The 144,179-nt window shown below is 36.9% G+C and overlaps 3 protein-coding genes, 1 long non-coding RNA gene and 4 pseudogenes across 4 annotated transcripts; 4 read left to right on the top strand and 4 right to left on the bottom strand.

Annotated features, from left to right (window-relative positions):
• Nucleotides 1-6,131: 6,131 nt before the first annotated feature.
• LOC121244154 (triacylglycerol lipase OBL1-like) lies at nt 6,132-10,605 on the bottom strand. The gene is made up of 5 exons (XM_041142189.1): nt 10,292-10,605; nt 9,970-10,166; nt 9,798-9,831; nt 6,877-7,493; nt 6,132-6,431 (listed from the first exon to the last, which is right to left on the bottom strand). Exons 1-5 carry the CDS (start codon nt 10,599-10,601, stop codon nt 6,132-6,134), a joined length of 1,458 nt encoding a protein of 485 aa, XP_040998123.1. The 5' UTR covers nt 10,602-10,605.
• An 18,333-nt stretch (nt 10,606-28,938) lies between these two features.
• Nucleotides 28,939-33,454, bottom strand: LOC121244153 (annotated as a pseudogene).
• A 24,261-nt stretch (nt 33,455-57,715) lies between these two features.
• Nucleotides 57,716-61,116, top strand: LOC121244152 (annotated as a pseudogene).
• Nucleotides 61,117-66,806: 5,690 nt separating this feature from the next.
• Nucleotides 66,807-71,348, top strand: LOC121244150 (serine carboxypeptidase-like 18). The gene is made up of 10 exons (XM_041142188.1): nt 66,807-67,009; nt 67,170-67,315; nt 68,830-68,906; nt 68,981-69,103; nt 69,560-69,662; nt 70,282-70,319; nt 70,452-70,553; nt 70,786-70,872; nt 71,038-71,142; nt 71,265-71,348. Exons 1-10 carry the CDS (start codon nt 66,882-66,884, stop codon nt 71,346-71,348), a joined length of 993 nt encoding a protein of 330 aa, XP_040998122.1. The 5' UTR covers nt 66,807-66,881.
• A 2,452-nt stretch (nt 71,349-73,800) lies between these two features.
• LOC121243837 lies at nt 73,801-90,607 on the top strand. Its single transcript, XR_005936303.1, has 3 exons — nt 73,801-73,968; nt 87,762-87,777; nt 90,597-90,607. It is a non-coding gene; the product is annotated as an uncharacterized LOC121243837 (long non-coding RNA).
• A 5,447-nt stretch (nt 90,608-96,054) lies between these two features.
• Nucleotides 96,055-97,109, top strand: LOC121244149 (annotated as a pseudogene).
• Nucleotides 97,110-101,495: 4,386 nt separating this feature from the next.
• On the bottom strand, nt 101,496-103,029 carry LOC121244148 (annotated as a pseudogene).
• A 33,533-nt stretch (nt 103,030-136,562) lies between these two features.
• LOC121243949 (triacylglycerol lipase OBL1-like) lies at nt 136,563-140,381 on the bottom strand. The gene is made up of 5 exons (XM_041142007.1): nt 139,977-140,381; nt 139,658-139,854; nt 139,512-139,545; nt 137,427-138,043; nt 136,563-137,001 (listed from the first exon to the last, which is right to left on the bottom strand). The coding sequence occupies exons 1-5, from the start codon at nt 140,284-140,286 to the stop codon at nt 136,744-136,746; spliced, it is 1,416 nt and encodes a 471-aa protein (XP_040997941.1). The 5' UTR covers nt 140,287-140,381; the 3' UTR covers nt 136,563-136,743.
• Between the last annotated feature and the right edge of the window lie 3,798 nt (nt 140,382-144,179).

Below are 144,179 nucleotides of genomic sequence, written 5' to 3'. Positions count from 1 at the left end.
CACTTAGATCTCTTTGCATACAATTTATGATCTTGTAAAGTATTCATGATAGTGGCTAAATGCTTCAAATGGGATTGCAAATCTCTACTATAGACTAATATATCATAAAGCAAACAATGAAAATTTTTCTTAAAAATGGTCTAAATACATCATTCATAAGACCTTGGAATGTGGAGGGCACATTAGTGAGTCCAAATGGCATTACAAGAAACTCATAATTACCCTCATGTGTTCGAAATGCTGTCTTGGAAATGTCATCCTCCCTCATGCTAATCTGATGGTAGCCTGACCTTAAATAAAGCTTGGAAAAAACAGTTGCCGCAAAAAGTTCATCAAGCAATTCATCCACCACTGGTATATGGTATTTATCTTTGATTGTGGCCTCATTAAGTACCCTATAGTCTATGCAGATCGCCAAGAACCATCCCCCTTTCTCACCAAAAGGATAGGTGAAGAAAATGGTGACTGACTTGGCCTAATGACACCAGATTTTAGCAACTTTTTGACTATTTTTTAAAATTCAATCTTTTGGTAATATAGATATCTATATGGCCTTACACTCACTGGCGTGGAATCATTTTTTCAAAAGTATTTGATGATCATGAGACCTCTATGGAGCTAAGCCTATTGGTTCATCAAAAACTGTCTGAAATCTATTTAACAGATTCAAGATGTCCTGAGGTACATCATGCAACACCTCTTGAGATTGAACTGCAATTATTTGCAAAAATAATCCCTTGCTCTCCATTGAAGAGAGTTTGGCAATCTCAACATCATCAACAAGGTTGCTAGAAGTAGAAGTTAATGCCTTTAAACATGTCAAAACTCCTTTGTAAGTAAAATGCATACTTAACTTGCCAAAATCCCAAAGGATAGGGCTTGATGACAACAACCATTGTACTCCCAACACGATATCACAACCACCCAAATTCAAAGTAAGCAAATCAAATACGAAGGTTGTACCTTGTATAAGTAGGGCCACATTACTACATTTCCCATCACTAGCCACCATATCACCATATGCAATTCTAACCTTCATAGGATTATATTTCTGTATTTTCAGCTCACATTTACTTGCCACTGCAGTATCCACAAAATTATGGGTACTGCCAGTGTCTATGAAGATTGGTACCATTCTCTTCTTAATATAGCCAAGAACTCTCATGGTTTTTGGATTTGGTGTTCCCACCAAAGCTTGAACGGAAATTGAAGCAACACCAGCATCTCCTTTCATCTGCTGACTATCATCTTCTTGTGACTGCTCAGCTTCTTCATTTGATTACCATGACTCCATTTGAGATAAATCCATACCTTCTAACACATACACTCTTGGTTCTGCACATTTATGGCCTTGATAATATTTCTCATCACAGAAATAACAAAGGCCCTTCTTCCTTCTATCTTGCATATGAGTTTATGAGATTCTTTGGAAAGGCATTTTAGAAATAGCCTGCCCTCGAGGAGGTGTTCCCAAAATGGAAGGAGCTTACATTGATCTCTGCACACTAGCCCCCAAATCATAAGAGGTAGTCTTCCAAACCTTTCTTGTGCTCCAAATATTCTATTCTCGAATCTTGGCTGGTCCAAATGTATCATTTAAATTCTTGGGATTAAACATCTTCACAGTGAACCTCACCTTATCTTTCAAGCCACTTATAAAGCAACTTAGCTTATTTTTCTCAAAAATTCCTTTGAGCCTATTAGAAATCAAGTCAAATTCTATCTTATAGGCCGCTACTGTACTCACTTGCTTCAACCTTGTAAGAGCCTCCATTGGATCATCATAAACAGATAATCCAAACCTTACTTGCAATGCTTGAGTAAATTCATCCCAATAATGAAATAGACTTGCTTCAGTAGAATTCTGAAACCAAACCAAGGCTTCCTCCTCCATGTAAAAAGAAGCAAAAAAAATTCTTTGTCCCGATGGTACTTGATGGTACAAAAAGTATTGGTTAGCCTTATACACCCATGCCACAGGACTTCCACCAGAAAACCTTGGAAACTCTGCTTTAATGTTTTTAAAAATTCCTCTATCAACTTGTTCACGACAAGGTACTTCTTCATTGTCTTCATGCATTTCTTCATGTGCCATCGATCCATTTACTGATATTCTTGAGATCTGTTGTATAACTTCTGCAAATCTTTTATCCTGATTCTCCCTGTCGATTCTTGCAGTTTCTTGATGCTGTACCAAAACGAAAATTGTATCCTCAAGCTGCTTTTGATGTCGATCTTGTTGCTGTCTAAGATTATTCAAGGAATCCACCACTTGTGCATAGGATCGCATTCCTTCAACTATGCCTACTGATACCAACTGTAATGGGCCCCCTTTACTGAGCATGAGTTACCAAGAAATACAAAGAGATGATCCAAGAAGTAGAGAGAGAGAGAGAATTTCAGAAGAGAATGTAGAGAGAGAGAACAAGAAGAGAATGCGAGGGAAAGTCTGTTGAATCATTTCCTCCTTTTACTTCATTTGCTTCTACTTTTATAGTTGACAATTAATGGAATGGCATCGTTTCGTGCCTTCTTTACAGACTACACTAATGCGATGACATCGTTCAATCACTCTTCATTAAACCAAAACGACAAACGACAATACATCTTCACCATGACCTGTCATATTGACATCCCCTTAACTAACAAAACTAACTTTCCATCCTTATTTCTGCTGCTGCATATGATCCTTTCCATGAGCCTTCAACAACTATTGTCTACTGCTGCACGCAATCCCTTCAATGTTGCTCTCACTCTGGACCCTTACAAAAGATTGATATATCACTAATGTCTTAAATATTACTTTGACTAGCTTTTTGGTTTTAACGTTTTATTAGTGACTTATGGGTTTGTAATCAATGGCCTTTCCGAACGACACAATCAATGGTTCCTAATACTATCCATGGTTGGGGGGGGGGGGGGTTCTTATTCCAACTGCTAGGCTTGATATCCCCTAAAAAGATTGTCTAGCTCAAAAAAAAAAAAAAAAAAAAAAAAGACATGAATTTGTAAAGCTTATAGTGTAAAATTTATAGTACACAACACAATGAAAATGGCTAATAAGTCGAGATTAGGAGTGTAAAAAAAATGGAAAACCAGTTGAATTGAACTGAATTGAACTGGTGGGTTTGGTCTGGTAACAGTTCTTAAGAACTAAAACCGGTCATAAGCCGGTTTAGTACTGAATTTCATATTTTGAAAATCGATTTAAACTGAACCAGATCGATATATATATATATATTAAATTTTTATATTATACTATATGTTAAATTTCTAATTAATATAATATGAAATTTTAATCTTATTATTCAAGTTTATTAATCTTATAACATAAAATTAATATAACATTTTCTTTAAGTTAGACACTACTTATACTATACTAGAATAATTAGATATTAATGAATTCGTAATTGTTAATAATAAAAACTAAATTCTAGAAATAAGTTTATTGTTGAAAAAATTATAATACTAAACTTACGTAATACCACACATGTTAAAGGTAAACCGGAAAAATTGGACCAAACCGAAATCGAGAAAAATCAAAAGTTTCGATTTTGATAATGAGCTAGTCCGTATTGGTTCTTAAATTTTCAAAATTGGTGTATACTAGTTTGGTTCTAAAATTTGTCCAAAATTGGACTGGTTATACCCCTAGTCAAGACATAGGGTGGAAATAGGCGCTCAATGCTAGGGAGGAATTAACAACTAGTGACGTTAGTTGTTGTGTTCTTACGCATTTAGCTTTAGTTTGTGATCTGATGCACCATAAGCCACCGCGCATATGGCAATTGCGCATCCAAATGATGTGCAAGTCACGTCATCTACAGATCTTGCTTCCGGTGCACGTGGATCTCACGCTCCACCTCCTTTCTCATGCACCTATGCAACTAACTCCCCACTCCATCGCCTCCCGAACACCCATTTAGCATTCATCTATCGGTGCTTATGCACACACGACCACATGTGCTGGCTCAAACACGTGTGTCCACCAAATGTTGTCAGCTTCTTTCCCTCGGAACAACCACCCACCACCATTTATCCCTCAAAACATTCTCACCTCCACTTGGGCATCAAATTTTGGGTATTTTTGTTGTTTTATTTACTTATGTGTTTGTTTATTTGTATGAATATTTACTATTTTTTTTTTATAGTTGTAGGAGGCTTGATTCGCTATATTTTGTCCACAACCTTCAAGCATGCTTTTTATCCATCACTGCCTTCCATCATGGCCACCTTATACTGCCACTTCCAACGACTTGTTCATGCCTATATAGCTTCAAGCTCTACTCACTATTAGGAGTGTAAAAAAACAAAAATAGAAAAATTTCTTGAATCGAGCCGGTGGGTTTGGTTCGATACCATTTCTTAAGAACCAGAACTCGTCCTAAATCGGTTCAATTCCAATTTTTATATTTTGAAAACCGGTTTAAATTGAACAGAACCGGTATATATTTTAAAATTTTTTATATTGTATTTATATGCTCAATTACTAATTAATATAAAATAAAACTTTAATATTATTATTCAAGTCTATTAATCTTATGATATAAAATTAATATAATATTTGATATAAGTTAGATACTACTTATACTATACTAGTATATTTAGACACTAATTATATTATTTTAATCTTATTATTCAAGTCTATTAATCTCAATGGTATAATTAGACACTAATGAGTTAGTAATTGTTAATAATAAATATTAAATTCTAGCAATTAAGTTTAGTGTTGAAAAAGCTATAATACTAAACTTACGTAGTGCCAGATGTGTAAACGATAAACTAGAAAAATCGGACCGGACTGGACTAACGTTGGAAAAACTGAAAGTTCCAGTTTTGATGATGAATCGATCCATATTGGTTCTTAAATTTTCAAAACTGGGGTATACCATTTCAGTTCCAAAAATTGTCCAAACCCAGACCAAACCGGACTGGTTACACCCCTACTCACTAGCACCTTCAAGCCAACATTTTCCTTGATTGCGAATTGACCATTTTGTTCCATTTTCCCTTTGTTTTTCTATTTGATGCAGTATAATGTTTGTTTTGAGGCAATTGTTAATGTCTCTTGCCTGTTCCTATTGTACATTTAATTTTAGTTAATTTGATATTGTTCATAACAAAAGAAAAAAATTACAAGGGAAGAATTTGTTCCTTTGGAATAATATATCCCTCTCAACATAAGCTAATATGATAAGTGTTAGTACACTTGACTAATATTGTATCTATCTTTGCTAAAAACACAATTTGGACAATGAAACAAATCCTCGCCTAACCTCATGCCTACTTGCCCCCATTGATCAGGCAGATGTACTTCCCATCCCACCATTCAATTTATATCAATGAAACCAATCTAAAGCCTCTCTTGCAAACATTCAAACCCTTCCAAGCTTCCACGCCATTACATAATTCAAAAAGTCATAATAACCAAATCAGTAAAACCCACTTACTCATAGATAAAATATTAAATTCACAATTTTGAGCATGGGGATACCCATAGTTGTGGCCATGGGTCTCTAGCACTCTATTGAGGCTCAACATCATGCTGTGTAGTAGGTTGTTGTAGAGCTCATGGCCACGCGATAGATCTCAATCTAGACTCACATTGTCATGCCTTGGGCCAATGCATGAAGAATAAGTAGAAGATGATGAGAAGGACGAGTTGAAGAAGAAGAGGTTTAGAAAAGGAAAGAGAGGCATGAAGAAGAAAATGGAGGAAATGAAGGATGTAACATGTAGATTTTCTCTTTATATAATTGTAGGGCGGGAGGGAGAGTATCCTACCCAACCACCTACTTTTTGGAAAGTTAATTAATAACTTGTTTGCTTAGCCTATTGGGCAGGTAGGGCATGGAAGTTCAGGTGACCCATTGCCTAGCCCTATTATAAGTAGAATAACTGGTTTGTGATCTATAATACTATTCTTGCAAGTTGTAGACATGGTGACTAGATATAATGCCCGATCTTGATTCATGAAATGCTCCTAAAGGAAAATATTTAGTTTACAAGTCAATTGTCCCAATAAATGTATTTCTTGTCTGTCTTAACTGAATGGAAAAAAAAAGACATTGCAATGTAAATCCTTAAAAGGAGTTGTTAGTTACCCTCAAAGAAATCCTGAAGCCTTTATATTATTGTGATTTCTTTGGTAAACCAACTTTAGAATTTCTATGCCCAAGTGAGTTCTGGAAGTCTATAGGTAAGGATCCCAATCGGGTGAGATTAACATAATCTTGAGAACTATGTTCTACTAATCCGGGAATTATCAATCCGAACACTCTATACATTTTCATCAACCAACTTTCTTTGTAGTCTGAACCTCTGATATATGGGATTATGAAACTTCGGATCAGCTCCAAAACTGCATTTAGGTACTTAGGTATTACCCATAATAGTGAGAAGTAGTTCTTATTTGGCTCCTCCCATAAAACCTGGATTCAAACATTAAGGATGGAGTGTGTTAGTGCTATTGTTCCACATCTGACATTTTGTAGTTTTCCATCTAAATTTTTATTGTTTTATATGATTGAAAGAGAGTGAAAGAGACAATGATCTCCTAGAATTACTAAGTATGCTACCTTATTTTTTAATTACATTCCCAATTACTTTCAAACTAAATGTGTAAGATGTTATCACATTAGTACATTTACTTTTACTAACTTTTCATATTTTGGTAAAAAATATGTGAGAAAGTCTCAACTATTTCATTGAAAAAATGGTTAAATATTATATAAATGATTAATTGTGCACCTACACGATGCACAATTGATTCTATATTAATTTTGAATATGATCTTTATCGGTTACTAGTTGCAGAGGATAATGTGACTATTTCAAAGAGTTATATATGATCAAGAAAGAGAGTACTAATACTGACCTTCCCTATATAGTACACATTGTAGTTGAGGACGGGAGAGAAGTGCTCAAAGAATATATTGTCATCGTCATAAGGGAGCCTAGGCACCACATCATTGCAGTAAACATATCTCAGATACCTCACATCATTCTCATTCAACTTTTCCTTCATGTAATCACCAAATTGCTTGTTGCCAACCCTTGGTTGCCCAAATGTATACACTCCCTCCAACTTATCTAATAACCATGCCTCCTCATGCATGGCTAGAATGGTCACAAACAGAATTGCCAATGCCCCACCCAAGCTGTGTCCTGTTAATATGAATTTAGTTCTCTCGTTCTTCTGCAATATTTCCTTTAGTTGCCTTCTTACTTCATAGTAAGCAAATTGTTTCTGGGGATCACTTCCTTTCTCTATTTCTTTTGGCCAGCCTTTGTCCTTCTGCAAGCCTAAAGCTTTCATAAAGCCACTATGGGCCTTTCCCACGCCTTCAAGCTCAATCCACGACAAGTCGACATCTATTCCAATTGCAATTGGATCAAATGGATCAGTGCCCCTAAACCCAACCACGATTAGGTTAGGGTTATTCTTTGTATCTTGGAACATGATAGCTTGAGTTGAAGGTTGTCCTATAAAATCTGTCAACCATTTTATTTTTAGACCTGTATGTTTTCTAAATTCCCCAAAAAGAAGAGAAATACTATTGTATTATTGCATCAAAACTAATGTTTTCCGGTTTAAATTAGATAATAAGTTCGTCATAGTTGTTATTCAATTGTCCAAAAACACATAATTTAAGCACAAAAATTCAAGTTTGAGCCTTGCATTTCACATGGGGAGGCAATAGAAAGCATACTTATAATACTAGTTGATATCTTTTTCAGTTGTTTGATTGAATTAGATAGTCCGTCGCATAAGGAAATAGACACAATATTAAATGCCTATGTGGGGTCCATGTTGTCCAAAAATCATATATGAATAACATTAATTGTTGTAAAACTCACATGATGTATCTAATTCTCTCTATAATTGGACAGGATTTCTATTCACTTAGTACAAAGTATTTTCTAATTTCCCAAAACTTGTTTTCCAACTAATTGTACCAATTGGCTCATGCAACTCATAAACTTACCTCGAGGGAGAAAGAGCAAGTGATTCCTTGACTGCATAATCTTAAAGAATCTTGTCATGTTTTCTTAGTATGTAATGAGACTTTTTGAGTGTCATTATGATCAAACATGAAAAGCCCTAAATGAAATTTAAAAGAATAGGATAAATAAAACGAATGGACTCCTTAATGGTGGAGGATTGGTCAAATGAACCATCATTGATTATTTTAGAAAATAGTATTTCTTTGTTTTTAGAAATGGGGAGAGCTCTTAGATCCAATTTAAAATTAGATGAATAAGGATATATTTAATAATGTACGTACAACCTTTTTCACAACTCAAATGAAGCGCTCTCGTGTAAAATTTAAAATGTGTAATAGATATAGTTCTAGGGTGTGCAACTGTAATATTTTAAATTTTGTTTTGGTGATCATTATGGTTTAAATACTGGAATAGAATTTTTCGATTCCATTGCGTTCCCATGTTCCGTTTCAGGATTAACTATATTATATATGTATAGATTGATATTTATATGTATATTCAAACTAACAACTAATAAAATAAATACATGTATATGTAAGTGTGTATCATGCATGTGTGGATATTTAAGGAAGAATTGATGATTTATAAAATGAATATATGTTGAAAAAATCATAAACTTGAGTTGAGACACAAAAAATAAAGAAAAAAAATTAGAGAATTTATTAAAAATAGTGATAATTAAAGAGAGAATGAGAGGACATATTTAAAGTAAAAAAAAAAAAAAGAATTATATAAATGCCTTTTATATTCGAGAATTAATTAAATATCTGCTAGATTTAAATTTACAAAACCGCAATTAAAACAGTTCAGAAAGGAATGGAGCCCGAAGAATGGCTAGAATTTGATCGGAATGGACGAAATGGCTCGAAACGGGCCGAAATTTAGAGCGAAACAAAATGAGAAGTTGTGGTGTACATGATACTACACCAGAACGGAATATCATTTCTCATAAGATTATTCTAAGGATTTTGAAATGAAGAAAGATGTCCAAATTGTCTTGTAATTTGACAAGTGTTGGAATCCTTCCGGTTGTTGCCAAGTTTGACGTGCAAGTTGTGTTTCTACATGTTTCCCATCTTCTGCAACTGAAATTTCTTCTTAGTCATCATCGACTAATGCCTTCATTCTTTACTCTCATTATTAGTTAAAGACAAATTAGTCCAACTTTTAGACAAAGTAAATATTATCAGCCCTTGATTACATCAGCTGACTTATCTTGTAGTAATTTTAACTTGAAAACCCCAAATTAACGTCGAATTGCCATATTATAATCTCATCTTACTGTACTGCTTAGCCAGATATACATTTCTATGGGTAGAATCATGCATTATTGATTATGCATATCACATGTACACGTCATCCAAAGAGAATATATATCACATTAATTACATGCCACGATATATATATATATATATATATATATATACATGTACATATGTATGCAAGTATGTATGTATGTATAAAACATGAGCATGTGAATGATCAATATTAGACATGATGATAAGCTAGAATATTGGGTCATCATTGAGATAGACCAGGATAATAAAAATAATGTACTGTTGCAGCCATCCGTTAATTCAACTCCGATCTGGTTCATATGGAGAAGAAATTCATAGAAAGTGTGGAACCCATATATATGATTATGATCATGATCATTCTATATCTTGTTATTAATTGGATTCAGTAGCTTATAACATGCATGAAATCATGTATCAAATGCATTTGATTCATATATATAAGAGTTTGAAGTATATTGTATCAAGTCATAGTTCTAGGTTGATTCGTACGTACCGTTCCAGAAGTTGTAGAACCCTAAGTATTCCATCTGAGCAAAAATTGGGAAGAGTGAGAGATCAGAGAGAGAGAGAGAGAGAGAGAGAGAGAGAGAGAATCATCATCATATAAGGAGAAATTATCTTAAACAGATGTATATTTTTTCATATTAATATAATATTATACGTACGTTCCAGCGATCTCTGATTATGGTATGAACAAATTCTGCATTTTCGTATGACAATTTGGAAGCCATCATTGCAAGCGAAGCGTTATATTTTATGTGATCATCTTGTCTAATGCTTTTGTCTAACTCCACTCTTCCATCAAGACATCCCACCGCAGATGTGAACGTTGCCGATGATGGATCAGGCAGCACCACCTCTCCTGCATAAATTATTAATCCAACCCATTATCAGTTTCAGGAATTTAGCAAATCAGTAGTACTGTTTAATCCATTAATGATTCATAGAACTATAAAAAATGGGAAAAGAATAATTTAAAATTAAAACCTGTAAAGAACTTAAAAAACAGCTTGAGAAATCCTCCGTTTCTTGAGAGAAGATTCAGCCACAGCTCCAGCATATTCCCTATCAGAACCAGAGGTTTTCCATAGAGAAGGAGTAGTTTCTGCACGAGAAGGGAGTTGAAGATGTACCATCGGCGCCAAAAATCTGCCTCTAGAGATTCCGTGCAGTCGAGGAATCCACTTGTTTCTGAGTAGTCGGAGAAAAGGAGAAAGCGAACAAGATCATAGAAGCTCGCCTCTTCTGGCTTAAGCAGCAGAAAATGGTCACTGAATTGTCTCTCGTATGGCGCCATGACTCAGAAGATGATATACATATACATATACATATACATACATATATATATATATATATATAATAATAATTTATTGGGGAAACTTTGTCTCCGACGATGACAAGAAGAACGAGACGACGGCACGCGCGAGGACCCACTTCTTGATTTTTTGTTCTAATGGTTCCAAAAATGGAGGATCGCTCCAGCTGTGTGAACATACGAAGATTAAGAAAAAGAACAAGTATCCGTCGTTGCCGTGATGCAAGGGCTAGGTAGCTAGCTTTACACGAGTACACCCAATGGGAAGTTGCCATTATTTGATACTGTTGTAGAATCTGGATGCACCGTACAATCATTTTGAAAGAAAGCGGTATCTATTATTAAATTATTTTTTTTTTTTATGGAGATCCCAATTTACTTAATTTTTTCAAAAAAATTATATAACACGTGCATACTCTACTATTGTAAATATATTTTTCTCAAGAAAAACCATGAGAACAGGGGTAGTGTTAGGGACCTCGGTCAAGGCCCTAAACACTGTTCTCCACGCCAATGGTAGTCTTGTGGTGACCGAAATCTTGTCCCTCTCTTGCTTGGTTCTTGAGCAATGATGGTCAAGGTGACCACTTGGATATGGTGAGGTTAAGCTTTTAGGCTAAGATGTGTGTATGGAGTGGTGGAAAAGGTCAAATAATTGTATGAGGTACAATGGAGGAAGGGCGCACGGCACTAGAGTGGGCTAGGGTTGGCGCCACTTGGATGATAGGATTTAGGGTTTGGAAGATGAGTGATGGACGGCTAGGGTTTAGGTTTAGTGTTTTGGAGTGGGGCGGCTAGGGTTGGTCGAGTATGGCTAGTGAGAGATTTTAGAAAAGTTTCCTAAAATCTTGGAAGAGAAGGGTGAGGTGTATGGCCGGCTATGGAAATAAGACTTGGGTCAATTAGGGTTCCTATATTATAGGAACCTTAATTAGGCAAGTGGGGTGTTTGGCTAGGACAATTCAAATTAGGCAAGGAGTGCTGAAATTTGAATTCAAATTCAAATGGAAGTAGGGTTCGGCTAGGGCAACAAAGATAAAGCAAACAATTTATGGAAAGTTGACTAACACAAGTGTTGGTCGACTTTTAGGGTTTAATGGATTTGGAAGAGCAAAAATATGAAGAACTCCAAGAACAATGAAAAACACTCAAGAACAAAAGCAAAATACTTATGAACTTGAATGAACAAAAGCGCAAACAATAATAATCCAATACTTGATTCACGAATTGCACAAGAATTGAATAAACCTCATATATTGATAAACTCAACTTGGATTCACGAATTGCACCAAGTTGCAAATAACAAGATAAATGAATCACACTTATTCAAAGAATCACAAAGTGTGATTCTCTCTTTGGGATTCACAAATTTCATCCCAAAAGTCCAAGTGCAATGGCACCGGTTTGTAATCTCTCAAACAATAGCCTTCCCTCTAGGAATTTGCCAAAAGATTCTAAAGCAAATGAAAGATGTCCTATTTATAAGCAATATAAATTGAAAACCCCCAATAGGTTCCTTGAAAATAAATAAATAAATAAAATAAATAACATGATAGTGGTCATGGACCAAGGCTAGCCGTGGCATGCATGGCCCATGGTGGGCTAAGTTGGTGCATGGTGGTCTTCGGGCTGGTCCATGGTCAGGTGGTGCGGCATGGCTTGCTGATGGTGAGCCATGGTGGTGCACGGCATGGCCCAGGCTGGTGGCCTAGGCGCTGAGTCTGCAGGGCATGGACTGAAGCCATGCGCTGGATGACATGCCTGGTGGGCATGCCACTGACCTACTCTGCAAGGCATGGGCTGGAGCCGTGAGGCATGCCACTAACCTCGCTGGTGTTCGGCAGGGCTGGATAGGTGCGCGCGCAAGGGCCACGCGACCCATGGCCTTGTGGCACATGGGCGTGCGCAAGGGCCACGCGACCCATTAAGGTGCACATGGGCCTGCGCACTGATACTCGCAAGCGCGCGCGGCGCTATGCTGCTTGCAATGCCGCTCGCATGCGTGCACGGTCTAGTGTTGTGCGCATGGCTGTGCGCGTTGACGCACGCATGGGCGCGCGACACAAGGCTGCGCGCGCGGGCAGGCTCTCACTAGCCTTGCTGGTCCACATGCTGGGCACTCCGTGTGTGCTAACGCGCGGGCAAGGCATGCATGCATGCTGGGCACCCCGTGCGTGTCACCCCAGGAGCCAAGGCATGCTTGTGGGCTAGCCAAGGTGCTTGTCCCCATCATGACTAGGGCATGTGCGGCATCTCTAGAGACAACTCGACGTGGGGGTCTAACAGGCGGACCTATGTTGATGGGATTCCCCCCGCCCCCCCCCCCCCCCCCCCCAAAAAAAAAAAAAATTCAAAAACATGCTTTAATATATGGTTTTTTTAACCATATCCTAATATAAGATAATCCTCCTCCCCTCCCCCCCCCCCCCTCCCAAAAAACAAAATTTTCAAAAATCTTCATTTAGTACTTAGTTGTCGAGGTTTCTTTTAGTTTTTTAATAATTTTTCCATACTTACACCTATTTTCTGTCATTAATAAAATCTCTTTTTTTTTTTACATCTCATAAGAGGCATTGGTCTCTTTTTAATTTCCATTTTTCCTATTAATTTCCATTTAAATGACTAGATCTGATTTGTAATATTCAATTTTAATATTTATGATCTTCGAAATCAAATTATGTCAGGTAAGTATTTTATTTGGTGTACAGATCTACACAAAGAATTGAAAATAGAATTTTTTAAATTAATTATCCTCCAAGTCTTTCAAAATTTAATTGTTGTGACACGTATTTTATAATTCTCACAAATTCAAATCCCAAATCCTTAATTAAAACAAATCCAATCAAGAATCTCGATTAAGCCACAAAAAATTTGAGAAAAAAAAAATTGCTAGAACTTCGATTTTTTTATATGTGAAAACATAAATTTTAAGGATATTTTTTTTAATTATTATGTTAAAACTGTTACTAAACATTTTTCAATTCAACTAAATTCCATAAATTTCAATCTTATATTTCTCCTTCAACATATCCTATAATCACCTAGGATTAGAGAATTGACTGACATTGAAGGTCAGAGATGATCAAACAAGAAAGGTATCAGAAGTACACATTTTTCATTGCGTACGCACGTTGGTTTTGACTTTCTAAAAGCAGATCAAAACGTAATTGGAACACACCATTGGTACTGTTAGCTAAAAGTAATATTGGAAAGTTAATTGGAAACCACCAACCTCTCTTGATCCTAAATTAATTGATTTATTCTATTTTCAAGTGATATATATGTAGAACACACCATTTACAATAATATCATTTAAATGATCAGATCTAATTTGTAATATTCAAATTTTAACATTTATCTAGAATTAGGATTTGCATATCTTTTAAACTTCGTTACTTTAACTTCATTCATGAATGTAATTGTCAGCGTGAAGGACCGATTGAGTCAAAAACTGGATGTCAGTTCCTTTTACTTGATGTTTTAGTTAATTGGTTGGTGAAAGTTGATTAAAATTCTCAAAGCATCTTAATGGAAGAGGAGTTCAATGTGGGTAATAGTATTGGATTTTAAATTGTAAAGCATAAGACCCATCTTCTGTGAAAATGCGAGGTGTAAAGGACGTGTTTCACACTGCCAACCATACGGATAACCCTGCGGCGAAGATGGAATGGTCCTGGTTGCCCTGTGTAAACTCCGATACTTAAGTCAGTAATAGTATAAGAATAAGTGTAAATAGAATGAATCTGTTTGTTGCCATTATCGCGTTATTTATAGAAGGATGTGTCGTGATGGCGATTAACTCTGGTTAGTAGTCCCGTGTGCTTATCCTTTGTGATCCCTTATTTAACTGGAGAATATGTCTCCTATTTTATAGGAGTTATCTTACTTTGGATATTTATATCCAGTCCTGGGCCTCATCCCCAGTTCTTTGGGATTAGTTTATCCCGTAATTGTGGTTATGAGTCCTTTGTCTATGAGGCTTTTTGCCTTAAGCCATCAATAAGTCTTCTTGAACTTATGGATGGGCTTGGCCTTAGAGATGGGCTTGAAGCCTTAGGGTCTAAATGCCCCTCCAGTTACCCCGCTAATTTCTTTTGTGCTTGCACGTGAGAAATTAAACAATCATTTTTTCTTTTTTCTTTTTATTTATTACTTACCCCGCTAGTCTGTTCGCATTGGTTCATTCTTTTTCTTCTTTTGGCTATAGGCCATGCTAAGTGGGGAGCACCAGCTTCAATCCTTTCTTTTTTAGGAAAGACGTGGCTTGCGTCAGCCATAACTGTTCTTGCTCATTTAATATGTTTCAAAAAGAACTGTAACTATCGGTACAACCAACCCTTCAGATTCCCAAGGACCCTTATGATTACTCTTCTCGGATGTGCTACGCACGCTATTTACCTCCTGTTGCCATTTTCTTTAATCTTCTTTGCTCTTTTGTCTTCCTTGTTTTTCTTCGTAATTCCCTCTGTTTCTCTCGTGTTTCTTCTTTCTTCCTTTCTCTTTGGATTTCTTCATACTCCTCTTTGTTTTCTTTGCGTCTCCTTTCTTCAAGATATTTACCATGACTAGTCGCAGTCCTACCAAGAAATCCCCCAAATAAAAACCCGAATCTTCTCTCGCTAGTCAACCCATTCCTTTGATGGGCATTCGTGGCGCTCTGTTCTAGATGTGGAAGATCTCGTCAAACTGAGGGAATCCTTCCGCATTCTCGAGTCAGTTTCAGAAATGAGGTGCGTCGATGAGGAGGGTTATGGTAGGAATGTAGCCCTAATTGTTTGTGCCTTTCCCCACGGGCTTCGTCTTCCTTTCATCTGCCCAATGCGTGATGTTTTACATTGCTTGAAGCTTGCTCTTGCCCAGCTTCATAGTAAAGCATGGCGCGTGCTAATGTGCTCCTGCGTTGTCTTCCTCCATGTCTTGGAGCCCCTCGAGGAGAGGTACCCTGACCTTACGGTGAAAGAATTCCTTTCTTTCTACAGGGTGGTTTCCCAGCCAGAGAACATTTGCAGCTTTCGTGTGTGTGGGCAACCCCAAACAATGGACTAGTAAGTTTTTCTTGATTTTGTAGTGGCTAGGAGTATCCTGCCAATGAGATGTTCATTAGGGATTATCCCATTTTTGCCAACTGGGGGTGTGTCCTAGATGATAAAAACTTGTTATTGGAGTTGACTGACAATCAAAAAAATCGTGTGAACCTTGTTCGCGAATGGGTGAAGGACCATGACCACGATGGTTTGCGATTGGAAGACCTCCTTTCTGCCTTGAATATCGACAGATTCCTGCTGGTGCCCTGTTGCGCCCTTGTCATGTGGAAAAACCTCAAACTGATTCCCCTTTCAATGAAACGAAGTGCTCCCTAGTCTAGGGGACCAGAAATGAAGCGTCCTCGCAGTGAGGGTGATACACCTGGTAACATTGCGAGATCCCCCAAGAATTTGGTGCAGGGGTAGAGGTGGATGTTGCAATTCTTAGGGAGGCTACGTCGGCGGCATCCCTTGTTAGAGCCTCCCCGTCAGTGAGCCTAAGTCTTAATGACCTGGGTGCTTTGACGAAGTAGGCTATTGAGGACCTTTCATTAGCCTACAATTTTGGGCACCCTTCGGGGAACTATTCGGTGGATGCCTCCTTCGAATTCCCCTTAATCCCTATTGTGGACCCTGCCTCTAGTGGCTGGAGTGATTTGAATGACATATATACTGCCTTTACCTTGGCTGTGCCAGGGAAGGGATGCTTGATGTTCCCGCGCCTGCGGCTTGTGATACTACGATCGAAGTTGAAGGTGGAGGTGTGGTTTCCCTTAGGGGGTTAGATTCTTCTCTACATTCCCAGAACTCATTGAGCACTATTGACCATGCGACTAAACGCCTAGAGGAGTTCCGTTTTTGTAACACTTTTTCGAGAGAATTTTTCGTTAGTACCTTTATTGGGTGGGCCTGAAAGTACGGTCGTAGTCTTCTGGCAGATATTACTAGTGTGAATGCCATCATTTCCATTCGCAGGTATCTAACTTCGGCGCCTCGTAGGTCGGCTTGTATAGTACACTGGCACCTGTGTTCCTTATTCTTTTACTAAGACAACTGATACGGCTTGGGGTTATACTGCTAAGTACACATACAAAGTATCCCCTTGATTAGGCTGCTTCAATTGGGGCGAGCTGGCTAAATATTTTTTCAGTTCTTGAAAGGCTTGGTCATGGTCTTCGTTCTAGGGATGTACCTTCTTTAGAACTCGAAAAAAGGGGAGACATTTATCTGTGGACCACGACACAAACTTGTTCAAAGCTACTATTTTCTCTCCTAGGCGTTGAGTATCATTGATGGTTCGGGCGCGCCATTTTTAAAATTGCTTCTATCTTCTTAGTGTTGGCTTCTATTCCTCTTTGTGAGACTATGAATCCCAGGAATTTGCCCAAATTTACCCTGAACGCGCATTTGGTGGGGTTCAATTTCATTTTGTATTTTCGTAATATTGCGAAGGACTCTTTCATATCCTTTAGGTGTTGTGTAGCTTCCTTACTTTTCACCAGTAGATCGTTTACATATACCTCCATAGTCATCCCAAGTTGGTGTTTGAGCATTTGGCTAACCAACCTTTGATATGTTGCTCCAGCATTCTTCAGCCTGAAAGACATTGCTCGGTAGTAGTAGAGTCCTCTGTCGGTTATAAACGTCGTCTTCTCCTCATCTGCCTTGTTCATCCTGATTTGATTGTACCCGGAGTAGGCATCCATAAAACTCAAAAATTGGTGTCCGGCCGTGGCGTTCATGATGATGAAAATTCAGGGGAGTGGAAAGCTGTCCTTGGGACAGGCTTTGTTAAGGTTGGTGAAGTCCACACACATCCGTCATTTACCATTGGATTTTTTAACTAGTACTACGTTGGAGAGCCATTTTGGGTAATGTGCCTCCCGTATGAAGCTTGCTACTAAGAGTCGATCTATTTCCTCTGCTATGGCTGCGCATTTCTCTACACTGAACGACCTCCTCTTCTGCAACACTTTCTTAGCCTTTGGATCGATTCAGAAACTGTGCTCTATGATTGAATTATCGATCTTAGGCATATCTTCTTGGCTCCAGGCGAATACATCTCTATGCTCAATCAATAACTACTTCAAGGCTTCTCAATACTTTGCTAGGAGGTTCGTACTGACCCTTGTTGTGGCGGTTGGGGGTTTGGGTGCAACTGTACTATCTCTAAAGGCTCATTCGCTTTAGCTTGCATCAAATCTTTTTCATTCCTATCTTCCATGTCTGGTTCTTCGCTTACGAGTTAAAGGGTTAGGATTAAAACCCAGCCCCTCTCTCTTTTCCCCTCACTTTTCTCTTTTCCATCTCTCTCCTCCCTCTCCCTTAGCTCACACAGGCCTCTCCCTCACCTGATTCTTCTCCTCCAAGAAACCCCACCCAATGCTGCCTGGTGCGACCAAATGTGTCACCGACCACCTCGTCGTCTTCCCCTCATGCTGGCGACCAAGCCAGCCACCACAGAGCTCCCCTAAGCGCAACCCTCTCTCTTTCTCGAAATGGGATTACCCCCACGGGTTTGGCCACCATGCGCCACCGTCATCAGCCACCAGCCCCACCGAGCACCAACACGAAGCTCCACCTCATGCCCGCTACCATCCCACAAAACCCAGCCCTTCACAGTAGCCTTATTTCCCTCATGCGAGCATCCATCCTACATGGGATCACCATACCCACAGCCGAGCTCCGCCACCCAAGTCCACTGCACCACCACCAGAAGCTTCTCCTCCCATGGAAGACTCCCCTAGCCACCCTCATGCCCAGTCGAGCCACCTAGCCTCCCCACGCTCTCTCACTCTCTCACGAGTTCTCTCTTTTGCATGGCTAAATCCGCCGCCTCCAGCCACTACAAGCTCCATCGCACCTCCCTTAGCCTCTCCATGCCTGGCCATATTCCCCAGCTGTCCCTAGCCTTTACACACACCCTCACCCTCTCAGATGCACTATACCCGGCTAGATGCCATCATGCCCCCCTCTCACTGCCACCACGAGGCCACCATGAGCCTTCCAAGACCACGCCTAGCTATCCCTATGTCGAAACAGCTCCCAAATGCCCAAAACAACCATTGTATGTGGCTAACCACCACTATACATGACTTTAGCAGCCACGTATGGCCCTTTCTCAGCCACCCACGAAACTCCCCATCATGTCGGCCACCCTTCACAGTCACGTTAAACCTGACAATGCCTAGATCTAGTTGAGAAACTCTAGATCCTTCCAACCAAAATAGTCTCATTCCAAGGTCACAACGGTGACTACTACCGCCCAAGCTAATGGCTTTCGACGCCACTGGCCATGTCGGACAGCGAGCTACGCATGGGTTATCCTGACGATGGTATAAATCTCTTTTCCTTATGCTTGTTGTTATGTTAGTTGGTTAGATTGTGGACTGTGCTATTACTATTAATGGAGTTTGCTGTGGTGATGTGATGTGCTGTGTACGTAAAGTGTTAGGTGTAGTTGGAAAGTATGTGCTGTAGTGGTGATGTGGTGTGGTGTGGTGTGGTGTGGATTAGGAAGAGTACATGTGGAGTGTACTCTGAGTGACATAGTGTGGATGGAAAAAGTACATGTGGAGTGTACTCTCATGATATTGTCTGGAATGGGAAGAGTACATGTGGAGTGTACTCTCGTGGCGTAATGTGATGTGAAAGGAGTATACGTGAAATGTACTCCATACGGTGAGGCAATGCACCGTATGGCATGTGTGCCATAGTGGTGATGTGGCGTAGTGTAATGTGAAAGGATTACACGTGGAGTGTACTCCATGTGGTGTAATAATACGCCGTGTGGCTTGTCATGAAGATAAGGATGATTGCATAGTTGAAGAGAGTAGAGCATGATGAATAGTGTCTAGAACTGTGAAATAGTGTCTCGAAATAGTTGTGATGTAACCGATAGTCCCAGTGACGGGTGTCACTGTTAGCAGTGTTATGACTACTGTATGTATAAAGTGACAGAATGGTGTAAGAGTGACGTAGCGAGAACGTGACAGGATGCCATGATGTGGCAAGAGTACGTGAGAAACCGTACTTGTGATGAGTGAGGGGTTGGCTTAGAAGTGACGTTTCGTGATGCTAGGTGACATGACAAGGTCATGGTATAGCTTGAGAGTAGTCTCGTGCTATGTGACATGACATAAAATGTAGTTGTGAATGGTGTCATGCCGTGTTAAGTGTTTGGGATGAACTGTCAAGAGGAACGGGTAGCATGAAGAGTTATGCTAGCTGGGTCAAGAGAAGGTTGGTATCAAAATATGGAGCTTGTTTACACAAGCAGGCGATCAACATGTTATATGTTGATCTTAGGTGATAAGGAGGTGGGGTACATGTGTAATCTGGTGAGACATATGTGCCAGATAGATTTACCATATGTAATGGGTAATCTGTCCTAAGTATAGATATAAGATGTTTGAGCCTCAGAGCTGGCTTAGAGCATGTGATATGCATGGATGAGGATAATGATGACGATGAGGAAGCATATGCTCAAATGTAGGAAGTGGCGTATGTATTGTGTAGGATTGAGATGCGTGACTTAGTCTGCCTGAGTAATGCATTGGGATGAGGTTAATAAGAGGAATAAGATGAAGGTTTTAGTGTCTTAGCGTTAAGGTGAATCAAGGGGTTCACTCTAGTGGGTAAGCACTCAAAGTAGAACATTGTGCTTGGAAAAGGTGACTTAAAGAAAGTCCCAGAAAGAGGAAATATGATAAAGGAAAACATAGAAGACAGAGATTGAAGGAGAGTGTGTCTCAGTGAGGAAAATCCAAGTGAAGTGTAGTTTATGTCTTTTAAGTTTAGTTGCTTATGCACTAGATAAAGAATGACGCTAAGGTTATGTGTATGCATCCAGGTTGCCATATGACACGCACATGAATGGACTGTATGATATGAGAATAGCATGGAGTTCGAGTAAGTATTATGTTCATACTCTTCTAGAGTTTTATAAAATGATACGAAATGAAAATGAAATACTTCTCCTTTATGATGCTTTACGAAATGACATGAACGACGTTTTACGAAACTAGGCTAAGTATAAGTATTCAAAGGTATATGTATATAATGACCCTTCTTGGCAGCCCCTTTTTATGCAACCCAAGTATTAAGTGTATGCATGTGAATGGATGACTATACGTAGTATGTATTGTATGTATTTTCATGAAATGATAAGTGCGGCTTATGCCTTATGTTTTAAGCGATGCTTTAAATAATGCGAAGAAAGTATTTTAAACGTCCCTATGAACTGATGTTTTAAATGATGCATTAAAAGATGATGTTTAAGTTCATGCCTTTAAATGAAGTTTTTTCAGGAATGAACTATTGACTGAAAGGATTGAAAAGAAATGTCTGAAAGGAATGAATGAAAATGAAATGACTGAAATGAATAAATGTTTTAATGTATGAAAATACGTAACGGCTATGACTAAATGAATGATGGTACAAAGGACTGGGTAGATTGCAATGCCAGGTAAGTAGTACTAGTAGTGCACTCAATGCTGCCCCCTGACTTAAAAGGATTCCCAACTTATGGCCACAGGCGGAATCCGAGTCCAAAGGAAGACCGCTAACCCTCACACACGGGGCATAACAGTGTGTACCGGTCAAAGGAAAGTGATAAGAGAATGTATATTCTTTAAGAAATGAAGGCACTGGCAGGAGAAATGTATTACGAAAAGAAAACTAATTTTCAAGAAAAATCCCGCCCAGTGATGTTTTCAAAAGGATGTATGTCTTATGTACGTAAAGTACGTATGGAGGGATTAATGCATGACTGAAAACCTATATTAGTATATTTTTACTGTATGAAGTAATGTTTACTGAGTATTCGACTCATTTCAGTTTTTATGTATGTCCCTCCCCCACAGGAACTAAATGAGCAGAACACGTCAAGACGGACACGGTCCATGCAAAAGAGCACGAAAGTTTAGGCATAAGAGTTTTAAATGTATAAGAGGCACTTTTGTTTTAAGTTGGACGTTTTCCGCTGTAACCCTCTTTTATTATCAAAGCACGTTTTATTTTATAACGTAGAGTCTTGCATCTTGGGCATGTAAGTAAAAAGTTTTAAAAGGATCTGTAATTCCTTTCTCTTTTTCTGAAAAATCCCACCACAAGGATGGGGTCTTACTGAAGAGGTGCATGCATGGAGTTTCAGAGGTGGTACTTGGTGGCTGTAGCGAAGGGTGGGTAGGTAGTGGCGGCGGTTAGTGGTGCATGTAGAGGTGCAGTGTGGATGACGTGGTGCATGGGCAGAAGTGTAGCTGTTGTATGTGCGAAGGAGTGGTTCACGGTGCTAAAGGTTGAAGACGACCAAAATGACATGTCGTTTTCATCTATGGACAAAATAACAAGTCCTTTAGGAGAGGAGAATTGATTTGGTAGAGATAAACGACAGGTTGTTTTTTTTTTTTTTTGTTTTAGAAAATGACATGTCGTTTAGGAGGCCAGATTTCATTCAGTATAGATAAACGACATGTCGTTTTCTATTTTAAAAAAAGAACGTGCCGTTTAGGAGGGGTGGTAAAACAAAAATAAACAAATTAAATAAATAAAAATAAAACTAGACAAACAAAATAAATAGATAATTAAATAAACAAAAATAAAACTAGACAAAGAAAATAAAATAAATAATTCAGTAAAGATGAAAAGAAAACTAGATTAAAATATTAAAAGTGTGTTGTACATGTGAAGAAACATTATTAAATCATAAGTATTGAAATAAGCATAAACTACGCTATCAATCAATTTAAATCACAACTTGGATTTATGCCTCTTAATTATTATTATTTTTATCTAAAACCAATAGTAAAATAATTAAAAATTAAAAATATATTAATTTTAAATATATAAAATATGTAATAATGCAACTCAATCACCGAATCTTGCTTTTGTTGGAAATTTCACTTTGAGGTGATATGTAGAAGTAACCGCCTTGAGGTTATTGAGGGTCAGGCACCTTATTATAGCGTTATAGGATGACGGGGCTTTTACCACCAAGAAGTCCATCACGGTGGTGACCGCATGGGCCCCTTGCCCTTCTGTTACTGGGAGCGCGATGGCGCCGATCGGTTGGATGGCTTCTCCCAAAAAGCCCTTCAATGGTGAAGGAGATGGTCGCAACTTGTCAGTGCTGACTCCCATTCTAGTGAATGCGTCCTAGAAGTGGATGTCGGCAGAGCTCCCATTGTCGACCATGATACGTCTAGTTGTGTAGTTGGCTACTATCAATGTTACGACTAAGGCGTCGTCATGAGGGTACATGCCTTGCAATCTTCATCTCCAAATGAGATGGTCAGCATTGTTTCTGGCCTTGGATACTTGTATGGCCTGTCTGACATATATACCTCGTGATATATTGCCTTGCAGGCATGGGCTTTCCTACCAAACATTGTGGTGCTGCCCCAACAAATTTGCGTGCTATGGTGAGGATTTCTCCTAGGGGGCTTGTTCTTGGTTCCTCTTGGGTTGTGTGGAATTATTCCTCCTCTGCTCCTCCTGTTTTTTCCGCTTGGGGCTTTTACCTAATCTCTTGCGATTTTCCTCCCTCTATGGTTTGATGTAGTCGGCCATCATTTTTTCCAATTCCATGCTTCTAGTCATTTCTTCGATCCGTCTCTTTGGAGTGATGCAATCCTCAATCCAACGGGAGTAGCTTTGGTGGTAAGTACAATAACGTTGGTCTTTTCTAGGCTAGAATTCTTCATTCTGTTTGTATTTCTGTCTTTGTCTTTAGCACTGTTATGGTTTCTGCTCTCCGATTTTGCTTCTTGCTTTCACGGTTCAAGTAAGGCTTGCAAGGTATCCTCTACATTAACGAAGTCGTCCACTCTATCCATGAACTCTCTTAATGTAGATGGAGTCCGTCTGGCCAACTTAGCCATGAACGAGCTTCGGGGCCAAATTCCTCCCAGCAGTGTAGCTAATGTAATTTTTTCATCTTGTTCATCAGTGGTGAGCCTCTCTTTTTTGAAGCGTGTCAGGTAGGTCTTCAGGTTCTCTCCTTTCTTCTGCTCTATGGTTAATAGGTAGGCCGCTGGTTTGTAGCATCTCCTGCTTGCCATAAACTACGTAAGAAACTGCTTCGTAAGGTCCTCAAAACTGCCAATTGATCCAGGGCGACGGGTCCCGAACCATCCCTGCACTATTCCCTTTAGTGTCAGTGGGAAGGTGCGACAGACCAGCTCCCCTGGGAAGCCGTGGAGAGTCATGTGTGCATTAAAATTCTCGAGGTGATCAATGGGATCTTTAGATCCATCACATAGATCGATCTGCGGCACCTTGAACTTAGCCAATAGAGGGGCCACCATTACCTCCTCACTGTAAGGGAGATCTATGTGTGTGAGGAGTTGCTCCATGGAAGAGGAGCCTTTGATCCTCTTTGCCATCTCCTTGTACTAGTCCACCAAACTACGTAGTTCGTCGTGCATCTTTTCTATTTCTTCACTGTTAACCCCCCTCCCCCGCCTGCACTGGATGCATCTCCTTCAGGTTGCCTGTTCTAGATAGGAGGATTGTCCCTCTATCGTTTTAATTCCTCGTTTTCCTTCTGCAGTTGTTCAACAACTGTCATCACTTGTTTTAGCCTTTCCTCCGCTTCTGCTAACCTTCATTCTGCCTCCGTCATGCTTGGTCCTGGATCTCGGTCGACTTGTGATTGTGTGATAGTGGGTATGTAAAAATCATGTTGAAGTTTGTGAAAATCCCACAGACACTGCCACTGTAAAGGACGTGTTTCACACTACGAACTATATGGATAACCCTGCGGTGATGATGGAATGGCCCGAGTTGCCCTACGTAAACTCCAATGCTTAAGTCAGTAACAGTAATTGTGGTTAAGAGTCCTTTGTCTGTGGGGCTTTTAGCCTTAAGCCATTAATAAGTCTTCTTGAACTTATGGATGGGCTTGGCTTTAGAGATGGGCTCGAAGCCTTGGGGTCTAAATGTCCCCTCCACAAGGCATGATGTATTTTCACATATCTGATCTTGTCCTATTTCCCCTGTTTCAAAAACATAGATGAAAAGCTCAATATGCTTAAGGATGAAGGCACTGACATATCCTTGGGTGTTTCAAGAAGGGACATGGCAACCAAGATGGTGGTAGCAGTCAATCATCTCCACACAGGAGGCTTTCTTTCTCTGCCTCTTCTCCCTCCTCCCTACCTATTGTGTAGTTGCATAGCCAACCATCATCTAAAATGGAAGTTACGGATGTTGTGGTAGATGAACGTGTCATTGTGATTAGGTGGTCCAAGAAACATAGAGCTCAGCTCCCTGGGAAGAGCTCAGCTAATGTTGATGATTGGAAAAAGAAAGGTATGGGTACTCAACCTTCCATTTTGGATATAAATAGCATTTCCAGGTATGAATATTTGACTACTTTATTATTTAAATTTCCTTCATTTCTGTTGGGACATTTAACTACAATATGATGACACGTTAATGGGGTCATGGAATATTATGAGATCCACTATCAAGAAATCCTTATGTTGCCTTTCTTGTTAAACTTGTACCATAGTAAGTTAGTTCAATGGCTGTTGGTTGGTTAGTTTAGTGAATATCAAGGTATTCATGCCACTTTTTGATCACCATGATAGCTTGTGGGACAAATAGAGATGTTGCATTATTATGATCTATACATTATTTTTCGAAGTTCGTCCAAATGTTAAGATTTGGCCTCATTTGTTTTTACAATCCATCTCATTATTATAACTTTTTTAAATTTTCATACAAAATAAAATAAACAATTTTAACTTTTTCAAATCTCAAAACAAAAATAATATTAAAAAAATATGTTTTTATAATATTTTATTCAATTTTTAACTTTTATCTCAATTCATCTAATCTGTAAAAACAAACGAAGCCTTAATAGACCTTTTATTTTTGTATAAAAAAAGGGCAATGTTACCGTTGTGTAGTTTCTTACTTTTCTTCGATCTGAGATTAAGTACTTTGGTCCCAACTATGCTGATGTGTTTATAATGCAGAAAAAAAATTAAAAAAAAAAAACCAAAAAGGACAAAAGTGATTGCCCATTCACTCCTAGAGTTGCTGGGCCACTCAAGCCACCCCATTTGGGCGGTTCTCATCCCCATTATTTGGTGCTTTCAATTACAAAGATTGATATATCACTAATGTCTTAAATATTACTTTGACTAGTTTTTTGGTTTTATTAGTGACTTATGGGTTTGTAATCAATGGCCTTTCCGAATGACACAATCAGTGCTTCCTGATACCATACATGGTTGGGGTTCAAACTTCCAACTGCTAGGCCTGATGTCCCCTAAAAAGATTGTCTAGGTTAAAAAAAAATAAGACATGAATTTGTAAAGCTTATAGGGTAAAATTTATAGTACCCAACACAACGAAAATGGCTAATAAGTCGAGACTAGGGGTGTAAAAAAAATGAAATCGGTTGAATTGGACTAAATTGAACTGGTGGGTTCGGTCTGGTATTGATTCTTAAGAACCGAATTCGGTCATAAGCCTGTTTGGTGCTATTTTCATATTTTGAAAACCGATTTAAACCGAACCAGATCGATATATATATTAAAATTTTTATATTATACTATATGCTAAATTTCTAATTAATATAATATGAAATTTTAATCTTATTGTTCAAGTCTATTAATCTTATAATATAAAATTCATATAATATTTTATTTAATTAGACACTACTTATACTATACTAATATAATTAGACATTAATGAATTAGTAATTGTTAATAATAAAAACTAAATTCTCGCAATAATTTTAGTGTTGAAAAAATTATAATACTAAACTTATGTAGTACCACAAGTATAAAAGGTAAACTGGAAAAGTCGGACCAAACCGAAATCGATAAAAATCAAAAGCTCTGATTTGATAATGAGCTAGTCTGTATCAGTTCTTAAATTTTCAAAATTAGTGTATACTGGTTTAGTTCCAAAATTTGTCCAAAACTGGACTGGTTACATCCATAGTAAAGAGATAGGGTGGAAATAGGTACTCAATGCAAGGGAGGAATTAACGGCTAGTGACGTTAGTTGTTTTGTTCTTACGCACTTAGCTTTAGTTTGTGATTTGCTGCACCATAAGCCACCACGCATATGGCGACTGCGCATCCAAATGATGTGCGAGTCACGTCATCTACACATCTCGCTTTCGGTGCACGAGGATCTCATGCTCCACCTTGCTTCTCATGCGCCTATGCAACTAACTCCCCATTCCATCGCCTCCCCAACACCCATTAACTAGCAGTCATCTATTGGTGCCCACGGCCACATGCGCTGGCTCAAACATGCGTGTCCACCAAATGTTGTCAGCTTCTCTCTCCCAGAACAACCACCCACCACCATTTATCCCTCCAAACATTCTCACCTCCACTTGGGCATCAAATTCTGGGTATTTTTGACGTTTTATTTGTTTATTTGTGTGTGTGTGTGTGTTTTTTTTTTTTTTTTAGTTGTAAGAGGCTTGATTCGCTATATTTTGTCCACAATCTTCAAGCATGCTTTTTATCCATCAGTCCCTTCCATCATGACCACCTTATACTGCCACTTCCAACGGCTTTTTCGTGCCTCTACAGCTCCAAACCCTACTCACTATTAGGAGTGTAAAAAAAATAGAAAAATTGGTTGAATTGAACTAGTGGGTTTATTCCAGTTCTTAAGAACTAGAACTATCCTAAAATGGTTCAATACTGATTCTTATATTTTGAAAACTGGTTTAAATCAAACCGAACTGGTATATATTTTAAAATTTCTTATATTATATTTATATGCTCAATTGCTAGATAATATAACATAAAATTTTAATATTATTATTCAAGTCTATTAATCCTATAATATAAAATTAATATAATATTTTATATAAGTTAGACACTACTTATACTATACCAGTATATTTAGACACTAATTATATTATTTTAATCTTATTATTCAAGTCTATTAATCTCAATAGTATAATTAGACACTAATGAGTTAGTAATTGTTAATAATAAATATTAAATTCTAGCAATTAAGTTTAGTGTCAAAAAAATTATCATACTAAACTTATATAGTGCCACAAGTGTAAACGATAAACTAGAAAAATTGAACCGGACCAGACTAATGTCGGAAAAACTGAAAGTTCTGATTTTGATGATGAATCGATCCATACTGATTCCTAAATTTTCAAAATCAGTATATACCGTTTGAGTTCAAAAATTTGTCCAAACCCAGACCAAACCGGACTAGTTACACCCCTACTCACTATCACCTTCAAGCGAACCTTTTCCTCGATTGCAAATTGACCATTTAGTTCCATTTCCCCTTTGTTTTTCTATTTCATGCAGTATAATGTTTGTTTTGAGGCATTTGCTAATGTCTCTTGCTTGTTCCTACTGTACATTTAATGTTAGTTAATTTGATATTAGTCATAACAAAAGAAAAAAAATACAAGGGAAGAATTTGTTCCTTTGGAATAATATATCCCTCTCAATATAATCTAATATGAAAATTGTTAGCACAATTGAATAATATTGTATCTATTTTTGCTAAAAGCACAATTTGGACAATGAAACGAATCATCGCCTAACCTCATGCCTACTTGCCCCCATTGATCGGGCGGATGTACTTCCCATCCCACCATCTGATTTCTATCAATAAAACCAATCTAAAGCCTCTCTTGCAAACATTCAGACCCTTCCAAGCATCCTGGCCATTACATAATTCAAAAAGTCATAATAACCGAATCATTAAAACCCACTTGCTCATAGATAAAAGATTAAATTCACAATCTGGATCATGATCAGCCTCTCCATGGGGGATACCCACCGTTGTGGCCTGGGTCTTTAGCCCTCTATTGAGGCTCAACATCATGTTGTGTAGTAGGTTGTTGTAGAGCTCATTGCCCCGCCATGGATCTCAATGTAGATTCATGTTGTCATGCCTTGGGCCGATGCATGAAGAATAAGTAGAAGATGATGAGAAGGACGAGATGAAGAAGAAGAGATTCAGAAAAGGAGAGAGAGGCATGAAGAAGAAAAGGGAGGAAATGAAGGATGTAACTAGGAGGGTAAAAGAAAAAACATGTAGAGCATTCTGGTTATATTATTGTGGGGTGGGAGGGCGAGTATCCTACCCACCCACCTATTTTTTGAGTACAATGACAATTTGTGATCTATAATACTATTCTTGCAAGTTGTAGACATGGTGACTAGATATAATGCCCGATCTTGATTCATGAAATGCTCCTAAAGGAAAATATTTAGTTTACAAGTCAATTGTCCCAATAAATGTATTTCTTGTCTCTCTAAATTGAATGAAAAAAAAATGACATTGCAATTTAAATCCTTGAAAAGAGTTGTTAGTTGCCCTCAAAGAAACCCCAAAGCCTTTATATAAGCTATTTTGATTTCTTTGGTAAACCAACTTTAGAATTTCTATGCCCAAGTGAGTTCTGGAGGTCTATAGGTAAGGATCCCAATCGGGTGACATTAACATAATCTTGAGAACTATGTGCTACTAATCCGAGAATTATCAATCCGAACACTATATACATTTTCATCAACCAACTTTCTTTGTAGTTTGAACCTCTGATATATGGGATTATGAAACTTCGGATCAGCTCCAAAACTGCATTTAGGTACTTAGGTATTACCCATAATAGTGAGAAGTAGTTCTTATTTGGCTCCTCCCATAAAACTTGGATTCAAACATTAAAGATGCAGTGTGTTAGTGCTATTGTTCCACATCTAAAATTTTATTGTTTTACATCTAAAATTTTATTGTTTTATATGCTTGAAAGGGAGTGAAAGAGACAATGATCTCCAAGAATTCCTAAGTATGCTACCTTATTTTTTAATTACATTCCCAATTACTTTCAAACTGAATGTGTAAGATGTTATCATATTAGTACATTTACTTTTACTAACTTTTCATATTTCAGTAAACGATATGTGAGAAAGTCTCAACTACTTGACTGAAAAAATGGTTAAATATTATACATATGATTAATTGTGCACCTACGCGATGCATAGTTGATTCTATAGTAATTTTGAATATAATATTTTTCCGGTTACTAGTTGCAAAGGATAATGTGACTATTTCAAAGAGTTATATATGATCAAGAAAGAGAGAGTACTAATATTGACCTTCCCTTTGTAGTACACATTGTAGTAGAGGACGGGAGAGAAGTGCTCAAAGAATATATTGTCATCGTCATAAGGGACCCTAGGCACCACGTCATTGCAGTAAACATATCTCAGATACCTCACATCATTCTTATTCAACTTTTCCTTCATGTAATCCCCAAACTGCTTGTTGCCAACCCTTGGTTGACCAAATGTATACACTCCCTCCAACTTCTCTAATAACTATGCCTCCTCATGCATGGCTAGAATGGTCACAAACAGAATTGCCAATGCCCCACCCAAGCTGTGTCCTGTTAATATGAATTTAGCTCTCTTGTTCTTCTGCAATATTTCCTTTAGATGCCCTCTTACTTCGTAGTAAGGAAATTGTTTTGGGGGATCACTTCCTTTCTCTATTTCTTTTGGCCAGCCTTTGTCCTTCTGCAAGCCTAGAGCTTTCATAAAGCCACTATGTGCCTTTCCCACGCCTTCAAGCTCAATCCACGACGAGTCCACATCTATCCCAATTGCAATTGGATCAAATGGATCGGTGCCCCTAAACCCAACCATGATTAGGTTAGGGTTATTCTTTGTATCTTCGAACATGATAGCTTGAGTTGAAGGTTGTCCTTCACAAATCTGTCAACCATTTTATTTTTAGACCTGTATGTTTTCTAAATTCCCCAAAAAGAAGAGAAATACTATTGTATTATTGCATCAAAACTAATGTTTTCCGGTTTAAATTAGATAATAAGTTCGCCATAGTTGTTATTCGATTGTCCAAAAACACATAATTTAAGCACAAAATTTCAAGTTTGAGCCTTGCATTTCACATGGGGAGGCAATAGAAAGCATACTTATAATTCTAGTTGAGATCTTTTTTAGTTGTTGATTGAATTAGAGAGTCGGTCGCATAAGGAAATAGACACAATATTAAATGCCTATGTGGGGTCCATGTTGTCCAAAAATCATATATGAATAACATTAATTGTTGAAAAACTCACATGATGTTTCTAATTCTCTCTATTATTGGAGAGGATTTCTATTCACTTAGTACAAAGTATTTTCTAATTTCCCAAAACTTGTTTTCCAACTAATTGTACCAATTGGCTCATGCAACTCATAAACTTACCTCCAGGGAGAAAGAGCAAGTGATTCCTTGACTGCATAATCTTAAAGAATCTTGTCATGTTTTCTTAGCATGTAAGGAGAATTTTTGAGTGTCATTATGATCAAACATGAAAAGCCCTAAATGAAATTTAAAAGAATAGGATAAATAAAACGAATGGACTCCTTAATGGGGGAGGATTGGTGAGATGAACCATCATTGATTATTTTAGAAAATAGTATTTCTTTGTATTTAGAAATGGGGAGAACTCTTAGATCCAATTTAAAATTAGACGAATAAGGATATATTTAATAATGTACGTACAATCTTTTTCACAACTCAAATGAAGCGCTCTCGTATAAAATTTAAAATGTGTAATACTAGATACAATTCTTGAGTGTGCAACTGTAATATTTTAAATTTTGTTTTGGTGATCATTGTGGTTTAAATACTGGAATAGAATTTTTCGATTCCATTACGTTCCCATGTTCCGTTTCGGGATTAACTATATTATATATATATAGATTGATATTTATATGTATATTCAAACTAACAACTAATAAAATGAATACATGTATATGTAAGTGTGTATCATGCATGTGTGGATATTTAAGGAAGAATGATGATTTATAAAATGAATACATGTTGAAAAAATCATAAACTTGAGTTGAGACACAAAAACTAAAAGAAAAAAAAATAGAGAATTTATTAAAAATAGTGATATTTAAAGAGAGAATGAGAGGACACATTTAAAGTAAAAAAAAAAAAAAATAGAATTATATAAATGCCTTTTATATTCGAGAATTAATTAAATATCTGCTAGATTTAAATTTATAAAACCGCAATTAAAACAGTTCGGAAAGGAATGGAGCCCGAAGAATGGCTAGAATTTGATCGGAATGGACAAAATGGACCGAAACGGGCCGAAATTTAGAGCGAAACAAAATGAGAAGTTGTGGTGTACATGATACTACACCAGAACGGAATATCATTTCTCATAAGATTATTCTAAGGATTTTGAAATGAAGAAAGATGTCCAAATTGTCTTGTAATTTGACAAGTGTTGGAATCCTTCCGGTTGTTGCCAAGTTTGACGTGCAAGTTGTGTTTCTACATGTTTCCCATCTTCTGCAACTGAAATTTCTTCTTAGTCATCATCGACTAATGCCTTCATTCTTTACTCTCATTATTAGTTAAAGACAAATTAGTCCAACTTTTAGACAAAGTAAATATTATCAGCCCTTGATTACATCAGCTGACTTATCTTGTAGTAATTTTAACTTGAAAACCCCAAATTAACTTCGAATTGCCATATTATAATCTCATCTTACTGTACTGCTTAGCCAGATATACATTTCTATGGGTAGAATCATGCATTATTGATTATGCATATCACATGTACACGTCATCCAAAGAGAATATATATCACATTAATTACATGCCACGATATATATATATATACACACACATATGTATGTATGTATGTATGTATAAAATATGAGCATGTGAATGATCAATATCAGACATGATGATAAGCTAGAATATTGGGTCATCATTGAGATAGACCCGGATAATAATAATAATGTACTGTTGCAGCCCTCCGTTAATTCAACTCCGATCTGGTTCATATGGAGAAGAAATTCATAGAAAGTGTGGAACCCATATATATGATTATGATCATGATCATTCTATATCTTGTTATTAATTGGATTCAATAGCTTATAACATGCATGAAATCATGTATCAAATGCATTTGATTCATAGAGTTTCGAGGATATTGTATCAACTCATAGTTCTATAACATATTCGGGAATTAATTGTACGAGAGATCTAGGTTGATTCGCACGTACCGTTCCAGAAGTTGGAGGGAGAGAGAGAGAGAGAGAGAGAGAGAGAGAGAGAGAGAGAGAATCATCATCATATAAGGAGAAATTAACTTAAACAGATATATATTTTTTTCATATTAATATAATATTATACGTACTTTCCAGTGATCTCTGATTATGGTATGAACAAATTCTGCATTTTGGTATGACAATTTGGAAGCCATCATTGCAAGCGAAGCATTATATTTATTGTGATCATCTTGTCTAACGCTTTTGTCTAACTCCACTCTTCCATCATGACATCCCACAATAGATGTGAACGTTGCCGATGATGGATCAGGCAGCACCACCTCTCCTGCATAAATTAATCCAACCCATGATCAGTTTCAGGAATTTAGCAATTCAGTAGTACTGTTTAATCCATTAATGATTCATAGAACTATAAAAAATGGGAAAAGAATAATGTAAAATTAAAACCTGTAAAGAACTTAAAAAACAGCTTGAGAAATCCTCCGTTTCTTAAGAGAAGATTCAGCCACAGCTCCAGCATATTCCCTATCAGAACCAGAGGTTTTCCATAGAGAAGGAGTAGTTTCTGCACGAGAAGGGAGTTGAAGATGTACCATCGGCGCCAAAAATCTGCCTCTAGAGATTCCGTGCAGTCGAGGAATCCACTTGTTTCTGAGTAGTCAGCGAAAAGGAGAAAGCGAACAAGATCATAGAAGGTCGCCTCTTCTGGCTTAAGCAGCAGAAAATGGTCACTGAATTGTCTCTCGTATGGCTTCATAACTCAGAAGCAATGAAGAAGATGATATATATATATATATATCTATATATGTATAATTTATTGGGTCTCCGACGATGGCAAGAAGAAAGAGACGACGGCACGCTTCAGCCGTCGTCTTGATATTTTTCTAATGGTTCCTAAAATGGAGGATCGTTTCAGCCGCGTGAACATGCGAAGATTGAGAACAAGAACCAGTATCCGTCGTTGCCGTGATGCAAGGGCTAGGTAGCTAGCTTTACACGAGTACACCCAATGGGAAGTTGCCATCTCAGTTATACATTTGTTTGTGAAAAGAGTAATATTAGATATAGTTATAGAATCAGTAAGTACCATACAATCATTTTAAAAAATAGTGATATTTATTATTAAATTATTATTTTTTTATGTAGATCCCATATTTACTTAAATTTTTCGAAAAAATTTATATATTACATGCATATTTTACGACTGTAAATATATTTCTCTCGAGAAAAACCATGAGAACAAGGGCAGACCTACTTTGATGGTCCCCCAAAAATTTTCAAAAACATGATTTAGTATATGGTTTTTTTTTTTAAATATCTTAATATAAAGATAATTCCCCCCCCCCCCCAAAAAAAACATTTAAAAAAATCTCATTTACTACTTAATTATCTAGGTTTCTTTTAGTTTTTTAATAATTTTTTCATACTTACACATATTTTTTGTCCTTAATAAAATCTCACTTTTTTTTTTTCATCTCATAAGTGGCAAGAAAATGTCTTCATATCTTTTTATAAGCTATTTGGTAAATTTACAACTTAATTTTTCTTATTTATTTACACTTTTCATTTCAAGTCTCTCACTAGCTAGCTTGTTTGGATTAGTTTTGTTAGTAAGTACACATATACTACTATCGAGTTAACAATTAGGAGTGAATGCATGCAACAAATCTCACATTGCTATTTCTATCTATATTATAGAGATTTTACAATATTCAATCTTAGATTCAATAAATTTTTTTATCTTTGTGTACTTAATTTTTATCATTTGCTTCAAAAAATCTTACTTGATTATTTCTATCTTAATTTTTATCGTTCACTTGAGTTCGATAGAGTTCAAGTGAGAGGTTTAGTTGGGTAGCTTTAATAATTTAGTTTGTCCCTAGATAACAACCATATATGGTTAACGTTAAATGTCGGTGACATACGTTATTACCTTAAATTTTAGTTTTTGTTCACCTCTATATACGAAACACTTTGCTAATCACCCCTACGCACTAAATCCTAGTTCTGCCCCGTAGGAGAGCATCACGTTTTTCTGACTTTTCAAGAAAATCATGTGTTTTGTGTTTTTAGGAGATCGAGTGAGTACATCATGCATGATGCCGCCCACGTGGCTTGTTCAACCCAGTTTCTTTCCGTAAAGAAATGCTTCATCTACGAAATTTTCTCGTTAAAATTCCAAACTTTTAACATATTGATCACATTAGCATCTAATATAGGGTCAAAAGTACATATAGAAGAAAGATGATAATCCGATAATAAAACTAAAATAGTGTAATATCGTTTAAATGATTTAAAATCATGGGATATTGTGACGCCCCGACTCCCACATACAAAAAAAACAAGGGAATCGTAACGTCAGGATGATGACAACACAGTCACGCATCCCAACGAAATGTGCTCAAGTGTGTGTGCAACATGCAAAGGTGCACAATAAAAGTCGCAGCGGATAATATAAATAAGTCAACTAAGTACCAGAAATTTAAATACAAATATTTAACACAATTTATCTTTAAAAATTATACAGTCATCCCAAATATAATACAAAAGGTAAATACATAAATTGATAAAAACATAACTCACTAAACAGGAGCAATCCCAGATCACTCCTCCAACGGAGCCAAGCTAAGGCTCGTCATCATCATCTGCATCAAAATCTGCGATACCATAAAATGGTACCACAGGTAAGTATAAACCAAACAACTATCGGGATAAAAATACATTAATGCAACCAACAATATAACAAAATACATTTAGCCATAAAATACCATTTTTTCCCAGAAAAATGATTATTTTCAACACACGCCAAAAATCTCATTTTGGCCCAAAATATCCGTAAAACATTTTCCCATAAAATGATTCACACAAACAACCCATTTATCGGACACTATAGGCAGGAATCGCAGGCGGGACTCTACCACCGTCCCTGCTTACCACCATCCCTACGGCGTGCACCGTAGGCGGGAATCACAGGCGGGACACAACCACCATCCCTACCGCGTGCACCGTAGGCGGGAATCGCAGGCGGGACTCTACCACCATCCCTGCTTACCACCATCCCTACAGTTCCTTTACACACAATGAATACTTAACAGAGCACTGTAGGCGGGAATCACAGGCGGGACTCTACCACCATCCCTACCGCGTGCACCGTAGGCGGGAATCACAGGCGGGACACAACCATCATCCCTGCTTACCACCATCCCTACCGCGTGCATTGTAGGCGGGAATCGCAGGCGGGACTCTACCACCATCCCTGCTTACCACCATCCCTACAGTCTCTTTTACTTTTACTCACATGAAAATCCAATTTTCAATAAACACATGAAGATGTATGCAATCATGCGAAAATCCAGTTTTCTTTACAAACATGATCATGCATGCAGTATGCGATGTACATGAACAAGCCATAACCAACAACCAACAACCACAATTCACAATGCAAACAAACACAACTCCGTCCACAATCTATCCGACCCTCGAAACTCCTCGGACTCAGTCCGGCAAAACAAACCAATTCACAGATAATATGTGTTAGTGCAAAAATATATTTAAGTCACGAAAGTTCTTTAAGGAAAATACTTACAGTGCAATATAACAATTTTCGAAGGATCACGAAGTTGAAAAATGCGACGTTTGAGCAACACCACAGTGTAAAATACACTGTGGTCGTGGGTCACAAATACCAACTTTCAAACGGAGACAAACGAAGACCCAAGATTGATAGGGTAGGGCCTAGGGAGGTCGGTGAAGCCAATGGTGGTGGTAGTTTGCCGTGGGTGGCGGCGAAATGGGCGGTAGAAGACCAAAAAGCCCAAAACGGAAATAGAGTTGGATGTGCTTCACCGGTGACAGATCGGAGGTGGGGTTGGGTCCAATGGGTTGCCAAGAGGTCGAGGATCATGTGGTAAGAAGATGGTGGCCAATGGTGGTGCGACGGCGACGCAGCGGCGGAAAGAGTGTTGCGGCTTCAATGGGCTCGTGGTGGCTAACGACGGCGCGAATGGAGCTGGAAACGGAGGTGTGGCGTCGCCGGTGGTTGGGGGAGCTGGGGAGCCGGGCGGTGTCGACCACTGCCGGCGCACGGCGGCGGGCTGGGGGAGAGGAAGAACGGACGGAGAGAGAGAGGGAGGGAGAGGGAGTTGCGCGCGCGGGGAGGAGAAATAAGGAGGAAAGAAAAGAAAAAAGAAAAAAAAGAAAAGAAAGAAATGAAAAGGAGAGGAAAGAAAAATAGAGGGAAAAGAAATGAGGTCCAATCCTCATAACTTGGGTCACAAAAATGATCCAACGGAGATGATTTTAAAACCACAAGTTAAATAAAATAATTTAAACGTAATGGTAAATTCAAATTGAAATAATTAAATCCCACAGTAACTAAATAAATATTAAAAACAATTTAAATGCATAACAATAAATAAATATTAAGAAAGCACATAAAAATAATTTTCACCAAATTAAAATCATAGAAATAAACTCATTAAAAAATCCAACCAATTTTAAAATACGAGAATAAAATTTAAATAAATAAAAATAATCCTTTAGTAAAAATACACTAAAATGCAGGGTGTTACATCCTCCCCCCCTTAAATAAAATTTCGTCCTCGAAATTGGCAAGGTCAACATTAAGACTAAGACAGGAATAAGATTCAACAAAGAGCAGACTAAGAATATACCGCCAAAATAGTCCGGCAAAGCCACTCTATAAGCAACAAGCCCAACCTTCTCTACGATCTGCAAATGGCCAACATATCTTGGACTAAGCTTTCCTTTCTTATCAAAGCGCTTAACGCCTTTCATAGGAGAGACTTTAAGATAAACTCAATCACCTACTTCAAAGGATAAGTCTCTTCTTCTTGTATCTGCATAACTCTTCTGGCGATTTTGCGCTTCCGCCATTTAGTCCTTATAAACTGAACTTGATCCTTCATTCAACCAACTAGATGCTCAAACTCCAAAAGAAAGTATAGCCTCAAAAATTTAAATTCCTAGGTAACCTCAAGTCACAATTAATTCCTGAATATAATCACAATAACTATTCCCAACCATGATTCATTGAGTAACCCACTTCAATTGCACACTTCGATCGACTCACCAAAAACTCCAAGCCAAGGTCTCTTGAATTACTACTATTGTGTTGACTCCTCTTCCACACCAACCAAAACAACTTCTTCCAAACCAAATGAGACTAGGACCTATACTCTCCGAAATCCATGACCACTCACCACTACTATACATCAATCTTACGCACCCTTAGCCAAAACCAAAAATGCTCCAAATGTGCAAGTGATCATCATTACCATCTATTATCCTTAAAATTGATATGGATTAAATCATTAACCTGTCACTGTAACCTCAAGCTAAAAACAATTATTAACCGAACTAGATCAACATCTTCCATCTCCAAAGAAATTCTCCCCTAAAAAAAAAATTCTCATATCAGTAACTTAACTCAGATTAATCCTATTTTAATTCAGCCATTCAACTCTGAAATTCTAAAACCTTAACCCAGATATAAATCATTTCTTGAAATGCTCAAGATCGATGAACTTAAATCTAAAACATTCGCCTTATAAAACTTGTAAATTCTAAAATCTTAAATGTTATCAAATTACTTATTGAGGTCGGCAAGATCAAAAACTTCTAATCTAAGTAATCCCTTAATTGCTTGTTGAACCTACCAGCTTAAATCTCATAACTTATTTTCTAAAAACTATGGGGCCTCAAACCTTAGATGAACTTCTCATAAATCTAACATTGAGATTCGTTGAACTTACAACCTCCTACCCCAAAGACTCATTACCTAAATTCTACGGAACCTAAATTCTCAATTATCCTAAGCAATTAAAAACTATTCCCCTCCTTAGCAGCAACTTGAGTACCTAATCCAAAGAGTTCACCCAGACCTTGATGTTCAAGCCTTGATATTAAAACAACCAATCACCAAGAGTTCAGGCCTACTATACCAATGTTTAAGCCTAACAATGGCCTTCTCAGTCGTACCATCTTCCTGTCATAACATAGCCCTTAACCGCCTTTCAATTTCGAACAAAACAAAATAAAATAAAATTTCATAAATAAAATAACATACGACAAAATGCATAAAACCAATGAAGTAGTTCACAATAAAATAAATAAAACAATAAAATAATCCGACATAAAATAAAACAATTAAATTAAAATGACATACAATAAAATAAATAAACAACAAAATTATTATACAATAAAATAAATAAACAACAGAATTATTATACAATAAAATAAATAAAGCCAATAAAACCATACTCAACCAAAGGTAAACACTAATTAAAGCAATAAAATCAAATAAATCAAATAACATCAATTAACATAAAATAAAATAGCAATAAACTCATAATATAAAATAAATAACTTAACTTACACCACTTAAACAAAAAATTTTATTATTTTAAAATAATAAAAATAATTTTCTGGTACTATCCTAAGGGACATGTGGTTTTACCCAGAGCCGAATTGCTCTGATACCACCTGTGACGCCCCGACTCCCACATACAAAAAAAACAAGCGAATCGTGACGTCAGGATGATGACAACACGTTCACGCATCCCAAAGAAATGTGCTCAAGTGTGTGTGCAACATGCAAAGGTGCACAATAAAAGTCACAGCGGATAATATAAATAAGTCAACTAAGTACCAGAAATTTAAATACAAATATTTAACACAATTTATCTTTAAAAATTATACAGTCATCCCAAATATAATACAAAAGGTAAATACATAAATTGATAAAAACATAACTCACTAAACAGGAGCAATCCCAGATCACTCCTCCAACGGAGCCAAGCTAAGACTCGTCATCATCATCTGCATCAAAATCTGCGATACCATAAAATGGTATCACATGTAAGTATAAACCAAACAACTATCGGGATAAAAATACATTAATGCAACCAACAATATAACAAAATACATTTAGCCATAAAACACCATTTTTTTCCAGAAAGATGATTATTTCCAACACACGCCAAAAATCCCATTTTGGCCCAAAATATCCGTAAAACATTTTCCCATAAAATGATTCACACAAACAACCCATTTATCGGACACTGTAGACGGGAATCGCAGGCGGGACTCTACCACCGTTCCTGCTTACCACCATCCCTACGGCATGCACCGTAGGCGGGAATCACAGGCGGGACACAACCACCATCCCTGCTTACCACCATCCCTACCGCGTGCACCGTAGGCGGGAATCGCAGGTGGGACTCTACCACCATCCCTGCTTACCACCATCCCTACAGTTCCTTTACACACAATGAATACTTAACAGAACACTGTAGGCGGGAATCACAGGCGGGACTCTAGCACCGTCCCTGCTTACCACCATCCCTACCGCGTGCACCGTAAGCGGGAATCACAGGCGGGACACAACCACTATCCATGCTTACCACCATCCCTACCGCGTGTACCGTAGGCGGGAATCGCAGGCGGGACTCTACCACCATCCCTGCTTACCACCATCCCTACAGTCTCTTTTACTTTTACTCACATGAAAATCTAATTTTCAATAAACACATGAACATGTATGCAATCATGCGAAAACCCAGTTTTCTTTACAAACATGATCATGCATGCAGTATGCGATGTACATGAACAAGCCATAACCAACAACCAACAACCACAATTCACAATGCAAACAAACACAATTCCGTCCACAATCCATCCGACCCCCGAAATTCCTCGGACTCAGTCCGGCAAAACAAACCAATTCATAGACAATATGTGTTAGTGCAAAAATATATTTAAATCACGAAAGTTCTTTAAGAAAAATACTTACAGTGCAATATAACAATTTCCGAAGGATCACGAAGTTGAAAAATGCGACGTTTGAGCAACACCACAGTGTAAAATACACTGTGGCCGTGGGTCACAAATACCAACTTTCAAACAGAGACAAACGAAGACCCAAGATTGATAGGGTAGGGCCTAGGGAGGTCGGTGAAGCCAATGGTGGTGGTAGTTTGCCGTGGGTGGCGGCGAAATGGGCGGTAGAAGACCAAAAAGCCCAAAACGGAAATAGAGTTGGATGTGCTTCACCGGTGACAGATCGGAGGTGGGGTTGGGTCCAATGGGTTGCCAAGAGGTCGAGGATCATGTGGTAAGAAGATGGTGGCTAATGGTGGTGCGACGGCGGCACAGCAGCGGAAAGAGTGTCGCGGCTTCAATGGGCTCGTGGTGGCTAACGGCGGTGCGAATGGAGCTGGAAACGGAGGTGTGGCGTCGCCGGTGGCTGGGGGAGCTGGGGAGCGGGGCGGTGTCGACCACCGCCGGCGCACGGCGGCGGGCTGGGGGAGAGGAAGAACGGACGGAGAGAGAGAGGGAGGGAGAGGGAGTTGCGCGCGCGGGGAGGAGAAATAAGGAGGAAAGAAAAGAAAAAAGAAAAAAAAGAAAAGAAAGAAAAGAAAAGGAGAGGAAAGAAAAATAGAGGGAAAAGAAATGAGGTCCAATCCTCATAACTTGGGTCACAAAAATGATCCAACGGAGATGATTTTAAAACCACAAGTTAAATAAAATAATTTAAACGTATGGTAAATTCAAATTGAAATAATTAAATCCCACAGTAATTAAATAAATATTAAAAGCAATTTAAATGCATAACAATAAATAAATATTAAGAAAACACATAAAAATAATTTTCACCAAATTAAAATCATAGAAATAAACTCATTAAAAAATCCAACCAATTTTAAAATACGAGAATAAAATTTAAATAAATAAAAATAATTCTTTAGTAAAAATACACTAAAATGCAGGGTGTTACAGATATATTCCAATTGTAACATGGTTTATTTAATATAGTCTATAGTAATATCAAAATTGATTAATAATTTGAAACCCCGGTACTGTTAGCTAAAAGTAATGGAAAGGTGGAAACTTCCAACCTGTCTTGATCTTAAATTAATTAAATTATTCTATTCTCAAGCAGTATATATGTAGAACACATCATTTACAATATCATTTAACTGGCCAGATCTGATTTATAATATTTAAATTTTAATATTTATGATTTTCGAAATCAAATTATGTCAGTTAAATATTTTATTTGGTGTATAGATCTACACAAGGAATTGAATTTTTTAAATTAATTATTGTCCGAGTCTTTCAAATTTTAAATGTCGTGACACCTATTTTATAATTCTCACAAATTCAAACCCCAAATCCTTAATTAAAACCAATCCAATCAAGAATGTCGATCAATCCACCACAAATTTGAGAGAAAAAAATTGTTAGAACTTCAGAGTTTATTTTTTTAGATGTAGAAACAGAAATTTTAAGGATATTTTTTTAATTATTATGTTAAAACTGTTAATACTAAACATGTTTCATTATACTAAATTCCATAAATTTCAATCATAAATTCCTCCTTCAACATGTCCTATAGTCACGCCTACCTAGGATTTGAGAATTGACTGACATTAAAGGTCTGAGATTAGACAAGAAAGGTATCAGAAGTACTCTTTTTTCATTGGGTACGCACGTTGGTTAACAGAAGTCTGACCAATCGGATGTGGGTTTGGTTTTGACTTTCTTAAAGCAGAAAACGTCAAGAAAGTAACAATCCAAAAAACGTGCTTCATATGTATGAAAAACTTACACGCACGTACATACCATTTGCGGATACATGAATTGAATGACAAATTCAATATCCAAAAAAAACCACGTAAACGCACCTTATGCTCGATATATGTTGTATGGCATACTTCAAGAAGTATATCATTGAACTCTTGGGAAAGAATACATTAACTCCTATATATCAAACTGTTACCCAATTTGTAATCATCTCTCTAAACTATCAATTTTAGAAACTACCTTTCAAACTATAAGGAAATATGTAACTCGATATCGTGTCACATATTATCACTCTACTATAACAAATTAGCATTTTTCCTACGAGTGATTTTGCTGCAATTAGTCCATATATTTGCCAAAAATGACTTTTTCCCGTGACTTCAAGTCATAGCTGACTCCTCGGAAATTGGTGGCAAAATATAGTACTTAAACCTGCGAAGTGAAATGTATGTTGGAAATACTCTTGTTTCCAACAATTTTTGTCCTCGCAAAAAGTACAAAATTTCATTACAAAAAGTATGCCAACCATGGTTAACTGGGGTCGGAAAAAGTAATTTTTTTTCCCTGTGAGTTTTTTGGTCGCCAGACAATGTAAGTCATAATGTTGAGAGTTTTGTTCTGGAATGCCTATTTGTAGCGATTTTATCGCTGCAAGTATGCATTTGCCACCAAAAAATTTATTATGGTCGCAAATAATTATTTGTTGTGATGAAGACTGCTGTAAATAGACATTTGCGACAAAAAAAAAAAAATATTTGCGATGATTTATGATCGCCAGAAATAGTCTTTTATGAGATAAGAAAAAAAAAATACTAGTAAAACAATATCAGAGCCTTATACCTAAAACACAAAAATGTGAACAATATATTACCAATACACTAAGGTCATAGATTAAAAGCAAAATACTAGTGAAACAATATCACAAGCTTATACCCTTACCTAAAACACATCAAGAATGTGAACAATATATTACAAATACACTAAGCTCATAGATTAATAAACAATAAAAAAAATAGTACAATAATTGAAATAGACCCGATAAATCTCAGCCAACCTCTCCATGGTATACTGCCAACCTCTCCATGGTATACTTTTTACCAAGCAATTGGAGATTCATATTGAGAAGATATTGGAATACAATTAACAATTTCTAGGTAGTTTGAAAAGAAAGGAAAAAAAAAATAAGCACAAGTACTAAACCATGGAAAAATGCACTGAATGAGTAAAAGAGCAAAAGAAAAAACTTCTACGTTAGCCTAACACATGCACAGTTCACCTAACAGTTTTCTGCCACGAGACATTGAAAACACATTTAATAAAGTTAAGATATTAGCTTTAGAATCAGTAGTCCTTAACCTTATCGAAGCCAAAAAAAAAAAAATAATCAAAATGTTATATTTGAATGCAACATACTATCAAATACCTTGGCATTCTCTCCAAATTCTTTCTTGTAGAATTTGATTGAACCAGTATATTACAAATACACTAAAAAAGAATACGAACAAGTACTAGCATTGGAATACAAACAACAATTTCTATGTAGTTTGAAAAGAAAGGGAAATAAACAAAGAAGCACAAGTACTAAACCATTGAAAAATGCACTGAATGAATAAAAGAGCACCTTTAACACAACCCTAAAGCACACATGATGAAAACAATTAAAGGAGTTGGAACCTTCAACACTCTCTCTTCCAATGCATGTTCACATTACTTGCCTTTATTTAAGCCTCAAATCAATGTGTATTCCTACAATTGAACAACAGCCAAAGTTCAGCATTTATCAATCAAAAAGAAAGAAACTAGCATAAAATAAATTTGATTGAAATGTATCAACCAAGATAGTCATTCCCATCTTCAAAGAATGTAAAAGGTTTGAATCAAGTTTCAATCTTTGGCTATAATTAATTTTAGCTCAATTTTAAGTGTCTCTCTCAATACATGATTTTGATAAGAAGCAATTCCACATCTAGCTGTGTGAAAACTTGTCCTCCAAAGGAGATCTTCATATCAAAAACACCTGTAGAGATGAGATAAAAACTTGAATCACAAAATCCATTAAATATCGCTCAAAAATTAAACCAAAGACCATTAACATCTGCTAAAATAGTTGTGAACTTTGAGGTAAATCATAGAATGATCCTGACATAACACTAAGGTTGCGTTTGGATGTTGAAGTGAGTTGAGTTGAGATGATAAAATATTATTAGAATATTATTTTTTAATATTATTATTATTTTAGAATTTGAAAAAGTTGAATTGTTTATTATATTTTGTGTTAGAATTTGAAAAAGTTGTAATGATGAGTTGAGAGGTATTTAGTAACCAAACGTACCCGAACAGAACTAGATATGAATTTCATCCCTAGACTGTGATTCACATAACAGAAAAGCAATAATAAAGCATAACACAATGCTAAAATAGAACACTATGCATATTTATAGTTTGCAATACATGCATACAATAAACAAAAAAGGGACACAAAGAATCAAGGAACTCACCTACTGGTAACTATGAAAGCAAAACCCAACCAGAACTGATCTCACTCATAATTCGTTAACATTTAAACCTTGATTTGCCTAGGTAAAAGAAAATAAACTGCTTAGTGCCTAATTTTCTTTAAAAAGTCTCTTGAATAACAATACTGACATTTGTGATATTAACATTTGTAATGCCCTGATCCCGGAGGTCCTGAGAGTTAGTATTTGTAACCTAAAATCATCTCCAATAACAAATTTATAAACTCCCAATTCCTCATAAAATATAAACTCATTTATTCAAAACCAAAATATATGCTCCTCCCCTGTGACACCAAGGAAATACCTCAATAAAATATATTAAAATCTCCAAAAAAACTCATATATATCCATGACTCCGAAATGCCAAAATAAGATAAAATAATAAATCCACTAAATAAGATTTTCCAATAAATGCTTGTACCATTTGCATTTATTCCTCTACGACCATCAAACCTTGCTAACACTTCCTATTCTTGCCTTCCAGCTGAGGCATCGAAATTATCTTGAAAATATTGTGAGGATAAGAGGTGAGTTACCAATAATTCAGTAAGAAGGGAACATATATTAGTGTGCAAACATTAGCATTTATAGAGACCAGAAACAAAAAAGTTGGTACTATAGGTGTAAATTTTAACTGAAAAACCGAACCGGTGGAAAGGGTTTTGGACCGGTCCAGTCTGGAACCGGTTTCTAAAATGCAAAAATAGGCCGGAAATGTTCTGGTTCTGGTTCTATAAATTTTAGGATCGGATCGGACTGATTCACTATAATATATATTTAAATTAATTTTTAATATTATATAATATATAATAATAAAAATTATAATTATATATGATAATATATATTATAATTATATATAAGATATTATATAATTATCACTTTGACCATATATTATTATATAGTATTAATATCACTATTAGTATAGTATATGGTATTAGTAATAATTAGTATCAATGTATTATTATTAATATATTTTCCATAATGTATAACATATAGTATTAGTATCACTATATCATTATAATATATATTATAAAAATCCATCTTAAAATATGTAATTCATAATTAAATAGTAAAGAAAATAGCAATGAAAATAACAATATAATCACCAATGGCTCTGATACATATTTTAAGATGGATTTTTATTATACTCATAATACTGGCTTTCGTGATTTGTATGAGTTAAAATGCACAGATTATAATTTAAGACTTGAGTTACAAATCTTGATGAATAACATAAAAGATTTTAAGAGATAACAACAATTGATGAGACAAGATTATACATTAATGATGACTAAATATCATGTACATCAATGAATTTTTTATTCAAATCTACCGAATCTACCACTAGCATCCCTATAGAACCTGATAACATCAACCAAGAATATTATAGTATATTAGATATAGAAAGAAATCTACAAGACTGAACAATTCCTAATGTTCCAAAAATCCAAATATACAAACATTCCACTTTTTCTTCTAAATTATCATTTCTTACAAATTATACAACTAAAACAGTAGAAAAAACTATTAATTTAAATAATGATTATGAATCGTTACAGCTATTAACAAAAGAAGCAATTAAACATCACAAACAACATAAATATTCTTTCATACATATTAGACTAGTACAAGTCTCTATAGAACCACTTACTAGGAGTGGATTAAACACCTCTGTATTACTTTGCTTAAGAGATGGAAGACACTACAATTTTCATGATTTATTACTTGAAATAGTAGAATCAAGCATGTTTGAAAGACCAGTTTATTTTAATTGTTATCCTAGTTATTCCATTTCATTATTCGATGCTAATATTTTATACACTTTAATATTAAATATTAAAACAAATGGTTATCAAATGATGAAAGGATCACACACTTTAACATTAGTTTATATGATTCTCTATAAATTAATGAAAACAACATTAGAACCATAAGCTTTTATTACCAATCCAAAAAGATATACATTATTATTACAATCTAGTACACAAAACTCTAGTATACAAATTTCTAAACAAATTAATTGGAATCAAATTACACTTCCAAATGAATGACAATTAGAGAATATTACCCCATTACCTAAGAGAGAAAATAATTCTAAAGATGATCTTGAATATATAAATCAAAAAGCAGACGAAACAGTCCAAATAGCCTTTCAACCTTTTAGAAGATCTTTTTCATATTATTCTTCTCCAGCACCCTCTAGTTATCAGACACCTAGATCTGTTCTTACATCAATCTCTCAAAATAAATCTCAAAATTTTGACACCAGATCTTTTGATACTAGATCCTAGAATCTTGATACAGAGATTCGGGAAATTATTCCCGATAATATTATTGATACACCAGTATATGCTGTTAGCCATCCTGATAAAGTATCCACCTCTCATAATCTTGAAAAAGAACATTCTTCTCCAACGTATTGACAAGTAGTTGGAGATGATGCCCAAATATATATCTTAAATGAAGAGAATTTAAAATTAATAAGGAATATCTCAAACAAGATTATATGAAAGAATAAAATAGTCACAAAAGAATAATATTTTCCTCAACCTTTACAAAAATAGAAAGAGATTATATTCAAGAAAAATATTACGAGGATTTAGAAAAAATACAGATTAGTATATTTTTCTTTAGGTGGTTTGAGATATATAAATCAAATCAATTATCTACCATAAACATGACTACTAACCAATGGATTAAAGGAGAGAATAATCAAATTATTTATGAAGAATACCCCCCTTTTGAAGTCATCAAGTTCAATCAGAGAAATACTCAAATTTTGGTTTCACCAATAACAAAACATAATATTACAAACACTGATAAAAATCTTGATAATATAATTCAACAAAACAATTATACTAATTTATAAATAAAAACCATGGGTTAACAATTAGAAAGAATTGAAATCCAAATATATCCTATAAAACCCACTATTAAAGAAGTAAAAGAAACCCCTTTATTTGTTCCCCATGAAATCCCATCTCATTTAAAAACTATTTTTTCCAAAAATAAAAATGATTTATTGGAACAAATCTCTAGTAAATTAGAAAAATTAAGTATTAGTAATACTGCAACCACCTTAAAACAACCCCATATTAATGTATTAAGCAAGACAGATTCACCTGTAATATCTGACTTTGAAATTAGTAATATTGAAAACCAATTTAAAAATCTAGATATACAAATAAACAAGATTCGAGGAGATCATGTTAAGAGTTTTTCAGCCAGAGATTCTAAACATCATGTTTCTATTACTCGTAATTGGTATCCTAGGCCTACTTCACCGGATATGCAATTTGAGGAAAGGGAACATATAGTAAGATCTGCTTTCGCACCAGATGTATTATATGAATGGAATATAGTCAGATTATTAAATCATTTCCAAGAAATGATTATGGTTGCTAACGTCTATAAAAGTAACAGAAAAACTGATCATCAAGTAGCACACATTATTGTCATAAGATTTACTGGCCAATTAAAAGGTTGGTAGGATCACTACTTTTCATATGAAAAAAGGTCACGAATATTAACGACATATAAATATGATGAAAAGATGCAAGTGATTAAAATAAAAAATGATTTACCTTTAGAAGATGTTGTAAACACATTAATATATGCATTAACTAAATATTTTGTTGGTGATCCAATTCAATTCAAAGAAAGAACTAGTGATTTATTGAGTAATTTAAAATGCACTCAATTATCTGATTTCCATTGGTATAAAGATGTATTTCTATCTAAAGTCATGATCAGAAATGATTGCCAACAGCCATACTGGAAGGAAAAGTTCATAGTCAAACTTCCATATTATTTCGCCCAAAAGGTATGAGAATCATTATTAAAATCAGATAGTACTATTGATTTTCATAATCTCACATACGGTAATATAATAAGTAATATTAATAGAACTAGATTAACTATGTGCAACGATTTAAGATTAAAAAAGCAAATGGAGAAAGAAAAGAAATTTGCTAGAAAGGAATTAGGTACCTTTTGTGAACAATTTGGTTATACCCCATTATTAGCCCCTTCAAGAAGACACAAAAAAGGAAAAAGAGTTTATTAGAATTATTCTAATAAGAAACGAAAATATAAAAAACCCTATAAAAAGATAAAAGATAAACAAACATATAATAAGCCACTAAAAAGTCCTAAAAAGACTAATAAAAAGAAAAACAAATTGTTTGTTACAAATGCGAAAAAGTTGGACATTATAAATCAAATTGTAAAATCAAACAACAAATTAATGAATTAGATGTTTCCAAAGCATTAAAAGACAAATTATTAGATATTTTTATACTACATTCAAGTGAAGAGGAATATAGTTCTTCAGAAGAAGATGAAATCTATCAATTAAAAAAATCAAGTTTTTCAGAACAATCTTCTGATAGTGAATTAGAAGAAGATGAAGTACAGATTGGCAATTGTCTAAATAAGGATAATTGTATCTATAACAAAACCATTAATATACTTTCAAAACAAGAAGACATTATATTAGAATTAATAGACAAAATTAGTAATCGTCAAGAAAGAAAAGATTACTTAGAAAAGCTAAAGGATACTTTTAATAATCAAAACACTTCGGTAACGTCATCATCAACACCTTACAATTTTTTAGAAATAATAGGAAAATTTAAAATTGACAAACAGAAAATTACGATACAAGATATACAACAAAAAATTAGAAATTTAAAGACATCCAATCTTAAATTAGAAGTTTCAATTGAACAATTATTACAAGAAATTATATTATTAAAACTAGAGAAAAATGGTAGAAATCTTCTTGATAAAGAATATAATATAGAACAAGGAGAATGCTCAATATTAGTTATAAAAGATGAAACACACAACTTCATTAATATTATTGATAAGATAAATTTTCAAAAATGGTATGCTGAAATAACAGTTTCAATTAATCAAGAATTCTGTTTTACTACAATTACCCTATTAGATACAAGAGCATATTTAAATTGTATACAAGAGGGATTAATACCTTCTAAATATTTTGAAAAAACAAAAGAAACATTATCCCAAGCCAATGAAATAAAATTAAATATAAATTATAAATTATCCAATGCACATATCTGTAATAATGGAATTTGTTTTAAAGCAACATTTATTTTAGTAAAAAATATTAATACTAAGGTAACATTAGGAAATCTCTTCCTTGCCCTACTTTAGCTTTTCTCTGTAACAGAAGAAGAATTTTTTACTAAAATATTTGAATAAGAAATTCAATTTAAATTCCTATTTCCTCAAGTCTCAAAAGAAATTAACTCTTTAAAGGAAATCTCATTAACCAGAGAACTTAATTTTCTAACAAAAAATAGAATTAGAAGAAAAGAAAACCAGATAAATTTCTTAAAGCATGAATTAAAATATAAAAGAATTCAAAAAAATTAAAGTACCCGTTATTAACCCAAAAGATTGATAATTTCAAGGCTACAATTGAAAATGAAGTATGTTCTAACCTGCCTAATGCTTTCTGGAACAGAAAACAACATATAGTTGAATTACCCTATTATTATCTATTTATTACCTGAGATATACGCCTTTGGTATCAGAGCCATTGGTGATTATATTGTTATTAATAGTTATCATAACTTATAATAACTATTATGTATACTTATTACTTATACTATATACTTATACTAGTATATGGTAATACTCATATATAGTTATTATAGTTATAGTATGTACTAATATACTTATACTAATACTATATTTATATATCACAATATATATATAGTGAATTAATAAACTAATTTAATAATGTGGTTGAATTAAATAATTATAATAATATAGTTCGATTAAAAGAGATAAAATTACTATTATTTAAATCCACGAGTATGTTCGAACAGGATATAACACTGTTTGACCGTATGTAATATAGTTCGAACGGTAAAATACATAAAAAAAAGAGTTTGAACGCTTCTGCCAAAATTTTTCTAATAGGAAAATTTTGGCACCCATTGAATTTTCACATTCGACCACCACAATTAGTCGTTCGAACGGTCTCTAACTACCCATGTGACAACTTATTCCGCTGTAATAAGTTGTATTTTAATTAGAACGACGTCGTTTCAAGGTGTGGAGAACTTATTACAACAACAAAAGTCATCGTAATAAGTTTTAAAACCTACATTCACTTCAAAACCCCCTCAGCCCACGAACTTATCTCATTTTCTCATTTCTTCTTCTTCAACCAGTGTCCAAAACACTCTTATTCTCCACAATCCTCAACTTTTCTCTCCACAATCTTTCATTCTGTCCACGAAATCTACAAACATTAGCACTATATTGATTCAAGGTAAGTTTTTTTGTTAAATTTCTATATAAATTAACTCATTTTTTTCATTATAGTGACAATATTTGTTCAAACACCATTTGTAGGTGTTTCTTGAGTTATTTCGGTTTGCACAACTCAAGGTATGTCCATATTGTGAATTTATCTTAATTGTGAATTGATGTTTGTGTATTTATCTTCATTGTGTATTGATGTTTGTGTATTTATCTTCATTTTATATTTATCTCCATAATAGTTTTTATCATCGAATCTATGCATTTGTATATTTATCTTCATTGTGAATTGATGTTTGGGATGATGGGGAAATGTTTTGCGATTGTGTTTTGCTCTTTGGTTCATATTCTGGTTGGACCGTCGATCACAATATTAAATTGTTCGAACGGTCGTCCATGTTCGAACCCGTTCGAACGATAACACATAAAACAGTTTAATTACTAAATTACAATTATTACAATACTTAAAATACACTTAATAATTAAAATATTTAAAATACACTTAATATTTATAGTTACTTAAAATACAGTTAATATTAAAATACATAATAATTAGGATACTTAAAAATTTCCAGTTACTAATTGTCCAAAATTTCCTCATCATTTTTTAAGGTTGTGGTTACCTTAATGAAGGTCTCAACAATCTGTAATTGGGGTCTCACTTTTACAGACACAAAATGCTGTAAACCATTAATTAAAAACTAAAAGGAGTAAAGACAAAACTCCTTCAATACACCACAAGAAATAAAAAGTTTTTTAAAGCTAGCGCGCTCTAATTTGATAGATACATATATAAATAATGAGTCGTGCTACACAGAAGTCCCACACTTGTAGAAGCTGAATGTTTGTCTATGGCATATGATGTCTGTAAATTGACATGGTTACAATCCTTACTTTCAGATCTGCATCAACAACATTCTAATGCTTCCTTACTTTTCTGGGACAACCAAGCTGCCATCTACATTGCAGCTAACCCTATGTTTCATGAGATAACAAAACATATTGAGTTGGATTGTCATTTAATTAGAGAGAAAATTCAAGCTAGAGTTCTTTGAACCTTACATGTTTCTTACAGTCATCAACTTGTTGATTTCCTTACCTTGGGTCTGCTTCTTTTCATTCCCTCTAGCTTGTCCAAGATGAATGTTAACAATATATACCATTCATCTTGAAGGGGTCTATCACATATAAAATTGTAAATTTTAATCTTAGCTGAGCTAGCATTGTAACTGGTAGAGATCGAACTAGTTGAAGAAGTAGTTAGTTAGTTATAATCAGTTAGTTAGTATCTTTACTTTTAATTGACTTTACTGATATTTTGTATATAAATACAGGAACATTCCTCTTTGTAAAACTTTAATACGTATACAAGAAAATCATAGATTCCTTTCAATTCTCATGATTTTTCTAAATTGTTTCAAAGCTCAAAGTATGTAGTTTTGATTCAATTGTTGTAGTGTGATCTCTCTCTCTCTCTCTCTCTCTCTCTCTCTCTCTCTCTCTCTCTTGTTGGACTCAATGGAAATTGGGATGCAGGGCTATGAGCCGGGCAACCCATTTACAAATGTGATTTTTGACCCGAATTCAACAATAAAATTCGCCCACCGAACAGAACTTATTTTCGACAAACTTTATCAGGTGAACTATTCTTTCGCTATGCTCTTATCAGGTAATGTATTTTGATGTGCCTAATTATATATTTTTAAATGACTTTATAAATCCCTTATTTTGGTCTACACTTCATATCTTTACATTTTTAAATTCTAATTATATATTTGGACCGGCGTCATCAAATTTTCAGGTCCATCAAATATATGTACCGTACATATGAAATGTTTACATGTACGGTTTGGGTTGTGTAAATTTCATGCCCTTTTTTTAAAAGAGTAATGCTACATATACTACAACACAATTGGTCTTTAGTGACGGTTGAGAAATTGTGACAGTCTCCAAACCGTCACTAAAAGAAATTGTGACAGTTTCCAGGAGATTGATGATTATCTCAGGTATGTCATTCCGTGCTTCAAATAATTATAGTTTTCTTAAAATTAACTATAATTGTTGGGCTCAAAATATACTTATTTTTACAACATGTTATAACAGTAAGCACATGGACAAACTTAGGACGGAAGGCGTAGAAAATATAGAGGCAAGACACGAGGAAGAATTTTCCGGATGGTTTGAAGAACGTGTATGAACTAAAATTAAATATATGTTATAATTTGAAATTTTTAACTCTGGATAATGAAATAATAAATATATACTATTTCAATTTTTAGATTTTGGAACAACGTGCTCGTGATCCCGGATCAATTTCTTTTGAATTATATGCATTGGCCTGTGGTCCCTCAAATAGAGCACTTCGATACACTGCATGCACAGTTCGAGGTTATAAATTCCATACTCTGGACCGTGAACGTAATAGAAATACACAAAACTGTGGTGTGTTGGTCGAAGGGAGTCATGGAACAAATGATATTGACTATTATGGTATCATACGTGATATTATCGGATTGAAATATCTAGGTAGGTCTGTAACATATGTCTTTAAATGTGATTGGTGGGATCTAGGTGGTGGTCGGGTTTCGATACATATGGATAATCACTTTATGAGTGTCAATACTGCATCTAAATGGTACAAAGATAATCCATTTGTATTGGCTTGTCAAGCTACCAAAGTCTATTACTTGATTCATCCAATGAAAAGTGCTGATGAAGATAGTGGAGAGATAACTTGGCAAGTCGTACCAAAATTTATCCTTCGAAATATATATAAAGCAGGAACGAGTGCAGATTACGAGAATAGTGGAGATGAAGATCATGACACTCCGATTGTAGAGGCATACCAGGAAGATGGAGAGGGTATTAACTTGTTTGTTGATCTCGGTGCACTCGAGTTGCTCCCCTTGTGTAGAGATGATATCCCACCCTTCTATCTCGACCCGTCTATATTAAATGATCATTCAATTCAAGTAAGTGAGGAGGAAGAAAAAGAAGAGGAAGAGTCAGAATATTAAGACGAATCAGAATCTGGACAGGAGGTGGATAAGGACAATGAAGAAGAGGTGCATGATGATGGTGAATATGTTATTGATGGAGATTATGAAACAAGCATGGAAAATTCATCCGAAGATGAAGAATAAAAGTACTAATATTTAATTCATATAGGTGACTATAAAATATCTTGAATTTTCATAATTTCTTCTAATTAATTTCCTTTGATATAATTAATTATTTTCAAAAATGCTGCCAAAACGACAATGAAAAAATGTGTCTCCGCCAAGTTCAAGTCCTGAACCCATTGAGGACTTCCCACTCGAGGAATCCGTTCCTGAGATCAAGTTAACACAGAAGAGAACAACAGCCAGTCGACACCTACCAATAAGGAAATATTGTCGTTGATAATGAATCATATAGTTAATACTTTTGTTTCAATAACTATATAATTTATAATTATACTATCTATTATCATGTAGTTGACGCATCTGCACGTCGCGGTCGTAGCTATACACGTGGCATCTCTCTTGAAAAGAATAGAAGGCATGGAAAACTGAAGATCACAATTCCTGATAATTCCACTGGAGGAGTGGATGATAGTGCAGCAACGCTTTCCTCCTATATTGGCATAGTAGTTCGAGCTTATGCTCCATTTTATGTGCGCTCATAGCGAGACATTCCGAATGAGATTAAGGAGCACATTCGAAGTCGTGTGCTGGTGAGTTTACTTTGAGAGTACATTTTTTTCACCTAATTTAGTATATCATATTTTTTACCTGATTCCCTTGTCAGGATGAATGAGTTGATGGCTACACTATTCTGACGTCACAAAGGACGATGTCATGACCACTTCAAGAAGTTTGAGACTTTGGAAGAGGCTGCGCAGTCTCATTTTTAGCAGATAAAGTTAGATGATTGGAGAAAGTGTTGTGATCTTTTCGCATCTATAGATTATCAGGTATTTTACATTTATATCTTTTAATTATTTACATTCATATTCGTTCTATATATTATATGTATACATATTACAATTAACATTCTTAATATATTTTGTAGCACTTGAGTTCTACGAATGCACAGAATAGATCCGCTCTGACTGTCCACCATCATGCCGGTTCAAGGTCATTCCACCGTCTTGTTGAAAAAATAGTAATTAAAAAATTTTAGCTTTCATTTATTTTCCTGATATTCTTCTATTTAAGTATTAACATTATATTTTTAAAATTGCTAATGTCGCTTTGTTAGAAACGTGATGATCCTGAAAACTTTTCCCTCCATCATGTCTATGCTGCTGGTCACACTAATGAGCATAGTGAGTGGATGGATCCCGTCGCTGCAGATAATTATATAAGCAATGTTAATTTTGTTAAATAAATTATTTATGTAACATTTGAATAATTTAGTTTTTATTTCTATTTCTTTTAATACGTTACTAATTATTTACGATCATTACCTTTCAAATTATAGGAAAAAATGATGGAGATGTAGTCGACTTCTGGGGAATCCTCTCCTAGTGATATAGACATATTCAAGCAAGTACTCGGCCTGCGGTCTAGTATGGAAAGAGGTTTGGAACGATCAATCAAGCATAGATGTTCATCCTCTTCAACCTCATCGACTTCACAAATTAATAATCTTACGGCAGATTTAGAAGCTGCACGACATGAGAATGAGTATATGAGGTCGAGATAGCAAGAGTTAAAGTCTTTCTTAGAAAGACAGTCTCATTTAGAGACGCGTTTGCAGGAGTAACAGAGAGACCAGGAGGAAAGAATACGCAGTGAAGTGCAAGAGCAAGTGCAACGGGAGATGATGGTGCAAATGGAGCGTGTTATGTCATTGCAACAGAATCGCGGTGGGCAAGAAAAAAAGAAGAAATAAATTTGTCTTTTGTAGTGGTGGCTAGTTTTAATATCTAATTTTAAAATTTTATAAGACATTGTTAGTTTTTAATTGATGGTATGTAATATGATGAAACAAGTAATATGTTTTTAAATTTTATGAAATTAGTATATCTGATCTGTACGTTTGAATGTAAAGTAAAAACGTTCGAACATTTGTTCATATTCGAACCAACGTTCGAACGTGAATACATATTGTGTATCGTAACATTCGAACGTAGGCCTCTACGTTCGAACGTTCTGACCCTCAAACGAACAAAACGTGCGAATGAGTCAACGATTAACGTTCCAACAAACCTCCGAACGTACCACTTGCATTCGAACGTTCCTTCGTTTACATTCAAAATAACGTCCAAATGTTAACGCTTACGTTTGAACATTAGTCCGTTTACGTCCGAACGGAATTTTGAACGTTTATTCTAATTAACGTTCGGACGCATAAACGTTCGAATGTAAATATGATACGTTCGAACTATATTAAACGAATGTCAACTTCTCTCATTCGAACGCCAATCGGTCGGGTTACCGTTCGAACGTTTAATTTGACATTCGAACGTGACTTTCTGTGACAGTTTTCAACCGTCACAAAAAATGGAACGTTCGAACGTTCTACCAAATGGAACACCTCCAACCGTCACTAAATTTTTTTTTGTGACAATTGAATAGTAAACCGTCACCAATTGTTTTTGGTGACGCACTTTAGGTGACGGTCGTGGTGACGGTTACAAACCGTCACCAAATATCTTTAGTGACGGTTTTCCATTTTTTTGTGACAGTTTTATCTGTCACAAATGACACATTCTGTTGTGGTGATACAATCGTGAATTGTGTAAGCGTCGTACAGTCCCATTGAAAAATAGTGGAGTCGATTATTAAAAAATTAATTTTTTTTATGTGGGTCCTGTATTTATTTACTTTTTTCAAAATGATTATGTGGCTCTTGCACACTCACGACTGCAACTATCATTTCTTTTTTTAAAAAGATATATTAATCTCACTATTAAAAAAAAATAATCATTTTTTTTTTTTTTTTTATGGTGAAGTCCAAATTTTTTCAAAAACAATTGTACGAGACAGCTTATAACCTATCCTAAGCCTATATCTACCCTTACTCATCCATAAATATAACAAATTCGATTCAAAATTCTATTCCTTTTCTCACATCATTACACAATAAATAACTTAATTTGAAACGTTATATCATATGTATTTTCATGTGAATACATATTTTTCCCCTAATAAAAATTAACAAGTAAAAATAAAAAGAAAAGGAAAAAAGAGTTGAACAGAACGATACATGATATTTCGTCGATTCTTGATCATGCATTTGGTCGCTGGTAACTTGGTGTATTCGAACTAGGAAGGTAGCTATACCAGTTTTTAAACCCGTCTGTTAAGACACAGTCACCATCTCTTCCTACATCATTTCCCACGAGCCACACGTACAAATTCAGATGCCATTAAATGATATCGTCGGTACCTTCGATGAACAGTACCAATTAAGTTAGCAAGGCAGCCTAGTAGATATATATATATATATATATATATATATATATATGGCAGCACATGACTATATTTATTAGCGAGCTGGGAAAGCTGGTTATGTGCAGGGCATGACCTTCATGAGCACCCCCTCTGAAATCTAAATATTGATCAGTTGTAGCAGCAGCATCAGCTACAGTATTTAGTAATCTCACAATGTGGTTGTCTGTAGTAGTACTTGTTCATGTATTGCTCCTGATCTCCAACTCGGTTGAGTCGCAGTCCATCATCGACACTCTTCCTGGTTTCCCCGGCAAGCTTCCCTTCAAACTCGAAACTGGGTCAGTGTGTATAACATGTTGCATTATTGCATTCCATATATATATATATATATATATACAGAGAGAGAGAGAGAGAGAGAGAGAGAGAGAGAGAGATCAGTTGAATTATATGGTTCTGGTTTTACATGAGACGAAGGTACATCATTGGCGTTGGAGAGTTAGACGAGGTGCAGCTGTTTTATTACTTCATCGAGTCTGAAAGGAATCCCAAGGATGACCCTCTTGTGCTTTGGCTCACCGGTGGTCCTGGTTGTTCCGGTCTCTCGGCCCTTTTATTTGAAATTGGTATCATATATTTCTCCCTTGCAGCCACCTCTGTCTGATCTGTCTGTTATTTAATTTTTACAAATCATGGCTGAAAATCTCTTCCTCAGCTTAATAATAATTTTCGGTTTCATGGCTGGGTCCATCTTTCCTGAGAACGTGTTTTGCACCCTATAATTAATTTAAGGAAAATAATTTATACACAATATTTTTCACAACATATTTCACAACAATGTGTTAAATGAGGAATAACTTTAATTTTTATGAAACACTTTATAAAAGTAATATTAATTTACAAAAATACCCTTATCTTAATTGTGAAAATTTGTTGTGTATATCTTTACTCTTAATTTAATTAGCATAATACTTGGAAGATTTTTTCCACGAATGTTGGTGCGCCCCGGCCCAACCCACTTCGAAGGGATAAATTGGGTACATTACATAGAAATAAGGACAACACATGCGAGCATGGCCGTTGTTGAAGCCAAAGTTATGAAAAGGGTCGAATAAGATATTAATGTTCACATGAATATTAAAAAGATTAATGGCTTGTTCCCTTTTTTCTGTGGTGTATTTGTCCGTGCCTCAACCACATGGAGGCTGTATTATTTTGAATAATATGTGATTATTTTTAGTTTTAACATTAGTTACTATTTGCTGTTTGGTGTGCTAGAAATTTATCTGCTAATTACCTTTTTATTAGTACTTCAAAATTTTAAATAGAAAGAGAGATAGACACGTCAAGCAAACTTTACAATACATATATTGTAAGATCTTCTTCTTGTATCTATTTATTTCTTATTCGAAAGTCTTAAATTCAAACATAAACTTTTTTTTATAAGGGGAGACGGTTCGAAGCCAGGTTTTTCATTTAGAAAATCGGGTTATATGTCATCAGGCCATCATGCTCTTGTCAATTTCAAACATAAAAGTGTGTTGTGGACTACTCATTTTTGCTAAGTCACAGACTCCATGATTTGGCATTCGTGTGTGTAGATCCTTTTACTTTCGACTATGCAAACTCTAGTGGGAACAAACCAACATTGGAATTGAATCCGTACTCGTGGACAAAAGTAAGATATATTACTTGATGTGTAAACTAGAATGCAACATTTTATGATCGAAGGAATTTGGGTTGAACTTTTAGATTGTGAACATAATATCTTTGGATGCACGCGTCGGTATTGGATTCTCATATGCAACAACTTGGGAAGCAATACATCGTCAACAACACAAACCTATGAATTTCTAAGAAAGGTGAGCGGACTCGGATTAATTTACCGAAATGCCAGGGTTAAATCTCAAGGTATATATAATACACATGCATTAATTGGCAGAAAATTAAGTGCATCTCAACGATCACCATAGATGTAATCTACCCACGATGATCAGCTGCAGTAGCTTGTAATATATGTTTTAGGATAAGTACTTCTGATCGTGCATATAGTACATAGACGTTACTTGAGACGACTAATTTGTATTTATTATATCATATTGCTTCACGCAGTGGCTCATGACTCATCCCACATTTCTCTTCAATCCGCTCTATAATGCCGGCGATTCTTATTCTGGGAAAACCATCCCAACCATTGTTCAAGAAGTTTCAAACGGTAAATTAATTTCTCAATCTCACTCTAAGAAAAATATGGCAGCATGATCACTAATTTCCTTTTTCGTTTTCGTCATTATTTGGAAGAAAGAATTCATCTCCGATGTATAAATAACAAAAACAGATCATTATTCAGATGATCGATCTTTCTTATATATATATATATATATGTGTGTGTTAGTTGCTGCGGCATGATTAATACTCCGTCTTGATCTTGTGCGATTGATCTCAAGTTAAGTTGCATGTAGGTAACAAAATTGGACATTCGCCACCGTTGAATCTCAAAGTATGTACTTACAGCACTATCTATATATAATAATATTATATATGTATAGTCATTTGGATTGCACTGTATTCTTTTCATGTTTGTTCTCTTAGTTTGGAAAATTCGACACAGGGTTTTGTGATTGGTAACCCACTTGCAGATCAGATTTGGGACTGGAATGCAAGAGTAAAATTCGCTCACCGAACAGCACTTAATATATCCGATAGACTTTATCAGGTGAAGTGCTCTTTAGTTAGCCAATGAATGCTTTTGGTAATATTTTTCTACCTGAAGGACTATATATAGTTGTTAATAAAATGCTATATATATACAATATTTACGACTTTTGTTAGAGGCTAAAAGATCAGTAGATATTGTTTGTTTATTAACTAGAAGTAAATTAGTAAATATTATTAATTTCCTCAACCTTATTTTGCTTGATACGGTATATTCAACATTTATATATGCATATAATATAATTCTATTCCAATATATATATATATGTGTGTGTGTGTGTGTGTGTGTTGCTAATTTTGCACAAATATCGATACTGGTCTCTTGTAATTCATTTCATATTTGGCTACAAAGAAAAATATCACGATCTCATTGCAGTAAAAATATGTATTATATATATATATATATATATGTGTGTGTGTGCGCGCGCGCGCGCTTATAGTCAACTAAAAGAAACTGCCAGGGAAGATATATAAATCTGGATCCAAACAATACACAATGTGTAGAAGATCTTCGAAAGGTCAGTGAGGTGAGTAGCAAGGATTAATTAAGAACATTAATTTGGATTACACAAGTCATGTTAATGTCAATTAGTTTGATCGGGCAATGAATAATGATTTACGTACCCATGGAATTTTTAGTGCTTAGATGATATATATCTTGCCCAAATCTTCTAACCAAATTGCGCTGCATTCTCCCCAAAGCCAAATAAACTCTGGAGTTTGTGCCTCCATCTCGATGATAATTTCATAGATATACTCCATTCAGCACTAGATCAAGTTCCTGAACCATGGTGTCGGGTATCTGTCTCTCTCTCTCTCTCTCTCTCTTGCTCTTTCTCTCTCACATACACAATTTCTACTCTTCGAAATGAGTGGAGATGAGATGCTATGCTTTATCTATTTTATAATCATACAGCCTATTTATTATTTCCAGAACTATAACTATTTATACTCTTATGTTTGGGCAAATGATAAAAGGTTGCAAAAGACTCTCCACGTTCGAGAGGTATTTAATTAGTACGTTCATATGGTACTTCTAATCGCGATAGAATTTAAATCCATATTACGGTTTCATTAAATACGTTTAAGCTATCTTGTGATTGATCAGGGAACCAAAACAGAATGGGAGAGATGCAATAAGAGCTTAGCATATACAAAGAATGTCATAACGAGCTTTGGTTTGGAATTAGGTTTCAACCAGATTGCAAAAGGCTTCAATACATGGTCTGATGTTTGATTTAGCTTTGAGTAAATAAATCCAAGTGCTCCTAGAATAGTCGTCTACAATGGTCAAGAAGTATTTTGTACCATCATATGCTGTTATTGGGTTAGGTCCCCATATGTCACAGTGGATAAGTTCAAAGATGGTTGTGCATTTGTGAGAACTAACAGGAAATGGAAGTCTACGATGCTTTGCAAGTGGACATACAAGACATGGATTGAGATTTGAAATGAGAGAAACGTGATCTTTGATTAAAGGATCTGGTATTACATGTAATGTGGAAAAAGGTGTATGTCCCATACGACAGTGCCAAATATCTGAAACAAGATCAACATTCTTGAAAGTAGCTGAAACAGAAATTTTTTATGTAAGGAAATGGAAAAATGGTCTAAGAGAGTTGTTGGGGACACTTGTGCAGCAAGCAAATGGTAAAGACCATTCTTCATCTCGCCCATACCAATCGTGGTCCATGACAAAAGGTCTTGGATAAAACAAAATTGTGAAAGAAAGATAAAACAACAAGTGAGTGAATTGGTTAGCTGTTTTACAGAAATTAAATTGAAATAAAAAGAAGGAACACATAACACATTATGTAATGTTCATGTGTTGGTAATGTGGATAGTGCCAATGTGAGTGACAAGTGCAGTGTGACCATTTGGGAGTTTAACTAGAAAAGAGACTTGAGAGGTGATTGATGAAAAGAAGGTGGTGCTGCAGATCATGTGATTTGTAGCACTAGTGTCAATGATCCAAGGTGATTGTGTGAAGGTGTGTGTTGAAGTGAAAGAATTGAGACAAGAAACAATACCATTCACGGTGGAATGATGTGTACAATCTCCCTGCACATTATTGATTGAGTGGTTGGCAATGGACACTTCTTTTGGCTACAATAGAGACAACAATTTGTGATATTGGTCTTTGGTGAAGGTTAATTTGTCATCTGAGGGATCAACTGGTTCAAGTGAGGTCATGTTTGCAGAGGAAAACCCCTGCTGTTTAGCTTTACCATGAAGTTTGTGCCCAGGTGGATAGCCATGTAACTTATAGCACTTTTATGCTATATGACCTGTCATATGACAGTGATTACAGATGGGGGTTGGAGCATTGCCTGCCTTAAAACAAGTTTCTAATGCATGGCCTTGAATTTTGCAGTGAGTGCAAAAGGGTCTGTCATGTTTGGGTTGGGGAAAAGGTTTAGGAAATGATTTATATGAGGTGTGTTTGACAGAAAGGGTCATCGAGTCTATTGAAGAAAGACCAGACAACATGAGGTATTGCATCTCTTGTTGCTGAATCATTGAGAAGATTTTATTTAAGGGAGGTAAAGGGTCCAAAAACACGATTTGGTCACGGGTAACTTGGAATGAGTCATTTAAACCCATGAGAAATTGTATCACACAATATCTTTGGTATCTGTCAAGCAATACAGTCAACTTTCCACAAGTGCAGTCAGGCATTGGATCATGAATACTAAGTTCATTCCACAGAGTTTTAAGCTTGCCAAAGTAAATGCAGACAGAATCAGCATCTTGTTGCAAACCTGATAATGCCTTTTTAAGTTGAAAGATTCTATGGCCATTTTGTTGAGTAAATCTGTCTTTGAGTTCATACCAGATTTGTGCAGCATTATCCACCAAAGCAATGCTAGATTTGAGTGATGGGTTGATAGAATTATGGAGCCAAGACACAACTAAGTCATTGCACCTTTCCCACGCATCATAGAGAGGGTCAGAGGTGGCTTTGGGTTTTGACAAGGTTCCATTGATGAAACCAAGCTTGTTTTTGGCATGAAGAACTCAACATATAGCTCTTGACCAGGTTGTATAGTTCTCAGTGGTGAGAAGGTTAGGAACCAAAGGTTTGGAAGGGTTATCACCATGGTCCAATTTGTATGGGTTGATAACCTTGTTGAAGTCGAGAAAGGGGGATTTGGGTTTTTTAGCAGCCATGGAAGGAGAAAAGAAGAAAAAAAAAATCTCAACCTGAGGCTCTTGATACCATGTAAGAATAGCAAGAAGAATAAGAAAACAGGATTGAGAACAGAGAATAAATGGAATGCTTGATAATCTTCTGATTCATTGCATCATTTCATTTACATAGTGCCATTGCTTTATACTAAAATGGATAGACACTACTAACAAACTAAAGAATATTCGTACTGCCTCTATTCTGTACAACCACAAATAACTACCTCTAAATTTACATAAAAATACATTACAGCTAGTCTATAAGAGGGACCATTTAGTAAATTGATTGAAGGATTATTACAAGGGGCAGATTCACTCGATGGCGAGTGTGGCTGCATATCAAGATCTTTGATGCTGTCATGAGCAGCTGCATCCACATGATTTGAACTAATGGATGGACTGATGCCATGCTGGTCTAATAGGAGAACCCGACTGTTCTTCTTTCACCGGATTTGTTTACAAAAATATTGGTAGGCTTTTCAATTTTTTCTCCTTTTTTATTTTTATTTTTGGCCGGTCGTGAGATTTTCCAAGAATTTTCAAGATTTATAAACATACAAAACCTTCAACTGCCGTAAGAAAACTGTTGGAAATTTTTTTTTAAGGCTTTTGTTACTCAAAAGTCAAAAATCTTAGCATTGGGTTTTACCCACAAAACTCCAGCGCTGACTTTACTCACACTTTTTTTATTTTTCTTCTCTTCCCCCAGGCCTGCTAATGCACAGAACTTGTATTCTTCCTACATTACATTGTGCTCGATCCGAGCAAAGACAGAAATAAGGACCCACCACATGATACTTTTATATTTATTTCTAGATCGAGTTGTAGACACACCTATCCCTGTTAATTGTGCTATGTAATGTAATGGGTCAAATTAATTTTTGCATATAATTTATTTAATAAAAGAAATTGATTACATTATTATATTAATATATTTGGAGACAATATTACAGGATGGTTGATGTTGGTTGATATTATATCATTTATCATGTCAATTAGAGATCAAACCTAATTAAACCCCAAAAATACAAATTAATTAGAGAGTAAAAATACAAAAAACATGGGTCCTAAAATGCATTAAATTGATTGATTACTCTTTGTACTCTAATATATTATGTAATGTAGGACCACTTAAAATTCAATTAGGAAGATTGCGACGGGAATCTACCAAGGACCCTTTTTGCCTTTTGTTGAACCCATATTCATGGACATAGGTATGCATGTCATCATCTCGCAATGTAGGACCACTTAAATTCAATTATGAAGATTGCGACGGAAATCTACCAATGACCCTTTTGCTGAACCCATATTGATCTAGGACACAGGTATGCATTTCATCATCTCGCCCTCCCTCCTATACCATAAATATATCCTAAGCAATTAATTAATTAGACAGTCATGATTTAATATCCTGTAGGTTGCCAGCATTATATTCTTAGATGCTCCCGTTGCTCAGGATTCCCATATGCAAGAACCTCCCAAGGTTACTATATCACCGATTAAATCTCAGCGGCGCAAACCTAGCTATCGGTTCCTGCGGAAGGTGAGTGAAAATATAAATATATTATTTTACCAGAGAAGTTTTCCTACTCCCAAGTAAATATATACTATCTTGACAAAGATTTAATTAATTCCATAGAAAGTCCACAAAAAATTATCACATAATTAGTATTGTTGTTCCAATTATTGTTCACTAAATATTTAATGGTAATTTATGATATTTTTTTTTAAGAAGAAGACGGTACTCCAATTTTATTGATAGCTCTACTTGTAACGGAGGAAAACCGTAGTTACAACCAAACACTTGGGGTTATACATTCAATAAAACCAAAACCCAAGCATAAAAATAACCTACAATGTATAAAAAATAATTAAAGATAATAAAACCCTGAAAGGCAACACTAAACAACAACTTGCAGGAAAGAATTAGCGCGTGCATATAAAGAATTAACCAAGGCAATAGTTTCAAAATTAAGAGAGTACCTCATGACGATATCCTCAAGTAAGGAAGACCAAGTCTATCCATATGAAGAAGACCCCTTAAAGTGTTGGGTAACTGATCTCTATCAAACCAATCCATATTTACTGCATTTTCTTCACGAAAGACATGAGTCACACGGTGCTCCAATCTATCAAGGCAAGTTTTAAACTCATCCCAAAAATTCTCAAGATATCAAATATTATACTTACCCTTAATAATCCAGCTAACCATAAGTTGAGAATCAGTCTCAATATTTGCCTGATGAAAGCCCATTTGAACGCATCTCCTCACCCCTTTCAGTAAACTTCTCATTTCAACAAAATTACTAAAACCTTGACCTAAGGAACCTTGATCAATTGTAAGGACCTAATTTGGTCTTAGAGAAACCATGAGAGAAGAGGAGTGACAAACTCCAAACAGACTCATTAGAACATGACTTCTTTCATCTTTGCTTCCCTTTCCACTCAACAGTACACACACCTCTGTTAATTATAGTGCCATATATAATGGGTAAGATTAATTTTTGTATTTAATTTATAAAACAAAAGAAATGGGCCACTTAATTATATCAATAAACTCAATTAATGGAGACAATCCATGATCGATCGATATTATATTATTTATCGTGTCAATAGAACCTCAGACCCCCAAAATAGACATTTAAAAAAAATAGCCCCAAGGGATTAATGCTTTGTACGTACGTAATCTAATATGGGACCACTTAAATTTAATACTGAAGATTAAAAAAATTCCATTTCAACTCTCAAGCTGGTGTTTAATTAGAACATACCTAATAAAATATTTATATGTTATATTTTGATTCGGAAGATAATTTTGAAATTGAATCTTTTTCAAATCAAATTTTACGATTTAAATTATATGGATGGTATACTCTACATGACACTGGCTTGATAATATAATAACTCTTTCGTGGATAATCTACCACCTATTTAGTTGACATATCTTAGGAATTTCATATAATTAATTGGTGACACGTCACCAATATATTATTTTGACTTATTTTTTATTTTAACTTTTGATTGGTGACGCGTTAATTAGTTTGTAGTAGCAAAACTTCGTAGTATTTTGCTATCCTCTCCCAGTGTTTACAGTTAGTACTACGACAAAATGATTGGATAATTTCGATTACTCGATCATAAAATGTAAAGTTGCATACAATCAAGTCAATGCATGCACATTTTAAAGGTGTGGTGTTACGAGTGTAGGTATAATAACTTGGTGTACATCAACCTAGCGAGCTCAACGGTTAGTCCCATTTTCATGGTATGGTGTACATGGAAAAGCCAGTACTTAAACCTACCCGTCAAGACAGTCACCTTCTCTTCCTACATTTCCCATGAGCCACAGAAATTGATCAAATGCCATTAATGCCATTAAATCGATCCGTACCATGAATTATGTGCACTGCAGGGCAACTTCAGTACCACCTCTGAAAACGATAAATTTAGACGTTTTAGCAGCAGTAGTAATCTCACAATGTGGTTGTCTGTAGTAGCACTTGTTCATGTATTGCTCCTGATCTCCAACTCGTGGGTTGAGTCGCAGTCCATCATCGACACTCTTCCTGGTTACCCTGGCAAGCTTCCCTTCAAACTCGAAACTGGGTCAGTGTTCCACATTTTTTTTTTTTCCAGTGTTCCACATCATGTTGCATTATTGCATTCCATATAATTATATATATATATATATAGAGAGAGAGAGAGAGAGAGAGAGAGAGAGAGAGATCAGTTTAATTATATGGTTCTGGTTTTACATGAGACGAAGGTACATTGGCGTTGGAGAGTTAGACGAGGTGCAGCTGTTTTATTACTTCATCGAGTCTGAAAGGAATCCTAAGGATGACCCTCTTGTGCTTTGGCTCACCGGTGGTCCTGGTTGTTCCGGTCTCTCGGCCCTTTTATTTGAAATTGGTATCATATATTTCTCCCTTGTAGCCACCTCTGTTTCTCTCTGTTATTTAATTTTTACAAATCATGGCTGAAAAACTCTTCCTCAGCTTAATAATCATTTTCGGTTTCATGGCCGGGTCCACCTTTTTCTCTCCCTCTCTGGTTTTTCTTTTTTTTTTTGTTTTTTTTTTTTAAATTATGGAAATGGATTTCATTTCATTTAATGAAACCTAAGTTATAGTTGTGACTTATCAATATTGAAAAAAATCTAGACTATAAATTAAACTACACATTTACTCTGGGGTATTCACACACAAATTTCTTTATGACGGATATTGTCTTAACTTTTATAAATTCTTTTCAAACCTGAGAGAATAGCGTTCTATAAAAATAGAACTAAACGACCCCTCTTCTAAAAGAAGAGAAGTACTATCACCCTTATCCTCCCAAAGAGGAGGAGTATTATCACTCCGACTCCTTTCAAAGGAAGAATGAGATTCTGCTGCTATAGATATTAAATTTAATAGTCTATTTCTTTTTATTTTTTATCTAAAACAAAATAATAAAAAACTGCGAATACAATAAAACTGCAAAAGTAACACATGGCCCAGCCTGTATGCAAGTGGGAGCTCAGTCCTTAGGGCTTCGTCACTTTCTTCCCCCCACCCCCCAATTTTTTTTTTTTTTTTTTTTTTCCTGCTTCTTCCTTCTTTGCCCGTGAACCCCCCTCCTTTTTTTTCCCTTCTGCGTCCGCCGCCCCCCTCTCGCCCACCTCCACCTTTCTTTGAGAACGTGTTTCGCAAACTAGCATAACACTCGGAAGAATTTTTTTGCACGAATTTGGTGCGCCCCGGCCCCACCCACTTGGAAGGGATAAATAGGGTACATTACATAGAAAGGGGAAAACGAATAATATTTAAGAGTACAGCAGATCGTTCCTTTTTTAGCCTTTTTTTTTTTCTTGAAATCACAAGGACAAACGCATGAGAGCATGTTTGTTGCAGCCAAAGTTATGAAGGGTCGGATCATAAGATATCAATGTTCACATAATATTAAAAAGATTAATGGCTTGTTCCGTTTTTTCCGTGGTGTATTTGTCTGTGCCTCAACCACATGGAGGCCGTTTTAGTTTGAATAATATGTGATTATCTTTAGTTTTAACATTAGTTACTATTTGCTGTTTGGTGTGCTGGAAATTTATCCACTTACCTTTTTATTATCACTTAAAAATTTTAAATAGAATGAGAGATAGACACGTCAAGTAAACTTTACAATGTATATATTGTAAGATCTACTTGTTGTGTCTATCTATTTTTTACTGAGTCTTGAATTCAAACATAATTTTTTTTTCTATTAGGGGTTAGGGGGTTCGAATATAAGTTTTTCATTTGGAAAACCGGATTATATGTCACAGGTTATGAGACTCTTGACAAATTCAAACATAAACTTAAGTAGACCCTAATCAAGGTGTGTTGTGGACTACTAATTTTTGCTAATTCATTGTTGACTCTATGATTTGGCATTCGTGTGTGTAGGTCCTTTTACTTTCGACTATGCAAACTCTAGTGGGAACAAACCAACGTTGGAATTGAACCCGGACTCGTGGACAAAAGTAAGATATATTATTTGATGTGTAAACTAGCACGTAACATTTTATGACCGAAGTAATTTGGGTCGAACTTTTAGATTGCAAACATAATATTTTTGGATGCACCGGTCGGTACTGGATTCTCATATGCAACAACTTGGGAAGCATACAACAGCAACGATACATCGTCAACAACACAAACCTATGAATTTCTAAGAAAGGTGAGCAAACTAGGATTAATTTACCCAAGGGCCGGGGTTTAATCTCAAGGTATATACATATATATATATATATATATATATATATACACATGCATTTGGCATAAAATTAAGAGCATCTCCACAATCACGGTTCATCTAATCTAACCCAACTGACGTTAGAATTAGTAGCTTTAATTGTAATATTTTAGGATAACTCATGCATGCATACAAACATATAGTTCACATTCGGATATAGAAATGGTTTCATCTCATCTCATCATTAAAACTTTCTCAAATTTGCACACAAAATATAATAAACAACTCAATTTTTTCAAATCTTAAAACAATAATAATATTGTAAAAATATTTTATTCATGAACTTTCAACTTTCATCCATGTAAAACTATCTCATCTCATCTCACTATCAAAACGGGGCATATACTTACGTTATTTGAGACTTTGTTATATGTACTGCAGTGGCTCATGGCTCATTCCACATTTCTCGTCAATCCGCTCTATATTGCCGGCGATTCTTATTCTGGAAAACTTGTCCCGATCATCGCTCAAGAAGTTTCAAACGGTAAATTATTAGTTAAGCTTCGATCCAGTTTCATTCTAAATAAATTATATTAATATGATTTTTAAACAAATTCGTATATATTATGTTGATCACATTAATTTCCAGCTTTCGTTTTCATCATTATTTGGAAGAAATAGGAGAACTTCCTTCTTAAGGCCTCGCTTGTTTTTACAGTTCATCTCAACTCATTTTATTTCATTTAATTATTACAACTTTTTCAAATTCTCACACAAAATAAAATAAACAATTCAACTTTTTCAAATCCCAAAACAAAAGTAATACTAAAAATATATTCTAATATTATTTTATTTAACTTTTTAACTTTAATCTTAACTCATCTCATCTCATCTACGAAAATAAACGAGGCTTGAAAAAATGGGTAAATCTAAAACTTACATTAAAAAATAATTATTTTAATGGTGGACACAGTTTTTTTTTTCAAATATAGTATGCGGAGCTTGCACACCCTAAAAGTATTGTATCTAGAATTACTCGTATTAAAAAGAATTAATCATGATCTCCGCTAGCAGCTCGATAAATAACAAAAACAGATTTTATTGTTTTTCTATATATGTTAGTTGCTGTGGCATGATTACTCGTCTTGATGTGCATGTTGTAGGTAATGAGATTGGACATTCGCCACCATTGAATCTCAAAGTATGTACTTATAGCAATATATATATATATATATATATAAATATATAGTCATTTGAATTGCATTTAGCTCAATCATATTCATTATTAATGTCTTATATCCGATAGACTTATAGTTTGGAAAATTCGACACAGGGTTTTGTGATTGGTAACCCACTAACACATGAGATTTGGGACCCTAATGCAAGAGTAAAATTCGCTCATCGAACAGCACTTATATCCGATAGACTTTATCAGGTGAAGTCCTGATCGATCGTAATTAGTTAGCCAGTGAATGCTTTTAGTAATATTTTTCTACACGAAGGAGTACTATACTTGTTATTTAGATTCTATATAATTCTATTCCAATATTATATACAATGTATAGAAGTACCGATACTCTTGTAATTTCATTTCATTTTTGGCTACAAAAAAAGAAAAAATATCTCATTCTAAAACGAAGTAATTTATTATCTATATGTGATTATAGTCAACTAAAAGAAACTGCCAAGGAAGCTATATAAATCCGGATCCAAACAATACACAATGCGTAGAAGATCTTCGAGAGGTCAATGAGGTGAGTAGCTAGGATTAATTAAGAACATTAATTCTGGATTACACAAGTCATGATGTTGTCAATTAGTTTGGTCGGGCAATGAATATTAATTTAGTGATGGAATTTGTAGTGCATAGCCAATATATATATTGCCCAAATCTGGAACCAATTTGCGCTAATTCACAGCCTCCAAAGCTGAATAAACTCTGGAGTTTGAGCCCTCATGTCGATGATAATTTCATAGATATACTCCATTCAACACCAGATCAAGTTCCTGGACCATGGTGTCGGGTATCTCTCTCTCTCTCTCGCTCTCTCTCTCACATACACAATTTCTACTCTTCGAAATGAGAGGAGATGAGATGCTATGCTTTATCTATTTTATAATCATACAGCCTATTTATTATTTGCAGAACTATAACTATCTGTACTCTTATGTTTGGGCGAATGATAAAATAGTGCAAAAGACTCTCCACGTTCGAGAGGTATTTAATTAGTACGTACATATGGTACTTCTAATCACAATAGTATTTAAATACATATTACAGTTTCACTAAATACGTTTAAGCTATCTTGTGATTGATTAGGGAACCAAAACAAACTGGGAGAAACCTCACCAAGAAAGATCTTCGAGCTCTGGTTTACAGGTACTACGTACGTACTTGATCTATCATGTATGCACCTTCGATATGAATTTCGCTACTCATACTTATTGATCGGACAAGGAATTACTGTAGTAAATTCCTGGAATTGCCATGACAAGCTTATGCTCTCCCTCCCCTACCTTGGGCTTAGCTTGGCCTGTCAACATAACCCTATTAACGAGTAATATATAAATATTTGGGAAAAAGTACTCTATGTCGAAATTTTCTAAGTTTTCATAACCTGAAGAACTTCTCTTCGTGTAGCGGTGATCACGACATGTTAATTCCGTATGTGGGAACACAACAATGGATAGAATCACTGGATTTGTCCATAAAGGATGACTGGAGACCTTGGTTTGTTGATGGGCAAATTGCAGGGTGAACTTCCATGACCACCTTATTTAATTTCTGACCCTGCTCCTTTCTAGATAGTATGATTTTCCATTTCTAAATTTGCTACCATCTCATGCAAGGTAAATTTCATTTTGTTTCAGATACGTCACAATCTTTACAGAGGAAAAGTATAGTTTGACATTCACAACTATAAAGGCAAGAATTCTCCACAATATAATTCCTTGTATCGTGTTCAATAAAATCTGTTATAGTGTGTCTATATATATATATATATATATATATATATATATATACCAATTAAGAGTTTGCGTGCAAGGCACGTACTCCACGTCGAAAGTGCTACTACATTTTTTATATAGTAAATATGAATTTTAAGATACATATCAATTAGAACAACAAGTATGATAATTGTAAAGATTATCATAAATCTATTTAACAAATTTTATAAATGACTATAATTATACTTGAAAAAAAAAAAAAGAAACAGAAAATGTAAACTTATTGAACACATAACAAATCAGATATTGAGAATTCATTATATTGAAATCATAATAGGACATGTATTGCTCCACTTGTTATGAGACTAATTAGACATGTACATAATAATAATAATAATAATAATAATAATAATAATAATATTTTTCTTATAAATGAAAAATACAATAATATTATTGGTAATTGTTTCAGAAAATTACTAGATATAATTGTTATTAGAATGATAAAATGCATATATAAATAGATCATTCATTTGAAATTTTAAAAAAAGGTACAATATTTTTTTAAAATAAAAATGATATTCGTTTAAAAAGTAACATTCAGTGTGATTCATTATTATGAGAAATAATATGAGGGCAACTATTACTTTTTTGAAATGATATCCTATAGTAATAAACTATTATTCTTTAAATTTAAATACAATATTTTGATTTTTTAAATTTAATTTAATATAATTATTTTACAAATTTGGAATTGCAATATCGATTTTAGAAAAAAAAAAGCATGTTCTTACCAAAATAATTTTTAAAGGATTAAAAGTGTCATTAATTATTTTTATAATAATTTAAAAAAGAATGCATTACAAATAGATTTATATGAAATGCATTACCACAAAAAAATAAAATAGTGAATATGACATATTAAAGACCAATTATAGATTGATGCATAAATTGGAACCAAAAAATAATAATTAAATTTTGTACAATGAAAATATTATTAGTCCAATGACTATGATTTATTTTTATGAGTTACTATGAAAAATAATATGAAGGCAGTTGTTAGTTTTTCAAATAAAATTATATACGCAAAATACTATTACTTTTAAATCTAAGAAGAAATATTAAAAAATCCTAAATTGTTAATTTGTTCCACAAAAGTTCAATAAACCAAAACCTTCAATTTAAATTATTATTATTATATTCTAATTAATATTAGAATAATAGAAATTAATTTTAATGATGAGTTAGAGGGCAAAACTGTAATTGTGCATATGAGGGCAAAAACATAATTGTGCAAATGGGGATAGTGTGAACTTAAACAAAATCCACTATTCATGAAGAATTAATATTAGAATAATAGAAATTTAATTGTATTTCTAATGAATTAGAGGACAAAAATGTAATTATGCAAATGCGAGCAAAATAGTAATTGCTCAATGTGACTCAACGATTAGGGGACAACAATGAAATTGTCCAAATGAGGGCGAAAACATAATTTCGCAATGTGAACTCAAAAAAGAAAATAGGGCAGAAATGTAATTGTGCAAATGTAATTGTGGAAATGCAATTGTAGGTGGCCAAGGTAGGTGGTGGACGTGAGGTGGCGGGGGCACGACCCCTACAAATGAGGGCATAACCATAACTATTCAATGTTATGAAATCAAAGAAAATCTTCTATTGTAGAGTAGATATAATGTGATTTTGGTTTGTGCAGGGCGGGGGTCACACAACACCGGAGTACAAGCCTAGGGAATGTCTTGCCATGATCGATAGATGGTTGGCTTATTACTTTTTATAGTGAGAGTTGTAGCTCCAAATTATGATCAAACGGCTCATTTCTCATTAGAGTGAGCTCGTTTTTCTAATTATTATGTAATAATTGGAGAAGTACTTACAAGTTGCAAGTGTTTGTCAATTAATAACAAGGAGGCCTCTCCTCCATATTTTAAAAAAAAAAAAAAAAAGGTATTTGTCGATTAAATTTAGGGTTTTTCATATATAAGCTTATTGTTGAATTAGATTCATAACTCATGGTTTTGATTTTATAGTTCTAGCATATTTTTTAGTCTCAAACATGTGCTATATGGAAAGTGATACTTTAACAAATAGCCTCACCTCTTTCGAAATCTTGGAAAACACGATATGCTTCTCTTCTCTAGTTCAACTTCCTAAACATTTGTTTGGTTTGTTGTTTTTTCTTTTTTTGGATCGTGCAAGTACTCCTAAACCTTCTTCATTAACTACTCTATTCTGTTTATTTTCTCTATGGACTACTTGTAAATATTTTATTATAAATTTTTATTTTTAATTTTTTTATGAGCTTGGTTTTAGAATTTTGGTTGTAACCTCATGCTCCTTGTATAAAGTATTCTCCACTATAAATGAGGATTATCAATGAAATTGGAGTATCTTCCACTTCTTTAAAAAAAAAATTAGGGTTATTTTATTAAATTCTTGTTCCAAGTATCCTTCAATATATATATATATATATATAATTGTAAATTTGGAAATGCCCAATTATCCTTTTATACGATAGTGCAACTAATAATAATTATACCCCACAAAAAAAAAACTAATAATAATTATTAATAACTGGAAAGTGTGTATATATTTTGTTTCCTAAGAGCATCCTCATCAAGTTCCGCATCTCTCCCCCATCCCATAATTTAGAGATTATTTTATAGTTTTGGAGAAAAACCTTCTCCGTCCCAATCCTTATTTTACGGTTTGTTTATACGGTATCTACAATCGTTCCCCATATATGGGGAACTACTGTACATCCGCATCACCATTTGGATGCTTCTTCATCCCACGAAAACCCTCTCCATCTGTTGGCCCCTCCCTTGCAACACCAACAAACGTAGTACATACCTCCATCAGCAATTTTTGTAAGTTTTTTACTTCGGTTTCTTCAAAATCAAAACCGTTTCTCTTCCCTCATTTTCCCTCATTTTCTTGGAATATCTCTCTCCTTCTATGTTTCTCTCTTCTCATTTCTTCCTCCCTTCGCCATGATCAAGGTAAGCATACAAGGTCTTCAACTTTGTCTCTGGCTCGGCGATGTCTTCGCTTTTTGGCTGTCGAGAAAGTTATGGCTCACTTTCACTAATTTGCATTTTGTTTTGATTTTTCTCACTCGGATTTAGTTTATGATTTTGGGTTTTATTAGAGGAAACTGCTTCTCATTTTTATTATTGCATTGCCATTGATTTCTCTGTATTATTTTGGCTCTCTTCAATGTTTGGCTGCCGAGAAACACCATGGAATCGTCTACTGTTTGATTTGTAATTTTTTTCGGTAGTCACTCTCGTTTAGATTGAGGTTTTGGGCTTTGTTGAGGAAACCGATTCTCATTTTTATGACATGCGTTGCCATTGATTTCTCTGTATTATTTGGCTCTCTCGAGTTGTTTGGCTGCAGAGAAAGTTATGGGAAATTATTTTTTATTTTTTTTAATTACTCTGTTTCTTTCATTGCTGTGTTGATTGTTGGCTGTGTTGACTGTTGAAATGCCGAGAATTTTAAGAAAAAAATCACATAGATTTTAGGGATTTTTGGTTTTGAGAAGAATTTGGTGGAGTTTGTGGTTATGGAATGTATGGGGTTTTTGGTTTTGAGGAGAATTTGGCAGAATTTGTGGTAATGAAATTTGTAGAGTTATTGGTTTTGAGGAGAATTTGGTGGATGAAGTGGTTATGGAATTTATGGGGTTATTGGTTTTGAGACCATTTTGGTGGAGTTTGTGGTTATAGAATGTGATTTATCATTGTTTATGGTTATCCATTCATTAATTTGTTGTTTTGTTGGGTCCTTTTGCAGTGTTTCGTATCTCTTGGGGGAGGGGGCTGTTATTATGCTGTGATGATAGTGTTATAGTGATGCGGTTAATTCACAAGTGTTAATAGGACCCTATCGATATGGCGAGGTAATCCTCACTCGGATTGTCATATTGCAGTTTTTGGTACTTTCCATAAAAGGCAATGGACGTTCGGGTGGGGTTTTACAGCCATTAGATGTTAATGGCTCATTGCTTACGCATGATGTCAATATTTTCACCATTCTGAGCCCCATTTATTTATAAATTCAATATGAAGGAACCTGATGGGAATACTCTTATTTAGCATTATTGTGATTTGTATTGTCGTTTGGTTGTTGTTTTGTGTGAATATGTGAATTGGTCAGTTCTGTTCGATTGTTTTTTTGCTGTGTCATTGTTTGAGAAAGTTATGTTGTGACAAAAAAAAATTATGTATAAATTAAACCCCCTCGGCTGTAATGATGACAAAGCCTGGTGGGGATACAGGAAATTTATGGTCATTTTCTCAATGGCTAGGTAACCCGGACGACCAACAAGTAGTAACAACCGGTTGTTGCAGCCATGAAAGGGTGGCCAAATTTCGTAGATGTCACCATTTAGTTCATGAGCCGGCTCTTGGAAAAACCTCAAACTTCATACTTAAGTGTCTCACATTTCAATGCATTTTTAGAGATGGATTCACAAGATCCTAAACATATGTACTTCCCCAACCTCCTGAGTGAAGATCCTCAACTAGATCCAACTTACGGTGGGTAAAGTGGAAACTCTCCTATGACTGTTGATGACTCTCCACCCCCTAACCCATAATGATCTTGTCGGTGTTAGGAAATCAGTCAGGGGTGCGAGCTTCACCCTCGAGGAAGACAAGTTACTTGTCTCCGCATGGCTTAATTGTAGCCTTGATGCCGTCCAGGGAACAGACCAAAAACACTCTCAACTTTGGAAATTTTTTTTTGAATACTTCTAGCAATTTAAAAAAACCACAAATGACCAGACCATCAAGTCTTTAATATATCGATGGTCGGTTATTCAAAAGGCCACAAACAAATTTTGTGTGAAATTAACGCAAGTTGAAGGGTTGAATCAAAGTAGCATGACCGAGCAAGACAAGGTAGAATATCCACACTCTTACTTGTTTTATGAATATTTAATTTTTTTATACATTGGTTTAATATAAAATTTTTTGTTTACATGCAAGTTTGACAAGACGAAGGTTATGTATGCATCGCTAGAGAAATGCTCCTTCTAGTTTGAACATTGTTGGCACCTGTTAAAGGACCAACCTAAATGGATTTGGCATTCCACAAATCCAGATCCAAAGTCAAGGAAGATGATGTCCCCGTCCCCGTCCCCGACCCCGACTATTTGTTTGGGCGCTACGGTGGATTCAGTTTTTGATCTAGAGGCGGATAATGTGGTAGATAATGACGTGGTTGAATTGGACCGACCAATGGGAAGGAAAGCTGAGAAAGGAAAACGAAAGGCCCAAGCCTCGTTAGCATAGGAGATTGTTGGGCTTAGCAAGCTGAAGTATACGCTTTTGGAGGAGTCACGTGCTCAGGAGAAATAGTATTTTCGTCTCAAGGCCGAAATGATGAAGTAGGACAAAGAGAAAGAGCTAAATTTCATCTGTCTCGAGGATGAAAGACTAAGATTGGAGGCCGAGAAGATGGAAAATGAGAAGGAAAAAGAGTTGAATAAAATCCGTCAAGAGGACGAAAGACTGAGGTTGGAGGCGGAGAAAGTAGATCTCGCCAAGAAGGAAGCATATTACCGCATTATGATAATGGACGTGAGTGCCATGCTAGGATTGTAACGGTTATATTTCGAGCAATTGCAGAGGGACATCATGTCGAGATGCAATGATGCAAGACATTTGGATTATTTTTTTATGTAAAAGAGTTTATTTCTTTATTTATTTTTTGTTTTAGACAATGATGGATGACAATATTAAGATAATTTATTTCTTTATTTATTGATACTAAGACAGTTTAATTTTTAATTTAGATTGTGTAAGTTATGAAATACCAATCAATTATACGATATGTCTACTGTTGAGAATATAATAGTCACTGATGTTCAATTAGATCTGCTTGGAGCTGATAATGTGCCGATGTGTCTCTAATATTATGATGACGTTGGATGAAGTCCGTAAGCTTAGTTGTATGATTGCGCGACAGTTCGGGGACTTCATCATCAAGTTGATCATACTCAATGTTCGATTTCTGACTATCATCACGCTCGTCTTCAATGATCATATTATGTAGAATAACACATGCCTTCATTATATTTGTTAGTTCCTTGACTTTGAACATTTGGGAAGGTCCACGAATGATTGCAAATCGTTGTTGATGTACCCCGAATGCACGCTCGACATCTTTTCGTGCAGATTCTTGTGCTTTTACGAATTTTTTTTTCTTATTCCCTTGTGGTGATGAAATCGTCTTGACAAAAGTTCACCACTTGGGATAAATACCATTCGCAAGGTAGTACCCCCATCTCGTAGTGGTTGCCATTGATTGTGTAATTGACTGGAGGAGCACGCCCTTGGGCAAGTTCCATGAAAATAGAAGATCTCTCTTGCACATTAATATCATTATATGAACCAGACATACCAAAAAATGCATGCTATATCTAGAGATCATATGAAGCAACTACTTCTAAAATAATAGTTAGTTCATGAATTTGGCCAGAGTACATACATTTCCAAGCTGTGGGACAATTTTTTCACTTCCAATGCATGCATTCAATGCTTCCCAGCATTCCTGAGAATCCTCGTTGTTCACCAACCGTAAGCAATCGAGCAATATCATTAACATTTGGAGATCGCAAATATTCATCTGAAAAAATACTTACTATTGTCTCAGAGAATTTTTTAAGACTCTCCATTGCAGTGCTTTCACCAATACGTATGTATTCATCCATAAAATCTCCAATAATCCCATATGCCAGCACTCTAAGTGCTGCGGTTATCTTTTGTATAGAAGATAAACCGAGTCTTCCTGCATTATCTCTTCTCTAGACGAAGTACGAATTGTAAGACTCTATCTCATTTAGAATACGGAGAAATAGGGGACGGGTCATCCGAAATATCCTTCAAAATAGATTTGAGGGATATACTGGATTTTCTGCGAAATAATCGCGAAATAGACACTCGTGCGCTTGAATATGATCACACCGAATAAACTTACGGTGTCGGCGATTGGCACGATATCTCGATGACTATCCATCGGCCTCGTCATTAAGAACAACATCCAACTCATCTTCAAATGATAAGTATGTGAGCAATTTGTGAAAGAAGGTACGAGCCATTTGATGAAGGGAGTGAGATATCAGGAGAGTGTTGAATTTTGGTTCTTTAGATGAAATGAGACTTGAGTTTGTAAGAATGTGAATGCAAGCAAAATGCTTTTTAATGAGGAAAAAGTTACCGTTACATATAGGACAAAAAATGTTATCGTTAGAGAGAAAACAAAAAAAGTTACTATTGGAGAAAAGACAAAAAATATTACCTTTGGAGACAGAAGTTCAAGATGTTACCGTTGGAGGTAGGTGTTCAAAATGTTACTGTTAGAAAATGTACATATTAAAAAAAAATACTATTTTTATAATACGGATTTCGGTTAGAAAAATAATATTATATTCGGTAGTCAAAATGGTATAGATATTTAGTAGAATGTGATATTTGAAAAGAAGGAAGATAATAAGACAAAATAGTTAGTAGTTAAGATTGTAAATGGAAGTGAGAGAAAAAAAATAATAAAGAAAGAATAGAGAAATATTATTTAATAGAATAAAGATAGGGAAGGGGAATGAGAGGTAGAAAGTTTTTGAAAGATGAGTAAAATTTAAGAAAAAAATTTAGAGAATATATTTTTTAACTAAATTACAGGAAGTTTTATAAGGAATACAATGTGAATGCTCTGAATGGGTAAGGCTCAACTCCAATGTATCCCATATCCGCCCGATCTTGGATCAAAAGTTGCCACCGCACTAAAAATTGAAGTTGTGGTCCACGACAGCTTGCTCGCTACCAAACAGTCAGCCATCTCCATATTCATAGGGCTCAGATTAATTAGGTTACAACAATTAATCACGTGCGTGCGTGCAATATGCCTTTCTCAAATTATATTCAATTGCTTTACTCTACCTGTTTGTATAATGAACATTCGCACGTGTATATATAATTTAGAGTAATAGTATCTCATCATTTTAAGAGCACAAATGCTAGCACTGCTTCTTCGAAGTTTGGCGAGTTACTGTTCATAGATAAAAGAATTTTTTTATTCCTAAACTTTTCTTCTGCTCTAACCCTCTCATCTCTCTCTCACGGTCTCTCTCCCGTATTTGATTATATATACGTAGATGTGGTTTGTGTTATATTAGGTTAAAAAAAATAAATACTTGGAAAACAATAAGTTAATTAAAAATTTAAATTATTAATTAACATATAATTAGTATAATTATAAAATATAAAAGATAAATAAAAATTATTATTATTAAAAAAATAATATTATATTATTATTTTGACTAATCTAATGTGTTATCTTGAATAATTTTACTTTTATGCAAAATATGTACTTTTAACTAAATTTTAGACATGACTTTAGTTAGACGAATGCCAATGCTCAGATGTGCTCTTAAATGATTGAAACACTATTTTATTATGTTTTAATAATGACAAATGTTGGTTGCAACTTGCAAGCGCCTGGTGCACCGGCGTGTTCACGTCAGTTGTATTTTTCACCTGTTTGCTTTTTTATTCTTGATGAAACACACGTTTCATTTTCCCCTCCCCCTCTCTCTCTATTTTGTTCCCTCTCTCTCCCTCGAAATTTCACCAGTTGTAATCCCTCCATTTCCATCTCCATCTCCTTCTCTGCGATCCCTCTCCAATTTCACTCCCTCTCTTTTCTCCTCCGACTGAGCTCTCCCTCTCCCTCTCCGTATAAACAAACACCCACCAGGGTAAACACTTAATTTAATGGAAAAAAGAACAAATTTTGTGAAAGTTTCACGATTGCAAACAGGCACGCACGAAAGAATTCTAAACAAACTTCAGTTACTATTTTTCTTTCTTATTTTTCAAGTTTTGGTGTTAACGCACAACCATACACACTGAACCAACATCTTATAAATAAAAGTAAGACATAATGTGAAGAGTGAATAAGAAAAGAAAAATAGCTCTTCATCAAAATGATTTGAAAAATCAAAAGGCATATTAAGACGAAAATTAAAAGCAAGAAAAATTAAGGGGAAAAAAAAACAAATTTCACACTCATAACCATATGGGTATAGAGCTAAAAAAAAAACTTGAAATTTTGCTTTACAAATAAACCCAAAAACATGACGGGGATGTCAAACATAACAATCAAAACCCAATCTTGTGATCGATCGGTCAACCAAAAATGGTGCAGAAATAAAGGGGAAATCCAAAAAAAAAAGACTTACCCAGCAAATGGATCTATTCAAAAATCCTAGGCCAAAAAATAAAGATCTAGCCTAGACAAAATAATCAAAGAAAGCTATATCCCTATTCAGCTACCTTTTTAATTTTCTCGCACTTTCTCAAGCAAAGAAAACCAAACCCAAGAATCGAAAGAAGAAAGAGAAAGAGAGAGGTCTTAAAGGCGAAGGATTTGAGACAGAAACAAAATGTGTGCTCTACTTTACATTCGAAATGTGGTCTTTCTCACTTGAAGAAAGAAGAAAAAATTGCTCTGCTACTCGCATGCAGAAGAAAAATTTGTTCTACTTTACTTCCAGCATTTTTCTAATTTCTTGACTTTTTCTTTTATGCTTTTTTGCCTTTTGTTTTTTTTTTTTTTTTTACAACTGGTTACCCCGCTTGCACATCCCGATTGTTCCCAGCAGAATTGACATACGAGATGTACCAAAAAAATAAAATTTGAATTTCGTGATAATATTTTAGTACATATTGGACCAAAAATTTCCTTTACTAACAGACTGAAAAATTCTGCGTACAACTAATTCATGACCAATTACGAGGTCAATGCAACGAACAGTTAAACCTACCTGTCAAGACAATAACCTTCTATCTCTTCATAGTATCTTGATTTATGTGCAGGACAAGCACTTCACCACCTGCACCAACATGTCACGACTTAACGTCCTAGCTAGCTAGCTGCTCATGAATTCTAGAAGAAGCAATAGCAGCAGCTACAATATTACTCTGATCACAACGTGGTGGCCGTTTGTAGTGGTTGTGCTATTGCTTCAGATCTCCAACTTGGGTGGTTACGGGAGATTTGTGTGATATGTTCAGATGCGGAAAGAAGAGGTGGTTGTCCGAGGTCAGCAGTGGCAATGGAGGAGTTTAATCAATTCATTAATCTCGGTGGGTTGCAGGAGATGTCTTTCATGGGTGGCCCTTTTTTTTGGTGTCATGGTCATGCCAGTTTAGTTAGATATTGGGCGAGATTGGATAGGATTTTGATGGATAATATATGTGTTGTGAATTATCCTTCTTCTTGCATGGCATACCTTTCACGCTCCTCGTCGGATCACACACCGATGGTAATGTGGCTTGAGAAACCTTCGGTGCGCTATGGCCCTTCTCCGTTCAGATTCCAAGAAATGTGGAAGAGGCATGATGATTTCTTAAATTGTGTCAAAACAGTATGGGGGGAAGAGGTGACAGGGAATGGAATGTGGAAGTTGGCAAGCAAGCTAAAAAAGTTGAGTGTGGCTCTTAAACGATGGAATGTCAATGTATTTGGCTGGATGCACACACATATTGCTCAGTTGGAAAAGGAGATAGTTGATTTGGATTGTAAGTTACAGGTGGGGGGTTCCGAGGAGGATGAAATGGCATTGTTGGCAGCCAAGCTTGAGCTGGATGAGTGGATGTGTAGAGAGGAAATCAGGCTGTCTCAAATTGCGAAGCAAGGTGGGCTGAGGTAGGGGATGTTAATGCACAAAAGGTAGTAATTTGGTCCAAGAGATGACTTTGGAAGATGGGCGTCGACTAGTTCACCGGAAGCAGTACATGAAGAAGCTGTTAGATATTTCTCTGCTTTTATGGGAGATAGAAATAGTAGTTCATATCCGGATTTGTCTCCGTGGGTACAAAAAGAAATCCTGAACTCTGAAAATAGAAGACTATGCGAGCTCCCCTCAATCCAAGATATTAAGGAAACTATGTTTTCTATTTTGATAGACAGTTCACTAGGTCCAGATGGTTTCACTTAGGGTTTTTATAAAAGTTGCTAGGGGTTTGTGGAAAAGGATGTGGTGGAAGCAGTGTGGGATTTCTTTAGAGGTAGTGAACTACCTAGGTTCTATTCCTCATCATATGTAGTTCTTATCCTGTAGGTGCCGAATCCTACAAGCTTTGAGAAGTTCAGGACAATTAGCCTTTGTTCTGTGGTGTATAAAGTATGCTCTAAATTGATGGTGCGAAGATTGGCGCCTATTCTGTCCCGGATAATTTCTCCGGAGCAAGGCCCCTTTATTTCAGGTAAAAGTATTCTGGAGAATGTCAGTTTAACCCAGGAAATGATACATAGCATGAATAAAAATGTTAGAGGAGGCAATATAATGATTAAGGTGGATTTTGCTAAAGCTTATGACAGCATTGATTGGGAGTTTCTTTTACATGTGTTGGATGCTTTTGGCTTTTCATCACAGTTTCGAGACTTGGTAAAACAATGTGTAACGACTGTATGGTATTCCGTGGTTATGAATGGAACGGTGAAGGGGTTTTATAAGGGTGGAAGGGGATTACGGCAAGGAGATCCCTTATCTCCATACTTGTTTATTTTAGTGGAGGAGATGCTCTCAAAACTTTTGAAGGATAAATTCTAATCTGGGTTAATTGGGAGGTTTTCTCATCCAAGGGGGGCGCCACTAGTATTGCATCTTTTATATGCAGATGACATGGTTATATTTGCCAATGGTGAGAAAAAAATATTAAAATCAATTATTGATTGTTTCAAGAAGTATGAAGCTTGGTAGGGGCAGGCTATTAATAAAAATAAATTGGCGATTTATTTTTCTGATCATATTACAAGGACAACAAGACGTTCCATCTTACAAGCTACTAGATTTGTGCAAGGTGAGTTTCCTTTCAAATATTTGGGAGTTCCCATTGTTACTGGAAGATTGTTAAACATACATTTGGAGGAGTTGTTGGAAAAAATTAAAAGGAAAATTGAAGGGTGGAAGGCACAGATGTTGTCAAAAGGGGTGAGACTCATCTTGTTAAGGCATGTTCTTTCAAGTGTTCTGGTCCATTTGTTATCTGTTATTCCTATTCCAAAGTTGACAATTGAGTCCTTGAGTCGGGCATTTAGCTTCTTTTTCTGGGGTATGGAAAATGGGAACGATAAAAAAAAATGGGTGGCTTGGGAAAAAATTTGTAAACAGATTAAGGAGGGGGGGTTGGTTTGAGGAATTTAGGTGATGTTCAAAAAGCTTTAAATATGAAATTTGCGTGGAAGCTCTTGCTGAAAAGTCATTATGGGCTTCCTTTTTTCGAGCTAAGTATATAAAAGGGAGTCATATTTCTTTGATAAATCCGATGAGGGGCACGGGGTTTTGGCGTATGGTGATGAGATGCATTCCTGAGATTTTACAGCACTCAAGATGGCGAGTTATGGATGGGGATGTGTTTTTGTGGTAGGATAAGTGGTCTCCTTTAGAGCCTCTGGGACATGCATTTACAGATATAGCTATGCCTCTGTTATCTCTAAAAGAATGTATGTCGGAGACTGGTTGGAATGAGGAGTTGTTCACAAACTTATTGGCGAGGGAAAAAGCCCTGGAAGTGCTGATGCATTTGGGTAATAGTAGACAAGGTCCGGATAAACTGATTTGGATGGGGAAGTCAGATGGGGGTTCTTTTTGTGAAAAATGCTTGGGAGATGACGAGAAGGAGGGGATTGGTGTTTTCATGCTTTAATTGGATTTGGAATCCTGGGCTCCCTAAAAATATTTCTATGACTATGTGGCAGGCCATTCATGGAGGTCTCCTAGTGGGTGATAAGTTGTGAAAAATGGGTGTTCCAATTGTCTTAAAATGTGTGTGTTGTGATGCCGGGGCCTATGAAGATATGAAGCACGATCTGTCAAGAGTGGACATGGCGCAATATATTTGGAGGAAAATTTCTACACAGTTGGGTACGTGTTTCATCTTTTCGTGGGATGTTGCTTGGGCTGATCCCTTCGATTGTTACTTGGCAAATTTGGCTATGGAGATGTAAAAAAAAGATGGAGGGGGTTGCTGGTTCGAAAGAGTCTCTTTGGCAGCAGATACTATATTGGATTTCTTGGGTGGGTTTAAAACTAAAGGCAACAGTAAAGTGGAATGCGGTTGATGATGCAGTGTTGGCTGATCTAGAAGTGCCTATTAAGCACAAAAAAAGGAAGGAAGCGTGGCTGATTGGTTGGCAGAAACCAAGAGATGGATGGTGCAAACTAAATACAGACGATTGCAGTTTGGGAAATCCTAGAAGATCAGGTGTGGGAGGTGCCATACGAGATGAAAACGGGGCTCTCATTCTTGTGTATTCTAAAGAAATTGCAGATGGGAAAAATAATAGTGCTGAATTAATATCTTTACTCCATGGTCTTCAGCATTGTAGGAGACTGGGCCTACAGTACGTGGAGCTGGAAATGGATCAAAGATCTTAGTAAATTTGTTGCGAGAGAGTAAGTGTGATATTTGGTATCTTGAGGATTTTTTGGAGGAGATAATTTTAATGTTACGCTTGATAAGGTACACAGTTCAGCATATTTTTAGAGAAGGGAATGCGATGGCTGATGGCTTGGCAAAGTTGGGTGTCGAGAGAATTTCTGGTCTTTGGATGGAATCGGTGGAGTTACCAGCTCCTTTAAAGGGAATATTCCGTGTAGATAAGGTGGGTTTGTCGTCTATACAAGTTTGATAGGAATTGTATAGTTGCGGTTTTATTTTGGTTGGTTTGTTGGTTAAAGTCTCTATACGAGTTGGATATGTTTGTTGTTAAGGTATTCTTCTGCCACAAATGAGGTTCTTAATATATGTTGGGGAGTCACTCTTGGACAGGTGATTCCGTCTTTTTTAAAATATTTATATAGCTAATTATGCCATATATATATGATTATCATGTAATTAAAACATTAAATAAATATATTGTACTACTTCTTCTGGTTTTAATTTATTTATATGTAACGAATTTTATAAAGGTACATTGGCATTGGAGAGTTATTTACTACATCATCGAGTCTGAAAGGAGTCCTAAGGACCATCCTCTGGTGCTTTGGGTCACCGGTGGTCCCAGTTGTTCTGGTCTTTCTACCCTTGTATATGAAATGAATAATGATTGGGTTACTACCCTATTACTATCCATCTACTACTATTTTTGTATATGAATAATGATATGGGTAATAACCTACCCATATGAAATTGGTATATTCATATATTTCTTATCATTTTCTTTGATTATTTAATAGTAAAATATTATTTTAAAGTAATAGAGAAACTTGGAATATTAATTAATCAGTCTGTATACAAGTACTATAATATCCAAATTTTAGTGTTTCGGCTAAAGAAATATATATACACAAAGAAGTAGTGGACTCTTTAGTATCTTTTGCATTTTTTGAGTTAACATATATGAATACTCAATAAATGTAGTACATGATACAATCTTAAGATGTGCAGTCTCAATTTGGTCTCTTTTTTTTTTTTTATTTAAAAAAAAAAGAATAGGGTACACGCGCGATGAAAATTAGAAAGTTTCTTCACGTGGAACCCAAGCCTACTTTTTTAAATGGACAGCAGAATTTACACACCCGGGATGATGTGGTGGACTCCTAGCTAGCTACTTTTATTAACCAACCTTATAATAACTCTATGATTTGACATGATTCTTGTATAGGTCCTTTATCTTTCAACTATGCAAATTCTAGTGGGAACAAACCAATATTGGAATTGAACCCCTACTCGTGGACAAAAGTACGTAACAGATTTAATTATTAATTTGTTGTGTCAAGTTTAAACTAGTACATAACATTATATGATTGAACTAGTAATTAGGTCGATGATCTTTTAGGTTGCCAGCAAAATATTTTTCGATGCACCTGTCGCTACTGGATTTTCATATGCAACAACTTGGGAGTCATACAACGTCAGCGACACATCATCAGGGGTACAAACCTATGAATTTTTAAGAAAGGTGAGCGGAGTACTCCGAGTCCAATTAATTTGTGTGTGTTTTTGTTTCCCAATGCCTATGAGAATAATATATATATATATATATATATATGTAATCCGTACGTACGTCTATTTGGAATGGAAACTTTAGTTGTTAATTTCTCAGATACGTGGTGTTGGGGAAGCAGACGAGGTTCAACTATTTTACTACTTTGTTGAATCCGAGAGTGTTATGAACCCAATTTAATTGAGCCGGACTTGACGAGCCTCTAGCTAATTGGTCTTCTTTATTGTTTGGCTGAGTTACTGGGTTTGTTTTAGTCGGCTGGATTTGTGATGTTGGCCCATAGTTTATCAGCTTTAGTTAATTGCATTAGGACCTTAGTTCTGAACTGGCCCAGGGCCTTAGTTGTGGCTGTCCAATTAGGGGCCCTCCCAGTATATATACTGGAGGTAGTCATTGTTGGTGGTATTTTGGAATCTTTGTGAAGAATTATAGTTTTTCATTTGGAGGAATTAGGGACCTTGAATACCCCAAAGCGTACGAATTCAATACCATTTCTATCATTTCGTTCTCTGTTCATAGTTCTCCGTTTTTCATTGTCATTCGGTCTATACAATCTTTGAGGCTCATTACAAGTGGTATCCAGAGACACAGATTCTTCATGGGTGTGCTACAATTAAATAAACAGGAATTGTTGTTACTGGAAAAGATTTTGGAGAAATTAAAGCATATGAGTGAAATACTCGACGGGATGCAACAAAATTCCAAGAGGATGCAGGAATCTCTTGTACAATCGCACGACCAGGAGGATGAAGAAGAAGAGACAGTAGACACTATGGAGGACGATGTAGAAGATATAGCAGAGAAAAATAATACAGTACAAGTGGAAGAGATAATAGCAATGCCCATGGAAGAAATCTATCTTCCACTTGTTCTTAGAAACATAGAACAGAAATTAATTTCTCAAACTTCAGAGGATTGGGTATCGCGGCAGCTTCTTCATGAGGAAATTACTAATTGTGAATCCAGGGGTGATGTTCATCAAAATGGATATTACCATCGAGATCTTCCTGTAGAGATTTTTGGCCGAAATACTCAAGGTTCTAGTGCTGGATTGTGGATTTTTGATCCGGGTATTCACACTCGCCATTTTTTCACAAATCAGATTCCACCACTATCCCAAATGGGAACCCCCTTAACAAACCATTTTCCACGATCATTCTTATCATTCTTTCAGGGGGCTATATGGCCTTCTCGTTTATTAGTGGTGTTGTTAAGGTTTTTGCAATTGATTCCAAACAAGGAGAAGAGGTTCAAGATCTTCAAGGACAATCTCTGGTTCATCGACAAGCATGATGTTGAGGAGAACCAGATCTACAAGCTTAGGCTGAACTGGGTTGCCGATATGACCAACGAGGAGTACCAAACCACGTACCTAGGTGCCAAGTTCAACTCCAAGAGGAGACCCTCGAGTCCGAGCAGTGACCCGTACGAGCCATGTGTCGGCGATAAGGTACCAGAGTTCGTGGAGTGGAGGAAGGAAGGTGTTATCGTTGATGTCAATGGTCAAGGGAGCTGGGACAGCTACTAAGCGTTCTCCACGATTGTTGTTGTGGAAGTGATAAATAGGATAGAGAGAACAGAGGGTGAAAATTTTGAGAACAGGCGATGATGTAACCGCAATCGAAGCAAGAATTGCAGTCTCTCCACGTATGCCAAACGCAAGGCTAATCCAGAGTCACCTCCCATTGCCGCCAACAACGGCTTAACATCCAACCATCTTTATGTTTAGTGTGCTGCGAGCAAAGAAGTTTCAAAGAAAAAAAAAAAGAAGAAAAGTAAAGGTAAGAAAAAGAAAGAAGTACCTGAACAAACTGATCCACCATCTATTACTGTTAGTGACCTTTTCCCTTTTGGCGATTTTCCTAAGGGTGAGATTTGGCTGTACAATGACGAAAACCTATGGAGGACTACGTCTGAAGAGAAGAGGGAGTCGGAGCGCCTTGAAAAACCATTATACAATTCAGCTAGCCGAGCAGCTAAAGTTCATTGTTAGTTCCAGAATTATCTCAAATGTATTTTGAAGCCTGGAATGTTGATAACTGACATTTGTGAGACGTTGGAGAACACAGTCCGGAAGTTGGTACCCATTGCGAGCCAAGGTATGCATGGTTGTACGAATTTTTCACTCAGCATGCTCGATAAAATGCGTAGGCTCATTTTTTCTACTGGTGGGGGAACGCGGAAGGGACCTATGAAAATTAGAGTTTTGTTTATCTTAGGGGAAAGTTGTAAGAACTTGCGGGATGTTCATGTAGGTTGGTAAAGACTTTGAGAATAAACTGTCCCACACAGTGATGACAGAGTAAAGCTTGTATTATATATACCCTTATAGTTGACTTACAAGTAAGGAAATAAATACAGAGAAGGTAAGAAACATATATACGATAAGCTATAGCTGTACATTTCTAAATTGAAATGAACATGAATGAAATGAGCGCATGTCAGGGGCTAATGTTTTGCTGATTGATCATATCATCCCCCCTCAAAAGAAGCCATAGGTCAGGACAGAGGCCGAGTTTGGATCTAATGGTTTGGAATGGCAATTTGGCAAGCGGCTTGGTGAAGATGTCTGCAAGTTGTAATGAAGAGGTGACAAAGCGAGTTTCGAGAGCACCAAGGGCCACTTGTTCGTGGACGTAATGAATGTCCAGTGCAATGTGTTTGGTCCTGACGTGGAGCATTGGGTTAACAGATAGATGAAGTGCACTCAAGTTATCGCAATGCAAGACTGGTGGTCTGGAAAGTGGTATATAGAGGTCCCATAAGATGAAGGTGAGCCAAGTGAGCTTGGCAGTAGTGGACGCCATGGACCAGTATTCTACTTCGATACTGGAACGAGCAATAGTTTGTTGCTTTTTGGCACTCCAAGAGATGCAACTGGATCCAAGAAAAGTGCAAAAACCAGTTGTGGATCTTTGACTAAGTGGGCATCCTGCCCAGTTGGCGTCTGAAACGCATACAGATCGAGTGAGCTTGTAGCAAGAATACGGAAGTGAGATTGAGAGTGCCATGCACATAATGCAGAATTCACTTGACAAGTTGGAAGTGTTCCGTAGTTGGTGCATGCATGAACTGACAGACAAAATTCACACTATATGAAAGATCCTACAAGTTTACGATAATAGGTGGGATCACAGTAAGCTGTAGTGGTGGTATGTGTCCAACCTTTACTGGGCATTGGAGTGGCTATGGGTTTGCACTCTCCCATAGAGGCACGATCAAGGAGCTCACGAGCATAACGTTCTTGTGAGAGGGTGAGACCTTGGCTGTCTCGTGTGACTTCAATGCCAAGGAAGTGGTGAAGAGCACCCATATCCTTAATGAAGAACTCGCTTGCAAGTTGAGAAATGAGCCACTGTATTCTAGTTGCTGCATTACCAGTGATGACCATGTCATCGATGTACAGTAGGAGGATAAGTATGCCATGATCAAACTGGCAAATAAATAAACTTGGATCCGAAACACTGCAGAAAAACCCGAGTTGTAGTAGAAATGTGCTCAGGCAATCAAACCAAGCACGCAGTGCATGTTTGAGGTCGTAGAGTGCTCGACTCAATTTGCAAATATGGGATGTTCTATTTAGATCTTCAAAACCTGGTGGTTGTTGCATATAGACTGGAGTGGAAATGTGCCCATGTAGGAATGCGTTTCTTACATAAAGCTGACAGATTTCCCAGGCTTTGACCACTGCGAGAGTGAGAACAATTTGAATACTAGCAGGCTTAATCACATGGGAAAAGGTTTTGTGGAAATCAATGCCATCTACCTGATGAAATCCTTTGGCAACTAACCGTGCATTTAGCCGTTCAACAGAGCCATCAGGTTGTAATTTAACTTTGTAAATCCATTTGCAACCCACGACATCCATGGCAGCATCTTTGGGAACTAGTGTCCAAGTTTAATTTTTGTGTAGTGCAGCAAGTTTTTCATGCATCGCTGCCAGCCAACTTGGATGCTTTTGAGCTGCAATAATGGTTCAAGGCGCTGAAGGAATAGAGGGAGATAATGCAACATGTAAGTTGACATATTTTGGATTTGGTTTCTGAATCCCAACCTTGGCACGAGTCACCATTTGATTTGTTCTGGCACAGATGTTGAAGGTGTGTCATTTATGATAGTAGAGGTGGCAGCACCAGTTGGTGGTTCATCAAAAAGAGGGCCAATGGTTAATGCACCAGGTTCTGAAAGAGAAGGTGCCAATGGTTGTGGCGTTGCGTAGGCAGACAGTGGCAAAACAGTAGTTGTAGGAGTTGCAGAGTTTGTGTCCCAATCTGAAAAAGATGATAAATCCCCATCAATAGTTGCATGGCCGTATAGGTTTGTTGGTGATGAGTAAGGAATGACGGACTCATCAAATACAACATGCCATGATATGTAGATACGGCCAGTGGAAGGATGCAAACATTTGTACCCCTTGTGCTTATTTGAGTACCCGATGAAGACACATGGAATAGACTTTGGGTCAAGCTTTGTATCTCGATAGTTGCCAAGAAAGGGAAAACAGCGAGTTCCCAATATCCTTACACTCCAATAATCTGGATGTTTGTTGTGGAGTTGATAGAATGGTGACTCCATGCTAAGGGATTTGGAGGGAAGTTGGTTGATAAGAAAAACAGATGTAGAGAAGCAATCAATCTTGAAATGTGCAGGTAGATGAGCATGGAACATCATAGTGAGTCCAAGTTCAGTAATTTTTCGATGTTTTCTCTCTGCCTTGCCGTTTTGTTCAGGTGTGCGTGGGCAAGCTGATTGGTGAACAATTCATTTTGATTGTAGATAAGATGCAAAGGCATGGGATGAGAATTCACCACCCTCGTCACTTTGGAATATACGAATTTTGTGGCGCCCCCAACCCCCCTTATATAAATACACAGGAATCGAGACGCCAGGATGATGACAGCGCAGTCACGCATCCCAACGAAATGTGCTCAAGTGTGTGTGCAACATGCAAAGGTACACAATAAAAGTCGCAGCGGATAATATAAATAAGTCAACTAAGTACCAGAAATTTAAATACAGGTGTCCAAAATAATTTATCTTTAAAAAGTTATACAGCCATCCCAAATATATTACAAAAGGTAAATACATAAAAGACTAGGATAATAAATATCGATGCACTAGAGCAATCTCAGATCGCTCTCCCAACAGAGCCAAAGCCTAAGACTCATCATCCTCATCTGCATCAAAATCTGCGATACCATAAAACGGTACCGCAGGTAAGTATAACCCAAATAACCACGTAATATAAATGCATTAAATGCGACCAACATGCATGCATAAAAAGAATATACATTTCTCTTAAAACATCATTTTTCCTGAAAACGATTAATTTCAACACACGCCAAAATCCAATTTTGGCCCAAAATATCCGTAAAATACTTTTCCAGAAAATGGTTTACGCAGAACCCAACCATTTATCAGACACTGTAGGCGGGACTCTACCACCATCCCTGCTTACCACCATCCCTACCGCGTGCACCGTAGGCGGGAATCACAGGCGGGACACAACCACCATCCCTGCTTACCACCATCCCTACTGCGTGCACCGTAGGCGGGAATCACAGCGAGACTCTACCACCGTCCCTGCTTACCACCATCCCTACAGTCTCTTTCCTTTTTTTCTCAAATCAATCAATCCAAACAAATCCAATTTCTCACACATGAAATCATAACTTTTCCAAATCACACATGCACATGAATGCAATACACGAAAACCCAGTTTTATTTACAAACATGATCATGTATGAAATATTGATATGTACATGCACCAACACTGATCCGTAACAATCAACAACTAATAACCAATTCAATCAAGCAACCAAACAACTCCAATCACAATTCCATCCGACCCCCGAACTCCTCGGACTCAGTCCGGCATGTCAAACAAATACAGTGTAATATGTTAGTGCAAAAATACATTTCAATTACGAAAGTTCGTTGGAGAAATACTTACAGTGCAATATAACAATTTCCGAAGGATCACGAAGTTGAAAAAGGCGACGTTTGAGCAACACCACAGTGTAAAATACACTGTGGCCGTGGGTCACAAATACCAACTTTTCAACGGGTGCAAATGAAGACTCGATATTGATAGGGTAGGGCCTAGGGAGGTCGGTGAAGCTAGTGGTGGTGAAGGTTGGCCGTGGGTGGCGGCGCAATGGGCAGTAGAAGACCAAAATACCCAAATCGGAAATGTAGATGGTGGAGCTTCACCGGTGGCGGATCGGAGTTGGGGTTGGGTCCAATGGGTTGCTAAGAGGTCGAGGATGAAGTGGTGAAGAGATGGTGGCCGGAGGTAGCGCGACGGCAGCGTTGGAGCGAATGGTGGCCGCGGCTTTGAAGGGTTGGTGGTGGTTAACGGCGGCGCGAATGGAGGTGAGGTTGGAGGAGTGAGGTCGCTGGCGACAGGGGAACACAATGGGGTGGGCGGTGAAGGCCACCGCTGGCTCACGGCGGCGCTGGCGTTGAAGGCGACGGACGCACGGGGAGAGTGGGAGGGGCTGGGCTTCGCGCGTGGGAGAGAGGAAACCGAAGGAGAAATAAGGAAGAAAAGAAAAGAAAGGGAAAAGAAAAGGAGGAAAGAAAAATAGAGGGAAAAGAAATGAGGTCCAATCCTCACAACTTGGGTCACAAAAATGATCCAACGGAGATGATTTTAAAACCATAAGTTCAATAAAATAATTCAAACACAATGGTAAAGTCAAATTGAAATAATTAAATCCCACAGTAATTAATTTAAATATTAAAAGCAATTTAAATGCATAACAATAAATAAATATTTGGAAAGCACATAAAAATAATTTTCACCAAATTAAAATCATAGAAATAAACTCACTAAAAATCCAACCAATTTTAAAATAAGAGGATAAATTTTTGAACAATAAAAAATAATCCTTCAGTAAAAAATACACTAAAATACAGGATGTTACAAATTTTTCCTTTAAACTGACACTCAATATGCTTACAGAAAACATCAAAGCAGTCGAGTAGATCAGATTTATGTCGCATTGGAAAAAACCATGTAAAATTAGTGAACTCATCAACAAAGATGGTGTAGAACCAAAACTTTTCTCTTGACAAAACTGGGGCAGGTCCCCAAACATCACAATGGATCTTGTGAAAAGGAGATGATATTTTATTATCTCTAGGAAGAAAAGGAAGTTTACATGATTTTCCTTTTTGACAACTAACACAGATGGTATGACTACTAGATTTCAAAAATGAAATCATTTTATTTGAGTGCAAGTAATCCAAGACTTGTTGGTGAGGATGTCCAAGTCGTGAATGCCAACTTGTAGAATCTGTCTTCTAAAATCATGAAGAAAAACATGCAGTTGGGTCTCCATCAAATGCATATAGTCAACCACGGCTATGCCCCTTCACTAGAATTTTCTGAGTTGCCTTCTCCTTGATCATAAAACCATCACCATCAAAAACAACAATCAATGGGTAATCTATTATGAGTTTGCTAACTGACAATAAATCTTTGGCGATAGTAGGCACAACAAGAACATCATTGAGTTGGAGATGAGAACCTATGGATGCTTTTCCAGTATGTGTTATAGGAAGAGATACTTCATTTCCAACCATAAGACCATCAGAGCCAGTATAAGGCTTAATGTCATAGAGATTACCTAGATTGTTGGTAACATGATCTGTGGCTGCAAAGTCTGGGAACCAATCCGAGTCCTGAGAGTCTGCAAGTCTCATTGCAGCAAGTGCTTGTGGGATATCGTTGGCTTGGAAGGAGTGATTAAACCGATCGAAGCACTTGATGGCTGTGTGATTGCGCCTGTTGCAAGTCTGGCATACTGGGGGACCATCTTTCGGAGTGGAGGCAGAGGATGGCTGATGTCTTGAGTTTGTATTTGGAGGTTTTGAGGAAGAAGAGTTACCTTCATGGAAACCACATCCCTTTGAATTGAACGTCTGGTTGTTCTTCTTGTATTTATTATTTTTCTGAGTGAAATAGGCCATTTGAGGAAGAGGTGCATCCAATTTGTTACGCTTAGTATATCTCCCGAGTAAGGTAACAAGATCTGAATATGATGGCATTCGCGGACGCATCATTGTAGTGGTGAAGACCTGGTACTCCTTGCCAAGACCATTAAGAAGCCACCACGATTTTTTATGATCGGAGATTGGCTTCCCAATGGCCGAAAGATCATCACAATTAGTTTTGAAGCGGCGCAAGTACACTGATAAACTGTTTGTGCCCTGAGAAATGGAAGTGAGCCTCTGCTTTAGAGCAAGGCTACGATCGGATGAGTCACGTGCAAAGGAATGCAGCAATGCATTCCAAACTTCAGAAGCAGTGTTGAGGCCAACAACTATACCGAGGACTTCCTCCATTAGTGTGGTAGTGATCCATCCTTTAACGAGGCAATCTATTTTCTACCATTTTAGAAATGTCGGGTTGGAAATCACCCCAATTTTTGCACCTGCAACAGTTGAAGGAGGTTGGGGTGTTTCACCACTTATGAATCCCTGGAGATAATAGCTCTCCAAAATGTTGAGCATTTGAGTCTTTCAGAGAAGAAAGTTGGTTGGCGTGAGTCGTAGAGAGACAAAGTTGGTGACATTTTGTGTTACGGGGTAGGGGTATTCTGTGTTTGAAGAAGACGAGTTTGCCATTTAAGAAGAAGAAAAAAAAAAACTCTCTGAATTTCACTGTATTGGCTCTTGATACCATAAAGACTTTGAGAATAAACTGTCTCACACAGTGATGACAGAGTAGAGCTTGTATTATATATACGCTTATAGTTGACTTACAAGTAAGGAAATAAATACAGAGAATGTAAGAAACATATATACGGTAAGCTATAGCTGTACATTCCTAAACTGAAATGAGCGCATGTCAAGGGCTAATGTTTTGCTAATTGATCTTATCAGTTGGGTGTTCCTCATACCTTATGAGGTCCCTAACATTGAGAATAATAGAGGTTATAATGTTGGATCTTGTCTAGGAAAGCCCATTTGCTGCATTTTTCTATTTTGTGATACGATGTGTAGTATGTGTCATAATTGTGGTGCAGAATTGTTGAAGTTGGATTAGGCAGACGAAAGCGACGAGCCTTATATGCAGTTGGTGTATGCCTCGTCATGGGCTATCTCTGTCTACTATGCCTATCGACAAACCTGGAAGCCTTTTAATCCTATTCTTGGGGAAACTTATGAATTGAGTAATCATGGAGGGATTACATTTGTCGCAGAGCAAGTGAGTCACCATCCTTCGATGAGTGCTGGTCACGTTGAAAACGAGTAGTTTACTTATGATGTGACATCAAAGCGAAAGACTAAATTTTTAGGAAATTCTCTTGATGTTTACCTTGTTGGAAGAAGACGTGTCACTCTTAAAAGGGATGGTGTGGTCTTAGATTTGGTGCCACCTCCTACAAAGGTTAATAACCTGATTTTTGGCCGTACATGGGTTGATTCCACCGGGGAGATGATTATGACAAATTTGACTACGGGAGGCAAAGTTGTTCTGTACTTTCAGCCATGTGGCTGGTTTGGAGCTGGTCGATATGAAGTGGATGGGTACGTGAATAATGTTGCTGAGGAGCCAAAAGTATTGATGACTTGGAAATGGATTGAATCAATGAGTTATCAACCATGTGACGTGGAAGGGGAGCCTCTTACTAGCATAGAACTAAAAGAGGTTTGGCGTCTTGCTAATGTTCTAGGGAATGAGAAATTTCAATATACGTATCTTGCACATAAGATAAACAGCTTTGACACTGCTCCTAGGAAGTTGTTGGCATCAAATTCTTGGTTGCGACCTGATAGATATGCACTTGAGAGGGGTGATCTATCCAAAGCTGGAGCAGAAAAGAGTAGTTTGGTGGAGAAGAAGCAAGCTGTGGAGTATGAAATGCTAGATTGGAACCCAGACTATAAGTTGCATCAACATCTCAACCTTGAGGCCGGGACAAGGTTCTTTAAAGAGTGGGGAAATTGTTATGAACCCAATTTAATTGGGCCGGACTTGATGGACCTCTAGCTAATTTGTCTTCTTTATTGTTTGGCTGAGTTACTGAGTTTGTTTTAGTGGGCTGGATTTGTGATGTTGGCCCATAGTTTATCAGTTTTAGTTAATTGCATTAGGACCTTAGTCGTGGTCAATTTTAGTTAATTGCATTAGGACCTTAGTCGTGGCTGTCCAATTAGGGGCCCTCCCAGTATATATATTGGAGGTAGTCATTGTTGGTGGTATTCTGGAATCTTTGTGAAGAATTGTAGTTTTTCATTTGGACTAATTGGGGACCTCGAATACCCTACAGCGTACGAATTCAATAACATTTCTATCATTTCCTTCTCTGTTCATAGTTCTCCATTTTTCATTGTCATTTGGTCTATCCAATCTTTAAGGCTCATTACAAAAGAGGAACCCAAAGAAGGACCCTTTGTTACTTTGGCTGACAGGAGGCCCCGGTTGTTCTTCTTTCACGACATAGTCTTATATTTATTTCTAGATCAAGTTGTAGACAGACCTACCTCTATTAATAGTGCTATGTAATGTAATGGGTCAAATTAATTTTTGCATATAAGTTATTTAACAAAAGAAATTGACCACATTATTATATTAATATATTTGGAGGCAATATTACAGGGCGGTTGATGTTGTTTGATATTATATCATTTATCATGTCAATTAGAGATCAAACCTGATCAGACCCCAAAAATACAAATTAATTAGAGAGCAAAAATAAAAAAAAACATGGGTCCCAAGATGCCTTAAATTGATTGATTGCTCTCTGTACTCTAATATATTATGTAATGTAGGACCACTTATATTCAATTATGATGATTTCGATAGGAATCTACCAACCCTTTTGTTGAACCCATATTCATGGACACAGGTATGCATGTCATCATCTCGCCCTCCCTCCTATACCATAAATATATCATAAGCAATTAATTAATTAGACGATCATGATTTAATTAATATCCTGCAGGTTGCTAGCATTATATTCTTAGATGCTCCCATTGGCTCAGGATTCTCATATGCAAGAACCTCCCAAGGTTACAATATCACCAATAAAATCTTAGTCAACAAGTGATGTTGAAATTTTTACACAAATTCTGGATCAACGTTCAGGATATTTGAGGGGTTTGGGTCGCTATGTAAAGCATTCAGGCTCTTCATCAACGTCAAGTACTATTGCCATTGCGTTAGAGAATGTGAATTCCATGATGGAATAATTGATTGCAAAACAGCATGAGCTAGAGACTCAATTGACGAAACAAGCAAACATGAAAATACGCATAAAACAGCAAGAAGAACAACAAAAAGAATTCAGGAGAGAGATGCAACTCCAAATGCAGACGCTTAGGCAACAATTTAGGCCTCCAAGCAATTGATTTTCATGTTTTGCATAAATTTTAGGATTTATAAAATTCTGTACTGATAACATTAATAATATTATTATTATTTTATCTATTTAGTTCTAATTTATTATATTAGTTTTATTTATATTGAATAATTTGTAATGTATTTTTGAAATATAAATATCTATTTGGTTTTATATTATTATTCTCTATGAAAATACTAACCGTTCGAACAATCATCAAACGGTCAAACATATATACATCGGACACAACTGTTTGAACATCATAAGTTGGAGTTCAAACGGTAAACAAACGTTGTGAACCGTTCGAACAGGCAACTAACTCTTTCCATCCCAAACAAGTTGGAACGGCTTATTCAATTATAAAAATTAATATAATGTACTTTCGATCATCAATTTGTTTCTTCGAACATTTCCTCATGTATGTTTGGTCAAACGTATTAGTATCGATCGACCAGCCATGAAGTACCCGTTCAAACAATATGTTTGTTCGAACGGTTTTTTTGGACGTCAAACGACTTCCTGAGATGAAATTCAATCACAGAATAAAAAATTTCATTCGAACATGATCGAACAGTCTAGCAAAATTTCATCCCAAAAGATACTTTTTGGGATGAAATTGTAATTTTCGTCCCAAAAAACCTTTTGGAACAGTGATATTGGGACAACCTTGAAACACTTTATTTACGCCCAAAAATATATTTTGGGATGAAAATCTAGTCTTTTTGGATGAAACTCTTCATCCCAAAAAGCCTTATCTGTTGTAATGTACCTCTGAGGGAAGGAGGCACGACGACACTGGGGTGCGGTAGGTGGTGGTGATTGCGGTGAAGCACTTAGAGAGAGTGATGAGAGAGAGAGAGAGAGAGAGAGAGAGAGAGAGAAAGAGAGCAGCATGTAAGGGAGAGGGATGAAGAGCCACAGTGGGGGAGTTTAGTGTGGGCTTACTGAGAGGGATGGAGGTCTTGCATGGTGGTGCAACCATGGACGAAGGGTCTTGCTTGCAGAGGAGCCTTGTTAGACGGAAAGGAATGGTGCTCTATTTTGGGTGTATGAGAACATGGTATATCCTGTCTTGGTGGAAGGAGCAGCATGGTGGCTACTTGGTGGTTGGGTAGTGAACGGAGACGGGTGGCTCACGGTGGTCTGGTGTAGTGATGCTAACGACATGATCTAAGGCTACAACTTGGTTGTTTTCATGGTGGTTTTCAGTGGAGGGAGGGCTCAGGGTGTGAAGGAGAGGTGGGCTATGGAGGTGCAACTGGGTGGGCTATTGGTCCTATGGGTGCGTGGGTTTCTATGGCGTGGTGGTTCTTGGTAGTGCAGCTACTTTAAGGTGGTTCGGGAAGGTTGGTCTGGGTACATGGGTTCAGTTTCCAGGGGGTTCACAACAGAGGGAGCAGGAGCGGTTTCCAGTGTTGCTGCTCGTGTTCTAGTCATGGCTAGGGTGGTGTAGTTGTAGAGTGCTTGATGGTAAATTTATGGAGCAGATACGACAACCCTAGCTTAGGGGAATTTCTTTGCACAAGAGAGGTAATACATGTATATATGTATAGATGATTAGAAACCCTAGAGAAAAAAAAATTGAGGAAGAAAAGTGCATACAGAAGGAATGGACATGCATGTCATTGGGGGCCAATACAAGATCTCTTGGGCTTGGGCATTTGACCCATTTCAAATATTTGGCCCATGTTTCGTAGTGACCAAAAGGAAAATAATAAATGAGCTATTGCCTGAGTTTTGGGCCTCGACTCATCCATAAATATATATATATATATATATATATATTTATACTTGTTCCAAAAATTTTCTCGGCACATAAAAAAGAATTTTCCATCTAACCCAAAAAATATTTAAAGAAATTACTAAAAATAGTAAGGTAGCCTTTTCCTCGATTGCGAATTGACCATTTAGTTCCATTTCCCCTTTGTTTTTCTATTTCATGCACTATAAAGTTTGTTTTAAGGCATTTGTTAATATCTCTTGCTCGTTCCTATTGTACATTTAATGTTAGTTAATTTGATATTGCTCATAACAAAAGAAACGATAGAAGGGAAAAAAATTTTCCTTCAAAATAATATATCCCTCACAATATAATCTAATGTGATAAGTGTTAGTACACTTGACTAATATTGTATCTATCTTTGCTAAAAACACAATTTGGACAATGAAGCAAATCCTCGCCTGACCTCATGCCTACATGCCCCCATTGATTGAGTAGATGTACTTCCCATCCCCCCATCCAATTTCTATCAATGAAACCAAGCTAAACCCTCTCTTGCAAACATTCAAACCCTTCCAAGCTTCGAGGCCATTACATAATTCAAAAAGCCATAATAACCAAATCATTAAAACCCACTTGCTCATAGATAAAAGATTAAATTCACAATCTTGATCACGAGCCTCTGCATGGGGATACCCACAGTGGTGGCCATGGGTCTCTAGCACTCTATTGAGGCTCAACATCATGTTGTGCAATAGGTCTTTGTAGAGCTCATGGTCTTGCCATGGATCTCAATGTACACTCATGTCGTCATGACTTGGGTCTATGCACGAAGAATAAGTAGAAGATGATGAGAATGAAGAGATGAAGAAGAAGAAAAGATTTAGAAAAGGGGAGAGAGGCATGAAGAATAAAAGGGAGGAAAGGAAGCAGGAGGTAGATACCCCGAGCCACCCACTTGCTTTTTGAAAAGTTAAATTAATAATTCATTCACTTAGCCTATTGGGCAGATAGGGCATGGAAGTTCGGGTGACCCACTGCCTAGCCCTATATTTCTTGAGTTATAAGTACAATGACTTGTCTGCGATCTATAAAACCATTCTCGCAAGTTGTAGACATGGTGACTATATATAATGCCTGATCTTGATTCATGAAATGCTCCTAAAATAAAATATTTGGTTCACAAGCCAATTATTTCGATAAATGTATTTCTTGTCTCTCTAAACTGAATCGAAAAAAGAAAATGACATTGTAATTTAAATCCTAAAATGAGTTGTAGGTTGTCCTCAAATAAACCCTAAAGCCTTTATATAAGCTATTGTGATTTCTTTGGTAAGCCAACTTTAGAATTTCTATGCTGAAGTGAGTTTTGGAGGTCTATAGGTAAGGATCATAATCAAGTGACGTTAACATAATCTTCAGGACTATGTGCTGCTAATCTGGGAATTATCAATCCGAACACTATACATTTTCATCAACCAACTTTCTATGTAGCCTGAACCTCTGATATATGGAATCAGGAAACTTTGGATCAGCTCCAAAATTGCATTTAGGTACTTAGGTATTACCCATAATAGTGAGAAGTAGTTCTTATTTGGCTGGTCCCATAAAACCTGGATTCCAACATTAAGGATGCAATGCATTAGTGCTATTGTTCCACATCTAAAATTTTATTGTTTTACATCTAAAATTTTATTCTTTTATACGCTTGAAAGAGAGTGAAAGAGACAATGATCTCCTAGAATTCCTAAGATGCTACCTTATTTTTTAATTATATTACCAATTACTTTCAAATTAAATGTTTAAGATGTTATCACATTAGCACATTTACTTTTACTAACTTTTCATATTTCAGTAAGTGATATGTGAGAAAGTCCCAACTATTTGATTGAAAAAATGGTTAAATATTCTATATCTGATTAATTGTGTACCTACACAATGCACAATTGATTCTATAGTAATTTTGAACATAATCTTTTTTCGGTTACTAGTTGCAAAGGATAATGTGACTATTTCAAAGAGTTATATATGATCAAGAAAGAGAGAGTACTAATACTGACCTTCTCGTTGTAGTAGACATTGTAGTAGAGGATGGGAGAGAAGTGGCAAAAGAATATTCTGCCATCATCATAAGGGACCCTAGGCACCAAGTCATTGCAATAAACATATCTCAGATACCTCACATCATTCTCATTCAACTTTTCCTTCATGTAATCCCCAAACTGCTCGTTTCCAACTCTTGGTTGCCCAAATGTATACACTCCCTCCAACTTATCTGGCAACCATGCCTCCTCATGCATGGCTAGAATGGTCACAAACATAATTGCCAATGAAATTGTCTTACAAAAACAAAAATATTAAAGTTAGTATAAGTAACAAAAATATTATGTGACAATAGAATTAAAGAAACTTAAACTTACAAAGTTTGCTTCAGTTTCGGGATTGGCCAAAACACCATCACAATTTTTATGTGCTTTAGCCTACAATTGGTCAGATCATAGTCAATGGAACTTTCTTCTTTCTGCAAAAGGAAAATCTATATTAGAACTTAAATCAAAAAAGTGTATAATATGTTAATATTTAACGAAAACTAAAATAACTTACCATTTTGTTAAACAAATGATGAAAAGATCGAGAACCCACTTAATGGTTTATCTTTAAATTTGATATATTTGCTTTGTTCACAATACTCCGTTGCTAAAAAAAAATATTAGTCTGTATATTTAATACATCTATCATATACCATTCGTTTGGTGGCATTGCTTGGAATGAATGTTGGCGTGCCTCTATTGTAGTACTGAACTTCTTATAGTATGTATGTCACTGACCTTTGTACCTCCAAAATGCATTCGACATCAGTTCCTCAACCGTTAATCAATTCTCTTGTCTACCAAAATTAATCTCAAACTCATCCTTTCAAAAATTATAAACAATTAGTATAAATACAAAGTAACTTGAAAGTAAAATATTATATACTCAGTTGCGTGAGATGTAGCTTATTACAGAGCAACGCTTGTTGATTTGACATCTTGGGAAACTTTAGACCAAGAGGATGTAGCAATCGGTGCATACGTGCGAGAAAGCGTACCAACATAATAAGCCAGCCATGCTGCCGAATCTCCAGAGTCACTGGTGTGATCCTAAGTAATATCAACCTTAATTTTACTCACTTTCCTTACTTTCTCTATACAGACACCCCTCGTTGTGCCTCTACCTTGACGCTGGCTTACAACATCTATATATATATAGTAATTAAAGCATACTATTTAATTAAATTATTGCATTTTATAGATATATTACTTAAATTGAGCATAAAATGTAATATTTAATTTGATAAAATACGTTGTCCTGATCTGGTGATGTTGGCTCACTATTCTTAGCAAGTGAACCACACGGGGAGTCAGTAATGGATGAGGATGGCACACATGTTGCTTTGTGTTTGGGAGGCATATCTATTTGGAATTGTAACAAATTATTATTCAAACAGACGTTACAGATATCTATAAGAATAATACTTACAAAAATTCATGTTTGAAATTCATTCACTATTTGTTTTGCTAGACCAGTCGCCCTCATCCACGCTAGACGCTTCAGTTGATTCATCTTCTTTCGATATTTCACCCTCAATTACTTCGGGTTGAACATCTTCTCTACGCAATGGGACCATATCATTTTAGTTTAGATCAATAAATAAATTGATGCCTACTTCGTTTTCTTGATATGCTTCTTTATTTACTGAACTATCAACTTCTTCATGTGGTTCGTCTACCTCTAGAATGTAATCATATATATTTATTGGTGCAAACTTCTCCACTACCCACCATGGGTTTTCGTACTCCGGATCATCTAAATAAAAAAGTTGATTCGTTTGGCAAGCGAGAACGAAATGATCATCCTCATACCATGTGCGAGATGTATTGACACTCACAAAATAATAATCGTTACGTACTCCCAACCTAGAATTTGAGACATCCCACTAATTACATTTAAGCAACCAAACCATATATCCCCCCCACGTACTTAAATGCTATGATATCTTCCACGATTCTGTAGAAGTTAATGTTATCATCTCCATGGCTTCCTTCGACTACGACCCCACAATTTTGAGTTTTCCTATATCGTTCTCTATCAGTTGTGTGAAATCTATATCCATGCACCAAATATCCTGAGTATTGGATGGCCCACCTGGACGAACCACATGCCAAAGCATACAGTTCTGGTGAAATTTCTTCTAAATTTTTACCATATTTCAATACAACCTACGTCAATAAATATTATTAAATAGAAAAAAAAAAGTGGAGTTTACTGGTATGAAGTTCGTATTATAAAATAGGGCTTCACAGTAATACTGTATGTTCAAACCACTAGGCAAATTTCTCTTCGTGCGTCTTTTCTACGTCAGTTACACCATTTGTGCGAAGTAGTTGTATATGTTTGCTATGCATGTGAATGTGAATGGTTAATTTGTATGAAGTTATACTATATTATTATACATGGACTTAAAGATAATATTGATTTAGAGAATCATCACTAACCTCAAGTAGTGGTCAATCTTTGCACAGTTATTCAAGACATACCATCGAGCTCTTTCAAACTCTCACCCACATAGGTCGTAACCCTCTTGTGCGCCTATCGGTCGTACGGTCTTGAAAAACACAGTAAATGTCGATGAGACTCCCATATCTTATCCACCTTCATAATTTCGGTCTGATCTTGTAAATCTAGTATCAACCCCACAAAAATACATTGAGCAAAATGTATGCAACTCATTATCAATATACGACTCTACAATCGAACCTTCTAGAATGGTTTTATTTCCCATGGATAGCTTAAGTTTTCCCAAAAACCATTCAATAGGATACATCCATCTATACTGAACCAGGCCAGGGACTAAAGTCTCATGAGATAGGTGCACAATAAAATGAACCATTACATCAAATAATGATGGTGGGTACAAACTCTTCAATTTGCACAATATTATTGCTATGACAGTTTTCATTTTTAACAATGCATCAACTTTCAACGTTCTACTACAAATGGCTCTGAAAAATTTCCTTAATTTTGTGAGAGCTGTACGAACATCATGAGTAAGCTTTCCATACAGACCAACCTGCAACAGACGTTGCAGAAATATATGACAGTCCTGACTTTTAAGACCAGTTATCTTCCAATCATGTGTTTGAACACATCTTGTCATGTTTGAAGTATAGCCATTGGGTAATTTGATTGTCATGAACCAATCACAAAATTTCTTTTTTCCATCATTTGAAAATGTATACCATCCGATGGGCTTGTAAACTGATGATCCATTATCTTGCAAATGCAACTCTGGTCTTATCCCCAGCTCCTTTAAGTCTTTATGAGAGTTAGCTATATATTTTGTCTTCCCTTCTATTGACATTAGAGTGCCCAATATATTCTCACATATATTTTTATCGATGTACATAACATCTAGATTGTAGCGCAGTGTCAAGTAGACCAATATAACAACTCAAAGAAAATACTTTTTTTTTGTCCAATTCAACTCCACTGCTTGTCGTTTTCTCTTTCGAACTCTTGTATCTTTCTCAAATCTGTTTTTTGAAACATCCCCCAACTGCGCGATAATATCATTCCCAAACAACTCTAGCAGTGATGACCTGCACTCAACCCTTCCATCAAACATCGCTCTATTTGAACGCCATCTATAATCATATGGTAAATAACGACGGTGTCTCATAAAATATAATTTTCTACCATGACTCAACCATTGAGACTGCTTATCTTTATTGCATACAGGACAAGCCATTTTACCTTTTGTGCTCCACCTAGACAAGTTTTCATATGCTGAAAAATCATTTATTGTCCACATCACTGCAACATGCATCTTGAACTCTCGTAACGAGGCCGCACCATATGTACTGACACCCTAATCCCACAACTCTTTCAACATTGTAATCAGTGGTTGCAGATATACATCTAATTTGTTCCCTGGTGACCTTGGCCCTGGTATCAGTAGAGTCATCATAAAATACGAGTCATTCATACACTTCCAAGGTGGCAAGTTATAGGGCATTAATATGACAGACCAAGTACTATGAGAAGTGCTCATGTTGTTAAATGGATTAAAACCATATGTTCCTAAACCAAGACGTACATTGCGAGGTTCTTCAGCAAACTATGGATACTCGATGTCAAATTTCTTCCATTGTAAGGAATCTGCAGATTGCGAGAGGAATTTTTCATTTTGAACTCTTTCTGTGTGATGCTAAGACATATCTTCCACAGTCAATCGGGACATAAACAATTTTTGAAGTCAAGGAATCAACGGAAAATATCTTAACACTTTTTAGGGTACATTACGTTTATCGGATGTCCATCTTAACTCACGGCACACTGGGTAGAGTCGGATACTAGTTCAGATGGTAGTGAGGATGAGGATCTACCTGATGATGGTCTCACAGACGATTGGGTGCGTCAACTAGTATGAGGTGATCCGACAGGCTGATTCTATAGCATTTTTTAGAATGCTTAATTTAATTGTTGACTATAACATCGGTCCGAAAAAATACAAGACTGATTTTTGGATCGATCAAGCCAGAGTTTTGCTGCATATAGCACGAGGGGACTCCATTGATCTGGCATTGTATTTCTTCCTCCACATTCAAACAGAGTCACACTATTCCAGTGGAGGTACTCTACCATTTGCACTGCTGATATCTAACCTCCTACTCTGATCGGGGGTTACAGTGTCTGTGACTAAGCGGAGGTTACCACAAATAGGCCCCTTAAGAAGATCACATTCAGGAAGAGCAAGGGGCACTTGCGGAAGACTACACCAGAATAGCCTAGTGCCACGCCAACAGATCCAGCTTTTAGTAGTACTACTGCTATTGAGAGTCAGACTCTTGGGGTTACTTTGGATCAGGTAGGAGCTCTGTTTGTGAAGTTTGTTGAGCCCATCATGGAGAAGCTTAGGGATCTAGAATGATGCATTAAAATATTACAAGAGGATGTTGATCTACTTATCAAATATTGTTCGTTTTAGTTATTATTTTACATTTTTATGTCGTACTAAATATTATATATTTGGGATGTAATTAATGTATGGTTTTTATTTTTCGTGTTTGCTACCTTATTTATTTTTTTGGATTTTTACTTGCCGTTTATGATAATATAAAAAATGATACTATCTTTAAAGTTATATTTATATAAATTTAACATAAAAGAAATTACTATAAAGTTATGAAATTAATTATCTAAAATTAATTTATGAATTTATAAATATTTTAATTCACCGCAAATCATAATATATAATATATACACATTTTTATATTTTCGAAATGATAACAAATTAATGGAAAAAATATTTATTACTTTAATGGAAAAAATATATGCACAAATTAATGATGATAAACAAATTAATGGAAAAAATGTCTATTCGAACAAATAAATTTAAGTTCGAACAGTTATTAACTTTTCTCGGGAAAAATAAATTAATTTCCTACCAATATTGTTATTCGAATAGATTATATACTGTTCAAACAAGCATTAATTCCATATTAGAATCTATTTTGTTCTGTTCAAACGATTTTAATTTTTTGAGACAATTTTGTTCGAATGGATATTTATCCGTTCAAATGAATTTAGTAGCTCAGGAAAAATGACTTTTAGGGATGAAATTTAATTCGTCCCTAACAATTTCATTCCTAAAAGTCAAATTTCTTGTAGTGTAGGTTGATTTTTTTATATGTAGAAACAAAAATTTTAAAGATATTTTTTTAATTATTATGTTAAAATTGTTACTAAACACTTTTTAATTCAACTAAATTCCATAAATTTCAAACATAAATTTCTCCTTCAACATATATATCCTATATATAATCACCTATGATTAGAGAATTGACTAACATTAAAGGTCTGCGATCAAACAAGAAAGGTATTAGAAGTACTATTTTTTCATTGAGTACGCACATTGGTTAACAGAAGTTTGATCAACTTCTCATGATCAATTTCATGACCAATCGAATGTGGGTTTGGTTTTGACTTTCTAAAACCAGAAAATGTCAAGAAATTAACGATCCAAAAATTCAACTAAAATAAACTTATCAAGCTTATATTGTTTGGTGGTGCTTTAAAAATGTGCTTCATATGTATGAAAAACTTACATTCACATACATACTGTTAACATCATGTTTCGCACATCCTTAGGCCAGGCTCCAACAAATCAGATCTTCCACAACAGGCCCTGCATAGAGAAAAATGTAATGCGGCTTGGAGAGGGCAGCCTTAAGGCTGGGTAACCTCTAATGCCGAATTCAGTCAATGCACTTGAAACTCTCTCTAGGGATCAGAGAGAGTTTTCTCATACCTAGGATCGGCTATGTATACTACTAGTTTGGAAAGCAGATCATGCCAATTACTAGGAGGTCCGGGTTCCTTGTACTGTTCATTTTGTCAAAACCTATAAATGATGCATGTCTTTGCGACAGTCCCATTAATGTGGCGTGGCTCTACGACAGCATCATTAATGGAGTGTGTCGTTTATGTGGCAGAACCATTAATGTAGCATGGTTCTCCAACCTTGTTCTTTTGGTCTGCTTGCCTCCTGGACCGTTTATGCTTTCTCTGTCAGTAGATTAATGGCTTTTCGTGTATCACACCTGTTGTGTGGGCCGGAACTTGATGACTGGACACTATTCAAGGAACCTTAGTTCGATAAGTCCCATCCCCTGCTACTCCCTCCCACCTATAGGTCACGTATAGGGGATTGTCCCAGTGGGCCAGATTTGTGACTACGTCCTAGGCCGGGCTTGGCTGGAGCTCCTAGGCCTTGTACGCTGGGGAGGGGGTGGAATCCCCTTGTGGTTACCCTTCTAATTCTCATCGGATGAGTATGGTTGGAATTTTTTCGTGATGTAACCTAGTCTTCACCCCAAGGTCGGGTACTCTATTTAGGTTTTCTACCATCTGGGAAGTTCCTGTGGGTTGGCTACTCCTGACGGCGTCCTTCCATGATGGGCTCACATTTTTATCACTTCTTTTCAAACTCATTAGTGAAGGGGTGTCAGGTGGTCTTTCGTGTTGATGTCGCTCCGTGAACCACATTTTCTGAGACCAAAGCGGCAAGTACTTTGGTTTTGACGACTTATGAGAGTCTAACTGTCACATTCTCTTATAAATCGTGGGAGTGGGCCCTGACTTGCTCCCATTACTTCACAATTGTTAGGCCATCCTTGCCCCTTCGATTCTTCTCCTTTTCAACTAGTCCCCTTTATTACTTCGTGTTCTGGTAATGATGGCTTCTGAAAAATCTGTTCAACCTAGTGCTCCTACCGACGTCAGGCCAGTGTTTTTGGATAGTGGATGGCGCTCATCTGCTTTCAAGTCCACATTGGCTTCTTTAGCCTTCACCTATAGAGTGCCAGAATCTGTTGCCTTTGAAGTTCTTGACCCCTACAAGGGCGCTGTTGATGCAGAGGCCACTCTAATAAGGTAGCCCTGTATCCCTTTATGTTCTCATGCGGCTTGCGATTGCCATTTCCTTACCCCATCCGCGACCTTTTAGACAGCCTTGGTTTGGCCCCTACTCAATTGCACCTGAACGCTTGGAAAAAATTGATTTGCTGCAGTATTATCTGGCGGTGATTTTTGTTGGAATCCTACCTAGATGACACAAACCTTACCGGCCGCGAGTTTCTTCTTGCCCACAGAGTGCTGCGCCTGAAGGGTAATGTGTGTAGCTTCAAGGCGTCCCAAGCCCTGGTGACATTGGAGCACCAGTACTGCAAGGTAAAAGATTGGTCCCGCATGTTCTTTTTTGTTTCTGGCCATGGTTGGGAGTTTCCAATGGGCCAAGTGAATCACCAGGAGTGTCCCATAAGAACAGATTGGGGAAAGGTTTTGGAGGATAAGGTCGTACATCCGACAACTACCTCTTATGAATCGACACCTATCACGATCTTACGAGAATGGGTGAAGAAACATCCCGACGACATTCATTCTGATTTCCTCCTTTTCGAGGAGAGTCTGGATAGGTCTCTGGCTCCCTTGGGGCACCTTCCTATAGGTCATAGGCCGATGGTTATGAGGCCACAAGTTGTTTTGTCCCGGAAGCATTCCTTAGACCTTCCTATTCTGGATAAAGGGAAGAAAGCTCATCGAGGGGTGCTCGGCTAAGGACAGACCCCTTCCTGGGATCCAGGACCCTTTGATGCAAGAAATGGTTACTTTGGAAGCTAGCCATCTAATTACTGAGGCGGCCCCTACGCTGGTAGTTCCCCCGTGGTGCCATAACCTGTGATGATTGGTGAGGAGCCCAAGGTTGAAGCTGAAATGGGCCACCTCCTCAAAAGTATTTTTGCGTCTTCCTTGACTCGCTCAGCCATTGGGAGTCACTCTCTCAAGGCAACTAATGAGTGAGAGAAAGCTTCTTCAAACAACCGTGCGGAGACCGAAGATCGCACAGGAGGTCAACCACCTTCAACCGTCGAAATCCTTGGGAGCCCGGTGGGTCTCATTGTAGATTCTTTTGCCCAGGCCGATGAGGGTCTGAGGAGTGCAGTCGTCAACCCGATTGCTCAGGTAGAGCCTTTCGCAGGCGACGATTTTGTGGGTGATGCCAGTGGTGAGGGTCTGAACGAGAAGCCACCCTCCCGGGCTGAATATCCAGTCGCTGTGATTGGCCTCTCCTCGTGGCCCTCAAGTGAGAACCCCACCACTGCTCTCGAGGTTTCTGGGGAGCTTCCTGAATTTGCCAATCTTGCAGAGGCCCTTACTTCCTTATCTCAGCTGGCCATGGAAGAAAGTCAGGGGGAAGCTATTGGCCGAGTTGTCAAATGCTTGTCATCTTCCTTCCACGAGGTTTGATTGCTTTTTTTTCTCATTTTATTTTTTCTTCATACCTCCTCTCTTTTTCTTAGTATTGATTTTACGTCATTAGGGCACTTCTCAACTCACGGCCTTTACCATAGATGATCAAGAGGCAGCCACTCTGGATAGTTTAGACCACGCTCGTAGCAACATGGAAGAGAAGGAACAACTGAAGTCTAAACTTGAGAAGACGAGGCTCGACTTGTCTAGCGAGCGTAAGAGGTTGAAGAAGTTAGAGCGTAATCACCGAAAGCATAAGCAGAAGTGGGAAGAGGAGAAGACCCAATTGGAGCAACTCAGTCAAAGACTCCAGGTTGCCTCTCCTGAGAGCAAGAGAAGAAGAGGCATTTGCGGGAAGAGATTGACCGGTTGGAGCAGTTGCACACGAATCTCTAGGATGCCAATCTCTCCCTATACAAGCAACTAAGGTGGTTCCTGACTCTTCGTGATAAGGCGTGGGGACATGGGTTTAATGAAGGCTGCAAATTGATGCAATCATTTCTTCTTCAGAGTCTGAAGTTCTGTTCAAGGTCTTTCACCAGATCCCTTCAGTGACCTGCCCTTGGCGATATCCCCATTAGTGAGGTATCCTTTAAATCCAGTTTTGATTTGGGGAGGAAAGAGATGCCGACTGCTTTTGCACCCTTGCCGGTGTCAGGGGATTCTACCAACCTTGTTCCTGTGGCCATTGAGTTAGGTGACCCCGCTTCTACTGCTGCTGATGCCGGTGTTCCTGGTGCTGAAACATAGGGATTTTATGCGCCTTGTCATACCTTCACTTTTCTCCCTTTTTCTCTTTTTTTTTTTAAACATGTATTCGTTTTTTGATGTTCAACAGCTTATACATAGAGACACAATGGTCGATGCACATATTTTTGCTTCTCATGGCTTTTGCTTATGCCTTTTTTCCCTTTCTTCCTTGTTGTTGTGTGGCCAACCTAGGGAACATGGGTAAAGGGGTCCGCAGTGTCCCCGCCTACCCCTCTAGCTGGTCATGTTGGGCTTGTTTATCTTTTGTGGATAGTAGCTCCTGGAATGCGGCTATCATCATGGTCGTTATTTTGGTGGTTGTGCCAGTCGTACCCTTGTATTTCTCCTAGCCTACTCCTCTGGTGCCTTCGCTTTGTTGGCGAAGATTCTGCTGATGGAGGTTTTGTTCTTCAGGTGACCAAGGGCCGATCTGAATTTCAAACTTCTCCACGGAAGGGACAACGCAACCTTTTAGACCTACCTTTTCATGTCGCCTCACCGAAGGGGGAGGGGGTGAGTTATTGACGAAGTTCCCACTTAGTGGAGTTGATTTTGCCGATTAAAACAAATTGATTTTTGCGCCACATAAAATAATTGCATTAGTGAAATAGATTTCATACAAGTTTTAGGGAAACTTACCGAGGTGTTTGACTGCAGCGACTGACACGGGTTGTTAGGTTGATGCCCCCAAGCCGGGTAGCACTTAGATAATAGGAGCAAATAATTTATAATATGGTTACCCCGTTAATTCTTTCTGGATGATTCCAGGAAGAATTCATCTTATGCCCTACCAACTTCCCGGTTAGTTTGGTCACACGCTAGTCAACGGTTTGTATTTTACGTACGTGGTGATATAGTGCCAGTTATGTTTCCAAATTGAATGGCATCCCTTTGATTTTTGCATTATGACTCCGTTCTTCACTGGCATTAACTCCACACATTATATCAACATATATGTACTGCGGCAATTGCGATAATCAAGGAATTCTGGCTCTTTGGGGAAGGGACACGTGGCTTCAGGTGGTGATTCATGGAGTTATGACATTTGGGCATGTCAAGTGCCCAACCCGCTTATATAAGGAACTTTCTCTCAGTTAGAATTTCCCCCATACTTACCTTTGCCTTTTTTTTCTTTCGAAGTTCTTTCGCATTGTTTTCCTATCCTCCATCGCTTTGATGGATTCTTCACATCCTAGTGGGTGACAGATCCTTTGGTGGAGCTCAGGTCGTTGCCAGTTGTGGCGGTCCTTGTGTCGGATGGTAGAGCCACCCATCCTTTGTTTTTGGGGTCTCAGACCCTTTGTTCTCATTCTTTCCCTTTTGCTTACTGTGCTTCCTCGTTCTTGCTCCATTACTTATGGGGCTCAACTTCAAAAGCTTCTCTGGATATCAGAATCTCTTCAGATGCTTGCACCCGAACTTACTACCTGCTTGTTCACAGTGGACAAGTGCTTTTGTTGTAGTGGCGAGTGGTGAGTGGTGAGTGGCGAGTGACTTGGTCACTGTGGTGATCCAATTCTTGGCATTAGCTTCATCGCAATTTAGAACATAAATGGCTACATTTTACCATCTGGTGTCCTTGCGTCCGAGAGCACATTTCCACTAGAACAGTTCTCCTCCTTATAGCCCATGCAATTGTTTGTGGCCTTATGGTGTAACTTATTCCTTGTGTTTCCTCTTGTCAAGTTTTCTTTTTGTTCCTTGCACCCTTTTTTTTAATCCTACAAAAGTAATAAAGTAATTTTGCGTATCTGGCTATTCCTTCTCTGTATTTTCCTTGTTTTCTGATACTTCGTGCAGCCCCTTTTTGCGATACTTCGTTCCTTTTTTGTAGAGTTTTTTTTCTTTGGGTAATCATAAGACTTAGACCCACACTCCATTGGGGAGGTGTCGGGCTAGTTAGCATGCCCCTTTTTGGTTTCCCAAGGAGGTAACTTTTTCGGGCTGCCGTTGGGGTAGCTCGCTCTTTCACCGTGATAGGAATCGAGGTAAGTTTTCTAGGTTGCCTCGTGGGCATTGCCCGCTCTCCTCTACTTGAGGGGCAAGGTCGGCCTTCCCCTTTTGGGCCCTGTAGGGAGGTAAGTTGTTCGGGCAGTCTGTTACTGAACCCGCTTCAGCTCGTTGACATCACAAGGAATGGTAAAACTTTGAGTCAGGCTGGCACTAAACCCACTCTTCAGTCGTAGTGGAGGTCGGGGTAAGTTTTCAAGTTCCCGCAAGGGCAGAACTTGCTCTCCACTGCAGGAGGGATAGGCCACCTTTGGCCCAACCTTTCCCTATAGCATCCTGCTCCTGCCTGTTGATACTCACGAGGAATGTAAGTTTTTCAGGCAGTTTAGTTATTTGGTGCCCCCATGCCGGGTAGCACTTAGATAGTAGGTGAAAATCCTTTATAGTATGGTTACCTTGCTAATTCTTTCTTGATGATTTTGGGAAGAATTCTTCTTAGGCCCTACCAACTTCCAGGCTAGTTTGGTCACAAGCTGGGCAACGGTTTGTATTTTACGTATGTGGCAATACAGTGCCAATTATGTTTTCACAATGAATGGTGTGCCTTTGAATTCTGTGTTATGGCTCCGTTGTTTACTGGCATTAACTCGTCACATTATATCAACATATACGTACTATGGCAATTGCGATAATCAAGGGATTCTGGTTCTCTAAAGAGGGGACACGTGGCATCTGATGGTGATTCTTGGAGTTATGACGTTTGGGTAGGTCAAGAGCCCGCCCTGCCTATATAAGGAACTTTCTCCCAATTAGAATTTCCACCATACTTACTTCTGCCTTTCTTTTCTTTTGAAGTTCTTTCGCATTGTTTTCCTATCCTCCATCACTCTGATGGATTCTTCACATCCTAGTGGGCGACAGATCCTCTGGTGGTGCTCAGGCCCTACTAGTTGTGGAGGTCCTTGTGTCGGAGGGTGGAGCCACCCATCCTTTGTTTTTGGTGTCTTGGACACTTTGTTCTCATTCTTACCCTTTTACTTATTGTGCTTCCTCGTTCTCGCCCCTTTACTTACGAGGCTCAACTTCAAAAGCTTCTCTGGATATCAGAATCTCTTCAAATGCCTGCACTCGAACTTACTGCCTACTTGTTCACAATGGACAATTGCTTTTGTTGCAACGGCGAGTGGCTTGGTAATCGTGGTGCTCTGATTCTTGGTGTTGCATCGCAGTCTAGAACATAGATGGCTACATTTTGCCATCTGGTTTCCTTATGTCCAAGAGCACATTTCCACTAGAACAGTTCTCCTCCTTGTAGCCCATGCGACTGTATGTGGCCTTATGGTGTAACTTGTTCCTTGTGTTTCCTTTTGTCAAGTTTTCTTTTGGTTCCTTGTATCTTTTTTTTTTCTTTTTTTTTTGGTGATCCTACATAACTAATAAAGTAATTTTGTGTATCTAGCTGTACCTTCCTTGTATTTTCCTAGTTTGCTGATGCTTCATGTAACCCCTTTTTGCGGTACGTCGTTCCTTTTCTTTCTTTGGGTAGTCATAAGACATAGGCCCACACTCCATTGGGGAGGGGTCGGGCTACCTCAAGTTAGCATGCCCCTTTTTGGTTTCCCAAGGAGGTAACTTTTACGAGCTGCCGTTCGGGCAACCTGCTCTTTCACTGTGATAGGAGTCAGGGTAAGTTTTTTGGGTTGCCTCGTGGGTGTTGCCTGCTCTCCTCTACGGGAGGGGCAAGGCCAACCTTAGGCCGATCTTTCCCTTTTAGGCTCTGTAAGGAAGTAAGTTGTTCGGGCAATCTATTACTGGACCCGCTCCAGCTCGTTGACATCACAAGGAAAGGTAAAACTTTGAGTTAGGCTGGCGCTAGACCCACTCTTCACTCGTAGTGGAGGTCAAGGTAAGTTTTCGAGTTCCAGCAACGACAAAACTCTCTCTCCTCTGCGGGAGGGATAAGGCCACCCTTGAGCCGACCTTTCCCTATAGCATCCAGTGGGGAGGCAAGTTTTCCTGATAATTTGTTACTGTACCCTTTCCTGCCTATTAGCACTCACGAGGAAGGTAACTTTTCTAATGCCCGGTACCTGAGGACTAACCCGCACTTCATTGTAGGAGGGACAAGGCAATGTTAAGGCCTGTCTTTCCCTATAGCATCTCATGGGAAGGTAAGTTCGAACAACAGTTGGATGACCGCTTTTCACCCTGATAGGAGTTGGGGTAATTTATTTGGGAAGGCCGTGTGTTGGTCCCGCTCTCCTCCACGAGAGGGATAAGGCCACCCTTGGGCCAACGTTTCCATATAGTATCCTGCAAGGAGGTAAGTTTTCAGGCAGTCTGTTACTGGATCATCTCCCGCTCCTTGATATCATAGGAAAGGTAAATGTTGGGTTAGGCTAACGCTGATCCCACTCTTCATTGCGACGGAGGTTGGGGTAATGTATTCGAGAGGGTCGTGGGCTGGTCTAACTCTCCTCCACAAGAGGGATAAGGCTACCCTTGGGCATACCTTTCCCAATAGTATCCAGCGGGGAGGTAAGTTTTTGGGTAGTTTGTTTCTGAACCGGCACCTGATTGTTGACATCCATAAGGAAGGTAAGTTTTATTTTTGGTCCGCCATCCGCTGACCCACTCTCTAACGCGGGAGGGATAAGGCAACCCTTAGGCCTACCTTTCCCTATAATGCCCTGCGAGGAGGTAAGTTGTTGACGACCTTGTCGTCGTGAGTCTTATTAGCTGCATGTTTTTTTTTTGTTGGTGTTGTACTGGTAATGTGAGGGCACGTTTTTGCATTTCTATATTGCCCTTAAAAGTTGCTTTTTTAAAGTAAAAATGAATATACAAGTTTAGTGCAGAGACATTACAAACTTTAATGGGGCCCGGGTTCCTGGTCTGGGGAGGTCATCGCCCATCCTTTTCTCCAAGGCCGAAAACCCTCCCTTCCCCCTAGAAACTAGGCAAGGTAGATCGCAAATGGAAGCCTAGGATTGTTTCTTTGGCGGTGCCTAGCCTATTTTGTCCCCTTGGAGTCACCCAAGGCAAGTTCTTCATTTTTTTGCTTCAGCTCCTGCATGTAGCACTTCCTTGGTGACACTGACTCGCCCCGGACTTCTCTCGTTCCCTAGGTGGTGGGGAATTTCATTTTGTAGTGGTAAGTCGACGTGACAACCCTTAAGCAGTTGAAGGTGGTCTGTTGATGATGGCATTGTACGCCGATGGAGTTTTTACCACTAGAAAGTCAACCACAACAAGGGCCATGCAGGGGCTACTTCCCATCAGGATGGATAATGTTATGGTTCCTACTGGCCAGACAATGCCTTTGGAGAAACCTTTTAAAAGCATGGGGGCGGGCAGTAGCCGGGAGGTCTCAACGCCCATCTTGACGAAGGCATCTCAGAACAGTATGTCTGCAGAGCTCCTGTTGTCGATGAGGATTCTGTGGGTGGTGAAGTTGGCGACGAGCATGGTGATCACCAATGAGTCGTCGTGGGTGTACAGGACTCCTTCTTCATCGGCCTCCATAAATGAAATTACAAGAGTGGGGTCGCTCCTTTGTTGCTTGGCGGGATGATACTCAGCTGAGTACACCTCGTAGTATCGGGTTCACTTGACATGCACTTTTCATCCCGACAAGGTGATGCCTCCTCCCTTGAACCCTTCTACTATGGTTTGAATCTCCCGAAGAGGGCTTGCTGCCTTGGTGGCGATCTGGGGAGATTTGGCGGTGGCCCCCTATTGCCAGCCCTTAAGGGTTTCTTTTCTCGTCAGTGCTGATCACTTCGGTCCTGCCTCATTTCCCTCAATCTTCTCCTTAGCTCTTGCACTTGTCTCCTGGCCGGGGAGTGGCGCACCCATGTTGTTTCGCATATTCCTTCCTTCTTCCAGGAGAGCGACAATCCTCAGTGTTATGTGAGGAGGATTGATGGTATGTGCAGTACCGACGCATTATTCCGCGGTCGCCCTCCCTTTGTATGGTATATGTGGGCCGGTTGTAACCCGACCTGAGCACCTTTGTCAGCACTTCTTCCCATCACTTCTCCTGGGAGTCCCTTTGCCCTTTCTCATGAGGTTTTGCCTTAATTGGGGCCTTCCCTGTTCTTTCCGCATGCCCTATTTCCTTCATTCACAGCTTAGTTAACGCTCGGAGGGTGTCTTCCACGTTGATGAAGCTGTAAGCCTAGTCCATGAATTCTTGCAACGTTGCAGGAGTTCGCCTAGATAGTTCCCCAAGGTGATCTTCTCATCGACGATCATGCGCTCTTTTATTGAACCGGGCCAAGTAAGATTTCAAGCACTAGTCCAATGTTTGTTTGATCGTGAGGAGGTACGCAGCTGGACGACGCCTCCTTTGACTGGACATGAATTGGGTTAGGAATAGCCTGGCTAGTTCGCCAAAGCCGTCCACGAATTTAGGTGCCAATGACCCAAACCATACACGTGTCGACTCCTTCAAGGTTAGCGGAAACACCCTACAAGCAATTTCTCCAAGGAAACCATGTAGCGTCATTTGAGCCTTGATAGTTTCTAGGTACTTGAGAGGGTCCCTACTTCCGTCACCCATCTCCATAGCGGGGATCCTGAACTTTGGTGGCAAAGGGAATGTCATCACCTCTTCAGTATAAGGAAGACCTATGCTTGTAAGGAACAGGTCCACCATCGATGACGTATCCATTTTTCGTGCTATCTCCTCGTACTTCCCCATGACGCTACAGAGCTCATCCTTCATATGTTTTTGCTCTTCTTCCATCTTGGGTCCCACTTGCATGTTTCGGGACCCCACTTGCTAGGTGTCACTGGCCTCCCTAACTTCTTGGTCATGTTGGGGTTTCTTGAGTTCCCCGTTCTCCTTGCGGAGCATCTCCACCTCATCAGTTAGTTTTGTCACCCACTTCTCCATAACTTTTAGCCTTGCTTCCATGGCATCTCTCACGTTTCTCCTAAGTTGTTCGGAATGGGTTGTCATAGGCATGAGAAGGACAAGCAAGGTCTATTACGATCCCACAGACGACGTCATTGTTAACGTCGTGTTTCACACACCCTTGGGCGAGGCTCTAACAACTCAGGTTTTCCATAACGGGCCTTACACAGAGAAAAATGTAATGCAACTTGGAATGGGCAGTCTCGGGGTCAGGTAACCTTCGATGCCAAAGTCAATCAATCACTTGGAATGTAGCAAATAAGTAAGGAAGTCTAGAGATCAGAGATAGTTTCTTCATACTTGGGATTAACTATTTATACTAAGTAGATCATGCCTGTTACTAGGAGGTACAGGTTCCTCATACTATTCATTTTGTCAAAACCTTTAAATGTGGCCTGGCTCTGCGGCGACCCCATTAATGTGGCGTAGCTCTAGGATGGTGTCATTAATGGGGTGTGTCATTTGGGTGGCGGAACCATTAATGCGGTGTGGTTCTCCAACCTTCTCCTCTTGGTCTGCCTTCCTCTTGGTTCGTTTATGCTTTCTCTATCAGTAGATCAGTGGCTCTCAGTGTATCACGCCTACTGTGTGGGCGGGCACTTGATGACTGGACACTATCCGAGAAACCTTAGATGGACGAGTCTCATCCCTTGTTGTTCCCTCCCTCCTACAGGTCACGTACAAGGGATTCTCCCAGTGGGTCAGATTTGTGACTTCGTCCTGGGCCTGGCTTGGCTGGGCCTCTTGGGCCGAGGGGGCAGGGGGAAATCCCTTTACACATACCATTTGCAGATACAATGGTGATGAATGACAAGTTCAATATCTAAAATAACCACGTAAACGCACCTTATACTCAATATATGTTGTATGGCATACTACAAGAAGTATATATTATTGAACTCTTAGGAAAGAATGCACTAACTCCTACCAAACTATTACCCAATTTGTAATCATCTCTCTAAACTATCAATTTTAGAAACTACATTTCAAAATATCAACAAATATGTGACACGAGATCATGTCACATATTGTCACTCCACTACAACAAATTAGCCTTTTCCCACAAGTGATTTTGCTGCATTTAGTCCATGTGTTTGCCAAAAATGACTTTTTCCCGCACTTCAAATCATAACTGACTCCCCGATAATCAGTGGCAACATATAGTACTTAAACCCATGAGCGAAATGTATGTCAGAGATACTCTTGTTTCTGGCGATTTTTATCCTCACAAAAAGTGCAAAATTTCATCGCAAAATGTGTGCCAACCATGTTTAATTGGGGTCCAATAAAGTAAAATTTTTCCCTAGCGAGTTTTTTGTCGCCAGAGAAAGTAAGCCTTAATGTTCTGAGTTTTGTTCGAGGATGCCTATTTGCAGCGATTTTATCGATATGTCTAGCTAATTTTTCAACTAAGTTTGGAATACAAAGAACAATTTCTAGGTAGTTTGAAAAGAAAGGTAAAAAAAAAACAAATAAGTGCAAGTACTAAACTATGGAAAAATGCACTGAATGAGTAAAAGAGCAACAGGAAAAACTTCTAAGCAAAAAACTGAAAGCACTTGAGTAGAGCTGAAAGCACTTGAGTAGAGCTGAAAGCATAATAATCCCAAAGAAGTAGTAAGTATAACACTAAGTAGTTTGGGTTAGCCTAACACACGCACAAATAAGCACAAATACTAAACCATGGAAAAAGGCACTGAATGAGTAAAATAGCACCTTTAGCACAATCCTGAAACACACACGAAAACAATTAAAGGAGTTGGAACCTTCCACACTCTCTCTTCCAATGCATGTTCAAATTACTTGTCTTTATTCAAGCCTCAAATCAATGTGTATTCCTATAATTAAACAATAACCAAAGTTCAGAATGTATCAATCAAAAAGAAAGAAACTAGTAGAAAATAAATTTGATTGAAATGTATCAACCAAGATAGTCATTCCCATCATCAAAGAATGTAAATGTTTTGAATCAAGTTTCAATATAATTAATTTTAGCTCAATTTTAAGTCTTTCTCAATACAAGATTTTGATAAGAAGCAATTCCATATCTAGCTATGCGAAAACTTGTCCTCCAAAGGAGATCTTCATCTCAAAAACACCTGTAGAGATTAGATAAAAACTTGAATCACAAAATCCATCGAATATTGCTCGAAAATTAAACCAAAGACCATTAACATCTGCTTAAAAAGTTGCAGACTTTGAGGTAAATCATAGATTGATCCTGACATAACACTAACAGAACTAGATATGAATTCCATCCCCAGACTAACAGAACTAGATATGAACTCCATCCCTAGACTGTGATTCACATAACAGAAAAGCAACAATCAAGCATAACACAATGCCTATTTATGGATTGCAGTACATTCATGCACTAAACAAAAAAAGGACACAAAGAATCAAGGAACTCACCTTCTGGTAACTATGGAAGCAAAACCTAGCCTGAACTGATCTCACTCATAGTTCTTTAACATTTAAACCTTGATTTACCTAGGTAAAAGAAAATAAATTGCTTAATGCCTAATTTTCTTCAAAAAGTCTCTTGAATAACAATATTGACATTTGTGATATTAACATTTGTAACGCCCTAGTCCCGGAGGTCCAAAGAGTTAGCACTTGTAACCTAAAATCATCTCCAATAACAAATTTATAAACTCCAAATTTCTCATAAAATATAAACTCATTTATTTAAAACCAAAATATATGTTCCTCCCCCGAGACACCAAGGAAATACCTCAATAAAATATATTAAAATCTCCATAAAAACTTGAAAATATCCATGACTACGAAATGCCAAAATAACATAAAATAATAAATCCACTAAATAAGATTCTCTAATAAATACTTGTACCCTTTGGTACTTATTCCGCTATGACCAAAAAAACCTTGCTAACAATTCCTACTCTTGACTTCCAACTGAGGTATCAAAATTATCTTGAAAATATTGTGAGGATAAGGGGTGAGTTATCAACAACTCAGTAAAAGGAGAACATATACTAGTATGTAAACATGAGCATTTATAGAGTTCAGAATCCAAAACAAAATACTTTTTATTTTCAAAGTGCAGAGTCAGAACATGTTATCAAAAATATCAGAGCGAAAATTTATAAATATTCTTATTCAAAATCCCTTTGGTATAGTATAACTGAACATCTTCATCTTATGTTATCATATTAGAACAGAGACCATATTTAACCCCCGTGGTAGGGTTGTGCAAACCCCAACCGAGTAGAAACAGAATGTGAATATTTTCTTTATTATTCTCGGATCCCCGAGTGTACACACAGGAAAGTTCACGCAAAAAATCACTTTGGCTTCCAAAGTGTGTGCACCGGAAGCAAAAAAGTTGGTACTAGGGGTGTAAAGTTTAACTGAAAAATAAAAAAACTGAACTGGTGGAAACGGTCCAAAACCGATTTCTAAAATACAAAAACCGGCCGGAGCTGGTTTGGTTTCGATTCTATGATTTTTAGGATTAGACCAGACTGGACCAGTTCAATATAATATATATTTAAATTAATTTTTTTAATATTATATATAACATATAATAATTATTATTATTATAATTATATATAAGATATTATACAATTATCACTTTGACCATATATTATTATATAGTGTTAATTTCACTATTAGTATAGTATATAGTATTAGTAACAATTTAGTATCAATGTATTATTATATAATATATAATATATATTCTATAATGTACAACATATAGTATTAATATCACTATATCATCATAATATATATATATACGCACTATATGTAGTAGTAACACTATAATAGTATAATATATAATATATAGTATTAGAATATATTAATATATTATAAGAGTTATAGCATAATATATATGTTTAATAGTATACTTAACTTAATATGTTAGTATTAATATCACTATTAGTATAGTATATAGTATTAGTAATAACTTAGTATTAATCTATTATTATATAATATATAATATATATTTCTTACAGTATAACATATAGTATTAGTACATTAACATACTCTAAGTTAGTAATAAATTAGCAATTAACATCATAAATAACTTTCCTTTTATTGCAAATCTTTTGTAAAACATTTTGTTTTATAACAGTTTTTTTTTATAGTAGAATTTTTTTTTGCATAGCAGATTTTTTTATAAAGCATTTTTTTTATAGCATAATATATTTTGCATAGTAGATTCTTTTTATAAAGTAGATTTTTATAAAAAGTAACAGATTTTTAATAAAACAGATTTTTTAAAGCAATTTTTTCCCTTTTTTAATAAATAGATTCTTTTATAACAAATTTGCAAATTATTTAAATTAGAAAATCGGACCAAACTGGATTGAAAATCGATAAAATCGAAGGTACCAATAATATAGTATATAGTATTAGTATCAATGTATTATTCTATAATATATAATATATATTCTATAGTGTATAACATATAGTATTAGTTCATTGATATACTCTAAGTTAGTAACAAATTAGCAATTAACATCATAAATAATTTTCTTTTTATTGCAGATTTTTTGTATAACATTTTGTTTTGTAGCAGTTTTTTTTATAGCAGAATTTTTTTTACATAGCAGATTTTTTATAGCATAAGTTTTTACACACAGCAGATTCATTTTATAAAGCAGATTTGTATAAATAGTAACAGATTTTTGATAAAACAGATTTTTTAAAGCAAATTTTTTAATAAACATATTTTTTATGACAAATTTGCAAATTATTTAAACTAGAAAACCGGACCGACCCAGAGCAAATCAGACCGGAAATAGATAAAACCGGAGGTACCAGTTTAGGAGGGTAACCGGTGTGCAATTGGTTTTGGAAAATAAAAAATCGATGCATACTGGTTTGGTCCTAAATTTTATCCAAAACTGGATCGGACCATAACAGAATCACATCATATCATATCAGAGAACAAACCACCTTCAGAACAGAACAGAACAGAATTAGATCACAAAAACATAATTTATGCACAAAATTTCATATACTTTATTCTTAAACAAAATTTCATGAGTAATACAGAACAAATAACTGAGCTTGTTTCAAATTTCTATTCTTAACAAAACATGCATATTTTAAAAATTGACCCTAGTTCATTTTATTTTTATGCAAAATTTAGGATAGGAACCCTGCTTACTTAGACTTCTTAATTTTCTGAATTTCTTCGCAACAGTACTGAACGAAAATTACTCATCACCTATAAGATTGCCAAGTAATTTTCATAATTTTTTGATCAAACACGTATCTCAATATTTAAACCTGAAATAATAGAAATTTTCCTATTTTAATTTCTCAAAACCTAAAATTCACATAACCCTAAAACGAAATAATTTTTCAACTCCATCAATATCCACTTAATATACTTAATCTAATTTCAACACAAGCCCCAGTCCATTTAAAAAATCGAACCTAACCCAATTAAAATAATGAAAAGTTGTTGTACTAAAATATTACCCAAGCAAAAATAATTTAGAGCTCGAGCCCAACCCAAAAATATTTAACTTCAAAATAACTTAACATAATAGACTAAAAAAAGTAAAAAAGGAAACCAGTAGAAAACAAGCCCATGTGGCCTTACGTAAAGACAACCCACTCTTAAAACCCTCATGTTTGGTTTTACAAGTAAGAGGGCAGAATTGTAATTTCATAAAAAAACCTCATACTTACAAGAAGGCAACAGAATTCACTCTATTTTGAAAACTATGAAACACAGAGTAGATGCTGGGTGTTACGCACTACAACAATTTTGAGCTTTTGGGACGATTTTTCTTTGGAACGAAATGAAAATTGTCCCAAAATATAAGATTTAAGAATGAAATTCTAATTTTGTTCCACAAAAATTTTGATACATGCTTCCTGTTTGCACGGTATACTTAGGGACGATAAATTTCGTTCCTAGTGAAATAATCATTCACGATTGGAGGAAAAATTGGAGGGTCGTTCGCAGGAAACTAATTTACCGTCAAAAATGTAAATCACCATTTTCATACGGTCAGTTAAAGTTCAAACGGTGACACTAATTTAATAAAACATTTAATTAGTTAAAGAATAAATAATAGTAATCAACAACTAATTTATAAAAGAAAGATATAATGCATTATTAATTAAACTTAAAAATATCAAATAAAAGATATAAAATACAATGTCCCCAAAACTAAAACAAAATACAAATAAAGATATAAAATACTATGTCCCCAACTCTTTGAGGACATCCTCAATTGAATCCATTTTTGTCTTTATTTGTGTCAATTGAGTAGATATCATCTCCTGAGTCCGAGACACTCGTTCAATGGCACCCATGAACTATGTATGTATGCCTTCGAAGGAAATCTGGATCTCCGTACGCACTATATCAGCAATATGATCAGCAGTAACAATGCGTGATGCCCCGGCTACATGGATGTTTGACCACCCGATACTCCATGATCAGTCAGGTGTGCATCTTTGGTCTGAGTATCGACCAACTCTGTAGTAGAAGCACAAAAATGAAATCTCGAGTGCCCTATGCTCCATGACAGGGTGGATGCATTGATTGATCCAATCGGCTCCCAAATACACTCAGCAACAATAGCTAAGACCCCAAACGACAATAGGAATCATGTGATTAGGAGGCCAAATGGAAAAATATCTGTCGTAACGTATGAAACCTCTGATCGCATCCTAAGACCCCAACCTCCGTCTTGTGCTACCGAGGCTGAATGTTATAGGCAATGATTAAGTTCAGAATCTTGAAAAAATCTTATAAATGAACCTGTTTGATGTTTTTCATCCAATCATAAGGAGGAGTATCTGGACCAACAACCAGCTGCCTCACCTCTGCATCCGAGAGACCAAAACAGTCCATTAGGATCAGTGCCCTCGTCCTCAGTTTTCTCCTCACCAGGTGTAGACTCTCTGGGCACCACGTTTGGATTTGCAGTCTCCAAATGTGCGATACTGATAAAATCGGCAAGTATGTCTACAAAGGGAATGAAATGCTCATATGCTGATAATATATTTACAATTAGCATCCACACTAGAGGCACCAAGCCCTCTATAAAAGTTGGTGTCGAGATCAATATATGCCACAGACTGGAACGCCTCGTCCCTATGGTCCAAAATCGGTGACCAACCGCACTCCATGAATATCGATGTCAAGGAGCGGCTTTTGAAGAGAAGATCCTGAAAATCGTCGATCTTCACTTGACGCTCGAGTAAAACTTTACAACCTAAAAATGTATCGACCGTACTACTAGAAAAACCTAGTTCCCCTGGTCTAACACGCTTTGACCTTCCCCTAGCAAACATTTCAACCTGAAATTTAAATAATAAAATTAAAAAAATTAGTTACAAAATATCATATACAAAAGTATCATAAAATTATATAATTGATGAAACAATGTAAATATATTTTCTGTGTTTACTTGTTCGAACGCTGCAAAAAGCATTCGAAAGGTTTTGCTTTTGGGTTATAACCGTTCAAATGCTGACAAAGAGTTCGAACGGTGTTGTATATAGACAGTTGAATGGTTGAGACACCACTCCCAAGAAAGTCTTTTGGGTACTACATGTTCGACCGACATAAAACCATTCAAACGGTGTTGTACATAGGCAATCGAATGGTTGAGACACCATTCCCAAGATAATCTTTTGGGTTCTAATCATTCAAACGGTATAAGGCTATTCGAACGGTTTTTTATATAAGCAGTCGAACGGTTGAGACACCGTTCCCAAGAAAATCTTTTCGATTCTTACCATTCGAACGGTGTTATAAATAGGCAGTCAAACGGTTGAGACACCGTTCCTAAGAAATTTTTTTCGGTTCTTACCGTTTGAACGTGAACGTGGTAATTGGATTGAGCTCAACAATGGCTGAGTTCACTCAATGGCCTTTGGAACGAAAGGAATCGCACCCATTCCTTTCGTTTCTTCAACAAAATAACACATAGGGCCAAAATGTTCATAGAACCATTTTGGCCCTGTGTTTTGCAACCCTAGATTACTAAATCTAAACTTAGAATAAGTTTTATAAAAATTCTAAACAATAATGGAAAATAACAACAAGAGTACAAAGATACAAAATAAAAACGGTACCTATTTGATAGTGGTACTGTTGGTTGATGGTGATGATAATATGGCGGTGAAATGGTGTCGATATGACTATCGTTCGAAGGTTTTTAAAGTTTGAATGGAAATGAGGCCGTTTGTAGTGTTGGGTCCCTTTGTAGTGCAATTCGAATGTGTTTCTAGTCTCGTTGTACATCCTTCCGAATTCCTAGTCGAACGCTCAATTGTAACATTCGAACGTATATGCACTATATTATTTCATATTACTATATAGTATAATATATGTTACTAATAGCTATATAGTAACTATATATAATACTTATACTATAGTAGCTATATAATCCTATTGACTATATATATAGTACTTATTAATAGATAGTAATTATATTAACTTATATAGTAATTATATATAAGTATAGTAACTATATATACTAATATGCTTAGTGTTATATTATTATTATATAACTAATATGAGTATAGTTATTATAACTTATAATAGTAAATAGTAACTATACTTAGTATTATATTATTATATGACTTAATGAGTATAGTTATCATAATTCAATATAGCTAAACTTATACTATACTTATAATAGTTAACATAACTTCTAATAGTAACTATAATATAATTAACTTATAATAGTAATTATAGTATAACTATATGATATATGATTCACTATATTTAGTGTTTTATTATTATATAACTTATATCAGTATAGTTATCATAACTTATAATAACTATACTAACTGTTCAAACGATCATCAAACGTTCAAACATATATACATCAGACACAACCGTTCGAATATAACAAGTTGGAGTTCGGAAGGTAAACAAGCTTTGTGAACCATTCGAACACGTTCGAATAGGCAACTCACTCTTTCTGTCCCAAACATGTTCGAACGTCTGTTCGAACGTTTCCTCATGTCTATTTGGTCAAACGGAATGGTATAGATTGACCAACCATGAAGTACCCGTTCAAACAGACATATTGTTTGAAGGGTTTTTTTAGACGTTCGAATGACTTCCTAAGACGAAAGTCAATCGTCCCAGAAGAAAATCTTCGTTTGAACGTGATCGAACGGTCCAACAAAATTTCATCCCAAAAGATATTTTTTGGGATGAAATTGTGATTTTCATCCCAAAATACCTTTTGGGACAGTGATATTGGGACGACCTTAAGATGCTTTATTTTCATCTCAAAATATATTTTGGGATGAAAATTCAATCTTTTTGGATGAAACGTTTCGTCCCAAAAGACCTTATCTGTTGTAGTATACCTTTGAGGGAAGGAGGCACGACGACGCTAGGGTGCAGTGGGCGGTTGTGATCGCTGCAGAGCACTAAGAGAGAGAGAGAGCAGTGTGTGAGGGAGAGGCATGAAGAGCGACAATAAGGGAGTTCAGTGTGGGCTTACCAAGAAGGATGGAGGTTTTGCATGGTGGTGCAACCATGGACGGAGGGGCTGAGCAGCGTGTGGAGGAGCCATGTTAGACAGAAAGGAACGGTGCTCTATTTCAGGTGTACGAGAATAGGGTATATCTTGTCTCGGTGGAAGGAGCAGCATTGTGGCTAACTGGTGGTTGGGCAGTGAACGGAGATGGGTGGTTCACGGTGGTATGGTGCAACGATGCTAATGACGTGATCCAAGGCTACAACTCGGTTGTTTTTGTAACACCCTGTAAATTAGTGCATTTTTAATGAAGCATTTTTATTTATTTATTCAAAATTTATTCTCTTATTTTATAATTATCGGATATTTTAAATGGGTTATTTTATGATCTTTAAATTGTGGGAATTAAATTGTTATGTTTTCTTAATATTTATTTATTGTTATACATTTAAATTGTTCTTCTTTAAAATTAATTGATTGTGGAATTTAATTATTATATTTTCATTGTATCATTACGTTTAAATTATTTTAATTGATTTGTTGTTTTAAAATCATTTCCGTTGGATCATTTTCGTGACTCGAGATGTGAGGACTGGACTTCATTTCTTTCACTCCATTTTCTCTTTCCTCTTTTTTTTCTTTTCTTCTTTTCCTTTCTTTTTTTTCTTTTTCCCCTGCTTTTCCCCCCTCCCCGCGCGCGCGACCCAGCTCCCTCTCTCTCCCTCTCTCTCCCCGTGTCCGTCACCTTCACCCAGACCGCCGCCGTCACGCCGACGTGCGCGACATCGCCCGGCCGACTAGCTCCCCCTCCCTCCGGCGACCTCAACCCCCAAATCCCAGCCCCTACCTCGCCACCGGTAGCCCGCACGCACCCCACGAAGCCGCGACATTATTTGCGCCGCCGTCGCGCCACCTCCGGCCACCATTTCTTTACTACTTCATCCCCGACCTCCTAGCAACCCAATGGACCCAACCCCAGCTCCGATCCGTCACCGGTGAAGCCCCACCAAGCCCATTTTCGATTTGTGCATCTTTGGCCTAAAACCACCCCTTGCGCCGCCACCCACGGCAAACCACCACCACCATTGGCTTCACCGACCTCTCTTGGCCCTACCCTATCAATTTTGGGTCTTAGTTTGTCCCCGTTGAAAAGTGGGTATTTGAGACCCACGGCCACAGTGTATTTTACACTGTGTTGTTGCTGAGTCGCTACCTTTTGCAACTCTGTGATCCTCTAGAAATCATATTATAGCGCTGTAGGAATTTTTGCACTAACACATATTATCTGTGAATTGGTTTGTTTTGCCGGACTGAGTCCGAGGAGTTTCGGGGGTCGGATGGATTGTGGACAGAGTTGTTGTGTGTTTGTTTGCATTGTGAATTGTGGTTGTTGGTTGTTGGTTATGGCTTGTTCATGTACATTGCATATTGCATGCATGATCATGTTTGTAAAGAAAACTGGGTTTTCGCATGATTGCATACATGTTCATGTGTTTATTAAAAATTGGATTCTCATGTGAGTAAAAGGAAAAGAGACTGTAGGGATGGTGGTAGAGTCCCGCCTGCGATTCTCGCCTACGGTGCACGCAATAGGGATGGTGGTAAGCAGGGATGGTGGTTGTGTCCCGCCTGCGATTCCCGCCTACGGTGCAAGCGGTAGGGATGGTGGTAAGCAGGGACGGTGGTAGAGTCCTGCCTGTGATTGCCGCCTACAGTGCTCGGTTAAGTATTCATTGTGTGGAAAGAAACTGTAGGGATGGTGGTAGAGTCCCGCCTGCGATTCCCGCCTACAGTGCACGCAATAGGGATGGTGGTAAGCAGGGATGGTGGTTGTGTCCCGCCTGTGATTCCCGCCTACGGTGCACGCAGTAGGGATGGTGGTAAGCAGGGACGGTGGTAGAGTCCCGCCTGCGATTCTCGCCTACAGTGTCCGATAAATGGGTTGTTTTGTGTGAATCATTTTCTGGAAAAATGACAAACTATATTTTTGGGCCAAAATGGGATTTTTGGCGTGTGTTGAAAATAATCATTTTTCTGGGAAAAATGGTATTTTATGACTAAATGTATTTTGTCATATTGTTGGTTGCATTAATATATTTTTATCCCTAGAGTTGTTTGGTTTATACTTACCTGTGGTACCATTTTATGGTATCGCAGATTTTGATGCAGATGATGATGACGAGCCTTAGCTTGGCTCCGTTGGTGGAGTGATATGGGGTTGCTCCTGTTTAGCGAGTTATGTTTTTATCAATTTATATATTGCCTTTGTAATATATTTGGGATGACTGTATAACTCTTTAAAGATAAATTTTGTTGAATATTGTATTTAAAATTCTGGTACTTAGTTGACCATTATAATATCCGCTGTGAATTTTTATTGTGCACCTTTGCATGTTGCACACACACTTGAGCACATTTCGTTGGGATGCATGACCGTATTGTCATCATCCCGATGTCACGATTCCTGTTCTTTTGTACGTGGGAGTCGGGGCGTCACAGGTGGTATCAGAGCAGTTCGGCTCTGGGTAAACCCACATGTCCCTTAGGTGAAGTACCAGAAATTTTTATTTTTAAAGTTGTAAGTTAAATTATTTAATTTAAAGTATATTATTCTAATTGCTTTATTTATATTATTTTATTGTTACTTTGGTTGGTTATTTATTTTATTTTATGTTACTTTATTTTGTTTAACTATGTTATTTTATGGTAGGCCATTTTAGTTGTCTCTATTATTTTATTGTGTACTACTTCATTGTTTTCCTCATTTTGTCTTATGATATTTTATTGTTGGTTTTATTCTATTTTATTTTATGTTGTATTGTCGCATTTTAATTTATTTTGCTACAGTTGTATTTTAAATTGCTTGATTTGAAGTGGGGTTAAAGGTTGTGCTATGGCAGGAAGATGGTACGACTGTGAATGCCATTGTTAGGCTTGAATATTTAGTGTAGTCGGCTTGAATTTTTATCGGCTTGGGTTGTTTTCATTATATCGCGGATTGAAGGGAACGACATGGTTTGGGTGAACTATTTGGAGTAGGAACTCAAGTTGCTGCTAAGGAGGGGAATAGTTTTAAATCGCTTAGGTTAATTGAGGTCGTAGCCTCCGTAAGAAAAAAAATTATGTAGTGAGTTTATGGAGTAGGAGGTTGTAAGTTCAAAGAATTTCAAGGTTAGATTTTTCAGAAGGTCATCTAAGGTTTGAGGTCCCATAGTTTTTAGGAAATAAGTTTATTGGATTTAAGGTGGTAGGTTCAACAAGCAATTAAGAGATTACTTAGATTAGAAATTTTCGATCTTGTCGACCTTGATAAGCAATTTGGTAACATTTGGGGTTTTAGAATTTACAAGTTTTATAAGGTGAATGTTTTAGAATTAAGGTTATTGATCTTCAAGATTTCAGGAAATGATTTTTATCTGGTTAAGGTTTTAGAATTGCAGAGTTGAATGGCTGAATTAAAATAGGATTGATCAGAGTTGAGTTACTAAATATAAGAATTTTTTCAGTAGAGAACTTCTTTGGAGATGGAAGGTAATGATCTAGTTTGGGTATTTTCTGAGGATTGAAGATGTTGATCTAGTTCAGATAATGATTATTTTTAGCTCGAAGTTAGTGAAAGGTTGAGGATTTAATCCGTATTAATTTTAAGGAATAATAGATGGTGCGGACGTAGGAAATGATTCTTGTTGATTTCGAGGATATAGGCCCGGATAATAGAAATGGTAGTGATGGATCGCTTGCACGTATGGAGGATTATTGGTTCTAACTAAGTGTGCATGAGATCGATGCGTAGTAGTGGGGAGTGTGTATGCATTTCGGAGAGTACAGGGGTCGTTGTCTCATTTTTGGCTTGGAAGAAGTGTCTTAGGTAGGTGTTGAAGATGAATAAATACAATAGTATTAAATTCTAGAGATTTTGGCTTAGAGTTTTTGGTGAGTCAATCGGAGTGTGTAGTCGAAGTGGGTTACTCAATGGAATGAAGGTGGGCAATAATTATTGTGATTATCTACAGGAATTAATTGTGACTTGAGATTACCTAGGAATTTAAATTTTGAGGCTATACTTTCCTTTGGTGGATTGATGATTAACTTTGGGAGTAGGCATTAGGTTACTGAAGGTCGAATTCAATGGAGGTTTAGGAGTTGTAGCATAGGAGTTGATTGAGGTTAGCACTGATTATTGTATGGAGTTATTAATCATTGGAATTTATTCGATTTGTATTAAGGTTCTTGTAAAAATAGAGATTTTGGATAACATAGCCACCCTAAGAATACTAGACGTAAGATGCCATTGGAAGTCTAATGTGAGTATGATGGAATTGCCTATGGAAGTAGACTTGAGAGAGCATTACTTACGCTTTTGGGCGTTGGTGATAGCATGTTGTCTCGAGCGTGTTCTGGTTGTATCATGTATCCTGTTTTAGCGTGATGTTTGACTCTACAAATTTCGAGGACAAAATTTTATTTTAAGGGGGGAGGATGTAACACCCCGTAAATTAGTGCATTTTTAATGAAGTATTTTTATTTATTTATTCAAAATTTATTCTCTTATTTTATAATTATCGGATATTTTAAATGGGTTATTTTATGATCTTTAAATTGTGGGAATTAAATTGTTATGTTTTCTTAATATTTATTTATTGTTATACATTTAAATTGTTCTTCTTTAAAATTAATTGATTGTGGAATTTAATTATTTTATTTTCATTGTATCATTACGTTTAAATTATTTTAATTGATTTGTTGTTTTAAAATCATTTCCGTTGGATCATTTTCGTGACTCAAGATGTAAAGACTGGACCTCATTTCTTTCACTCCATTTTCTCTTTCCTCTTTTTTCTTCTTTTCTTCTTTTCCTTTCTTTTTTTTCTTTTTCCCTTGCTTTTCCCCCTCCCCGCGCACGCGACCCAGCTCCCTCTCTCTCCCTCTCTCTCCCCGTGTCCGTCACCATCACCCAGACCGCTGCCGTCGCACCGCCTGCGCGACACCGCCCGGCCGACTAGCTCCCTCTCCCTCCGGCGACCTCAACCCCCAAATCCCAGCCCCTACCTCGCCACCGGTAGCCCGCACGCACCCCACGAAGCCGCGACATTCTTTGCGCCCCGGTCGCGCCACCTCTGGCCACCATTTCTTCACTACTTCATCCCCGACCTCCTAGCAACCCAATGGACCCAACCCCAGCTCCGATCTGTCACCGGTGAAGCCCCACCAAGCCCATTCTGATTTGTGCATCTTTGGCCTAAAACCACCCCTTGCGCCGCCACCCACGGCAAACCACCACCACCATTGGCTTCACCGACCTCTCTTGGTCCTACCCTATCAATTTTTGGTCTTAGTTTGTCCCCGTTGAAAAGTGGGTATTTGAGACCCACGGCCACAGTGTATTTTACACTGTGTTGTTGCTGAGTCGCTACCTTTTGCAACTCCGTGATCCTCCAGAAATCATATTATAGCGCTGTAAGTATTTTCCTTAAAGAACTTTCGTGATTTAAATATATTTTTGCACTAACACATATTATCTGTGAATTGGTTTGTTTTGCCGGACTGAGTCCGAGGAGTTTCGGGGGTCGGATGGATTGTGGATGGAGTTGTTGTGTGTTTGTTTGCATTGTGAATTGTGGTTGTTGGTTGTTGGTTATGGCTTGTTCATGTACATCGCATATTGTACGCATGATCATATTTGTAAAGAAAATTGAGTTTTCGCATGATTGCATACATGTTCATGTGTTTATTGAAAATTGGATTCTCATGTGAGTAAAAGGAAAAGAGACTGTAGGGATGGTGGTAAGCAGGGATGGTAGTAGAGTCTCGCCTGCGATTCCCGCCTACGGTGCACGCGATAAGGATGGTGGTTGTGTCCCGCTTGCGATTCCCGCCTATGGTACACGCAGTTGGGATGGTGGTAAGCAGGGACGGTGGTAGAGTCCCGCCTGCGATTCCCGCCTACAGTGTCCGATAAATGGGTTGTTTTGTGTGAATCATTTTCTGGAAAAATGACAAACTATATTTTTGGGCCAAAATGGGATTTTTGGCGTGTGTTGGAAATAATCATTTTTCTGGAAAAAATGGTATTTTATGACTAAATGTATTTTGTCATATTGTTGGTTGCATTAATGTATTTTTATCCCGAGAGTTGTTTGGTTTATACTTACTTGTGGTACCATTTTATGGTATCGCAGATTTTGATGCAGATGATGATGACGAGCCTTAGCTTGGCTCCGTTAGTGGAGTGATATGGGATTGCTCCTGTTTAGCGAGTTATGTTTTTATCAATTTATATATTGCCTTTGTAATATATTTGGGATGACTGTATAACTCTTTAAAGATAAATTTTGTTGAATATTGTATTTAAAATTCTGGTACTTAGTTGACTATTATAATATCCGCTGCGAATTTTTATTGTGCACCTTTGCATGTTGCACACACACTTGAGCACATTTCGTTGGGATGCATGACCGTATTGTCATCATCCCGACGTCACGATTCCTGTTCTTTTGTACGTGGGAGTCGGGGCATCACAGTTTTCATGGTGGTTTTAAGTGGAGGGAGGGCTCACGATGTGGAGGAGAGGTGGGCTACGGAGGTGCAACTGGGTGGGCTGTAGGTGATGTGGGTGCGCGGGTTGCTGTGGCGTGGTGGTTCTTGGTGGTGGAGGTACCTTAAGGTGGTGCAGGAAGGTTGGTCTGGGTGAATGGGTTCGGTTTCCAGGGTGGTTCATGATAGAGGGAGCAAGAGCTGTTTCCAGTGTTGTTGCTCATGTTCTGGTCGTGGCCTAGGGAACGAAATCATGAAGGCTGAGTGGCTTGGGGAGGAAATCTTGTGTGCAAAAAAAAAAAAAATGAGTGTGGTGGCAGCCCTAGGCTCTGAAGGAAGAAGATGAGGGTGCAGGGGCAACGGTCACTAGTTGTTGCCATGTTTGATGGGCTTTTCATGGACATAGAAACGTGGAGAGGGAATTTGGAGGCTAAGGGTGGTGTAGTTGCAGAGTGCCTGATGGTAAATTTATGAAGAAGATGCACCAACCCTAGCTTGGGGGAATTTCTATGTGTGAGAGAGGTTATACATGTACATATATAGATGATTGGAAACCCTAGAGAAAAGAAAGTGAGGAAGAAACATGCATGCAAAAGGAACAGACATGCATGCCATTAGGGACCGATACAAGATCTCATGGGCTTGGGCTTTTGGTCCATGTTTTGTGGTGAACAAAAAGAAAATAATAAATGGGCTCTTCCCTGAGTTTTGGGCCTCGACTCATCCATAAAAATATAAATATATACTTGTTCCACAAATTTTCTCGACCCATAAACAAAGATTTTCCATCCGACCCAAAAAATTATTTAAAGAAATTACTAAAAATAGCAAGACAGCCTTTTCCTTGATTGCGAATTGACCATTTAGTTCCATTTCCCTTGTTTTTCTATTTCATGCATTATAACGTTTGTTTTGAGTCATTTGTTAATGTCTCTTGCCCGTTCCTATTGTACATTTAATGTTAGCTAATTTGATATTGCTCATAACAAAAGAAAAAAGATACAAGGGAAATATTTGTTCCTTTGGAATAAATATCCCTCTCAATATAATCTAATGTGATAAGTGTTAGTGCACTTGACTAATATTGAATCTATCTTTCCTAAAAACACAATTTGGATAATGAAGCAAATCCTCGCCTGAACTCATGCCTACTTGCCCCCATTGATTGAGCGGATGTACTTCCCATCCCACCATCCAATTTCTATCAATGAAACCAATCTAAAGCCTCCCTTGCAAACATTCAAACCCTTCCAAGCTTCCAGGGCATTAGATAATTCAAAAAGCCATAATAACCACATTATTAAAACCCACTCGCTCATAGATAAGATATTAAATTCACAATCTTGATCATGAGCCTCTGCGTTGGGATACCCACAGTGGTGGCCATGGGTCTCTAGCACTCTATGGAGGCTCAACATCATGCTATGCAGTAGGTCTTTGTAGAGCTCATGGTCATGCCATGGATCTCAATGTACACTCATGTCATCATGACTTGGGTCTATGCATGCATGAAGAATAAGTAGAAGATGATGAGAAGGACGAGATCAAGAAGAAGAGATTTAGAAAAGGAGAGAGAGGCATGAAGAATAAAAGGGAGGAAATGAAGGATGTAACTAGGAGGGGAAATTGAGGGTAATGAGGGTTAGGGAAGGAACATGTAGAGTTTTTTGTTGATATTCTTGTAGGGCGGGCGGGCAGATAGGACACTCCCAGCCACCCACTAGCTTTTTGAAAAGTTAATTTAATAATTCGTTCACTTAGCTTATTGGGCAGGTAGGGCATGGAAGTTCGGGTGACCCACTGCCTAGCCCTATATTTCTTGAGTTATAAGTACAATGACTCATCTGTGATCTATAATACCATTCTTGCAAGTTGTAAACATGGTGACTATATATAATGCCTGATCTTGATTCATTAAATGCTCTGAAAGGAAAATATTTAGTTCACAAGCCAATTATTTCGATAAATGTATTTCTTGTCTCTCTAAACTGAATGGAAAATAGAAAAAGACATTGCAATTTAAATCCTAAAAAGAGTTGTTGGTTGCCCTCAAAGAAACCCTAAAGCCTTTATATAAGCTATTGTGATTTCTTTGGTAAACCAACTTAGGAATTTCTATGCTAAAGTGAGTTCTGGAGGTCTTTAGGGAAGGATCCCAATCGAGTGACGTTAACATAAACTTGAGGACTGTGTGCTGCTAATCCGGGAATTATCAATCCGAACACTCTTAACATTTTCATCAACCAACTTTCTTTGTAGTCCGAACCTCTGATATATGGGATTATGAAACTTCGGATCAGCTCCAAAACAGCATTTAGGTACATAGGTATTACCCATAATAGTGAGAAGTAGTTCTTATTTGGCTCCTCCCATAAAACCTGGATTCCAAAATTAAGGATGCAATATGTTAGTGCTATTGTTCCACATCTAAAATTTTATTGTTTTATATCCTTGAAAGAGAGTGAAAGAGACAATGATCTCCTACAATTCCTAAGTATGCTACCTTATTTTGTAATTACATTCCCAATTACTTTCAAACTAAATGTTTAAGATGTTCTCACATTAGCACATTTACTTTTACAAACTTTTAATATTTCGGTAAACGATATGTGAGGAAGTCTCAACTATTTAATTGAAAAAATTGTTAAATATTATATATATGGTTAGTTGTGCATCTGCACGATGCACAACTGATTCTATAGTAATTTTGAATATAATCTTTTTCGGTTACTAGTTGCAATGGATAATGTGACTATTTCAATGAGTCATATATGATCAAGAAAGAGATAGTACTAATATTGACCTTCCCGTTGTAGTGCACATTGTAGTAGAGGACGGGAGAGAAATGGTCAAAGAATATACCATCATCGTCATAAGGCACCCTAGGCACCAAGTCATTGCAGTAAACATATCTCAGATACCTCACATCATTCTCATTCAACTTTTCCTTCATGTAATCTCCAAACTGCTTGTTTCCAACCCTTGGTTGTCCAAATGTATACATTCCCTCCAACTTATCTAACAACCATGCCTCCTCATGCATGGCTAGAACGGTCGCAAACAGAATTGCCAATGCCCCACCCAAGTTGTGTCCTGTTAATATGAATTTAGCTCTCTCATTCTTCTGCAATATTTCTCTTAGCTTGCTTCTTACTTCATAGTAAGCAAATTGTTGTTGGGGATCACTTCCTCTCTCTATTTCTTTTGGCCAGCCTTTTTCCTTCTGCAAGCCTAAAGCTTTCATAAAGCCACTATGGGCCTTTCCCACGCCATCAATCTCAATCCACGACAAGTCCACATCTATCCCAATTGCAATTGGATCAAATGGATCGGTGCCCCTAAACCCAACCACAATTAGGTTAGGGTTATTCTTTGTATCTTGGAACATGATAGCTTGAGTTGAAGGTTGTCCTTGAAAATCTGTCGACCATTTTATTTTTAGAACTGTATGTTTTCTAAATTTCCCTAAAAGAAGAGAAATACTATTGTATTATTGCTTCAAAACTAATATTTTCCAGTTTAAATTAGACAAGAAGTTAGTCATAGTTGTTTTTTGATTTTCCCATGGCATATAATTTAAGCACAAAATTTCAAGTTTGAGCCCTACATTTCACATGGGGAGGCAATGGAAAGCATACTTATAATACTAGTTGAGATCTTTTTCAATTGTTTGATTGAATTAGAGAGTCTGTCACATAAGAAAATAGACACAATATTAAATGCCTATGTGGGGTCCATGTTGTCTAAAAATCATATATGAATAGCATTAAATGTTGTAAAACTCACATGATGTTCTAATTCTCTCTATAATTGGAGATGATTTCTATTCACTTAGTACAAAGTATTTTCTAACTTCCCAGAACTTGTTTTCCAACTAATTGTACCAATTGGTTGATGCAACTCATAAACTTACTTCAAGGGAGAAAGGGCAAGTGATTCCTTGACTGCATAATCTTAAAGAATCTTCTCAAGTTTTGTTTGCATGCAATGAGAATTTTGAGTGTCATTATGATCAAACATGAAAAGCCTTAAATAAACTTTAAAAGAATAGGATAAATAAAAGGAATGGACTCCTTAATGGTAAAAGATTGGTGAAAGGATCCATCATTGCTTATTTTAGAAAATAATATTTCTTCGCTATTAGAAATGGGGAGAACTCTTAGATCCAATTCAAAATTAGATGAATAAGGATTTATGTACTAATATACTTACAACCTTTTTCACAACATAAATGAAGCGCGCTCATATAAAATTTAAAATGAGTAATGCTAAATACAGTCGTAGGGTGTGCAACTACAATATTTTAAATTCGTTTCGGTGATCATTACAGTTGAAGTACTGGAACAAAATATTTCAGAACCGGTGCGTTCCCGTGTTCCGTTTCGGGATTAATTATATTATATATATATATATAATATAACTAATAAAATAAATACTTGTATATTTAAGTGTGTATTATGCATGTGTGTATATATATGGAAGATCAATTGACGATTTATAAAATGAATATATGTTGAAAAAATCATAAACATGAGTTGAGACACAAAAAACAAAGAAAAAAAAATAAAAGAATAGAGAATTTATTAAAAATAATGATATATATAGAGAGAGAGAGAGAGGGGGGGAGGGAGAGAATGAGTGGACATATTTAAAATAAAATAAAATAAAATTATATAAATGTCTTTTATATTCTAGAATTCATTAACCTTCTAGACTTAAAATTTACAAAAACAGACATCCAAGCATAAGATTTACAAAACTGCCATTAAAACAGTTTGGAACGGAATAGGGCCGGAAAAATAGCTAAAATTTGATCAGAATGGATGAAATGGACCGAAACGGGCACAAATTTAGAGCGAAACAGAATGAGAAGGTACCGGATACGTACCATTGCAGAAGTTGTAGAACCCTAAGTATTCCATTGAGCAAAAATTGGAGAGAGGGTGAGTGAGAGAGAGAGAGAGAGAGAGAATCATACATGGAGAAACTTAAACAGATGTATATTTTTTCATATTAATATAATATTATACGTACGTTCCAGTGATCTCTGATTATGGTATGAACAAATTCTGCATTTTCGTATGACAATTTGGAAGCCATCATTGAAAGCGAAGCATTATATTTTATGTGATCATCTTGTCTAATGCTTTTGTCTAACTCCACTCTTCCATCAAGACATCCCACCACAGATGTGAACGTTGCCAATGATGGATCAGGCAGCACCACCTCTCCTGCATAAATTAATCCAACCCATGATCAGTTTCAGGAATTTAGCAAATCAGTAGTACTGTTTAATCCATTAATGATTCATAGAACTATAAAAAATGGGAAAAGAATAATGTAAAATTAAAACCTGTAAAGAACTTAAAAAACAGCTTGAGAAATCCTCCGTTTCTTAAGAGAAGATTCAGCCACAGCTCCAGCATATTCCCTATCAGAACCAGAGGTTTTCCATAGAGAAGGAGCAGTTTCTGCACGAGAAGGGAGTTGAAGATGTACCATCGGCGCCAAAAATCTGCCTCTAGAGATTCCGTGTAGTCGAGGAATCCACTTGTTTCCGAGTAGTCGGAGAAAAGGAGAAAGCGAACAAGATCATAGAAGCTCGCCTCTTCTGGCTTAAGCAGCAGAAAATCGTCACTGAATTGTCTCTCGTTTGGCTCCATGACTCGGAAGCTATGAAGAAGATGATATATATATATATATATATAGAAGAATTTATTGGGGAGACTTTTGTCTCTGACGATGACAAGAATAAAGAGACGACGGCACCCGCGGGGACCCACTTTGGCCATGTCTTACTTTCGGCTCTTATTTTCCAAACTTTATAGCGTCTTATCGTCCAAAGAAATCACGTTTTTCTGTCAAGAAAATGTGTTTCGAGTTTTTAGGAGATCGAGTGAGTACTTCATGCATGCATCCCGCCCACGCCTACCATGAAAACACTCCCCGTGACTCGTTCAGCCCCGTTTCTTTTCGTAAAGAAATGCTTCATCTACGAAATTTTCTCCTTAAAATTCCAAATTTTAACATATTGATCACATGATTAGCATCTAATGATTAGTATAGAAGAAAGCTGATAATCCGGTAATAAAATAAATAGTGTAATATCGATCAAATGATTTAAAATCATGGGATTCCAATTGAATGATCGCATGATTAGCATCTAATGATCAAAAAGTGTACTGTTAGCTAAAAGTAATATTGGAAAGTTAATTGGAAACCTCCAACCCCTCTTGATCCTAAATTAATTGAGTTAGTGATCTATTCTCAAGTAGTATATATGTAGAGCACATCATCTACAATATCATTTAAATGACTAGATCTGATTTGTAATGTTCAAATTTTAACATTTATGATATTCGAAATCAAATTATGTAATGTAAGTATTTTATTTGGTATACTGATCTAAACAAAGAATTGAAAATAGAATTTTTTAAATTAATAATCCTCCAAGTCTTTCAAATTTTAAATGTCCTGACACCTATTTTATAATTCTCACAAATTCAAGTCTCAAATCCTTAATTAAAACAAATCCAATCAAAAATCTCGATCAAGCCGCCAAAATTTTGAGAAAAGAAAAATTGCTAGAACTTCTAAGTTGATTTTTTCATATGTAGAAACAGAAATTTTCAGGATATTTTTTTAATTATTATGTTAAAATTGTTACTAAACATTTTTAATTCAACCAAATTCCATAAATTTCAATCATAAATTTCTCCTTCAACATATCCTATATATAATCACCTAGGATTATAGAATTGACTGACATTGAAGGTCTGAGATCAAACAAGAAAGGTATCAGAAGTACTATTTTTTCATTGAGTACGCTCATTGGTTAACAGAAGTTTGATCAACTTCTCATGATCAATTTCATGACCAATCGGATGTGGGTTTGGTTTTGACATTCTTAAAGCAGAAAACATCAAGAAATGATCCAGAAATTCAACTGAAATGAACTGATCAAGCTTAAATTGTTTGGTGGTGCTTTAAAAACGTGCTTCATATGTATCAAAAACTTACATTCACATACATACTATTAACGTCGTGTTTCGCACATCCTTAGGCCAGGCTCCAACAATATCGATATTCCACAACAAGCCCTGCACAGAGAAAATTGTATTGTGGATTGGAGACGGTGGCCTCAGGGTCGGGTAACCTCTGATGCCGAAGTCAGTCAATGCACTTGGAATCTAGTAAATAAGTAAGGAAGTCTAGGGATCAGAGAGAATTTCCTCATACCTGGGATCGGCTATGTATACTACTAGTTTGAAAAGAAAATCATGCCTGTTACTAGGAGGTTCGGGTTCCTCGTACTGTTCATTTTGTCAAAACCTTTAAATGCGGAATGTCTTTGCGACGGCACCATTAATGTGGCGTGGCTCTGCGACGGCGTCATTAATGGGGTGTGTCATTTGGGAGGCAAAACCATTAATGTAGCATGGCTCTCCAACCTTCTCCATTTGGTCTATCTTCCTCCTGGTCCATTCATACTTTCTCTGTCAGTAGATCAATAGCCCTCCGTGTATCACGCGTGCTGTGTGGTCGGGCACTCGATGACTAGACATTATCCAACGAACCTTAGATCGACTAGTCTCATCCCCTACTACTCTCTCTCTCCTACAGGTCATGTACAGGGGATTCTCATTGGAAGAGTACAGTGGGAATTTTATTATGATTTAACCTTGTGTTCCCCCCATGGTCAGGTACTCTATTTAGGTTTTCTACAGTCTAGGAAGCTCCTGTTGTAACACCCGGGCCCAGCCAAGCCCGCTTTACAAAATTTTTTGGTTTATAGGTAAGAAAAGCCCACTTCGAGTTAACAACTATTTTTTTTTTATGGACCTCGAGCCCGGATTTTTATTTTTTTAATGGCAGATTATGATTTTTCATTATTTTTGATAATTAGGTTTTGAATATTTTAATAGACCAAGTAAATTTTCACCCGAAAAATTTATGGGACAAGTGTAATTTTTTACGTTGAGTTGAGGTCCAAAACTTGGAGAAAAAGGCCATGCATTAACTCCATTCAAGATCCAAGTCGTAGGCCAATTTTTTTGGGTTAAAGAGCCGTAGCCCGTGAAAATAATTTCAGACTCCACGTTCTACACTTTCACGTCTGTTTACTCACTACATGCACGGCTTCGATCACGTCCGTTTACTCACTGCATGCACGGCTTCGATCACTTTCGTTTTCCCTCGGCATGCACGATTCATGTCCGTTTCGATCACGTCCCTCCTTCCTTCATCTCTAGGGTTTTGCTTTTAATTTTTCAACCACCTATATATATATATATATATATATATATATATATATATATTCGCTTATCCCTCATGCATGATGAAGCCCCAAGCTGCCGCTGTCCTCTTTTCATGACCTCAGCCAGCCAAACTTCCGAGAGCATCTACCCTCCTTTGTGAACCACGACCATCCCCCAAACTCCTCCTCAAAACCATTCCCAGCCACTGAGCATCGCAGTCGAGCCCAGCCCGAGCGGTAACTGGTAGTTGTTCCGTGCATTGTTTTCTTAAAAACCAACCCCCGTGCGACCTTGCCATCAGCGAAAGCAACCTGGGTTGTCCACCACGTGTAACCAACTGCCTTGACCACCACCACCGTCGCCCAACAGTTGAAGGAAACACCACCCACAAAATACTCTGTTTTTGACCCCCCGAAACAGAGGAAATAGTCTTCCCTATCGTGTGCAACTAACCTGCCACCCTACGCCGCCAACCTCCTACACGACATCGCCACCACACAGAGAGCATCGCCTGGCACTGCACTCCATCCAAGTTCGTCGCTCTTCATTCGGTAAGCTACCCCTGAACTCACCCACTCTCCTCTCCGTCTCTTTCTGTCTCTCTCTCTCTTTTTCTACATGAGGTTCCTCTCTCTCTCTCTCATTAGTTGGTCTCTCTCTCTGACTAGTGTTCTGCCGCTGCCCCCACCACCGTAAACAACCACCCAACTCGTCGCCTCTGTGCCCTCCATCGCTTGGTGAGTATGGCTCCATACAAATTTATACTGTTATGTGTATGAACCTCTGTCATTCCAAAAGGGTCCTTATGTGTTTTGTTTAATCTCTAAAATACCCCTATCATCAAACTAATTATAGGTTTATCATGTTTTAGTCTATATATATATATATATTAGTAGGTTTTGTTTTAAAATACAAGATATAAAGAAAATAGGGAAAGATTTGAGATATATTATTAGTGATAATCTATTTTTAGAGGTACATAGTAAGTGCACGATTTTATTTTTAAATCCTTTATTAAAAAAGAAAAAAAAAAACTAATTAGTCTATTTTTATTAAATGAAATTTTTACTTTCCTAACTTTTAATCAGTTTTGTTGTAATTGTGTTAAGAGAAATTTTAAACTAGAGATGTATTTTGTGGCATAGTTGTATTTAGTATAATATTATTATGCAATTTAGAAATGACTTAGAGTATAATAGTGAGAGGAATTCAGTGGATATTGATGGTTTTAGAAAATGATGATATTTTAAGAATTATGAGAATTTTAAGTTTTGTGGATTTAAAATAGGTTTTTTTAG

Source organism: Juglans microcarpa x Juglans regia, chromosome 8S (assembly GCF_004785595.1).
Source record: "Juglans microcarpa x Juglans regia isolate MS1-56 chromosome 8S, Jm3101_v1.0, whole genome shotgun sequence".
Taxonomy (NCBI): domain Eukaryota; kingdom Viridiplantae; phylum Streptophyta; class Magnoliopsida; order Fagales; family Juglandaceae; genus Juglans; species Juglans microcarpa x Juglans regia.
This window is presented reverse-complemented; position numbering and strand designations above follow the sequence as displayed.

Excerpts from the sequence above, each read along its gene's own strand:
- LOC121244150 (XM_041142188.1), top strand. The coding sequence starts at position 66,882 with ATGTGGTTGTCTGTAGTAGCACTTGTTCATGTATTGCTCCTGATCTCC. Across the intron at positions 67,010-67,169 it reads CCCTTCAAACTCGAAACTGG|GTACATTGGCGTTGGAGAGT; the intron begins GTCAGTGTTCCA and ends CATGAGACGAAG. Across the intron at positions 69,104-69,559 it reads CCTATGAATTTCTAAGAAAG|TGGCTCATGGCTCATTCCAC; the intron begins GTGAGCAAACTA and ends TATGTACTGCAG.
- LOC121244154 (XM_041142189.1), bottom strand. The coding sequence starts at position 10,601 with ATGGCGCCATACGAGAGACAATTCAGTGACCATTTTCTGCTGCTTAAG. Across the intron at positions 9,832-9,969 it reads TAATCAGAGATCGCTGGAAC|ATGGAATACTTAGGGTTCTA; the intron begins GTACGTATAATA and ends ATTTTTGCTCAG. Across the intron at positions 7,494-9,797 it reads GTTCTACAACTTCTGGAACG|ATTTTATAGGACAACCTTCA; the intron begins GTACGTACGAAT and ends AATGGTTGACAG.
- LOC121243949 (XM_041142007.1), bottom strand. The coding sequence starts at position 140,286 with ATGGAGCCAAACGAGAGACAATTCAGTGACGATTTTCTGCTGCTTAAG. Across the intron at positions 139,546-139,657 it reads TAATCAGAGATCACTGGAAC|ATGGAATACTTAGGGTTCTA; the intron begins GTACGTATAATA and ends AATTTTTGCTCA. Across the intron at positions 138,044-139,511 it reads GTTCTACAACTTCTGCAATG|ATTTTCAAGGACAACCTTCA; the intron begins GTACGTATCCGG and ends AATGGTCGACAG.